Source organism: Lithobates pipiens, unplaced genomic scaffold (assembly GCF_037356315.1).
Source record: "Lithobates pipiens isolate NorthernLeopardFrog02 unplaced genomic scaffold, aLitPip1_a1.2 Scaffold_13, whole genome shotgun sequence".
Lineage (NCBI taxonomy): Eukaryota > Metazoa > Chordata > Amphibia > Anura > Ranidae > Lithobates > Lithobates pipiens.
The window spans coordinates 230,031,416-230,175,594 of record NW_027507718.1 but is presented as its reverse complement, the minus strand read 5'-3'; the positions used below and the strand labels follow the sequence as shown (position 1 = coordinate 230,175,594).

Genomic DNA, 144,179 nt, shown 5'->3' with positions numbered 1-144,179 from the left:
CTAGCATCACCTGTGACACTAATACAGCGATCAGAAAAATGATCGCTTATTAGGCTGGGTTCACACTGGAGCGATGCAGGAACGCCACGAATCCGCGGCGGGTTCCCGCATCGCATGCCTCCCGGCGGCAGTTCACACTGCCCTATGCGAACTGCTGGGAGTGTCAGTGAAATGTTAATGACACCCCCAGATCAGTTCGCATATCGCAGTGCGATCTGCAAACTCGGATCGCATGGTGTGAACACCCATGCGATCTGATTCTGCTGCGGACCAAAAAAAGGGTCCCGTGCGAATTTGCGGCGGGTGCGGCGGGTGCGACGCAAATTCAGCCATACTATCTGTATGGCTGAACTCGAATCGCACAGAGATCGGATGTGATTTGCACTGCAGTGCGGTGCGAATCACATTCGTTCTCATAAACCGCTGCAATGTGAACCCAGCCTTAGTGACACTGGCGACGGGGGGTGATCACGGGGTTAAACCTTTATTGGGGGGGTTAGGGGGGTACATTAGAACTAAAGGGGGCTAACCCTAACTGCCCTAACAGTTATTACAGTCACAAATGACACCAATGCAAAAAAAAAAAATTACATTGGTGTCACTGTGACTGGGGGGCAGGGGTAATTGGGGGGGTGATCGGGGGGGTGTGAGTGTGCCTGGCATGTTCTACTGTGTAGTGTCGTGTTTTTTGCAACTCACCGATCCTCTCTCCTCGGTGTCGGAACGAAAAATACCGACACGGAGGAGAGATTACATCACTTCCTCTCCTGTGTTTACATTACAGGAGAGGAAGTGATGTCACGGAGCATTTCTATTCGTCGGGAGCGATCGCGAGGGGGTGGCCATGAATGAATGGCCGCCCCCTCATCCCGGATCGCTCCCGAACGAATACCGACCACCCGCGGGAAGGCAGGGACGTATATATACACCCATATGCCTGCCCGTGCCATTCTGTCGACGTATATCGTCGTGCGGCGGTCGGCAAGTGGTTAATAGTGAAATTCCCTTTGCTTCATAGAGATTTTCTCTCACTTCCCTTTGTCTCTCTGGGACTGGAATTGAAGGGAAATTTCCCCAATGGGACAAAAAATAGGGGTGTTTAATCATCCTTTACACTATCCAGAACTAAAAGAAATATAGCTACACATACATTGCGCATACACTTTAAAATACATTATTTTTGCTTATATTAAAGTGGCTCTAAAGCCTAAACATTTTTTACCTTAATGCATTCTTTGCATTAAGGTAAAAAATGTTTAAGTATCAGTATCACCAATCACCGCCCCCCCCCCCCCCCTTTTGATTACCCAAGCCCTCATTAGATCCAGCAGTGTGCCCGTCTGCAGCTCTTCTCTCCCCTCACTTCCGGGTCTCACTGTCTTTGCTGGGGCAACATTGGCCTCCAGTGCTGTCAATCAAAGCCAGTTATAAGGGAGTGGGGGGCAGGGCTGAGTCCCGCTGTCTGTGTAAATTGACGCAGCAGTGGGGCTCAGGAGCGAGCACGCACCAGTGGCTTTCCATGGGGGCACTTGACAGAGAGGAGGGACTGGGAGCACCGGTTAGGGACCCAAAAAGAGGAGAGCAGGTACAGTAAGTATAGAAATGTTTGGTATAGGAAATATTTTAGAGACGCTTGACTGTTTTGTAAAATGTGTCTCCAGAAGGCAATCCATTGCACTTTGATACAAAGGAAAACTTACAGCATAAGTGAGAAGTTTTTACCAAAAGTAACAAAATACTGATTATTTATCTATATATACTCAACCAAAACAACCAAACATGAACAAGGTTTTTTTTTTTTTAACCTCCAGATTTTACCACAACAAACATTTTTAAAGTGAATCATTATATTGTTAGATATGAATGTATTATTTTCTATTTTAATGTATTAAGTTCTGGTTAGAGATGTTTGAATAAACATAATATTCATGAATTAAAGGTTGCTATGAAATACCAATTTGTTGTCTGATCTTGCTAAGTAAGTCAAAAATGAAGACACAGATAAACTATGAAAGTGAGATGATGCATTTGGTAAGAAAGTAAGCTACTCATATCAAGCATCAAAATTAATTAAAAATGTATTATCTATTTTTAAGTATTTTTTTTATCTCATATTGCCTGGTTAACAAACATAAATAGTCTATTTTCTTCTCTCTTTTAAATTTAACATAGCAATAACTGCAGTTAAAGTCATGACTGGAACATCTACAATATCCTCAACAGAACCATCACAGGAGACAACACAAGAAATAAATGCAACAACACCATTTTCACCAACAGTAGAATATACTACAATAGAAAAAACAAGTGCAATAACACAATTTTCAGCAACAATAGAAGATACTACATTAGAAGAAACAAGTGCAATAACACAATTTTCACCAACAATAGAAGATACTACATTAGAAGAAACAAGTGCAATAACACAATTTTCACCAACAATAGAAGATACTACAACAGTAGAAACAAGTGTATCAACATTACCATCATTGACAACATCACAAACTACAGCAGAGATAACAACCACAACATCAGTCCAACCAAAAACAAAAACACTAGAGACTACAACCACAGATGCACAACCACCGGCAACAGCTATGATAACAAAAGAATTAGTGACATCATTATTACCACCAACTAAATCCCAAGAGACAACACTAAAAGATACAACATCCTTGGCATCCACAGAAAAAATGGCTATGGTGGAAGCTAGTTCAACAGCAACAGTGCCTCCCACAACAAGAGAGCCCATTGCCACAACAGCAATATCATCATTAACAGCAGAAACCACTGGAAAAAAGACAAGCACAACATCACCATTGCCAGAATTAAAAACTACAGCAGAAATAACAACCACAACATCAATTCCATCAACAATAAAAACACAGGAAACTACAACACATGCCAAACCAACAACAGCTTCAATTAAAAAAGAAATAGTCACAACATTATTACCATCAACAACAAAAAACCCAGAGACTACACTGAAGGAAGAAACATCCTTGGCATCAACAGAAAAAATTACTACATTGGAGACTAGTACAGCAACAACAGTGGGTCCAACAACAACAGAGCCCATTGCCACAACAGGAATGTCATCATTAACAACAGAAACCACTGCAGAAGAGAATAAATTGGAGACTAGTACAGCAACAACAGTGGTTCCAACAACAAGAGAGCCCATTGTCACAACAGAATTGTCATCACTACCATCAGAAACCACTGCAGAAGACATAAGCAGTAGCACAACACCAGCATTGTCAACATTTAATCCTTTGGTAAACAATACAAAGACAACATCTTTTACAACACCACTAGCATTAACTGAATCATTGACTACTGTACAGAAAATTATATCAACATTGCTATCATCAACAGAATCAATTACTGCAGAGATAACAACCAGAACATCAATTCCACCCACAACAAAAACACTGGAAACTACAACAAGTGCCAAACCACCAACAACAGCTTCAATTAAATTAGAAATAGTCCCAACATTATTACCACCAATAATGAAATATCCAGAGACTACATTGAACGAAGCAACATCCTTGGCATCAACAGAACAAATGACTGCATTGGAGACTAGTACAGCAACAACAGTGGTTCCAACAACAACAGAGCCCATTGCCATAACAGGAATGTCATCATTAACATCCGAAACCAATGTAGAAGAGACAAGCACAACGTCAGCATTGTCAACATTTAAATCTTTAGTAACCGAAACAAAGGCATCATCTCTTACAACACCACCAGCATTAACTGAATCATGGACTACTGTCCAGAAAATGACATCAACATTGCTATCATCGACAGAATCAACAACTACTGCAGAGATAACAACCACAACATCAATTCCACCCACAACCAAAACACTGGAAACTACAACAAGTGCAAAACCACCATTAACAGCTTCAATTAACACAGAAATAATCACAACATTATTACCACCATCAACGAAATACCCAGAGACTACATTGTTTGAAGCAACATCCTTGACATCAACAGAAAAAAATAGTAAATTGGAGACTAGTACAGCAACAACAGTGGTTCCAACAACAACAGAGCCCATTGCCACAACAGGAATGTCATCATTAATATCAGAAACCACTGTAGAAGAGACAAGCAAAACATCAGCATTGTCAACATTTAAACCTTTAGTAACCGAAACAAAGACATCATCTTTTACAACACCACTAGCATTAACTGAATCATTGACTACTGTCCAGAAAATGACATCAACATTGCTATCATCGACAGAATCAACAACTACAGCAGAGATAACAACCACAACATCAATTCTACCCACAACCAAAACACTGGAAACTTCAACAAGTGCAAAACCACCACCAACAGCTTCAATTAACACAGAAATAATCACAACATTATTACCACCAACAATGAAATACACAGAGACTACATTGAATGAAGGAACATCCTTGGCATCAACAGAAAAAATGACTACACTGGAGACTAGTACAGCAACAACAGTGGTTCCAACGACAACAAAGCCCATTGCCACAACAGGAATGTCATCATTAACAACAGAGACTACTGCAGAAGAGACTACATTGCAGACTAGTACAACAACAACAGTGGTTCCAACAACAACAGAGCCCACTGCCACAACAGGAATGTCATCATTAACAACAGAAACCACTGCAGAAGAGACTAAATTGGAGACTAGTACAGCAACAACAGTGGTTCCAACAACAAGAGAGCCCATTGTCACAACAGAAATGTCATCAATACCATCAGAAACCACTGCAGAAGACATAAGCAGTAGCACAACATCAGCATTGTCAACATTTAATCCTTTGGTAAACAAAACAAAGACAACATCTTTTACAACACCACTAGCATTAACTGAATCATTGACTACTGTACAGAAAATGATATCAACATTGCTATCATCAACAGAATCAATTACTGCAGAGATAACAACCACAACATCAATTCCACCCACAACAAAAACACTGGAAACTACAACAAGTGCGAAACCACCAACAACAGCTTCAATTAAATTAGAAATAGTCCCAACATTATTACCACCAATAACGAAATATCCAGAGACTACATTGAACGAAGCAACATCCTTGGCATCAACAGAACAAATGACTGCATTGGAGACTAGTACAACAACAACAGTGGTTCAAACAACAACAGAGCCCATTGCCACAACAGGAATGCCATCATTAACATCAGAAACCACTGCAGAAGAGACAGGCACAACATTAGCATTGTCAACATTTAAACCCTTGATAACCGAAACAAGGACAACATCTTTTTCAACACCTTTAGCATTAAAGGAAACGTTGACTACAGTACAGAAAACTACATCACCATTACTATCATCAACAGAATCAAAAGCTACAGCAGAGATAACAACCACAACATCAATCTCACCAACAACAAAAACACTAGAAACTACAACAAACGCAAAATCCCCAACAACAAGTTCAGTTAAAACAGAAATAGTCCCAACATTATTAATTCCAACGACAAAATATCCAGAGACTACATTGAACGAAGCAACATCCTTGGCATCAACACAAAAAATTAGTACAATGGAGATAAGTACAGCAACAACAGTGGTTCAGACAACAAGAGAGCCAATTGCTACAACAGGAATGTCATCATTAACAACAGAAACCAATGTAGAAGAGACAAGCACAACATCAGCATTGTCAACATTTAAACCTTTAGTAACCGAAACAAAGACATCATCTTTTACAACACCACTAGCATTAACTGAATCATTGACTACTGTACAGAAAATGACTTCAACATTGCTATCATCGACAGAATCAACAACTACAGCAGAGATAAAAACCACAACATCAATTCCACCCACAACCAAAACACTGGAAACTACAACAAGTGCAAAACCACCAACAACAGCTTCAATTAACATAGAAATAATCTCAACATTATTAACACCAACAACGAAATACCCAGAGACTACACTGAATGAAGCAACATCCTTGGCACCAACAGAAAAAAATACGACATTGGAGAATAGTACAGCAACAACAGTGGTTCCAACAACAACAGAGCCCATTGCCACAACAGGAATGTCATTATTAACAACAGAAACCACTGCAGAAGAGAATAAATTGGAGACTAGTACAGCAACAACAGTGATTCCAACAACAAGAGAGCCCATTGTCACAACAGAAATGTCATCACTACCATCAGAAACCACGGCAGAAGACATAAGCAGTAGCACATCATCTGCATTGTCAACATTTAATCCTTTGGTTAACAAAACAAAGACAACATCTTTTACAACACCACTAGCATTAACTGAATCATTGACCACTGTACAGAAAATGATATCAGCATTGCTATCATCAACAGAATCAACAACTACAGCAGAGGTAACAACCACAACATCAATTTCACCCACAACAAAAACACTGGAAACTACAAGTGCCAAACCACCAACAACAGCTTCAATTAAATTAGAAATAGTCCCAACATTATTACCACCAATAATGAAATATCCGGAGACTACATTGAACGAAGCAACATCCTTGGCATCAACAGAACAAATGACTGCATTGGAGACTAGTACAGCAACAACAGTGGTTCCAACAACAACAGAGCCCATTGCCACAACAGGAATGTCATCATTAACATCAGAAACCAATGTAGAAGAGACAAGCACACCGTCAGCATTGTCAACATTTAAATCTTTAGTAACCGAAACAAAGGCATCATCTCTTACAACACCACCAGCATTAACTGAATCATTGACTACTGTCCAGAAAATGACATCAACATTGCTATCATCGACAGAATCAACAACTACTGCAGAGATAACAACCACAACATCAATTCCACCCACAACCAAAACATTGGAAACTTCAACAAGTGCAAAACCACCACCAACAGCTTCAATTAACACAGAAATAATCACAACATTATTACCACCAACAACGAAATACCCAGAGACTACATTGAACGAAGCAACATCCTTGGCATCAACAGAAAAAAATACTACGCTGGAGACTAGTACAGCAACAACAATGGTTCCAACGACAACAGAGCCCATTGCCACAACAGGAATGTCATCATTAACAACAGAGACCACTGCAGAAGAGACTAAATTGGAGACTAGCACAGCAACAACAGTGGTTCCAACAACAAGAGAGCCCATTGTCACAACAGAATTGTCATCACTACCATCAGAAACCACTGCAGAAGACATAAGCAGTAGCACAACACCAGCATTGTCAACATTTAATCCTTTGGTAAACAATACAAAGACAACATCTTTTACAACACCACTAGCATTAACTGAATCATTGACTACTGTACAGAAAATTATATCAACATTGCTATCATCAACAGAATCAATTACTGCAGAGATAACAACCAGAACATCAATTCCACCCACAACAAAAACACTGGAAACTACAACAAGTGCCAAACCACCAACAACAGCTTCAATTAAATTAGAAATAGTCCCAACATTATTACCACCAATAATGAAATATCCAGAGACTACATTGAACGAAGCAACATCCTTGGCATCAACAGAACAAATGACTGCATTGGAGACTAGTACAGCAACAACAGTGGTTCCAACAACAACAGAGCCCATTGCCATAACAGGAATGTCATCATTAACATCCGAAACCAATGTAGAAGAGACAAGCACAACGTCAGCATTGTCAACATTTAAATCTTTAGTAACCGAAACAAAGGCATCATCTCTTACAACACCACCAGCATTAACTGAATCATGGACTACTGTCCAGAAAATGACATCAACATTGCTATCATCGACAGAATCAACAACTACTGCAGAGATAACAACCACAACATCAATTCCACCCACAACCAAAACACTGGAAACTACAACAAGTGCAAAACCACCATTAACAGCTTCAATTAACACAGAAATAATCACAACATTATTACCACCATCAACGAAATACCCAGAGACTACATTGTTTGAAGCAACATCCTTGACATCAACAGAAAAAATTAGTAAATTGGAGACTAGTACAGCAACAACAGTGGTTCCAACAACAACAGAGCCCATTGCCACAACAGGAATGTCATCATTAATATCAGAAACCACTGTAGAAGAGACAAGCAAAACATCAGCATTGTCAACATTTAAACCTTTAGTAACCGAAACAAAGACATCATCTTTTACAACACCACTAGCATTAACTGAATCATTGACTACTGTCCAGAAAATGACATCAACATTGCTATCATCGACAGAATCAACAACTACAGCAGAGATAACAACCACAACATCAATTCTACCCACAACCAAAACACTGGAAACTTCAACAAGTGCAAAACCACCACCAACAGCTTCAATTAACACAGAAATAATCACAACATTATTACCACCAACAATGAAATACACAGAGACTACATTGAATGAAGGAACATCCTTGGCATCAACAGAAAAAATGACTACACTGGAGACTAGTACAGCAACAACAGTGGTTCCAACGACAACAAAGCCCATTGCCACAACAGGAATGTCATCATTAACAACAGAGACTACTGCAGAAGAGACTACATTGCAGACTAGTACAACAACAACAGTGGTTCCAACAACAACAGAGCCCACTGCCACAACAGGAATGTCATCATTAACAACAGAAACCACTGCAGAAGAGACTAAATTGGAGACTAGTACAGCAACAACAGTGGTTCCAACAACAAGAGAGCCCATTGTCACAACAGAAATGTCATCAATACCATCAGAAACCACTGCAGAAGACATAAGCAGTAGCACAACATCAGCATTGTCAACATTTAATCCTTTGGTAAACAAAGCAAAGAGAACATCTTTTACAACACCACTAGCATTAACTGAATCATTGACTACTGTACAGAAAATGACATCAACATTGCTATCATCGACAGAATCAACAACTACAGAAGGGATAACAACCACAACATCAATTCCACCCACAACCAAAACACTGGAAACTACAACAAGTGCAAAGCCACCAACAACAGCTTCAATTAACATAGAAATAATCACAGCATTATTAACACCAACAACGAAATACCCAGAGACTACACTGAATGAAGCAACATCCTTGGCATCAACAGAAAAAATTACTACATTGGAGACTAGTACAGCAACAACAGTGGTTCCAACAACAACAGAGCCTATTGCCACAACAGGAATGTCATCATTAACAACAGAAACCACTGCAGAAGAGACTACATTGGAGACTAGTACAGCAACAACTGTGGTTCCAACAACAAGAGAGCCCATTGCCACAACAGAAATGTCATCAGTACCATCAGACACCACTGCAGAAGACATAAGCAGTAGCACAACATCAGCATTGTCAACATTTAATCGTTTGGTAACCGAAACAAAGACAACATCTTTTACAACACCACTACCATTAACTGAATCATTGACTACTGTACAGAAAATGACATCAACATTGCTATCATCAAAAGAATCAACAACTAAAACAGAGATAACAACCACAACATCAATCCCCCCAACAGCAAAAACACTGGAAAATACAAGTGCAAAACTCCCAACAACAGCTCCAATTAAAACAGAAATAGTCCCAACATTATTACCACCAACATTGAAATACCCAGAGAATACAATGAACGAAGCAACATCCTTGGCATCAACAGAACAAATGACTGCATTGGAGACTAGTACAGCAACAACAGTGGTTCCAACAACAACAGAGCCCATTGCCACAACAGGAATGCCATCATTAACATCAGAAATCACTGCAGAAGAGACAGGCACAACATTAGCATTGTCAACATTTAAACCCTTGATAACTGAAACAAGGACAACATCTTTTTCAACACCTTTAGCATTAAAGGAAACGTTGACTACAGTACAGAAAACTACATCACCATTACTATCATCAACAGAATCAAAAGCTACAGCAGAGATAACAACCACAACATCAATCTCACCAACAACAAAAACACTAGAAACTACAACAAATGCAAAATCCCCAACAACAAGTTCAGTTAAAACAGAAATAGTCCCAACATTATTAATTCCAACAACAAAATATCCAGAGACTACATTGAACGAAGCAACATCCTTGGCATCAACACAAAAAATTAGTACAATGGAGATAAGTACAGCAACAACAGTGGTTCAGACAACAAGAGAGCCAATTGCTACAACAGGAATGTCATCATTAACAACAGAAACCAATGTAGAAGAGACAAGCACAACATCAGCATTGTCAACATTTAAACCTTTAGTAACCGAAACAAAGACATCATCTTTTACAACACCACTAGCATTAACTGAATCATTGACTACTGTACAGAAAATGACTTCAACATTGCTATCATCGACAGAATCAACAACTACAGCAGAGATAAAAACCACAACATCAATTCCACCCACAACCAAAACACTGGAAACTACAACAAGTGCAAAATCACCAACAACAGCTTCAATTAACATAGAAATAATCTCAACATTATTAACACCAACAACGAAATACCCAGAGACTACACTGAATGAAGCAACATCCTTGGCACCAACAGAAAAAAATACGACATTGGAGAATAGTACAGCAACAACAGTGGTTCCAACAACAACAGAGCCCATTGCCACAACAGGAATGTCATTATTAACAACAGAAACCACTGCAGAAAAGAATAAATTGGAGACTAGTACAGCAACAACAGTGATTCCAACAACAAAAGAGCCCATTGTCACAACAGAAATGTCATCACTACCATCAGAAACCACGGCAGAAGACATAAGCAGTAGCACATCATCTGCACTGTCAACATTTAATCCTTTGGTTAACAAAACAAAGACAACATCTTTTACAACACCACTAGCATTAACTGAATCATTGACCACTGTACAGAAAATGATATCAGCATTGCTATCATCAACAGAATCAAAAACTACAGCAGAGGTAACAACCACAACATCAATTCCACCCACAACAAAAACACTGGAAACTACAAGTGCCAAACCACCAACAACAGCTTCAATTAAATTAGAAATAGTCCCAACATTATTACCACCAATAATGAAATATCCGGAGACTACATTGAACGAAGCAACATCCTTGGCATCAACAGAACAAATGACTGCATTGGAGACTAGTACAGCAACAACAGTGGTTCCAACAACAACAGAGCCCATTGCCACAACAGGAATGTCATCATTAACATCAGAAACCAATGTAGAAGTGACAAGCACACCGTCAGCATTGTCAACATTTAAATCTTTAGTAACCGAAACAAAGGCATCATCTCTTACAACACCACCAGCATTAACTGAATCATTGACTACTGTCCAGAAAATGACATCAACATTGCTATCATCGACAGAATCAACAACTACTGCAGAGATAACAACCACAACATCAATTCCACCCACAACCAAAACACTGGAAACTACAACAAGTGCAAAACCACCATTAACAGCTTCAAATAACACAGAAATAATCACAACATTATTACCACCATCAACGAAATACCCAGAGACTACATTGTTTGAAGCAACATCCTTGACATCAACAGAAAAAAATAGTAAATTGGAGACTAGTACAGCAACAACAGTGGTTCCAACAACAACAGAGCCCATTGCCACAACAGGAATGTCATCATTAATATCAGAAACCACTGTAGAAGAGACAAGCAAAACATCAGCATTGTCAACATTTAAACCTTTAGTAACCGAAACAAAGACATCATCCTTTACAACACCACTAGCATTAACTGAATCATTGACTACTGTCCAGAAAATGACATCAACATTGCTATCATCGACAGAATCAACAACTACTGCAGAGATAACAACCACAACATCAATTCTACCCACAACCAAAACACTGGAAACTTCAACAAGTGCAAAACCACCACCAACAGCTTCAATTAACACAGAAATAATCACAACATTATTACCACCAACAATGAAATACACAGAGACTACATTGAATGAAGGAACATCCTTGGCATCAACAGAAAAAATGACTACACTGGAGACTAGTACAGCAACAACAGTGGTTCCAACGACAACAAAGCCCATTGCCACAACAGGAATGTCATCATTAACAACAGAGACTACTGCAGAAGAGACTACATTGCAGACTAGTACAACAACAACAGTGGTTCCAACAACAACAGAGCCCACTGCCACAACAGGAATGTCATCATTAACAACAGAAACCACTGCAGAAGAGACTAAATTGGAGACTAGTACAGCAACAACAGTGGTTCCAACAACAAGAGAGCCCATTGTCACAACAGAAATGTCATCAATACCATCAGAAACCACTGCAGAAGACATAAGCAGTAGCACAACATCAGCATTGTCAACATTTAATCCTTTGGTAAACAAAACAAAGACAACATCTTTTACAACACCACTAGCATTAACTGAATCATTGACTACTGTACAGAAAATGATATCAACATTGCTATCATCAACAGAATCAATTACTGCAGAGATAACAACCACAACATCAATTCCACCCACAACAAAAACACTGGAAACTACAACAAGTGCGAAACCACCAACAACAGCTTCAATTAAATTAGAAATAGTCCCAACATTATTACCACCAATAACGAAATATCCAGAGACTACATTGAACGAAGCAACATCCTTGGCATCAACAGAACAAATGACTGCATTGGAGACTAGTACAGCAACAACAGTGGTTCCAACAACAACAGAGCCCATTGCCACAACAGGAATGCCATCATTAACATCAGAAACCACTGCAGAAGAGACAGGCACAACATTAGCATTGCCAACATTTAAACCCTTGATAACTGAAACAAGGACAACATCTTTTTCAACACCTTTAGCATTAAAGGAAACATTGACTACAGTACAGAAAACTACATCAACATTACTATCATCAACAGAATCAACAGCTACAGCAGAGATAACAACCACAACATCAATCCCACCAGCAACAAAAACACTAGAAACTACAACACATGCAAAATCCCCAACAACAGGTTCAGTTAAAACAGAAATAGTCCCAACATTATTAACTCCAACAACAAAATATCCAGAGACTACATTGTTTGAAGCAACATCCTTGACATCAACAGAAAAAATTAGTAAATTGGAGACTAGTACAGCAACAACAGTGGTTCCAACAACAACAGAGCCCATTGCTACAACAGGAATGCCATCATTAACATCAGAAACCACTGCAGAAGAGACAAGCACAACATCAGTATTGTCAACATTTAAACCTTTGGTAACCGAAACAAAGGCAACATCTTTTACAACACCACTAGCATTTACTGAATCATTGACTACTGTACAGAAAATGACATCAACATTGCTATCATTGACAGAATCAATTACAGCAGAGATAACAACCACAACATCAATTCCACCCACAACAAAAACACTGGAAACTAAAACAAGTGCAAAACCACCAACAACAGCTTCAATTAACACAGAAATAATCTCAACATTATTACCACCATTAACAAAATACCCAGAGACTACATTGAATGAAGCAACATTCTTGGCATCAACAGAAAAAATTACTACACTGGAGATTGGTACAGCAACAACAGTGGTTCCAACAACAACAGAGCCCATTGCTACAACAGGAATGTCATCATTAACATCAGAAACCAATGTAGAAGAGACAAGCAAAACATCAGCATTGTCAACATTTAAACCTTTAGTAACCGAAACAAAGACATCATCTTTTACAACACCACTAGCATTAACTGAATCATTGACTACTGTCCAGAAAATGACATCAACATTGCTATCATCGACAGAATCAACAACTACAGCAGAGATAACAACCACAACATCAATTCTACCCACAACCAAAACACTGGAAACTTCAACAAGTGCAAAACCACCACCAACAGCTTCAATTAACACAGAAATAATGACAACATTATTACCACCATCAACGAAATACCTAGAGACTACATTGAACGAAGCAACATCCTTGGCATCAACAGAAAAAATTACTACATTGGAGACTAGTACAGCAACAACAGTGGTTCCAACAACAACAGAGCCCATTGCCACAACAGGAAGGCCATCACTACCATCAGAAACCACTGCAGAAGAGACTACATTGAAGAGTAGTACAGCAACAACAGTGGTTCCAACAACAAGAGAGCCCATTGCCACAACAGGAATGTCATCATTACAATCAGAAACCTATGCAGAAGACATAAGTAGTAGCACAACATCAGCATTGTCAACATCTAATCTTTTGGTAAACAAAACAATGACAACATATTTTACAACACCACTAGCATTAACTGAATCATTGACTACAGTACAGAAAATGACATCAACCTTGCTATCATCAACAGAATCAATTACAGCAGAGATAACAACCCCAACATCAATTCCACCCACAACAAAAACACTGGAAACTACAGCAAGTGCAAAACCACCACCAACAACTTCAATTAACACAGAAATAATCACAACATTATTACTACCATCAACAAGATACCCAGAGACTACATTGATTGAAGCAACATCCTTGACATCAACAGAAAAAATGAGTAAATTGGAGACTAGTACAGCAGCAACAGTGGTTCCAACAACAATAGAACCCATTGCTACAACAGGAATGCCATCATTAACATCAGAAACTACTGCAGAAGAGACAGGCACAACATCAGTATTGTCAACATTTAAACCTTTGGTAACCGAAACAAAGGCAACATCACTAGCATTTACTGAATCATTGACTACTGTACAGAAAATGACATCAACATTGCTATCATTGACAGAATCAATTACAGCAGAGAAAACAACCACAACATCAATTCCACCCACAACAAAAAGACTGGAAACTACAACAAGTGCAAAACCACCAACAACAGCTTCAATTAACACAGAAATAATCACAACATTATTACCACCATCAACAAAATACCTAGAGACTACATTGAATGAAGCAACATCCTTGGCATCAACACAAAAAATTACTACACAGGAGATTGTTACAGCAACAACAGAGGTTCCAACAACAACAGAGCCCACTGCCACAACAGGAATGTCATCATTAACATCAGAAACTATTGTAGAAGAGACAAGCACAACATCAGCATTGTCAACATTTAAACCTTTAGTAACCGAAACAAAGACATCATCTTTTACAACACCACTAGCATTAACTGAATCATTGACTACTGTCCAGAAAATGACATCAACATTGCTATCATCGACAGAATCAACAACTACAGCAGAGATAACAACCACAACATCAATTCCACCCACAACCAAAACACTGGAAACTACAACAAGTGCAAAACCACCACCAACAGCTTCAATTAACACAGAAATAATCACAACATTATTACCACCAACAACGAAATACCCAGAGACTACACTGAATGAAGGAACATCCTTGGCATCAACAGAAAAAATGACTACACTGGAGACTAGTACAGCAACAACAGTGGTTCCAACAACAACAAAGCCCATTGCCACAACAGGAATGTCATCATTAACAACAGAAAGCACTGCAGAAGAGACTAAATTGGAGACTAGTACAGAAACAACAGTGGTTCCAACAACAAAAGAGCCCATAGCCACAACAGTAATGCCATCATTACAATCAGAAACCACTGCAGAAGACATAAGCAGTAGCACAACATCAGCATTGTCAACATTTAATCGTTTGGTAACCGAAACAAAGACAACATCTTTTACAACACCACTAGCATTAACTGAATCATTGACTACTGTACAGAAAATGATATCAACATTGCTATCATTGACAGAATCAATTACAGCAGAGAAAACAACCACAACATCAATTCCACCCACAACAAAAACACTGGAAACGACAACAAGTGCAAAACCACCAACAACAGCTTCAATTAACACAGAAATAATCACAACATTATTACCACCATCAACAAAATACCCAGAGACTACATTGAATGAAGCAACATCCTTGGCATCAACACAAAAAATTAGTACACTGGAGATTGGTACAGCAACAACAGAGGTTCCAACAACAACAACAGAGCCCATTGCCACAACAGGAATGTCATCATTAACATCAGAAACTATTGTAGAAGAGACAAGCACAACATCAGCATTGTCAACATTTAAACCTTTAGTAACCGAAACAAAGACATCATCTTTTACAACACCACTAGCATTAACTGAATCATTGACTACTGTCCAGAAAATGACATCAACATTGCTATCATCGACAGAATCAACAACTACAGCAGAGATAACAACCACAACATCAATTCCACCCACAACCAAAACACTGGAAACTACAACAAGTTCAAAACCACCACCAACAGCTTCAATTAACACAGAAATAATTACAACATTATTACCACCAACAACGAAATACCCAGAGACTACACTGAATGAAGGAACATCCTTGACATCAACAGAAAAAATGACTACACTGGAGACTAGTACAGCAACAACAGTAGTTCCAACAACAACAAAGCCCATTGCCACAACAGGAATGTCATCACTAACAACAGAAACCACTGCAGAAGAGACTAAATTGGAGACTAGTACAGAAACAACAGTGGTTCCAACAACAAAAGAGCCCATAGCCACAACAGTAATGTCATCATTAAAATCAGAAACAACTGCAGAAGACATAAGCAGTAGCACAACATCAGCATTGTCAACATTTAATCGTTTGGTAACCGAAACAAAGACAACATCTTTTACAACACCACTAGCATTAACTGAATCATTGACTACTGTACAAAAAATGATATCAACATTGCTATCATCAACTAAATCAAAAACGAAAACAGAGATAACAACCACAACATCAATTTCACCAACAGCAAAAACACTGGAAACTACAAGTGCAAAACAACCAACAACAGATTCAATTAAAACAAAAATAGTCCAAACATTATTACCACCAACAACAAAATACCCAGAGACTACATTGAATGAAGTAACATCTTTGGCATCAACAGGAAAAATGAGTACAATGGAGACTAGTACAGCAACAACAGTGGGTCCAACAACAACAGAGCCCATTGCCACAACAGGAATGTCACCATTAAAAACAAAGACCACTGCAGAAGAGACTAAATTAGAGACTAGTGCAGCAACAACAGTGGTTCCAACAACAAGAGAGCCCATTGCCACAACAGGAATGTCATCACTACCATCAGAAACCACTGCAGAAGATATAAACAATAGCACACCATCAGCATTGTCAACATTGAATCGTTTGGTAACCGAAACAAAGACAATATCTTTTACAACACCACTAGCATTAACTGAATCATTGACTACTGTACACAAAATTACATCAACATTGCTATCATCCCCAGAATCAACAACTACAGCAGAGGTAACAACCACAACATCAATTCCACCCACAACAAAAACACTGGAAACGACAACAAGTGCAAAACCCGCAACAACAGGTTCAGTTAAAATAGAAATAGTCCCAACATTATTACCTCCAACAACAAAATACCCAGAGACTACATGGAACGAAGCAACATCCTTGACATCAACAGAAAAAATTAGTACATTGGAGATAAGTACAGCAACAACAGTGGTTCCAACAACAACAGAGCAGATTGCCACAACAGGAATGTCATCATTAACATCAGAAACCACTGTAGAAGAGACAAGCACAACATCAGTTCCACCCACAACAAAAACACTGGAAACTACAACAAATGCAAAACCACCAACAACAGCTTCAATTATAACAGAAATAGTCCCAACATTATTTACAGAGATAACAACCGCAACCTCAATCCCACCAACATCAAAAACACTAAAAACTACAACAAACGCAAAACCCCCAACAGGTTTAATTAAAACAGAAATAGTCCCAACATTATTACATCCAACAACAAAATACACAGAGACTACATTTAACGAAGCATCATCCTTGACATCAACAGGAAAAATTAATACATTGGAGACAAGTACAGCAACAACAGTGGTTCCAACAACAACATCAGCATTGTCAACATTTAAACCTTTAGTAACCGAAACAAAGACAACATCATTTACAACACCACTAACATTAACTGAATCATTGACTATTGTACAGAAAATGATATCAACATTGCTATCATTGACAGAATCAACAACTACAGCAGAGATAACAACCAGAACATTTATTCCACCAACAACAAACACACTAGAAACTACAAGTGCAAAACCACCATCAACAGCTTCAATGAAAACAGAAATAGTCCCAACATTATTACCATCAACAACAAAATACCCAGCGACTACATTGAACGAAGCAACATCCTTGGCATCAACAGAAAAAATGACTACATTGGAGACTAGTACAGCAACAACAGTGGTTCCAACAACAAGAGAGCCCATTGCCACAACAGGAATGTCATCATTAACAACAGATATCACTGCAGAAGAGACAAGCACAACATCAGCATTGTCAACATTTAAACCCTTGGTAACTGAAAGAAAGACAACATCTTTTACAACACCACTAGCATCAACCGAAACATTAACTACAGTACAGAAAACTACATCAACATTGCTATCATCGACAGAATCAACAACTGCAGCAGAGATAGCAACCAGAACATCAATTCCACCAACAGCAAAAACACTGGAAACCAGATCAAATTCAAAACCACCAACAACAGCTTTGATTAAAACAGAAATAGTCACAACAGTATTACCACCAACAACGGAATCCCCAAAGACTACACTGAAAGATGAAACATCCTTGGCATCAACAGAAAAAAATAGTTCATTGGATACTAGTACAACAACAAGAGCAATTCCAACAACAACAGGGCCCATTATTACACCAGCAATAACATTATTGCCAACATCAGCAGCATTAACTGAAACACTGGCTAAACTAAAGGCAACTGCGGAATCAACATTAATATCATCAACACAATCTCCAACTACAGCAGACATAACAACAATAACATCCATCCCACCAACATCAAAAACCCTGGAAACTACATCAGCATTACCAATATCAAATCCAATAGTAACTGTAACAAAGACAAAATCTTTGACAACACCACTTGCAATAACTGAAAGGCTGGCTACAGTACAGACAACCACAGCATCAACATTACTATCCTTTACAAAACCCCCCAATACAGCAGAGATAACAACAACAACCTCAATCCCACCAACAACAAAAACACGGGAAACTACAACAAATGCAAAACCACCAACAACAGCTTCAATTAATGCAGAAATAGTCACAACATTATTACCACCAACAATGACATTCTCAGAGACTACACTAAATGAAGCAACATACTTGGCATCAACAGAAAACATGACTACATTGGAGACTAGTACAGCAGGAAAAGAACAGTCAGCATCCTTGACAATTCCACTAGCAATAACAAAAACATTGACTACTGAACTGACAACTTCTCAAATATTACTATCATCGACAAAATTACCTATTACAGCAGAAATAACCACAACATCAACACTACCATCACCAACAAAATCCCTTGGGACCACACTGATAAAGACGACAACCTTGGTATCAACAAAACATTTGACTATGACTGAGACAAGTAGAGCAAACACAGTGGTTTCAACAACAACAGGGCCTGTGACAATGACCACAATAACATCTGCTTCAAAAGAATCACTAACTGCAGCAGAAACCACCACAGAATCAATTCCACCACCAACAAAAGCCATGGAGACTTCAACAACAGATACATCTTTTCCAGAAATAGCAAAGTCACTGTCCACTGCAACTACACTTTTACCAACAGGTAAGCTATTTTTTGATTAGTAATTGAATATATCATACAAACCATTGAATCACTGTTCATTGTTTTAATGAAAAACTACAGATATAAGAAATTACAATTTCAACATACTTTTAAAGTCCAATCTCACACAAACCTGTATTTTGCGCTATCTTACCCGTGAGTCTAAAAGACTGAATAATTTGTTGGATTTAGGCCAGCCCTTGCATTTGACCAGTGTAGTTCAGAGGTACCCAACCTGCCTCTTATTGCTATAACACTTGTACTCCCCATCATCCCCATTTCTTATGTCTTCTAAAATGATGAGACCACACCTTAATTTGGAGTATAAATGTCCATAGCAGCCTATTTATTATTAACACCATATAAATAACTCCAATATAAAAATATATACCAAAATAAAACATCTGTAACAACTTGTTTAACTCCAGTCTGTTTGTCTTTGACGGCACCCCTGAACTCCAACACATATTCCACCAATACACTGCGGGACCTTTTTCCACATGATAGGCCTCCAGCAGATAATCAGCTCGGAGACAACCCCCTTCCAGCAGTGCAACCATTACAGTATTCCAGCTAACCTTTCGCTCAGGGGTCAAGTCCTGGGGAAAAAAGTGTGGGAACTCCCACCCAAGATCCACTCCTCCACCAAAAAATAAAATAAAAAATTATACGCTCATATGCACGAACGTTTCAAAAGTGGTATTTTTCATCCAATTTTCGTATTGTGTGTATGAAGCTTAGCTGTTAGTACATAAAAAAAAACAATCCTCAATAAACATTAATACGGTAATTCTCAGAATAATCAGCGTTCATTCAATTGTGCTTCCATGCAAATGTGAACATCATGTTCTGATCTTTATTGGGGAATTTTATTTTGTATATAGAGTGTTTATGTGGTGAGCTTACACTTTTCATTAAAACAGAGTTGGATAACACAGGGTTAAACGGAAAGGTCATAAATGAACTGCACATTATCTGGACAGAATGCTTGGGGAGATAGTGATGTGTTCCTGCTTAGGAGATTATGTTAGCTTGGGGGGCTGCAAACTCTGCAGGGCTCCAACACACACTCGCTGCTATTCCAACCCTTCACATATTTCCGCATAAACTTCCCTCCTGGCATTAAACTTTACCAGGTATTGTGCTCAGCTTACCACCCCAAACTGATGTTCCTCCCTCAGCTCACCTCTCTCCCTGCATGTCCTGTGAGCAGAATAGCTGATCTACCCATCAGCTAGACCTAGATATGATCTACCCATCAGCTAGCTGTGATTGACAGGTAGATCGAAGTGGAAGCTGTCATGGGGCCCCCTACTGGCAATGCCTGAATGGTCACTTACTATTGTGAGCTGTGTCGGCAGCTGCTGGTGTAGCACCTGCCTCGCAGCTCGCATACTTCAAAGTCTTGCAGGACACGGCTGCTAACGGGAACTGAGTTCCTTTTGTGGAAAAAGTACAGGAACTCTGTTCCCATGCGTCCCCACAGGACTTGAGCCCTGCTTTCACTGGAATACATCAGAGGGGCACATACTACCGATGAGCCCCCCTTTCCGTCACATATGTTTACTGCCACCATCAAAGACCAACAAAATACTGCCACAGCCCGCAGGGATGACACCTTACCCTTAAGGGCTCCACCACACCCGCAAGGCCCACTGGATCCCATCTTTCAGCCCCAGCGCCCAAAGAACAATCCCCACTACCGAGAGGTGTATTCCATCGCCCTCAATTACAGGCCCACATTAGTTTCCACCTCTACTTGTCTGATCACCATGTCCCCATTCTGAGCCACAAACTTCCCCACCACCTGATAAACTCCGATGCAGGCCTTGTTATTTTTCGCCACGGACTGTGCCATGCGCTTCATCGTCCACTCACCCATGTCGGACCACAGCAGCATAGTGTTAGGAAAACCGTACCAAGTTGTAAAATATCTGACTTGACGTCCAAGGTCAGCTCCCTGATCGTCCGGACCCTAAAGCATTACCACCTGCATGCATACCCAATCAACCGGCTGTTTATCCCGCTGTGCCTAATGTTCCACTTCCGATATCACCTTGCTCCACCTCAACCTTCTTTACCCCTAGCCAATGAACACATGCCACCCTCCTCTAGAAACCCAACTGTCTGCCAACCGGTCTCACATCTGCTCTCCTGGCCCCCCAACAAACATACAAATGACCAAGAAATCCAGACAAGACGTATAAAACCTCCATCTGGACGAAAAAATTGCCAAACAAAGGCAGCACCAACTTTAATGTACACCAATGTACCACCCTCCACAAACAACACGGCTTGTATGTACAGCCTACCCCCTTCCTTTTTTTAAAATATTTATTCCACCACCAAGTGAAGACATATGTAAGTGTGGAATCTCCTCGCTTCCCACCTACCAGTCCTACTTACCACCGCCTCATCCAACCCACATCTGACAGCTTCTACAACCACCCTGATGCAGAAGGAGTGTGAAGCGTATTCTGCACCATCAGACCTTGTGTCCCAGTGGCATTTTCAGAACACCCACACGAACTGGAACCTCAACCAATACTTCCCAGCCTTATGCCACATGAACCTCCCCCATTCCATCTGTTCTAAACCCTAGAAACTCTCTTACCGTTTTCCCAGGGCATACCCTGCAATCTGGTGCCACAAACCGCAGAACCTCCACCCCTCTAACCCTGTGATCATCATTTTTTTTTAAACTGTCCAACCCAAACTCCTTTGTCGAATCCATGCTGCTCAGCAACTTGAACAAAAGCCAAAAATCCACCAGTTTCCGCTCAATGGTAGACACTGACCCCCCGTTTACCATGTTCCTGAAACCAAAGTACCAAACCAAAAACCTTACGTCCCATACTGCCATGTTTGACCTCAGACTCCTGCACCGAAAAACCACCCTTCCTTTCATACCTTCACGTAAGCCGCCCATGTGGACTCATTGACTGACTGCCCGGTTACCTCCCGTGGTGACTACAATGCCATATCCCCTATCCAGCCCGAGTAGGGAACTCCTCCCTTCTCTGTGGCCGGCTAACTCTCTGAACCTGTCCCACTGAAAATAGAGGCAAGGAGTAAGCCCCCATGTTTTTGATGCCCGTAAAATGAATAGCATAGAGAAAATGTTAAACTGCACTCAGCGCAGCCAAATGGCGTAAGCGCCATATGATTAGTTGTGACAACCCTGACATGTGGTTGCCCAGGTGAACCACACTCATGTAATCACCTTTCTGCTCCGTGTCAGGTTCCTGCATGACCCTTACCACAGCTCCATAGCCAGAACCACTGTAAAATTCCAATAGTAATCCAGTTTACGAATGAACACCCCACTTCCATCCAACAAAAATGGGGCCAAGGTTCTGCACCCATTGCCACTGAAAGAAAAAACCCCAAACCCATTGACCCCGCCATGTTCGTGACCCCTTCCCTATCGAACTTACTCACCGGGCTGGCATCCACACCGATCATCCATTATATGCGGCCAAAAACTCGTTTCAAACCTTCTAACCCTCCCTATATTCCCCATTCAACATTTAAATGGGTAAGGGCCTGAAACCCCCAGTGTAGCAGGCGGCAGCCATCGGCCAAAAAACCCCACTCATCGAATAAAAACCGGCAGGCGAAATTTAACTTAACCAGCAACGAATGCAAAGTCCTCAACTGTACCTAGCGCCGTCCCTGGGTCTCCCGAATCCCCTTCTATAGTGCCTCCAACCTGGTCGCTGGCAGACGACACTCCATATCCCCTGAAACAATCACAATGCCCAAAAACAAAATAAATATCCCTTGTCAGGTCCCCTGTTTTTTGGCTGCTAATGGCACTACGAACCTACCTGCAATGTGCTGCAATGTAAAAAGTATAATCGCACACACACCGGAGGAAGGCGACCTTACACACAAAACGTCCCATTCATCTATGATTGAATCAGTGACCGACATGTCTCTAACCCTCCATTCCAGTAAAGAACTAAACATCTAACCATGACCTGCTAAATTGAGCAACCCATGGGCAAGCACCAATCCAAGTAAAAAACTCCTCTTGCCAGCATCTATCCAGCAGCCAAAGCTCTCCGAATGAACTGTAAGCAAGCGGAACAGGGATTCTATGTCCGATTATGCCATAGGCACCACCTTTTCTGTCCCGCCTAACCCACCTTAAAGCTGTGTACATGAAGAATAGGACACAGTACACCGCATCAGGGTTATGACAGAACCTCCTTTTTGGAAAGATAAGTGGTGAATGAGGCGAAACTTGTTCGGTTCTTTCTCAGACACCACCCCCACTGGATACACCATTAACAAATCCGGAGGCAAGCAGCCTTGCTGTTTCCCTATCCTAGTATCTAAATAGGAAAAGGCTGCAACCTCTTCCCACCCCCCCTTTCCAAAGTCATCCCTTTTGTGACTAGGATTACCCGTACATTATCCTTTCTTGAAGCCATGAGACAATGGATGGGGTCCCCCCACCTCCTAAATACTCATGTTTAAAAAACATCAAGACCCCCCGAACTTACAGGAGCTCTTATAGTACTGTCAACACACCCCCTTTTCTTTCCGGCTGTCAATCCTGAGGAGAGTTTACCCCTCCCCCTGAATAAACTGATTTGGGGCCCCCGCCTGCTACATAACCGCATCCAAAGGCCGATATCTTTTTGGTCCCAGTGAAGAGATGGTCGTACCGCCCTGTGTTGTACTAAGTGCTCATCACACAGTAGCCAAGCAGATCCCCCTTTTTAACCTGTGTGCCTCACCCACGGTCTCCATATAACCGAACAACGCCAAACAATGTTCAGGGTTCTTTACTTAAAGAGGGATTCCACCAAAAAAAAAAAATATTAAAAGCCAGCAGCTATAAATACTACAGCTGCTGACTTTTAATAAATGGACACTCACCTGTCCTGGGTTCCAGCGATGCCGTCAGCCGAGGCCGATCGATCGCTCGGCCCTCGGCTGCTGCCGCCACCATTCTAGGTGAGGGAATCAGGAAGTGAAGCGAATCGGCTTCACTTCCCGATTCCCTACTGCGCATGCGCGAGTCGCGCAGCGCAATAGGAATTCTCCGCACTGTCTCTGAGACCCGTGTGTGTCCCAGCAGACAGCGCGGCAGGACAGGAAATGGCGTAGACTCCCACAGGAGTCTATGCCCGGAAGTGGGTGTAAATACCTGTCTTTGACAGGTATCTCCACCCCTCCCCCCCTGAAAGGTGCCAATTGTGACACCGGAGGGGGGGAGGGATCCGATCAGCGGAGGTTCCACTTTAGGGTGGAACCCCACTTTAACAAATTCCTGCAAAATCAATCTGTACCTTCTCTTCTAATTCCTTTCTTGGAATCTTCCTGTTTGACTCTATTCACTTTAAATTTAAAATCCTTTTTTTTTTTATAGGGCCATACCTAGAAGATCCCTGCATACTCACCCTTGCTACTCATATCCCCGACCCCCTGTTTCAAATGTACTCCCCAGTGGCCCTCCTTAACACACCCGACTAGTACTTCTTTTCCCACCTTTTCGCTGCCTGACCACCCCACCGCTGCACCCCAGACCCTGAACTGTTTGGAACACTGCCTGCCACTTGTGGGCCAGCATCCCCCACCGCTGTTCCCGGCGGAGCAACCAAATCCCACCATACAGCTTACAATAAAACATTATAAACATTGGTGGACTTTCCAGGCTGACAGGGAGCATCCCCCACAGTCGCTGCCCGTGCTTCTCTCGCTGGCTCGCGTCCCTGTGGCTCCTCTTCCTCTGACAGTAACCCTTTTTGGCCAAGTCCCATATTGCAGGTGCCGCTGCTGTAGGGCCCGGCTCCAATCTGAAGCACCACCATGCAGGCCAGTCTGTGTTGTGCCCTGGCCAGACCATCCCCAGCTCACCTCCACCATTTTTTTTGCTTGCTCCCTGCTGCCCGGATAGGCCCCGCCCAACTGCTGGCCTCGTCCATTACCGGCCTGACGGCCATGCCTGTGGGGGTTTCTTTTGTCCTCACTGCGCCTCCCCCCTAGTAGCAACTGAGGCAGAGGAGGGGCGAGTGTCCCTTAGTCCCACGATGCACAGACGGGGAAGAGGCGCCATGACGGCCCATGCCCCCCCCCTCGAGCTGGGGTGGCGGTGCATCCGCCCAGACCCCCACTGCGGCAATCTGATGAATCTGTTCTTGCTGGGGGAGCGGATTGTTCCCCCAGAGGGCTCCTAGGATGGCACAATCTCGGGGGAAGGCACCAGAGAAATACACGCCGATCATCCATCCCTGCTGCCACCCGGCCATGCCACCCTCTGGTCCCCTGCTAGCCGCCGCTGTTCCAACTGTGCAAAATAAGCTGAGACAGCCATAATGGAGGAGCAGTGAGGAAAAAACTGCCTCCTCCTTTCTTTCTCCACACTTTCTGTTCCCAAGCCCAGTCCCACCTCCTCCTTAAATAGTACCACTCCCCTTTGGACCTTTCTCACTGTCCCCTCCCCTCTTAGCTCTTCCTATTAACCCCTACATTGTCTCCCCTTAACACACTGTCATGCCCGGCCCTGCACAACTTTTCTTCTGTCTTTTCCATTCCAGGCCTCACTAAATAGGCTTTGTTAGATTTTGTTGATATAATAAATCAAATCCAAGATAAACCTAATTATAATGTAACAAGAACAAGAGAACAGTTCTATTACACCTGGACCAACTCCTATCCAATTTTCTAATATTTAGGAGAGAGGTGCTGGGTTCCTGCTTTTTTCCTGGCCTTTTTCCACTAATAATAGGAAAACTATTTTTTTCCAAACTGTGGTGATAATAATAGTTGTAGTTCACCGGGACCACACTATTCATTTGTTTTCAGTGCTTGCTCTAGACCATGCTTAACACTGACAGTGATTTGCTGTTTAGTTGTCACACATAGTTAAAAAAACATTGCAATAGATAAAACAAAAATTTTACTTTTTTAACAAGACCATAATACTCATTTATTACACAAATCTAAAGCCCAATACACTATCAGTTTTTCTGCTGACTTTTTCCTTCAGATTTACCAAAGCCATGTAGTGCAAGGGCCTGCCTGATTGCATACACATTGAAACTCCTAAGGTTTGACCTCATATTATATGGTTTTGGTAAATCTGAAGGAAAAACTGATAGTGTGTATGGGGTTTTATATTTTATTTTGATAATTGACAAATTGCTGATTTGTTTTTTCCAAAAGTTTAAGCAGATGAAATTGTTTGTATGTCTTTACACTTTCACAAAAAAATTCTGATTGTATTTACAGTATTATACACTGTATGTCAATATTTCAAATCAGTATATCTCTTGTGCACATTGCTACAAGCAAATCTCAATAATATGAAAGCAAAGTAAGAGTTTTGATTTCAAAGTGCTTTTTTGCATTGCTCTTGGCTAAGAGACAATGGCTAAGAGTTCATCACAGATTCACTTTCCCACTGGCGGATTTTACTTCTAGAAGAGATTTCTCCTCTTCCTCCTCTTCCACATCTAACTTCTTCTACTCATTGGCAAATTAGACTGTACAAAATCTACCAAGCAACTGTGAGGGGGTTCGCTCGGTAGCGGGTGTGTGTGACCCCCTGGATGGGTTCACAACACAAAGTCAGGCACAGCAGACAGCGGTGTAGGTGCAAAAAACAAAAGATCCGGTTTATTTAGGCTACATGCAGTGATACATATAACAGCCAAACAAAATAAAACAAGAAAATAAATCCTGGTCAGCTTGACCTCTAACTACACACGTAGACTCCCTGTCTAACAACTGGGTGCAGCCTTGTGCTGCCCCAGTCCCTGTCTCTATTGTAGGGGTTTGCCACACAGGCGTTAACTCACCGCACAGAACAGATCTCAGACTCCCCAGTCTATACACACAAAACTGGTTCCAGGATGGAGCATCTCCCTATGCATGCTGGGTTTTTTTGTAGAGGTCTTAATGAGCCCACTTACTACAGCTGGGCTCATTAACTCTTCCCCTCTAATTGTAAAAGTCTGCATAAAGCCTGAATCTAGGACACACATATTTCCCATCCTGAATACAACCAGGTGATTTTACCTGCGTGCTGCCACATACCCCCCCTCTTGTTTCAACCTTGGGGTTGTAACACAAGCAGCCAGACACGCATGTATCCGAGACAAAGCATCCACATTCCCCATTTTAACACCAGGGCGATGCTTAACTGTAAAGTTAAATTCCTGTAGGGCCAGGAACCACCTATTTACCCTTCTATTGGTCTCCTTGTTTTGAGCCATCCACTTTAAAGGAGCGTGATCAGTCACCAGGTCAAAGTGCCTACCTAGCAGATAGTACCGAAGGGAATCTAGAGCCCACTTCACTGCTAAACATTCCTTCTCAATCGTGGAGTAATTTACCTCATGGGACTTTAACTTCCTGCTGAGGTAAATGACGGGGTGCTCTTCCCCTTTCCAGACCTGGGATAACACTGCTCCTAACCCAACGTCTGATGCATCAGTTTGTACAACAAAGTCCTTAGAGAAGTCTGGTGAGTACAACACTGACTGGCTACATAAGGCTGTTTTTAAGGACTGAAATGCTTCCTCAGCCTCTGGGGACCATTTAACCATAACCGACTCTTTCCCTTTTGTCAGGTTGGTGAGGGGCACAGCCTGAGAAGCAAAATGGGGAATGAATCGTCGATAATAGCCAGCGATTCCCAGAAAGGCTCGTACCTGTTTCTTGCTGTTGGGACGTGGCCAACTCTGTATGGCCTCGACTTTATTGACTTGGGGTTTTATCACCCCCCTCCCAATAGTGTACCCAAGATATTTGGCCTCCTCCTGTCCAATGGTACACTTCTTTGGATTGGCCGTAAACCCAGCTTCCCGGATAGAGTCTAGGACTGCTTGTACTTTTGGCAAATGTGAGACCCAGTCTGTGCTATGGATAATCACATCATCCAGGTAAGCTGCAGCATATTTATGATGGGGCCTCAGAATCTTATCCATTTTCCGCTGGAATGTTGCCGGTGCATTCTGTAACCCAAACGGCATTCTCTTATATTGGAATGCCCCATCTGGGGTTACAAACGCAGTTTTCTCCTTGGCCGACTCGGCCAGGGGAATTTGCCAATACCCTTTGGTGAGATCAAGAGTTGTCATATATCGGGCTGTTCCCAGCCGGTCAACCAACTCATCTATACGTGGCATGGGGTAGGTGTCAAATTTTGTAACTTTATTTAATTGTCTAAAATCGTTACAAAACCGCCAGCTCCCATCAGGTTTGGGCACTAGTACAATAGGACTGGACCAGTCACTCTGGGACTCCTCTATCACACCCAATTCCAGCATCCTTTGAACCTCCCCACGTATTGCCTCCCATCGGGCCTCTGGTATTCTATAAGGTTTTAGTTTTACCCTTTCTCCTGGCGGGGTGATAATGTCATGCTCTACGCCAGATGTTTGTCCCGGAAGCTCAGAGAAAATCTCTTTGTTACGAAGTACAAACTCTTTAACCTCCTGTTGTTGGGGTTTCGATAAGGTGTCTGCTATTCCAACCTCAGGAACTAAGCAATCAGGCTGTACTTGTGACAAAGTCTCTGCGACTAAGGATTCCCTATCCCTCCAGGCTTTCAGCAGATTGACGTGATAGATCTGCTCCGGCTTTCGCCTTCCTGGCTGTCTAACCCTGTAGTTCACCTCACTAATTTTTTCAATTACTTCATATGGACCTTGCCATTTGGCCAGAAATTTGCTTTCAACCGTAGGGACTAGCACCAAGACCCTATCCCCCAGGGAAAAAGTACGTGTCTTGGCCCCACGGTTGTACACTCTCTGCTGTGCTAACTGCGCTTGGGTTAAATGTTCCTTTACAATTGGCATTAACTGTGCAATTCTATCTTGCATCAGGGCGACATGCTCAATCACACTCCTGTGAGGAGAACTCTCATTTTCCCAAGTTTCCTTGGCGATATCCAGCAGCCCTCTTGGGTGTCTCCCATAGAGCAACTCGAAGGGTGAGAAACCCGTAGAGGATTGGGGTACCTCCCTAATGGCAAACATCAGATAGGGTATTAGACAATCCCAATTCTTTCCATCTCTATCCACCACCTTCTTTAACATTTGTTTTAGGGTTTTGTTGAATCTTTCAACCAACCCATCTGTTTGGGGGTGATACACAGATGTACGCAATTGCTTCACTTTAGACAACTTGCATAATTCTTTCATAACCCGGGACATAAAGGGTGTGCCTTGGTCCGTAAGCAGTTCCTTACAAATACCCACGCGGCTAAAAACAAGGGATAGCTCTTTGGCTATGGTTTTGGCCGAGGTATTTCGGAGAGGAATTTCTTCCGGATAACGGGTGGCATAGTCCAATATAACCAAAATGTACTGATGCCCCCTAGCAGACTTCATTATCGGACCTACCAAATCCATTGCGATCCTCTCAAAGGGGACCTCAATGATAGGAAGAGGTACCAGTGGGTTACGGAAATGTGGCATAGGTGCCGACTTCTGACACACAGGGCAGGAGGAACAATACTTTTCTATTTCCTTCATGACCCCAGGCCAATAGAATCTCTGCAATACCCTCTCTCTGGTTTTCTCTGTCCCCAGATGACCTCCCAGAATGTGTCCATGAGCCAATTCTAACACCAACTTCCTGTACGGTTTGGGCACTACAAGTTGCTCAATGGTTTCTTCTGCCCTTTGAGCCACTTGATATAGCAGGTCCCTTTCCATAGTGAAGTACGGATAAGGGCAAGTCTTATCTGGGTTCACTAACTCGCCATCTATTTTCACCACATTTTCCCGTGCCTTTATTAGGGTGGGGTCTTTTAACGGTTCTGTGGCAAAATTTTCCCTGTGAACCTCAAGATCCGAAAACTCCACAGACGGCATGTTTTCATCTGAGGATGTTGGCTCCTCCCCAGTTTCTCGAGTTTCCCCCGCCAATACCGACAAGGGAAATTCAGGAGAGTCCTCACCACTCCCAGAGGAATTCTGGTCATCTTCCTGGTTTATAGGAGCACCAATGGGGGCCTCAGGACAATCCCAGAGTTCCCAGAATTTTGGAAAATCCCTTCCCACAATAGCATCATGTGGTAACTGAGACACTAACCCCACCTGATGAGAGAGGTTACCTTTGGGGGTCTCAAAAAACACTGAAGTTACAGGATACTCTCGGGTGTCCCCATGCACACAAATAACAGCCACCCTGTTCTTCCCAGAGACCTCTGTAGTAACTAATTCAGCTTTTATCAATGTTACCAGGCTACCTGAATCTAGCAACACATCAACATGTCTACCATTAATACACATTTTACATAAATGTTTCTCAGGTCCCCGAATGGCAGTGCATGCAACTGTCGCAAACAGCGACTGACGTCTCTCCCTTATAAAGTCACATTGCATAGGCTCATCCACAACTGGGCAATTGGCTGCAATATGTCCCTCTTGCCGGCAGCGGTAGCAAATTATTTTTTTCGCTGCCTCTTGCAGCATGGGCTTCCTGGGCTGCTCTCGCCAGACCTTAGGTAGAACTCCCACCCTCTCACTCTCTCCACCCTCACCCCTTGGAGTCATCTTACCCGCCACTGGGGATGATCTGGTCTTAGGGGGGAAAGTCCGTGAGTCCCTGGAAGAGGTGGTCAAGTTCTCTGTAGCCAAGTACCTCTCAACCAGATCCACAAGTTTATCTGCATTTTCTGGGTCTCCATGGCTTACCCATTTTTGGATGGCAGTAGGAAGAGCTCTCAGGAAACGATCCATAACCACACGTTCCACAATGTTTGGTGCGGTCAAAATCTCTGGCTGCAGCCACTTCCTGCTCAGGTGAATGAGATCATACATTTGAGACCTGGGAGGTTTTCCAACCTGAAAAGTCCAATTATGCACACGCTGAGCCCGGACTGCCAGGGTGACACCCAGCCGTGCCAATATTTCTGCTTTTAGCACCACATAGTCTTTTGCTTGGTCAGGCTCTAGGTCATAATAAGCTTTCTGCGATTCCCCAGTTAACAGAGGGGCCACCAGTCCAGCCCATTGCTCCTTAGGCCACTTTTCCCTTTCAGCAGTCCTTTCAAATGTGGTCAAAAACACCTCCGGATCATCCTCTCCAGTCATTTTTGTCAGTAAACGGCTCACACCAAAGGTTGCGGTATTATTGTACCCACTTGCTTCATTGGTCTGCGGACGTTGCTGTATCAATGTCTCTATTTGCTGTTGAAAATTCTGCTCTTGCTTCTGCAACAGGTCTATGAAGCGGGCTTCAGATCGCTGCTGGGCTTGTTGCTGAGCTTCCAAACTCTGCTGCAAAGTTGCATTTGTCTGCTGCTGATTTGCATTTGCCTGCTGCTGGGCTTCCAAACTCTGCTGCAAAGTTGCATTTGTCTGCTGCTGATTTGCATTTGCCTGCTGCTGGGCTTGTTGTTGAGCTGCAAGGCTCTTTTGTAAAGCTGCATTTGTTTGCTGCTGGTTTGCATTTGCTAGAGTCAGCTGTCTCAGTATCTCCTCCATGCTGGCCTTAACAAAAAAAAAAAAAAAAAAACTGCCCGCATTCTCCACCAACTGTGAGGGGGTTCGCTCGGTAGCGGGTGTGTGTGACCCCCTGGATGGGTTCACAACACAAAGTCAGGCACAGCAGACAGCGGTGTAGGTGCAAAAAACAAAAGATCCGGTTTATTTAGGCTACATGCAGTGATACATATAACAGCCAAACAAAATAAAACAAGAAAATAAATCCTGGTCAGCTTGACCTCTAACTACACACGTAGACTCCCTGTCTAACAACTGGGTGCAGCCTTGTGCTGCCCCAGTCCCTGTCTCTATTGTAGGGGTTTGCCACACAGGCGTTAACTCACCGCACAGAACAGATCTCAGACTCCCCAGTCTATACACACAAAACTGGTTCCAGGATGGAGCATCTCCCTATGCATGCTGGGGTTTATTGTAGAGGTCTTAATGAGCCCACTTACTACAGCTGGGCTCATTAACTCTTCCCCTCTAATTGTAAAAGTCTGCATAAAGCCTGAATCTAGGACACACATATTTCCCATCCTGAATACAACCAGGTGATTTTACCTGCGTGCTGCCACACAACCCACTGAACAGTCATCCATTTAGAAACAGTACGGTCCAAAGTGCCTGTGCCCTGTCTCCACTCCTGCCTAGACTGTTCCAATCTTGACCAATGTACTCCCACCTAGACCTCTTCAGCCCTGGCCGATCCAACTCCCACCCAGACGGCTCCACTTCTGGTCAATGTATATCCACAGAGACTGCTTGGCTCCCTCAGCAGCCTATACACAGCTGTACTGTGCAGGAAAAGTTGGCAGCTCTCATCACTTCCATGTTCCACTTTCTGTACTCTGTGTCTATCAGCATCACAGTGCAGGCCATATGGATGACCTGATCTTTTAGGAACTCTGGCCTATGTGCAATGAGTGGCTGGAGCCAGTTGTACTACGACTCAGTTGGGGACAGGTGGTAGCAGTGGTATTTAAAATAACTGTAGCTTTGTGGTGATGATGAGCGGCTGATTGGGTCAGGGAGAAAGGCAACACATTCTCCCGCTCTACAAGACTCTGGTCCGGCCGCACCTGGAGTATGCTGTCCAGCTCTGGGCACCAGTCCTCAGGAAGGATGTACTGGAAATGGAGCAAATACAAAGAAGGGCTACAAAGCTAATAAAAGGTCTGGAGTATATTAGTTATGAGGAAAGGTTGCGAGCACTGAACTTATTCTCTCTGGAGAAGAAACGCTTGAGAGGGGATACAATTTCAATATACAAATACCATACTGGTGACCCCAAAATAGGGATAAAATGTTTTCGCAGAAGGGAGTTTAACAAGACTCGTGGCCACTCATTAAAATGAGAAGAAAAGAGGTTTAACCTTAAACTATGTAGAGGGATCTTTACTGTAAGAGTAAGGATGTGGAATTCCCTTCCACAGGTGGTGGTCTCAGCGGGGGGCATTGATAGTTTCAAGAAACTGTTAGATAAGCACCTGAACGACCGCAACATACAGGGATATACAATGCTATCTGGCTTTGTGCCTGGATTATGAAGCCCCTTGTCCTGTTTGCTAAATTAAAGCATTCTCTGCAGCCCCCCCTTTCCTTACCACCCACCACACCCATGCCCCTTTCTTCACTGCCTCTGCACCTGTGCCCGCCTATCTTTACCACCCATTGCACCTGTACCCCCTTTCCCTCACCCCCTCATACCTAGGCTCCTAACCCCTCACCTGCACTTACTTATATTCCTCCCTACTTCCACTCAATCTTGCAGGAAATACCAACGTGATTTAAACAAAGTATTGCAATTGAACAAGAAAGTACTCATTTATTGATGCTTATGCATCCATCTCTCATCCCCAAGCCAGCATTTGATGGAACTCGTTTTGGCTTCAGTTGTAGATGTTAGTCTTTTGAGATAACATTTTGTCCAGCTTTGTACATTCTGTTCAGTAATTCTACCTATTCTTCTTGGAAAATTTCATATATCAAACCAGTGCCACACAATACTTTAAATAAATACTCTGAAATATGTAATTACATATGTGACAAATGTACAGTAATCAATAAAAATTAAGAATTAAACCAACAGTCCAATGTGTCAATTATTCTTGTTGAACATGATCCCAAAATCTAAATATTTGTAATAATATTATTTCCAAACGTATTTTCCAAATGTCCACATATAAATAAATATCTGTATCTCTGTAGCCTGGGGAGCAGATAGGAGGAATTGTGCTAGAGCTAAGTTCCAAAAATATATTGACCAGAGGATGGAGGTGGATTGAAGAACATCTGGATGCAGAAGAAAGAAACTAGGGAAATTAGATTTGTGGCATAGGAGACTCCACTTAAAGGGGAAATAGCATGAGATCTAATATATGTTAGGTCAGAATATAAGGTGAGAGCACTGAAGTGTTAGTGAAGTGGTATGCACAAGTGGTAAAAAAAACATCTCAGAGATTTATTTATATGGTGGAATTTTTTTTTTTAATATATGGCATGTTTGGAAATAATATTATTGCAAACATTTTGGTTTTAGGATCACGTTCAATAGAACAATAGACACATTGGACTGTTGGTTTAATTAAAAAAATGTATTGATGAAATATTTTTTTTGTCACATAATGTAATTTCATTTTTCACTATATTTATTTAACTGGTTTGATATATATGATTTTTGCTAGACATGTGCAATTCCTTTCGTTCTGAATTCATTCATTCAAATATGTTAATTCGGAAATATCCGAATTAACGAAAACCCGTTTAACAAATTTTTCCGAATATTCATAAATTCGAATGTTTTGAAAATATGCATACATTTGCACATTCGTAAATTTGTACATTCGTAAATTCATACATTCAGAAATTTGTACATTCGTAAATTAGTAAATTAGTAAATTAGTAAATTTGGAAATCTGAAATAATAATTAACTAATAATAACTTAACTATTACAAACTATTAAATTAGAGGTATTAGAATTTCCTTTCAAATTTGGCTGTTAGTGAACGTAAGAAATACAAATTTATCCAAAGTTACAAATTAACCAAAATAATTAATGCCGTATAAAAACGAATGGAACGTAATGAATTAATAATAATAAATAACAATAATAATAATAAAAACTTTAGAACTTGTTTTGTTCAATTTGTTTGGATGCGACATTTGTTATTTCGGATAATTCGTAACTTCGGATAAATTCGTATTCATTACGTTCACTAACAGCCAAATTTGAAAGGAAATTACAATACCTATAATTTAATAGTTAGTTACTATTTCAGATTTTATCATTTTCGGGTTTTCGAATTTCAGAATATATTAATATACTAATATATAGAATATACTATACTATACTAGTATATACTATACTAATTTTCGAATGTACGAATATACAAATTTTTACGAATTTACTAATTGTGATCATAACGAATGACCCAAAAAATGAAACAAAAAACGAATGAAATGAAAATGAAAACTAATGAATTTTTTGGTAGTGCACGTGTCTAATTTTTGCTGATACCTGTAAGACCAGGAAGTGTAGGCAGCAGCACTAACACTTACCATTGTAAGTTTAGGTTTTAAAAATAGTGGTGATTATTTTTGCATGATTGTTTGATGTATAATTTAATAGTCTAGTTGTACTATTGCTTTCCCGTATATTTTAGTGATTGCGTTTAGGTTTTTTGGATTAATTTGCTTATCTAATTCAATTTGGATGAGGGTCATTGATGAATGGCACTTTTTTACTTTTAGCATATTTTTTGCTAAAGGATCTGAGTTGTGATTAGGCCATTCAGTTATCCCCAGGCCCTTTGCTTTAAGCCATTTAAGTGTACTTTTTCACTATGTGTTCAGGGTTCATACCATGCTAGAGGATAGATTTCCATTCCAATCTCAGGTATTCTACAAAATGAAATCAGTTAAAGTAAAACTTTTCTTATTTTTGGGTCTATCCATCTTGGCTTCATTCCTGACCTTTTTGCAGCCTGAGCTGATGGAAAGCATTCACTAAACATAGTTCTGGAACAAATACAGTTTGCTTGGAATTTCTTCTGAGTTATCATTGCCCAAATATTGGTACTCCAACTAATGCCCTTCCTAAACCATCATACGTTTTTGGAAGATTACCTTCTTTATGCAGAGTTGCAACTGGGCCATGTTGCTTCAATTTTACAGAAAGGATTTAAAGGTGCATAAAAAAATGCACAATGTTTGGGAATTTTAATTACGATAATAAAAATAGGATATTTTACAAAAGAATTATCATCAGAAAAACTACCAACCTCACCAGAGATAGAAACAACAAACAACATTTCTGCCACCATCATCAACATCCCTACAGACTACAACAATACCGACATCAGCTTCATTGTCAACTGAAACTTTGAATATAGTAGCAAAATCTACAACATTATTGCTACTACTGCCACCAAAATCTACTGAGACTCCAATAGAGATAACACCTTTAACAGCTGCCTCCAAATAAAATGAATTACCAACTACAGGAGAAACAACATTAATACCACCAACAACATCACCAAAGTTAGAAACCTTGGGAACTACTACAGAGAAAACCCTTCTGAACACACCACTAGTATCAGCCAAAATACTGACTACAGTACAGAAAACTATGGCATCAAGATCACTAGCACCAACAAAATCCTTTGAAACAAAAAAAGAGATAATCCCCATTTCAACTACAGAATCAAGAGAACTAGTGAACACAACAGAGACAATGACAACGGCGTCTCCAGCAACAACTTTTTTTATCAAAAGAACCAACAATAGTGGAGGCAACTACCACAAAAACATTACTTCCACAAACAGAATCATCAATTACAGCAGAGACAACCACATCAACTTCAATCCCGCCAACAACAAGCGCACTACAGACTACACTGACAAATACAAAATTTTGCATGACAACTTCAGTATCAACAGAATTACCATCAACATTACTGCCACCAACAAGATCCCTGGAGTCTATACTGACAGAGGCAATAGACTTAACATCAACCAAAACACTGAATACAGCACAGACAGCTACGGCATCTAGAGCATTATCACCAACAACTGATTCTCTTGAGACAAAAGCAGAGCTAATCCCTCTTTCAACTGCAGCTTCACCAGTCATGTCAATAGGGACAATGACTCCATCAACATTATCAACGCTATCAAATTTAAATGAGTCAATGAATATAAAATCTTTTACAAAAACATTATCAACAGAATTCCCAAAATCAGTGGATGCAACAGCCACTAAAAAAACACTACCACCACCACCACCACCAACAATTTTCTCAGAGATTGCAATAAATGTGACAACAGATTCAGCGTCAAATAAATCTTTGACTACAATGCAGAAAACAACAGTTTCGGCGCTACTTCTGCCAACAAAAGAACCAATTAGAACAACAATAGAGATATCATCTGTCACAACAACATCCACATCAATGAAAATGCTAACTACAGCAGAGACTACAACATCTATTTCACCAACAACAACAGTACTAGAGACTGCAACAACAAATTCAAAATCTCTATCACTGTCAACAACAAAATCTTGTGAGACTACATGGACAGGGGCAACAGTTTTATCAACAACAGAAGAGCTAACTGCAGATGAGTTTGGCACAGCAACCAAAGTGGTTCCAATTACAACAACACAACAGTCCATGGCATTAACAACAATAACATCACGTACAACACTTTTATCATTAACAGAAACAACTGCACAACTGCAGAAAAGCCTGTAAGGCAAAGGCATAATGAGCTAGTATGCATAGCATACTAGCTCATTATGAATAACTTACCTGAGAACGAAGCCCCCGAAGTGGTCCTCCGTCTTCCTCTTCGCCGCTGCCATGTATCCCGGAGCGACTTCCGGGTCTCGCTGCTCCGGCGGTGTGATTTGCACGGGAGCCAACACTCGCGGCATATCGCCGCGATCTGTGGCCTGCCCAGTGCGCCTGCGCCGTAGACAGCGGTGGCTGTCTTCGGGTAAATATCTCCTAAACCGTATAGGTTTAGGAGATATTTCTTGGACCTACAGGTAAGCCTTAAGCCGCGTACACACAGGCGGACTGTCTGGCCAACTTAGTCCGTCGAAACACATTTCAGCGGACAGTCCGCTCGTGTGTGGGCTTCAGCGGACTTTTTCAGCGTGCAGTCTGGCGTACTAAGTATTTCGGAATTTCCGTTATACTGTCCTTACTTTGGTTTCAGCGGACAATCCGCTCGTCAGTAGGCTAGTTCGACGGACTAAGTATGGCGCATGCTCAGAAAGGATTTACACGGCGAAAGGTTACATTGCTGTGTATTGGACTTCCTATTTCTAGTCCCGTCGTACGTGCTGTACACGTCATCGCGCAAGCTTTCGACTGACTGTTTGTGCATCCGTGTGTGGTCAAGTCCGTTCATTCGAAAGTAGGACGGACTGTCCGTCAGATTGTCTGACGGACTAAGTTGGCCATACAGTCCGCCCGTGTGTACGCGGCTTTAATCTAGGCTTACCTGTAGGTCAAAGTGGTTTGTAAGGGTTTACAACCACTTTAAAACTACTGACACCAACAAATTTTATTGAGCCAATGAGTGTAAAATTAGTTTAAAATCTTCTACAACAACATTATTATCAGCAAAAACACCTACTACAGCAACAACAGAAACATTACTTCCACAAAAAACAACATTCTCAGAGACCTTAGAGAAACCACCAGAGACAATGACTTCATCAAATCAACAAATATCAACTAATATCAACTAATTCCAATGGAACAACACATATAAATTTGCTTTTAGCACCTTTTTCATCAAATAAACCAACAACACTGGATGCAACTACTTCAGAAATAACATTGCTTTGACCAACAACATCCTTGAAAACCACAACAATGTTGACAATAGCCTCATCATCACTTGAACTTTTGACTACTATGCAGAAAATGACAGTTTTAGCACCAAGTTTGCCAACAAAAGAAACATTTGGTGCAATAACAGAGAGGGCATCTGTCAAAACAGCCACCACAATAACAAAATCACCAACTAAAGCAGAGACAACCACAACTAAATCAATCCCACCAACAACAAGAATACTAGTGACCACAACATCAAATTCAAAATCTCTGACAGCAACTTCAGTATCAACAGAATCACCAATAACATTATAACTGCCAACAACAAAAATTCAGGGGACTACACTGACAGAGACAACAACCTTAACATCAACTAAAGAACTGACCATGGTTAAGACAGGTACAGCAACCACAGCGATTCCAACATCCACAACAAAGACCATTGCATCAAAGGCAATACCATCATTTACAACACCTATATCATTAACAGAAACAGCTGAAGAACAGACAAGTAAAGCATCAAAAACTGTGGGAACTACAACAGAGGCAAAACCTGTGACAGTTCCACTAGCGTCAACCGAAACACTGACTACAGCACAAACAATTACAGCATCAACATCATTAACACTAACAACAAAATCCCTTGAGACAACAACAGAGGTTATTCCTCCGACAACCACCGACTCACCAGTGATCAAAAGAGAGACATTGAGACCATTAACAATACCGATGTCAACAATGGTAAATGAGCCAATGAATATAAAATCTCTTACAACAACATTATCAACAAAATCACCAACAACAGCAGAGTCAGCAACAACACCACCACCACAGTCCATTGCATCAACAGAAAAAACATCACTTACAACAACTTTATCATTAACAGAGACAACTGAAGAAGAGAAAAGCACAGCATCAAAAACTATGGAAACTACAACTGAGACAAAACCTGTGACAGTGCCACTAGCATCAATTGAAACAATGACTACAGCACAGACAACTATGGCAGCACCATCACTGTCACTAACAACTAAATAACTACAATAACAGAGATCATTCCTCTTACAACTACAATAGCATCATCAGTGAGCAATACAGTGACAATGGTGCCATCATCACTACTGATGCCAACAAATTCTATCAAGCCAACCAATATAAAATCTATCACAACATGATCATCAACAAAATCACCAACTACAGCAGAGACAGCTACAAAAGAAAACATATTACTTCCACAAACAACATCCTCAGAGAATTCAGTGACAACAACAAAGTCAACAACTTCATCAACTCAACAAATATCAACACATTCTATTAGAACAATAGATAAAAACGAATTCAGCACCTTTTTCATCAAAAGAACTAACTGTGGAGGCAGCTACCAAAGAAACAACATCGCTTCCACAAACTACATCCTCAAAGACCACACTATTAGATCAGAAAACAATAGCTTCAGCAATGCATATGCAAACAAAGGAACTGATTGGAACAGCAAAAGAGATATCATCTGTCACAGCAGCATCCAACTCATTGGAATCACCAATTACAGCAGAGGCAGCCACTACAACATCTATCTCACCAACAAGAGTACTAGAGACTGAAACAACAAATACTAAAACTCTGGCAGCAGCTTCAGTATCAACAGAAATACCAACATTAGTACCGTCCATAACAAAATCTTGGGAGACAACATTGACAGGGGCAACAGCATTATCATCAACAGAACAGCTAATTGCAGTTGAGTTTGGAACAGCAACAAAAGGGGTTCCAACAACAACAGCACAGCATTTCATTGCATCAACAGGAATAACATCACTTACAACAACTTTAGTATTGACAGAGGCAACTGAAGAACATACAAGTAAAGCTTCAACAACTAAGCTAGAACAGAGACAAATCCTGTGACAGTGCCACCAGCATCAACCAAAACTTTGGCGACGGCACAGAGAACTATGGCATCAACATCACTATCACCAACAACAAAATCCTTTGAGACACCAACAGAGACAATACCTCTTACAACTACCACAGCGTCACCAGTGATCAAAACAGAAACAACATTACTTCCACAAACAACAATCTCTGTGACAGCACCAGAGACAATGACTTCATCAACTCAACCAATATCAATAAATTCCATTGATTCAACAGATTTAAATTTGCTTTCATCTCCTTCTTCATCAAATAAACCAACAACACTGGAGGGAACAACCTCAGAAATAACATTGCTTTCACCAACAACAACCTTGAAAACTACAACAATGGTGACAATAGCCTCATCATCACCTGACCCTTTGACTGCTATGCAGAAAATGACAGTTTTAGCACTAAGTTTGCCAACAAAAGAATCATTTGTGGCAATAAAAGAGATAGCATCTGCTACAAAAGCTGCCACAATAACAAAATCACCAACTACAGCAGAAACAACCACAAAAAAATCTGTTCCACCAACAACAAGAATACTAGCGACCACAACATCAAATTCAAAATCTCTGACAGCAGCTTCAGTATCAACAGAATTACCTACAACAAAATTCCAGAAGACTACACTGACAAAGACAACAACCTTAACATCAATCAAGGAACTAACCAAGGTTAAGACAGGTACAGCAACCACAGTGGTTGCAATAGCCACACAGCAGTCCATTGCATCAGTGGCAATAACATCACTTACAACACCTTTATCATTAACCACTTCAATACAGGGCACTTAAACACCTTCCTGCCCAGACCAATTTTGAGCTTTCAGCGCTGTCGCACTTTGAATGACAATTGCGCGGTCATGCTACACTGTACCCAAATGAAATTTTTATCATTTTTTTCCCACAAATAGAGCTTTCTTTTGGTGGTATTTGATCACCTCTACGGTTTTTATTTTTTGCGCTACAAATAAAAAAGTACCGAAAATTTTGAAAAAAAAAATGTTTTTTTTTGTTTCAGTTTCAAAACTTTGTAAATAAGTATGTTTTCTCCTTCACTGATGGGCACTGATGGGCTACACTGATGGGCACTGATAAGGTGGCACTGATGGGGACCAATGTGGCACCAATGAAGTGGCACTGATAGGCGGCACTGATGAGCGACACGGATGGGCGACACGGACGGACACTGATAGGTGGCACAAATTGGCACTGATAGCTGGCACGGATGGGCGGCACGGATGGGCATGGATAGGCGGCACAGGTGGGCATGGATAGGCGGCACAGGTGGGCATAGATAGGCGGCACAGGTGGGCATAGATAGGCGGCACAGGTGGGCACTCATAGGCGGCACAGGTGGGCACTCATAGGCGGCACAGGTGGGCACTCATAGGCGGCACAGGTGGGCACTCATAGGCGGCACAGGTGGGCACTCATAGGCGGCACAGGTGGGCACTCATAGGCGGCATCGGTGTTATAGTAATGGATGCCAATCAGTGCCAAACAATAATGCATGCCAATCAGTGATGCCCATTGTGGCCACTGATTGGCATCCATTATGGGCACTGATTGGCACCCATTGTGCTGACTGGCACCCTGGTGGTCTAGGGAGGATTATGGATTGTTATTACCTTTTCCCTGGTGGTCTAGTGGTGTCCCTGGTGGTCCAGTGTGGGCATCCTCGGGGGGGGCTGTGCTGATAATCGATCAGCACAGACCCCCCCTGTCAGAGGAGCAGCCGATCGGCTCTCCTCTACTCGCGTCTGACAGACGCGAGTGAGGGAAAGCCGATCACCGGCTCTTCCCATTTACACTGTGATCAGCCGTGATTGGACACGGCTGATCACATGGTAAAGAGTCTCCGTCGGAGACTCTTTACCGAGATCGTAGTTGCCGGGTGTCAGACTGACACCCAGCAACAACGATCGCCGCGATGCGCGCCCCCGGGGGCGCGCAGCGGCTTATTATCCTAATCACGTCATATGACGTCCGGTTAGGATAATGAAACCACTTTGCCGCCGTCAATTTGTAATAGGGCGGGCGGCAAGTGGTTAACAACACCAACTGCAGATCAGCCAAACACAGCATCAAAAATTGTGGAAACTATAACAGAGACAAAACCTGTTACAGGGTCTCTAGCAGCAACAGAACAATGACTACAGCACAAGCAATTCCAGAATCAACATCATTATCTCTAATAACTAAATCTCTTGAGACAACAGAAGTTATGCTGCCAACAAGCACAGAATCACCAATGATCAAAGAAGAGACATTGAGACCATTCACATTACTAAAGCCAACAAATGGAAATGAGCCAATGAATATAATATCAGCAACAACAACGTTATCATTGACAGAGACAACTGAAGAAGAAAAAAGCACAGCATCAAAAACTAAGGAAACTACAACAGAGACAAAACCTGTGACAGTGCCACTAACATTAATTGTAACACTCACTACAGCACAGACAACTACAGCACCAATATCACTATCACTAACAACTAAATCATTTGATCATTCCTCTTACAACTACTGTAGTATCGCCAGTGAGCAAAAAAGTGACAATGATGCCATCGACACTACAGGCGCCAACAAATTCTATCAAGCCAACCAATATAAAATCTATTACAATATTATCATCAACAAAATCACCAGCTACAGCCGAGACAGCAACCAAAGAAACAACATTACTGCCACAAACAACATTCTCAGAGATCTCAGAGACAACAACAAAGCCAACAACTTAATCAACTCAAGAAATATCAACCCATTCTATTGGATCAATAGATATAAAAACTCTTCCAGCAGCCTTTTCATCAAAAGAACCAACAACTGTGGAGGTAAATACCAAAGAAACAACTTTTCTTCCACAAACAACATCCTTGAAGACCACGCCATTAGTAACAACAGCTTCAGTGTCAGCGGAACCTTTGACTGCAATGCAGAAAACAATAGGTTCAGAAATGCATATGCCAACAAAGGAACTGATTGGAACCACAATAGATATATCATCTGTAGCTTCAGTGTCACCTGAACCTTTGACTACTATGCAGAAAATGATAGTTTTAGCACTAAGTCTGCCAACAAAAGGATAATTTGGGGCAATAACAGAGATAGCATCTGCCACAACAGCATCCAAAATAACAAAATCACCAATTACAGCAGAGACAACCATAACAAAATCAATCCCACCAACAACAAGAATACTAGATTCTATAACCACAAATTCAAGATCTCTGACAGCAGCTTTTCAACAGTCAACAGTATTGCCAACAACAATACTACTGTCAACAACCAAATCCCAGGGGACTACACTGACAGAGGCAACAGCCCCAACATCAACTGAAAAAGTGTCTATGGCTGGGACACGTACAGCAACCACCGTGCTGCCAACAGCTACACCACAGTCCATTCCTTTATCATTAACAGAAAGAACTGCAGAACAGGCAAGCACAGCATCAAAAGTTGTGGAAACTTTAACAGAAGCAACACTTGTGAAAGTGCCACCAACATCAACCAAAACACTGACTGCAGCACAAACAATTAAAGCATCAACATTATTATCACTAATTACTAAATCCTTTGAGACAAACAACAAAGAGAATCCCTCTTACAACAGCCACAGCCTCACCAGTGATTAAAAGAGAGACAAATACACCATCAACAATACTGGTGCCAACATATCCTATTGGGCCAATGAGTGTAAAATCTTTTACAACAAAATTATTATCAACAAATCCACCAACTACAGCAGGGATAACAACCACAGAAACAATGTTACTTCCACAAACAACATCCTCAGAGACCTCACTGACCACAACAGAAAAAACGCCTTAATCAATTCAACAACTACACATCAGGAGGGGCAACTGCCCGGGGAATAGTGCCAGGGAGGGCACCTCTTCACCACACACAATCCCCAGATCAGTGGCTAGTAACCAGGAGGGCACAAATTTATGTCTACTCTGACGGCTACCGATGCCACACATGCTCCAACCCTATCTGCTCACGGCTGACACAGAAAACACACTGGACATATGCAACTACCTTCTACTTACTAGAAAGCAAGCAATGAACATGTAAGGCTGGATTCACACCTATGCATTTTTTGTGCTTTTTGCATTTTGCAGATTTGCTCTACAGAACGTGTTCCATAGGAAACCATAGTAAATGGACTGCAATGCAAATCTGCAAAATGCAAAAAAGCACTAAAACTGCATAGGTGTGAATCCAGCCTAATGAATGACTCAATGTCTGTGTATGACGGCAGGTGTAGGGTACATGTGCTTGGAAAAGTGATTATGTTATAAGGCACTGCTTTAGGCTTTTGTTACTGGATGTGAGTTGAGGATGTGATTATATAATGTCATGAAAGAGAGACAGGAATGTAAAGTATGTTACAAAACAACAATTTTATATCTTTGAGACTTGATTATCTAGTCAGTGTTTTTTTTTTTCTCCATTTAATATACATCTACATTATGTAGTAAAGGTCAGCTTCAAGTCTAGAGCTCACTTAGAGGCAGTCCAGACATGTGCAATTAAGGACTACTTGCCTGCTTTTATTTCTCTGCAGAGGAAATTAACACTTAGTTCACCCTCACAGGGGATGTCAGAACTCAAACTGCAACATTAGCCTCCTGGCTGTTTGCTGATCTAACTAATCAACACCCACTCTCACACTCTCAACCTGTTTCCAGCACAGACTGAACATTTTATTTATTTTATTTCATTTTTCCTCCAAGCTCCTTCCTACTACATTCTTATTTAACAATTGTGATAGGGTGTCCCATTATTAACCCCCTGTCTATCTAATAAAGTTTAGGACTCTGGGGACTCTGGGACATAAAACTCATTACAGCCATGCTCTAGATCAGCCAGGGGTTCTAACATCTGCCCAGAAACAGTGCACACTTGAGAGAGCATCTGCGTATAATGGTGACAGTTTTTCTACTGTATTTCAGAGATTGATTCCTGTCTCTAGGCAGAGCTGACAACTCTTGAACCCTTAAATGGGTTTGTTTACTATCGTGGGCTATCATGGACTAGTTAAACCTCATTAATACATGGACTAATTGGGGAGACTGTGTGGTTCAATGGATTCTTTGGATTGCGTCATACATCTGTGTGTTTGATTTTGGTGACAGCCAGCCTGGGGCTCCACTTTCAAAGAAAAATCCTGGAAGGCCAGGAACCAGTGGGTAACTTTCAAATTAAGTTAAGGGAGCATGGTCTGTTACGAATTGAAAGTGGCATCCCAGCAAATAGTACTCTAGAGCAATGGTTCTCAAGTACCCCCAACAGGCCATGTTTTGGGAATTTCTCTAAGATAAAAAACCTGTCCAAAATACAAAGCCATTGACTCTGATTTAAAGCACCTGTGCAAGATAAATGAAAACCTGCAACCACAGCCTGTTGGGGGTACTTGAGGACTGAGGTTGAGAACCACTGCTCTAGAGCATCCGAGGCCCATTTACTGAACAGATTCTTGCTCCACTGTACTATATTTTCTCTCGTGTTAATTTCTCACTGGTGTTAACAACATCAAGTGTTCCTTCTTTATACCACTTTACACAGCACAGCATGCCAGTCCTACACCTGATGCATCAGTCTGGGCGATAATGTTTTGTTGATATCTGGGGCTACTATTACCTGCTGTCTACATAGAGCATGCTTTAAACTTTGAAAAGTTTTTTCAGCCATTGCATTACACTTGATCCCCCAGAGTTCTTGCATTTGGTCAGGATATTTAATGTATTCAAGCCAGTAAAAGATTATTTTTAGTGAAATTTAAAGCCGAAAAGACAAGCAAACCACGTTAGACAAGATCTGGGGCCCTTGGCTATGATATGTGCAACCCACAGATTGATATGGCATTGGGGGTTGATGCAGAAGGAGCAGCCTATTGATACATACATGTATCTTCTCCTTTTATTCTTTATTTTCTTTCCTTTCCCTCCTTTATATTTACTGTTTGTTGTGGTTTGAACCATGGGACACTATTTCTTTTGGTTGTATCTGTTTGCTTATGCACACCAAAGTTGATCATGAGTGGATTACTCCACTCCAATTTTGGGAGACACATGCCTTATCCCAAAACAGTATGCATGAATTGAGATATTGGGCTTCTGGTGTTTTATGTTAGGTAGACCTTCCTATTTGTGTAATTCTTTTATTTTGTTAAACCAATAAATACATTGTAAAAGAGATCTTTCACCTACAATTCACATCCTCTGCCATAATATTCCAGTGAGGTGGGGGTTAATAAAGCTGAGGGCTCTGTAATAGACACTCCTCAAGAGTGTCCAACTATGCCCACCTTTTCCACCCACCTCCTGCATTCATAGAAGCTGTACTATATTTTCTAGGAAGCAAAAGCTATCAATGAATGGAGGATGGGCAGATAAATTAAAGGTCCTCTTTTATTCATAGATTTTGTTTCATTCATACAAACTATATAGTACATTGTCTATGAATACAGGAGGTGTGGAAGAAAGGGTGGGAACCGTCAGGCCATCTTGATGAGTGCCTGTCACTGCTCCCTCAGCTCTGTTAACCTCCACGACAATGGAAGTTTATGGCTGGGTATAGGGGATCAAAGGAGGACGAATTCTGCTAAACCAGTAGCTAACAGCACAAATAACACATCACACTTATAGTAACATACTTAGTGATTTTTGTTTTTTAACTAAAGGATTTAATGAATGACTAAAATGTGGTATAAGACTGCAGGCATAGACTACACTTGCTAGAACAGCTTATTACATTACTGAGCATTGCTTTAAGGTTAAGGTTTTGCTACTGAACTTCTGAGGGTGTGATTATATAATATCCTAAAAGAGAGCCTGGAATGTAAAATATGCTACAAAATAACAATTTGATACTGGTAAGACTTAGATAGTCAATACATTTTTTCCATAAATAAAATATATGTATTGTGTACTGTGTTTTCAGATGAAATCGGACTGGAGCTCTAGTACAAAATTATGTCTATCTACAGTTTTTTTGTTGCTTTTTTAGTTTAAAAATCCTTTCTCAAGTGCCTGTACCTAAAGATACCTTTTCTTGAAAGAAATATTATGTCTAGTAGAGGAAATAGGCTATTATTTCCTTTTTTAATTTGTAAGGTGACTCTTCTATTTCAGTTTTTGTCTTCACTGCCTTCACTACTAGTGTGACTGTGCGAAGCGTAGGTGTATGTGTGTGTTTTTTAAAATGCATTTTACATTTTTTGTTTTAATGCAATTGGACTTTTTTTCTATCTTAAATATGTTACTATCACAAGAGGGATGAAACGCCCTCTATGTAGTACTACTATGTAAATGGCAGGTTCACTTTAAGAAGACACCAGGAGTCTGGCAGATACTTTCTATGCTCCCAGCTCATTAAAGCGGGATTCTGCTCTTTTTTTTTTTTTCTTACCTGTGTTACAGGTGGGCGACTGCTACCTTCGCTTAGCATCCACGTCCGGCGTTTTTTGACCCCCGGCGCGACGATTCTTTTCCTCGGGATGACTTTTAAAAAAGTGCTCTGGCGTTTTCCATTTTAAGTGGGGGCGTCTGAAGCCCACAGGCATTTACTTCCTGTATATCGATGACGCTCGGCTCCCAGCATGCTCCGCTCCATCTCGCACATGCTCAGTGTGCAATGGTGGTAATGGCAGATACAGCTGCCTGCCCACTTTAAAAATGGCAAATTCGGACAGGCCCTTGTCACGTGACCGGCGTCCTAACGAAATCTCACGAGATTTCGCAATTTCATTGTCCCCCCATGGACTCTTGGGAAATAGCTTAGAAATTTCCCAGGGACCATTGCGAGGACGATAACCACGCCTACTCCCACGGGAGGACAACCAGGAAGTCAGCAGAAACATCTGAAATAAAAGGTAAGTAAAGAATATTTTTTTTTTTCATGGTTCATTCAGGTAAGTATTCTATCTTGTGATTTTAATAATATGAAGTTTAATTTTTAGGTACCAAACCGCTTTAAGACCGCAGACACAGAATCTCCAAGCTTGCATGTTTATCAGCCAGGGCTAACTGACCAATGCACTCTATGACTGGGAGGATGATTGCCACTTGACTTAACTGGTAATATATTGAAAAGAGATATTTTATTTCAACTCAGTGTCCATTATTTTTATCCACAGAAGTCATAGTTCCAGTGACCAAAGCACCGATATACCAACCTAATGGAGATAACACAATCACAGCGCAGACTACTATAAACCAAGCATCTAGTACTCCATCTGGTAATTCCATCTCAGCTATATATTTGGTGATGTGTTGCTAGCACTAATAAAGGAATGTCATAATCAAAAGATTTTGGCTTTAACTAAAGTTTAACAATTAGCATTTACAGTTCAGAGCAGGCAATGGAGACTCAAGCAGCTTTTGCAGCCAGTGTTATCAGTAGTTCTTTCTTTCTAAAGCAGCTACAGCCTGTGTCTTGACAGCAGCTGCTGAGTGGGACCCTTGCCTTCTATGAAAGCAGTGATCTGTTTACAGAGGTCTGACCCACCCACTGATGAGTCAAACGTATAGCTCTACAATCAGCAAATCTCATGATCCCTTCTCCCCTGATTCAGGGCAGATCCAGAGTCTTCTCTCGGAAGGGGCATACAAAATGTATGGCTGAAATCGCATCGCATGTGCACCAAAATGATGCAGGACCCTTTTTCTGGTCCGCACTGGAATCAGATTTCATGGTTGTTTACACCTATGTGATCCGATTCCTGTACCTTTTGACAGTTTGCACAGTGCTCTGCAAACTCATCTGGGGGTGTCATTAACTTTGCATTGACACCATCAGCAGTGCCGGTGTTAACCGCCGGCAGGTGCTATATGCGATGCGGGAACCCGCACTGGAATTTCGCTGGTTCCCGCATCGCATCAGAATTTGTCACTGGTATCTTTCTTGTTGCAGGGTACATATATGGGCCAGCAGTGTTGGGTCCCTAATCACTTGTCCATCTGCAATCTGTGTCTGCCTGATTAAGTCAGCAGTAGAACATCTCTGGAACTTCCCAGAAGCGCCTAAACCAGGAACACCACTTACATCATAGCATGCTATCATGCATCTGTTCTATAGGAAGAGTATCAGAACTCAGGACTCAGACAAACCATCATATACTTACAAGAACAGTAAAGGCATTCAAGACACTAGAGGAGCAATATAGATGAATGGGGATTGCAGCATTACTCATATAGCCAGATGCTTCATTCTCTTTTGTGAGGGGAGCTCCATTCAGTTTTCTGAAAATTAAAAGTCAGCAGCTACAAAAACTGTGGCTGCTTATTTTTAATAAACATACACCTGTACCAGGATCCACCGCTGTGCTCACCCGAGGGATTGCTGGGTCGTAACTCTGGGAACCTGGCTGTGACAGCTTCACAGTCAAGTGTCCACTGCGCTTGCACAAGCTGTGCTGCGCATTATCAATTGGACCTGTAACGTGTCCCAGAGGACTGCTGGGAGGGAGGGGGAAGGAGAACTTTCACTCAGATCTCCTAGGTGATCCAAGCTGAAGTGGGAGTGGATACCTGTCAAAACCAGGTACCCGCCCCCACCCCCCTCCAAGAAAAAAATAGGGAAAAGGTCAAAGAGGAATGGGGGAGCAGGCCTCAAAGTGGAACTTCCCCTTTTGGGTATAGTTTGACTTTAATACCATTGGGATACAGTAAGTTGAACATGGAACAATTAAACCACACAACTGTTAAACTAGATGTAAAGTAAAAAAAAAATCAAGTAATGATTACACATATAAGGGTGTAAATTAACAGAAGGCAAGAAATAACTGATATACAATCCTTGCACATGCATTTTACTTTAACATTAATAATAATAATTCCTTTAGGTGTAATGTCAACAGGTTTTCCAGCAGTGGTGGATTTTACATTCAACTTGACTTTGGTGAATGTGACTTACAATTCCCAGTTTCAGAATCAGTCCTCTAATATCTACCGTGTCATGTCTGCCATCTTGCTTTTACAGGTAAGAGATGCTTGATAGCAAAATAATATTGTCTACTATAAATTCCCATAAGTTATAAAGTTTAGGAAGCTCTTATTTGTAGTAAAACTGTTTATTTAACCACTTGAGAACCGGCATGTTACAGCTCCTGTGGCTAGCGCATTTTTCAGTGCTGAGCACTGTAATAGTATGACTGTCAATTACTCTGTCATGCAACACCGTACCCAAATGAATAGAGCATTATTTTACAGGTATTTATTACCATTTTAAATTTTTACTATACAAAGGAAAAAACCCCAAAACATTTGCAAAAAACATATTAAATAAAAATGCAAATTGTCAGGACAAGAAAACCTCCATAATGACCTCTTTTTGGAAAGTAGACACCCCAAGGTAACCTTATTTTGTGCTACAGTTTTTTGGAAATAAATAAATATGCTGCTATTGAGGAGTTAAAACACAAAGCTTAAAAAGAGGGGGACAAAGATAGGATTTTATATAAGGGTGTATATCCACTGATAGAAATAGAACAAATATATTAAATATATCCATAGGTGACAGAAATGCATAAAAAGAAATGCTTTTTTAAATAGTACATTCCAGCCAAAGATGGCACAGATTAAGAACATTGGTCGGATAGTTGCACACAGCAGTAACACAATGATTCATTCATGAGGTTGTAAACTGGTAAAAACTGTACAGACCAAAACACTAAAATAGGAATAGCTAATGAACATGTTTAAATTGATGACCAATAGTAATAGGTAATTTATTAATTTAATAAAAATGATCGAGATTGCATCCATATGCTCTACCTGTTTCGTGAAACCATTTACTTTCTTCAGAAGCAGGTGCAATCTGTGTATCTATAAAAAATATATGTATAAGCAACAATATACCTGAGTGGTCACCAATTTACAATATAAAAAAATGATATATTACTTAGAAAAACAAACAAAAAACTATATCTTCATGAAATTGACTTACTGATCAACTAGGACTGTACACATGGGGTGTGGATGGCCAGGGATTGACTAGGAGCGTCTTGCCCGGGAACTGTGGGAGCTATACCCATGTAGGTCAGATGGTATTCGGCAAACTGCAATGGGAGTGCAAGTCCTCAAGGGGGGGGGGGGGCTAGTGATTATTCAAAAAAGTGTAAATAGTATGTATATATATATTAATGTGTTTCAGGTAGGGAGTTAAATATCTAGAGTAACCTATGTGTATACAGACTACAAGTCAGTCCCAGAACCAAGAGAAAGACACTGAATAGTGACTGACTTTGATAGTGGTATAATAGAAGGACAGCTAAGGCAAGTGCAGTGAGTACTGATATTAAGTAAGAGTGTCTGTTCCCCAAGGCGAGGTGAAGGGAGCAGGTGTAAAAAGAAATTGAATAAAAGGTAAAGCTAGGGAAAATAACAAGATAGATTCAAATATAAACATATCAATTATGAAGGTAAACCAATAAGGTGAATTTAAAAAAGATTAGGTGCAGAGGATCTAGTTGCTTATAGGTATACCTATGTGAACACCCACCAGGAGAATCGCAAAAACCCATGCTGGTTATGGGAGGTATATATACACATACTCATCCCATCAGCCTGACCAATGGGCAGCCCCCAACATCACGCAGGTGTTCCACATAGGGAGGTGCGTCATCTGATTGGAGAATCCAGTCAGATGTATGGCGCAAGCTCCTTCCCAGATTGGACACCGATGACAACTCACGCACTGGTGCGCCAGCGCCACCATGTGACGTCACACGCACAGCACGGAGGGTGTAGCGCCGATGCACTGCAGCCCATCCCGCCCCTGCACCCAAGAAGGAGGGCGGGGGAGGGTGACTAGAGCGCATTGCAGTTCCCAGAACCAGACAGGACAGCCATCCCAGGCAACCACATCAATGGAAACAGACCACACATTGTAAAGTATCTGAGTTCATACTGACCAGAGAGAGTAGTAACAATAGGATTATGGCTACATGTAATTGTACTGTGGACCTCAAACATGGAGAAGCCAACCCCCAGAATGGCTGGGAAATGAAGCCATTCCAGAGAAAATATGTGTATGCGGAATAACATCTCCATCCCTAAATGTATGGACAATGGGGGGAAGAGTTGGGACCATATGGTAATATGCATTCATCCCTAAAACAATGGCGCTTGTTAATGGTGCACTAGATACATTAACCACTTAAGGACCGCCGTATTGCCATTGTACATCATCACAATGGCACAGGCAGGCACAAGCACGTACATGTACGTGCCTGCATTCCAGCGGATGGGGGGTCCGATCGGACCCCCTCCTGCTGGATACGGTGGTCCAGTTCGCTCCAGGAGTGATCCGTGATGAGGGGATGGCCGTTGGTTTCTGGCCACCCCCTATGGATCACTCCTGGCCAATGACAAGCTTCCTCCCACTGTGTATTGTTTACACAGGAAGGAGGAAGTGATGTCATTCTCCTCGGGGCGGTCTTTTTGACCGGACTACGAGGAGAAGACACAAAGTAAGTGCACCAAAACACTACACTGACACATAGGTACACATAGGTACACAAACCCCCCCCAACCACCCCCCGATCGCCCCCCGATCCCCCCTGCCCCCCCTCCCCCCCAGTCACAGTGTCACTGATTGCATTGATCATTTCTTTCTGATCTGATCAGATCTATACTAGCGTCCCCAGCAGTTCAGGGTTCCAAAAAAACGCATTGTTAGCGGGATCAGCCCAGATACCTGCTAGCACCTGCGTTTTGCCCCTCTGCCCAGCCCACCCAAGTGCAGTATCGATCGATCACTGTCACTTACAAAACACTAAACACATAACTGCAGCAATCGCAGAGTCAGGCCTGATCCCTGCGATCGCTAACAGTTTTTTTGGTAGCATTTTATATTTAAATCCGGAAGGCAGTGCTTGGTTTTCGGGGTCCCGTACGTGGCTAGGCTCCCAAAAAGTCCCCCACATGTGGTATCCCCGTACTCGGGAGAAGCAGCAGAATTTATTTTGGGGTGTAATTTGACTTATGCCCTTAGCATGTGTGAGCAATATATAATTTAGTGACAACTTTGTGCAACAAAAAAAAAAGTTTGTAATATTCCCGCAACTTGTGGCAAAATATATAATATTCCATGGACTCAACATGCCTCTCAGTAAATAGCTTGGGGTGTCTAGTTTCCAAAATGGGGTCATTTTGGGGGGTTTTGTGCTATTTTGGCATTTTATGGCCTTCGAAACTGTGATAGGTAGTGAGGAGTGAAATCAAAAATTTGCACCCTTAGAAATCCTGAAGGTGGTGATTGGTTTTCGGGGTGCCGTGCGCAACTAGACTCCCAAAAAGTCCCACACATGTGGTATCCCCATACTCGGGAGAAGTAGCGGAATATATTTTGGGGTGTAATTCCCCATATAACCATGGCATGTGTGAGCAATATATCATTTAGTGACAACTTTTTGTAAAAAAATAATTTTTTTATTTTTTGTCATTATTCAATCCCTTGGGACAAAAAAAATAAATATTCAATGGTCTCAACATGGCCCTCAGCAAATAGCTTGGGGTGTCTACTTTCCAAAATGGGGTCATTTGGGGGGGTTTTGTGCCATCTTGGCATTTTATGGCCTTCAAAACTGTGATAGGTAGTGAGGAGTAAAATAAAAAATGTATGCCCTTAGAAATCCTGAAGGCGGTGCTTGGATTTCGGGGTCCCGTACGCGGCTAGGCTCCCAAAAAGTCCCACACATGTGGTATCCCTGTACTCAGGAGAAGCAGCAGAATGTATTTTGAGGTGTCATTTCACATATGCCCATAGCATGTGTGAGCAATATATCATTTAGTGACAACTTTGTGCAAAAAAAAAAAGTTTGTAATATTCCCGCAACAAAATATAAAATATTCCATGGACTCAACATGCCTCTCAGTAAATAGCTTGGGGTGTCTACTTTCCAAAATGGGGTCATTTTGGGGGGTTTTGTGCTATTTTGGCATTTTATGGCCTTCGAAACTGTGATAGGTAGTGAGGAGTGAAATCAAAAATTTGCACCCTTAGAAATCCTGAAGGTGGTGATTGGTTTTCGGGGTGCCGTGCGCGACTAGACTCCCAAAAAGTCCCACACATGTGGTATCCCCATACTCGGGAGAAGTAGCGGAATATATTTTGGGGTGCAATTCCACATATAACCATGGCATGTGTGAGCAATATATCATTTAGTGACAACTTTTTGTAAAATTTTTATTTTTTTTTGTCATTATTCAATCCCTTAGGACAAAAAAAATAAATATTCAATGGGCTCAACATACCCATCAGCAATTTCCTTGGGGTGTCTACTTTCCAAAATGGGGTCATTTGGGGGGGGGTTTGTACTGCCCTGCCACTTTAGCACCTCAAGAAATGAGATAGGCAGTCATAAATTAAAAGCTGTGTAAATTCCAGAAAATGTACTCTAGTTTGTAGACGCTATAACTTTTGCGCAAACCAAAAAATATACGCTTATTGACATTTTTTTTACTAAAGACATGTGGCTGAATAAATTTTGCCCTCAATGTATGACTAAAATTTAGTTTATTCGATTTTTCTTATAACAAAAAGAAGAAAATATCTATTTTTTTCAAAATTTTCGCTGTTTTCCATTTATATCGCAAAAAATAAAAATCGCAGAGGCAATCAAATACCATCAAAAGAAAGCTCTATTTGTGGGAAGAAAAGGACGCAAATTTCGTTTGGGTGCAATATTGCATGACCGCGCAATTACCAGTTAAAGCAGCGCAGTGCGAAATTGGAAAAAAAGGTGTTTATTGGTCTGGGGCTGTAGTGGTTAAAGTGGTTGTAAACTTCAGACATGAAATCCAAACATAGCATGCCTTTCAATAGTGTTTACATGCCTGTCTCCAAAGCACTAAGTGTAATTTCTCTCCGCTGTCTTGTTCCTCTGCTATCTGCATGAGTATTTTCTGACAAGTTTTTCTTACATGTATAAGTCATACACAGAGGTATCAGGAGGTTGTAATAGAGTTAATGTATAGAGCACATACAGTGGGAGGATGGAAATGAAAGGGTTAATGTGCAGATGTACTGTATAAGGAAGGTGAGGGGTTAATATACAGGTCAGATCAGAGACAGGATGGAGCTGACATATACTGTAAAGGAGTGAATTACTGTAGAGAGGTGGATGACACTATTTCTAGTACTGGATGATACTGGGACTAAATTAGTTTCCTGATTGTATCCCGTATCAGTATAAATTATACTGATACGGGATACAATCAGGAAACTTTTTTCCTCTCACGCACACAAAATGAAAGTCAGCTGATAACCACAGCCATTGTTTACATTTCGGTGATGCTGTGATTGGTCACAACAATCACCTGGTACAATTGCATTTGCTCTGCACCTTCTGTTTGTGAACTTCACTGTCCAATGAATAGTGTGCTCACAGTACAGTGCTGATGTGTACAAGATTGTGTACAAGAGCATTTTACAAAAATTACTTTTTGATATGTTGTCCTGCCCTCAGGAGTGAGCTGCCCATCTGTTTATGTATTAAGGGTCGGCGGTAAGTAGTAAAGACACAAAGAAAATCTGGCTCGTGTATAGCTCCTTTAAGGGGCTACAAGATAAATCTTTTTCACAGTGGTCTGAAGTGGAAATCCAGCTCTATCCACCAGCCAAATACAACAGAGTGATTTAAAAAAAAAAATAACAAACATGTCATACCTACTCTGTGCAGTGGTAGCCCCTGATCCTCCTCTTCACAGGTCCCCCCGCTGGCTCTCCTGGCCCCACACTCCTGCAAATGCCCCCACAGCAAACAGCCTGCTGTGTGGGAACCCAAGCAGGCTCACTCCTGTGCCGCTGCTCTGGGTGTCCATTCAAACACAGAGCCACAGCTCAGTCCTGCCTCCTTTCTATTTTCATTGGCTCACTAACTGCGATTGACAGCCATGGGAGCCACTGGCTCCCGCTGCTATCTCAGCCAATGAGGTGGGAGAGTCACTGGAGAGCTGAGGCTCTAGTGCACATCTCTGGATCGCGATGGGGCTCAGGAAAGTATTATGGGGGCTGCTGCACACAGAAGGTTTTTTACCTTCATGCCTTGAATACATGAAGGTAAAACACCTTGAGCCTTTAGAACCACTTTAACTATACAATAGATGCAAGCATGTCCTCAGCAGTTATTTTCAATACGATGCACTGGATTTGTATACTGATTTTAATTTAGTTTAGCACATGTTTCTTGTCTTGTGAATGATTCTTTTTTTTTTAGATCGATCAGGTGTTCCGAAACACAAGCATCAGGGCTGCATATACAGGATGCAAAGATTTAATGTTCAGGTACTGTCTTCAAATGCACTTATTGCTTAGTATTTGATTCTAGACTTTTTGCAATTTCTAGTTTGTTAACACTCAAAACATATGAAATGATCAGTAAACAGTTGTAAACAGAGCACCCCACTCCCAGCACTTATGAACCAAAATTCCAAAAGGATAATACTAGCAGCTATTATAAATAAAACAAAATCATGAATAAATGAATAAATCCAACATTAGCAGCGCTCTAATTTAAATGTGATTGAAATTTGTAAATCCATCCATTTCAATATAAATGTGTAAAGTCCATCCTTATATTTACATATATCAGATTAATAAAATCAGAATAAAAAGTCCATCCATATTATTCATGTGCGGTATAAATCCTAAATAATTAGCTGTCACCAGACCTTGTGAGATCTCTCCCCTATGGTAATGAACTCACCGGATAAAAGATAGGAATGCGCTTGTGTTAACATCCACTAATCCACAAACAACATCCACAAATATGCAGCATTCATTGTGCAGGAGCATATCCTTCACTTCAACTCACACAATAGGTGACCACAGCTGCCTTCACAGGATTTCCTCCACTTTGTAACGATCTACCAAAACTGGTCAGCCTGCTCTTCCTTTATCCTCAGACACTATCTACATTCCCTGCTACCTTCAAGTAGATCCTTTGAAGGCAGGTCAACTTTTTAGATGCTCTGTTCTGGACCCTTCTTTAGGGAAAAATATTATCAACTTTTAGGTAATAATAAAAAATGTCATGCTTTGTGAATGGGAACATATTACAAACACATATTGGGGTTTTCTCATATTGACTGCAAAAGTAGGCATACACTTTAAGCTTAAGTTGAATTGATACTGCTACATTTTTCAATGTATTTCCATATAAAATCAAGCAGGGTAAGTCAATGAGAATGCATAAGCAGCTTAAAGGAGAAGTACAGCCAAATATGGTCGGGATCCTCCCACAGCCCTGGACTGACACCTGACTCAGCCTCACAGCAACCCACTGAGAGACTGAGCTTACTGCTCCCATCCCCTCCACAGCCCAGCACTCCAGTGAGCGCAGAGGGGGGGGGGCAGGGGCAGATCAGAGAGCAGATGACTAAAAGTCACCAGCTCTCTGCTCACACAGCTCAGTTTTCAGTCTTAGAGGAGTGGGGGAGACAGATGCAACATTGGGCTGATTCTACATCCACCTAGGTGCATAGAATTTTGAAAAAGAAACACCCTGAACTTCTCTTTTATTGCAACTGATCTCAAATGCATGTAAGATGCACATAAAAGCTCCAGACTATGCATCACTGGAAGAAATTGATTTAGGTTGTATAAGTCACAGTATTATTAGAGTGGGAGTATTGTGGTCATCATGGTCTTATCTAATATCGTTTTTGTCCCAATGTCTTACTAAATGCAATGTATGTATTTTTTTTAAGGCCAAGGCACTGCTATAAAGTGTACATATGCCTGGACTTTGGATATTGGTCCACTCACATCAGTGTGTTGCATTTTGTGCATTGGTGCATTATGGTGACATTGACTTACCTGGCTTGGTTTTAAATGGCACCCCAGCACACCTTGTGTGTTAAACTGTGCTGCCGTAAATGTTGCATGCTCGATTTAACCTGCGTTAACCCTGTGGGTTTAACACACCTCAACATAAATATGTAGGTAAAAAAACAGCACTGGCAATCCTAAACTCTTAATAATCAGACAATATTGACAAAAATGTGATGCAAATAAGCTAATTTACTAACACTGAGAACCTTCACACAATACATTTTGTTAATATTCTTTTCAATCATCGAAAAAGGAAATTCATGTTTTTCTTCTTCAATCTGCACATGACAATTATTCGAAGTAAACCACAATTTGCTTTTCACATGATTAGAATGAAATTATTATTCACACAGTATACTGTGTGACGATTTTCAACTCCTTAAGACCCCATTCACACCTGAGCGTTTTGTAGCTTGAAGCCTGAAGCTACAAAACGCTAGAGGGGAAAAATTCTATTATTCTCAATGGAGATGGTTCACATCTCAACTACATGTCGCCTGAAGCAGAACGCCTGAAGCTCAAACAAGTTCCGGACCCTTTTTTGTAGCTCGAATTGAGCAGATTTGGGCGTTTTTCTTCTTTTAACATTGGTGACCTTTTGCCCTGCACAAAATCGCGGCAAAAAACGCTTGAAAACGCTACGCTCAGGTGTGAATGCAGCCTTAATAAATTAGCCCTAATGAATTATAGCTATTTGACAACAGTGACACAATTATTGCTACAGTGCTTTGTTTGATTATAAAGAGGTTAAAATTATAAGTGCTATTTTTCACCTTACATTATTACATATCTTTTTTTTTAAATAAGCAGCAGCAAGTTTTGTTAGAGATTATAAAAAGACATAGAATTAGTTGAAGACCTTAGTTTTCCTTACGCATATTTTAGTTGCCATTTATATATTTTTTAGTAAGCAGTAAAACGACTTTAAAACCATCATGAATGTCTAGCTACTTGTTTTGTGAAGTGATTAATTCTCAGATATACTGTGTGGGCTTTTAACTTTGGTATTCTGCCTTAGAATGGCCAATATAGGGGTCTTTGTTACATGCTAGCCTCTCACTAATATAAAAGGAGGGGAAAGGGAGTAGCCCTAGTGTCAATGTACTGAAAGCTTTAGAGGGAAAGGATAGGGTAAGCTATCAAACTGTATAGGGAGAGATTCAGGGTCAGTTAAAAAGGAAACTGTACTTTAATTTTGATTGCTAGCTCTTTGAGCAACCAACCTCTTTGTTGCTCTTTTTGGAGGGTGATTTTTTAAATGTATTTTCTACTTTGGTTGATTTGGGGTCAAAGACCACTTTCTGTCCCATCCATAGCATCCTTTTTTGCTGTAACTCTTTCCATTAAAAGAAAAGTGCATTTTGTTTCAGGGGCACAGTATTTTGGCGATTACATCTTTTAGGGGGCTAAATACATTTTTATTTTGTTCTGGCCTTTATTTTAGGTTAAACTGATTTTATAACAGTAAGGCTTTCCTTTGAAAAAGAGGGCGTTTGTTTCAGGAGGTAATTCAGAACTTTTTTTTGGGGGGGGGGGGGGGATATATTAGTTTCTTTTGTGTTGATAGGCAAAGTTGTTTTTTTTGCTGCAAGGCTTCTCTTTATAAAAAAAAGAAAGATACTATTGTTTTATGGGTGATATATTACGGTTTTTGCCTCCATTAGAAGTTTCTTGATCTTCATTTCATGTTGATAGGTTATCATCATTTGAAAGAAAAAATACACTAAATTGAACAAAAGCATGCACCTAAAACACCTCATATTGGGCCTAAAATTTTAATTTAACTACTTCTCCTCTCACTCCTGTTTACCCCTTATGAACCAGACCATATTTCATATTTCTGCTATGTGTCTGTTCATGAGTCTATAACTTTGTAATTACATATGATAAAGAATTGATACATATATTGTTTTTTGGGTGACAAACAAGGCTTTTTTGTGTCCCTAAAGTCCGCTCAGAATTTTTAAAATTTATTTACATTTTAAGGGGAAAAAGAGTAAAAATCTGTTCCATCAGTAAAAATTTTTGAAAACAGGTACCAATAATGTGAGTAAAACATATACATTTTATTCTGCTGCTTATTCTATTTACTGCAACATTAAAATTACATTTTTGTAACAAAGCATGTTAAAGTTATTTACAAAAGAAATAAAAGGTTTTTTTTGTTTTGTTTTTTTGCATACATTAAATTTTTCTCATAATGCATCAATAATTTATAGTTCTTACTGATTTAAAATAAAACAGATATACCCTAAACTACATATTTTTAACAGTAAATCCTTAACGATAACAATAAACATACGTGCTTTATTAAAAAAAAGTTTACAGCAAATAATTTAAACTAGAAACATGGAACAGGAGATTAAAATGTTAAATAGTGCTCATACAGGTTGAAATGAAAGGGTTAAGTAGTAAAAAAAGAGAATGTCCTGATTAATTAAGAGTTAACTTCCTGTGCACACAATAAAATCTTTCCTCTGTCAGCTGCAGCTCTCTCACTCACAAGTCTGTCTGACAGGGAATTTAGGTGATAAGATAGCTACTATGTTACTTGTTTGTTTTGTTTTGGCTTAAAATGTTACATTGAATTCTCACTGAGATTGTCTGTCAGTGATTATTCAGTGAGAAGGACTTCTTACTAACTTTCAGTCATAGGATCTCACAGACTGTGCACAGAAGCTCAGTACAAAGAGATAAGAAAGATAAGATAGTGCAAGGCGTACAAGACACATCCTGTGTATAGAGGAAGGGGTTTTATAGACATTTGTAAGATGCGCAAGGTAGGCAACGGGTTAATTTATATTTAAAATTGTCTTGCTGCTGGCCTATTTTATATTGCAGCCATAGTCTCTATGTTTTTGTATTAAAGCCCCTACCTGTGCTCTTTGCCTCTAGTAACCTTAGGCCTAGAATTGAAATTTTAAATTGTCCTGTTGCTGGTCTATTTTCCACTGTGCCAAAGATTGAAGAGGAGGAAAGTGAGGGAGAGGCAGAATGAAGAAAGATTTCTTCCAGGGGTAAGGGCAGAGCATTGAAGGAAGCAGCCATACCATTGTACCAGATGGCACTGCCCCATATATACAGGTTATGGCAGAACCATTCACAAAGCTCTAAAGTCTGGGCCACATGTTACCCTTCCTCAGGCACACAGACATTGCTGTGTAGAATTCATGTATGTGCAGCTTTCAAAATCATTATTGTAATTCTTTGGTGTATGCATACTATTTGCCATCATGAACCTTCTAACTTTAAGCCTGTTTAGTAAACGTTATAACTACCACAAACAACAAACAAAAGAGGGCGCACCAGCCTAGTGCATTATCCCACAGTAGTTATTTAAAATCAACATAGACTATACTAAACATGTAAATTAAAATTGCTTATCGAGTACTCGTCTGTAACCCTATGGTCCTTCACTTGGCACACTCCAGAGTACAGGGGGACTGTACCCGTCTCCTTAATGGCTGACATGTTTCGATCAGGAAACCCCTTCATCAGAGCGAAACAATACAAGGTCCTTCAACCAAATGCATGCTCTCTTACACAACATGTGGACCCAAAGCACTGCCCCTTGGCAGGGACAGATAGGAAGGGGAAAGGAAATGGGCCATCCAACTGAGTCAAAAGGGTACATATCGGCAAACCAAAAATGTTGGCTGACAACATGGCCATCAGTAACACAAAAGCCTTTGTTCACATACCTATTGTCCATACTGCACATACCACAGATATGTAGCGCCTATAATGATTTAAACTTGAATATTTTGAGGCAAACATACTAAAAGAAGCAAGGATTATACAAGATATTACATCTGGTCCAGCACAATGTCACTTCTGGTACGGCGGTGTCCTCCATTTTGTAATGGTTTGACACTAGAGGCTAAAGTAAAGACTAAGATATCATTCAGTCTGTCCATTCACCTGATAACCTATTATGTTAAGAATATATTTCAGTTTAATAGTCCTTAGATATGGTGGCTTCATTTGTTTTTTTAAGTCTAAGTACTGTACTGCATGTGAATCCAGTTAGAAATCACTTGCCCTTGTATCTTCACGTACATTGAAGTTACAAAACTACTCATCTTGTCATGAAGATAAGGAGATTTGTAGCCCAAATCAGGAGAGTAGTCTTCATGGACAGTTCTGTTGAGTTTGCTGATACTAGAATCTCTGAGAAATACAAAGATGTTTGTGGGTGATCATCCTAGCTTGTATCTACATATCCTTTAAAATAAAGAAAAAAGCTGATCCCATACTGCTTGTCCATACAAGCATTTGTAGTCACAAGTAAGACAAACATAATATGCTGAGTTTTTTACTTCATATACACATTCTAACATGTTCGGACCTTTTTTTTGTTTGTCTATGTATTTTAAAGCACATAGCTTATTTCATTTTTCTGTACTGTGTTTGCAGCCCTGGAATGGTGCCTGAATCTTTCAGGATTGACTGTGTGTGCTCATACGTTAACAGCACAGTAGGCCAGAAATTTACCAAGCAATCGGTTTATAAGGAAGTCTACACCCTCACAAATGGAATAAATAACTTGGCCAAATACCCCTTGGACAATTCCAGCCTATATATTGATGGTAATGTGTGTTATAATTATAAATGATAAAAATGCTCAGACATATAATGTATGCAAGTAGCGTAAATGGATCATTGTTCATTTTTTTTTTAATTAAAATAACAAATATATTATACCTACCTGCTCTGTGCAGTGGCTTTGCACAGAGCAGCCAAACTGCCTCTTCTGGCCCCCCTCCACCCACGGGAACTCCAGGCTCTTTCTCTTCTCTGTGTGCCCCCATAACAAGCTGCTTGCTATGGGGGCACAGGTGCAGGCTTTCTTCTGAGTCACGCTGCCTGTGTCCATTGATGCACAGAGCGCAGGTCAGTCCAGCCCCCAACTTCTGGTGTTGCCCGAATCCCTGTGAGAAGAAGAAGAGAGGGGAAAGAAGACTGCAGCAGTGCAAAGTGCTGGGTCACTGACAGGCTTAGGTAAGGGTTTGGTGGGGTGGAGTCATTAGTTAGTGGGGGGTTTTTACTTTAATCCAGGGAATTAAGGTAAAAAAACAGCCATCCTTTAGAACCATTTTAGGGTTCATAGAAAGGGAGGGTGTAGAGGAGCTCTTAAAAGCTGTTGAATCCCACCTGCATCAGGCTGTATTTGTCAGCTTTATGGAGTGCTATCCATGATCCTACTAAGATGCTTTGCTTTAAAACTCATACATACGACCAGATCTACAGCCACACAGAAAGTCTGCTGTTGTAGGGTTTAATGAACCCTATTAGAAAAATAGGGGCCAGTAATGAGCACACATTGATGAAACACTTTGAAAGGCTTATCTATACCTCTAATACATTAAATATGTTGAATAAGGCTATTAAATATTGCAAATACCAAGGATTTCAAATTAAAATTGTGTTTTAAAAACTTCTATTTCTGACCTGTCTAACTAATTGTTTTGTCAAGTAATTAATTCTCAAATACACTGTGAAGGGCATTGAACTTTTGTAAGATCTCTTAGAATGACTATTATAGGGGTCTCTTCAAGTAATGTTAACTGATCTTTATAAAATTAAAAGCCCTATTCTTTCTTTCAGGTTATAATAAATACACAGTCCCAACCAGTAAGTAGACATTTTTGGTAGGAATCAAAGGTAAAATACTCAACTGTACCTAGGATGTACTTATTGCTCATCTGTTTTCTTCTTGATAAATTTTAGACATTATGCCAACGACACGCTTGCCAACAACAGCATACCCACCAGACTCCACTGTTACAGTGAACTTCACTTTGACTAATTTGAAATATGTCCAAGAATTTACAAACCCGGCATCTTCCAAATACATTAACACCCAGGCAATCATGACTGCATTGGTAAGTAAATATTCAAAACTCCAGTACATTGCTACATTAACAGTGTAAAAGATCTTTTGCAATATGTGTTATTGCATCAGTGGGCCTTAAAATCCAACTCAAACTGAACTTTCTTTTAATTCTGAACAGAGTGGCAAAATGTTTGAATTTCTGATTTTTTCTGTCTGTGGCTTCCTTGTAGTGATTTTTTTATCCCTGTGACACCAAGAGAAGAACCGAGGTCACCAGGACACAAAGCCACTCAATTCTCACTACAAATTAAGCTGTTTTTATTGTTGTCTCTTTCCCCATTATATAGAATTTACTTCACTTCCTGTGCCTCTGTCCCCCTGTCATCAGGATAGGAATTAAGTTTAAATCTCTACAGTGGAAACAAAGACAGCAATACAAAAGCTAGAAGAGGTTCTAACCATCTCCAACTCTCCCCATTCCAAAACAAAAAAAGAGGAACTGAAGATGACATTTTTTAATTCATTTGTAAAAATCCTCCAAATTTGTCTTTTAGTTGGCCACCTTAATGAAGAACACCAGTCTCAAAATGTCTTTCTCTTCCTGCCAACTAATAAGGTAAGGATTAACCACTTGCAGACCGGACCATTTTGCTGGTCAAAGACCAGACCACTTTTTGCGATTCGGCACTGCGTCGCTTTAACTGACAATTGCGCGGTCGTGCGACGTGGCTCCCAAACAAAATTGACGTCCTTTTTTTCCTACAAATAGAGCTTTCGTTTGGTGGTATTTGATCACCCCTGCGGTTTTTAATTTTTGCGCTATAAACAAAAATAGAGCGACAATTTTGAAAAAATCGCATTATTTTTTACTTTTTGTTATAATAAATATCCCCCAAAAATATATAAAAAAATTTTTTTCCCTCAGTTTAGGCCGATACGTATTCTTCTACATATTTTTGGTAAAAAAAATCGCAATAAGCGATTATTGATTGGTTTGCGCAAAAGTTATAGCGTTTACAAAATAGGGATAGTTTTATAGCATTTTTATTAATAATTTTTTATTATTATTTTTTTTACTAGTAATGGCGGCGATCAGCGATTTTTATTGTGACTGCGACATTGTGGGGGACCCATCGGACATTTTTGACAAATTTTTGGGACCATTGTCATTTATACAGTAATCACTGCTATATAAATGTAGTGATTCCTGTGTAAATGACACTGGCAGTGAAGGGGTTAACCAGTGGGTGGCAGTGTAGGGGTTAAGTGTTCCTAGGGGTGTGTTACTAACTGTGGGGGGTTGGGCTTTCATTTAGTGAACACTGATCTCTGCTCCAATCACATGGAGCAGAGATCAGCGTCACTAGTTGCTAGGCAGAATGGAAAAATGCTGTTTACACAGCATTTCCTCCATTCGGCCGCTCCGTGAGACGATCGCGGGGATGCCCGCGGCGATCGAGTCCGCGGGTCCCGCGACCGGACTCACGAGGGTCCCGACCAGCACAGGGCGGCATTGAATATTGGACGTACCTGTACGCCAATATGCCTGCCCGTGCCATTCTGTCGACGTGCATCGTCGTGCGCTGGTCGGGAAGTGGTTAAAATGGCCATAAACAATTGCATAATAAGTTCATTTTTTGGTTAGAAAGATGTTTAAGTTGAATGTCCCTTATAACTGTGAACTTAACTAATCTTCACTTTTTCAATGATTTAAATTGATATACAGTTTGGAAAACAGCGAAGGTGACACCAAAATCAATGCCAACTGTTACTACCGCAGCAAGTTATTAACCACTCCATTTAATACAGTGGCTTTTTACAAGGAACTGAAAGATCGGACTTATAATGTGACAAAGTTAGCAATCTACAGCCTGAATCCTAACAGCCTTTATATCAATGGTAAAATTTATTTATTTTTCTTCTTATTATTATTTCTTATCTATGAATTACAAGTGCCAAATTTGTGTGTCTCTGTGTAATTTTTCATTAAGCAACAAATTCAGTTTACAAATTGTTTTTTAACCAACAACCAAGAGTAAAAGATTACTGCTTATATGGGTTTTGCTTGCCTCTAGGCAATATAGTAATTATCTATACTTTAATATAGTATGAAAGAACAATTTTAAGCTGCATGCCTCGGATCCATAATGCTCTTACAACTTTAGGAGCGAGTGAACAGGAACACAACACAGGATATTTTTCTCTGGAATATTTTGCCTGCTAGTGGAGCCTAATTGTGGAAGAATTAGGCCTCCTTTTTTTTCCTACTGGCTTATTGAATCTAAGGAGGTGTATAATAAACTTTGCATACAAGAAAAAGAACCGCTGCCCCAGGTGTATAAAGATAAGGCTGATTGGAGTATCTTGCAGAGTGCTAGCCCTGGCCCCCCTCAGTGGGAAACTTGTAAAGAAGAAAGAAATGGCTGCATATCCAGATTTTCAGATTGCCTTTTATTTTGCTTTACAAAGATAACTCCAGAGACACTAAACTGTGGTTACGTAGAACACACAAGACCACAGTTTGATGTCTCTGGTGTTATCTTTGTGAAGCAAAATAAAAGGCAGTTGGAAATTCTGCACCTATGGCTGGTTTTGTGGAGAAGCTTAATGGCACCAGCAGGAGGTTTCTGAATATTTTAACATACTGTAATTGCATGTTGCTGGAGTTATGCTGTGGTTATCTCAAAAAGGCTAACATTTTTATTGTCTCTTTTCTTTCTTAGGTTATAATGAGCAAGCGTCAATGTCTCTGGTTCCAAGTAAGCTATTAAAAACAATAGATTTATAGTCAACATATACAGTACAATATAATTAGTTAAACATACAGATACAGCAATATAATCTAAAGCCAGATGCTCACTTACTTAAAATTGTCTGGTTCAGCAGAAACTGGCCGACTTTTGGACCGTGTACTCTTCTCTGTTGAACAGAAGCTGGTCATGGAATTGGCTTCTGTTGAATAGTCCTGCTGAAAAACCAGAAGGCTTTCAGTACTTGCAACCAATGGCTGCAAGTGCTAATTAGTGTATGCTGGTGTTGAATCCCACTTAGCTTCATCAGGCTGTATTTTTCAGTATTATTGAGTGCTATGCATGATCCTATTAAGATGCTTTGCAATACAATTCATAAAAACAACCAGGCACACAGCCACACAGAGAGACTGCTATTTGTTGGGTTTAATGAACCCTATAAGTACCCAGGACTGCAGCCAGCAGTTCTGCCAGCTGACCATAGAGCTGATTGGGGACTGGAATGGTATTTTGTCACTTCCGGTTTTGCTGGTTGTAAACAAACGATTAGTGGTTTGTAAAAAGCGTTGGCTCATACCAAGATTGGATCATACCAAGATGGCAGAGGAGACATCTGAGGTCAAGAATGGCCCTGATCATCTCTATGGTGTAAGAAACCGGAATTAATGTGTATTTTGTCACATCTGGTTTCACTGGTTGTAAACAAACCATTAGTGGATTGTAAAAAGCGTTGGATCATACCAAGATCAGATCATACAAAGAGAGCAAAGGAGACATCTGGGGTCTAATAGACCCCAGATGTCTTAGTAGAGAATACCTTCACTGCCTATTGTTAGCACAATGGATGTTTACAGTCCTTGTGATTACAATAAAAGTGATAAAAAATATTTAAAAGTACAGAGTAAAAATAAAATAAAATAAAAAGATGAAAATAGATAAAATAACAATTATGAAGCACCCTCATCCCCCATTGCTCAGACATGTTGGACCAACTTTGTACAAAACAGCGATTGCATCACACATGTGAGGTATCACCGTGAACAGCAGATCAAGAGCAATAATTCTAGCACCCAACCCCCTGTGTATATCTAAAGTGGTAATAGGTAAAGGCTTTTAAAACATTGCTTACAAATAGTATAATATGTCATTTGTCGCCGTTCCATTGGCGTGTGCAGTTTTAAAGCATGATATGTTTGGTATCTATTTACTCAGTGCAACATCATCTTTTAAAGTATACTGAAAAATTGGGTATTATATTGTGTTTTTGTGCATTTTTCCCACAAAAAATTGCATTTGAAAAACCACTGTGCAAATACTGTGACATGAAAAGAACACCACCATTTTATTCTCTAGGGCCTCTGCTTGGAGGTTCTAACTAATTTTCTGGCAAAAAAATACGGATCTTTACATGTATGTGAGAAGTGTCAGAAAAGGCCATGGTCTTCAAGTGGTTAAAGATATTCTGCAACATTAACAGCCAGTTCTATAAAATCTGCGCTTCTTATTATGTTGTGCTTTTTTGATAAAAAAAATATTTATACTCTACTTTGGAGCATTGTGTGATGTTGATTTATTTGTTTTTTTCAGCTAAAAATCCAACCACACCATTGACAGCAGTTAATTATTTTACTGTAAATATTTCTATAACTAATCTCCCATACACCTCTAATATGGGGACACCGAACACCTCCATATTCAACAGCACTCGGCTTATAATGAATACTGTGGTAAGTATGGATTATGAATTCACAGCTTTTACGAAAGTCTGCAAACATGAAGCAAGATCATAGTTTTGTTTTTATAGTTAAAACATATTTTTTTCCCTATCTATAGGGGCAAGGTTCAGGAGTTCCTGGTTTTTGTATCTAGCGAAATTATGTCATTGTGGCCATAATGCATTGCCTGGCCTTGAACCTAGGTCAGCTGACATAGGAGGGTAAATGCCCTCACTCTAAAAGGATGGGTTCCCAGCAGCCATATTGACAACATGCTTTAGCTGTGACAGACAAAACTTAGGCCATGACCATACACAGAGCAACCTGCAACCCTGGGTTTGTATACAATCCCTTACCTATTAGCCTAGAACATCCTTACTGTTTTTTTCACATTCAGCTCCCATTGATTTCAATAGAGGTTGGATTTGGCACCTGAATTTCAGTAACTCAACCCGCGTACGCTTGGCTTATCACTATGTAAGACACACTGATAAGAATTCTTATATTAGATGATCACGGGTTAAAAAATGGCTTCTCTTTAAAATGTTTAAAAATATTAACTGTGCCTTGTTGGTTGTTTTAATCATCTTTAAGAATATGTTGTTTGTCTTTTCCAGATAAATTATGTTGTGAACCAAACCACTCTGAAATTTTTTTCTCCAGTATGTCAGACCATAAAATTTAGGTAAGTAATTAATAATGTGTGTGCAGTATGCTTACTGTAGTCAAGCTTTTAGTTTTGCTATGGGCTTCTGTATGTTGCACTTAGTTATTGAATTTGATTTCTGTTAAATTAGCTTTTATATTTTGCACACATTCAAGAGGAACTTCAGTAAGTTCTTTAAAGCTGAACCCTAGGCAGAAATATTAGCAATGTCATACCTTAGTGCAATATGCTGATTGTTTCTCTCCCCACTGTGTAATCTCTGAGAAATCCAGGTTGCATTGTTTGAATTATAGCTTGTATTCCACTGACATCCATTTTGTAAGACCAATGGCCACTATGCATCCCTTGGCGAATTATACATACATATTTACGTCTCTGCTTGCTGTAGTGGGTGGACTCGGGAGTCTAAGACTCCTGATAGTTACATAGTTACATAGTTAGTAAGGTTGAATAAAGACACCATCCAGTTCAACCTGATCTGACACTTCCATTGTGGATACCAGACACAACCCTTAGTGCCAACTCCGTCCTACATTTCTCCTTCAGTTCACTGCACACATTGGCCTTCATTTCATGCATTTCCCATGGGAAATTAAATTATGGGAAATGTTACTCCTCTTTCCCAGTTCGGATATGATGTGCAGCAAGAAAGACAGTTCTCTTTTGCAAAGGATGTTATGACATCACTGAGATGGAAAATCTTGGATTACAAAAAAGTAAAACAGAGCTTAGGGAGAGAGATCTGTAATTGCAAAGATAGCTACATTCTGGAGTTCAGCCTTAACAAATAAAACAATTAAAAGTCAACAGTTACAAACACTGTAGCTGCTGACTTTTAAAAAACAGCTGCTCTCCAGTCCATGGATTCCAGTGATGTCTTTTCACAGCTGATTCTTCCCATCACACCACCATCTTGTTTTTGGGAGCCCTTTGTGACGTCATGATAAATCACAGTCAGCTCGCCAATGCACATTTGTCCCAGTTACATAAAATGTCAAACTGCACCCCCCCCGTTTGAATAGATTACAATGGGAAAGTGGCTTTTCTGCATATTTAGAGTTATCATACTGCATCTTAATAAATCTAAATAAATACATGGGAATAATATATTTTCCATTTTGCTTTTACAGCTCAGCTAATGGAGCAAGTGCCACCAAAGTGGATGCCATCTGCACTTATGTCAACAGTTCTGGAGCACCTAGATTTGATCAAGTCGCTTTTTTCAAAGAGCTAGCGAACAAAACAAATGGTGTCACCAGCCTAGGGATATATTCCCTGGATCCCAACAGTCTTTATGTCAATGGTAATTTTCAATCCATTCTTTAAAATGTGTGTTGCCTTATCTTTAAACTACCCCAGCCAAAACCATGGTTGGTGCGTTTTTAAAGGAAATATAACTATAGAACTGGTAAAACATTTATACCCATATATAATTACATAGTTTATTAACAATCTTTAGATGACATGACCCCCCCCCCCCAAAAAAAAAATCTGAAAACCTTCCATAGTTAATTTGGCAAGTGTAAATTCTCTGACATATATTTTGCTACTGAATGCGATTTCATAAATCCACCCTATATGACATTTACAGACAATGTCCACTTACAAAGTCTGACTTAATGGCCCATGTCACTTAGAATTATGGCTTATAGGTAGTTAGGAAGTTCTCATTGGAATGCCCCCCCCCCCCCCCCCCCCACTGTGTACTTACAAATGTTCTGATTACATTTTCTGGTTGGCTATCTGTGAGTAAAATTTTAACATTTGTTTTGTCATAATTAAAAGGTCAAACTAATTTTTTTTGCTCTCTCCTACAGGATACAATGAAGCAACATGTAAGTAGTGGTCCAGTTTATTTTAAAATGTATACTGTTTGCTTTGGCTTTGCCAATGACCCCTCCCAGTTAGCCGAATATATATGTATTTAAGATGTCATAACAGGGCTGCATACCCTAGAAATGTTGTTAGCCATTTTGTTCTTAACCTGAAATAGTCGTTAGTAATTTTTTTCTGTAAAAGGTTTCTGTAGTTCTAAAATGACTTTACATTACTGGATATAACATCAAAGAAGATGTGCAGAACCTTGCCCTACTACATTTTAACAGATTTATTTTAACCTGAACTCACAATTTTACTTCATTATATTATTAGCTGTGGAGACCCCCATTGAGGCAGCCACCAAAGTCCCAGTAGATGCAGCCAGTTCTGAAGAAATCACACTCAATGTTACTATACTTAACCTGGCTTATACTTCTGACCTTGCTTCCAAAAATTCCTTAAAGTACAACTCTACATCTACCAATGTGCTGTACTTGGTAAGTACTGACACTTTTTTTTTATATTTCCAATTCTCTTTAACATACCATGTACACATAGAAGAATTTATATACTTTGGTGCAGTCTATAAATACTGTTATAGCAAATAAAGCGAGCGAATCCTACCTGCATACTGTATTTTTAAACTATATTTTATTTTACATAAAATACACATATGTTTTAATTTCTAAATAGCATTGGGCAGGTGCAGATGTCGGCTCCTTTCTTAAAGAATGCTGGCTTATGGAAACAATTCATATGATGTAGCTATTCTTTTGTGTGTCATTTGAATTGTGTGGTTTGACAATATATACTTTAGCTGGGAATGTTCTGAATTATCTAGTGACTTTTCCTATGTTATGCTGCTAGGTGAACAATTTAATGAAAAACAGCACCCTTGGTTCCAAGTTGATAAATTGCCTTCTTGATAGCTTTGCGTAAGTAACAGTTTATAAAACGTTAACAATATGTACTCTTGACATCTTCGGAAATTTGTCTCTTATTTTCATGTAGTGTATAAAGTTTAAATGTTTTATTTATGGTTTTATATAACAACATTAGTCCATTTATGCACAGATTTAAAACTAATATCTTGTTTATTCACAATTAGCTATCACAAATCATATACATATATTATACTGTACATCACCCATTGGATTCAAGCCATTTCAGTAACAGTGAAATGGGAAGTGTTAAAATTAGAATTCTTTTCCCAGGAATCTGGCTTTTATAAATGGAAATCAAATGCTTACTGTGGGTTACTGCAATTTGCAGTATAGCTTTATTTTTAGTGATTCCTTATTGAATAAATGGTCCATTGCCACATAATTTTATTTGTCCTGCAAATGTTTATAGATGCAGAAAAATGTTCTGTAGCATATCCCGAGCAGTTGATAGACAAAAAAAAATGAGTCCATGCTTTGATAGAGCTTTACTGATGAGCTTACCATTATTACTTTCTCTTAATTTATTATTTTACAGATTTTTGAGGGAATTGTAATAACATTGTTTATGGTTATTTAACCACTTCAGGACCGCCGTATTGCCAATGTACGTCAACACAATGGCACAGGCAGGCACAATCACGTAGATGTACGTGATTGCCTTCCAGCGGGTGGGGGGTCCGATCGGACCCCCTCCCGCTGGTTACGGCGGTCCGGTTTGCTCCAGGAGTGCTCCGTGATGAGGGGATGGCCGTTGGTTTTCGGCCACCCCCTCTGGATCGCTCCTGGCCAATGAGAAGCTTCCTCCCACTGTGTATTGTTTACACAGGAAGGAGGAAGTGATGTCATTCTCCTCGGGGCGGTCTTTTTGACCGGACTACGAGGAGAAGACTAATAGTAAGTGTGCACCAACACTACACTGACATGTAGGTACACACAGGCACACAAACCCCCCCCCCCCGATCCCCCCCCCATTAACCCTTTCACCCCCTTTCACCAGCGATCACAGTATAAGTGTCACTGGTGTTGCTGGTTAGCCAGTTAGTTATTTAGGTTCCCCGTCAGGTTTTTATATAGCGCCAGGGACCCCCATATACTACCTAATAAAAATTTGAACCCCCTGATTGCCCCTAGTTAACCCTTTCACCACTGATCACCGTATAAGTGTTACGGGTGACTCTGGTTAGTTTGTTTTTTATAGCATCAGGGCACCCACCATTTATTACCCAATAAAGGTTTAACCCCCTGATCACCCGGCGGGTGATATCAATTAGGTTTTAGGGTCAGGGTCTGCGTCGCCCCAGGCAGCGCTAGGTTAGTGCCAGTACCGCTAACACCCACACGCAAAGCATACACCTCCCGTAGTGGTATAGAATCTGAACAGATCAATATCTGATCTGATCAGATCTATACTAGCGTCCCCAGCAGTTTAGGGTTCCAAAAAAACGCATTGTTAGCGGGATCAGCCCAAATACCTGCTAACACCTGCGTTTTGCCCCTCTGCCCAGCCCACCCAAGTGCAGTATCGATTGATCACTGTCACTTACAAAATAAAAAATAAAAAAATAAAAATTCAGTTTTGAATGGACAGGTCTTTGTACCATCAACAGCTTTTTGGGAAATATTTCCTTCCAAATCAGTAGATTAAAAAGTTCTCATTCAGTAAATAAGTTCTTACATTGGTCATTTGTTTCATTTTTATTTTAGTGTGCGAACCTCTATCAGGATCTTTTTTATTGATGTCTGTGTCCCCATTGCAGAGATTTCCTCTCATGAGGACATGGCAATAAAAATAGGTTTTATCTGATGTTATCAAATAGTTTTCCAACATAAAATTGGTTCTTCAGGCTACTTTCGCCTGTGCATATAGGATCAGTACATTTTCTCACATCTAAAAAAGGAGTAGTAAAATCAATTACAATAATAACTCTGTACTTTTATTGTATACTTGAAATGGCATTGCCACTTGTACTTGTACTTATACTTGAAATGGCGTTACCACTTGTGATACTAATGACTGAAAAAACATGACTTTTCTGTTCACCAGATTCAATACAGTTGGCACCAAAGTAAACTTAGTTTGTAATATTAAGAAGGATGCTACAGGGCTGAAATTTGATGCGGAAGCATTTTACAATGAGGTGTCTTCCATGACCTTAAATGTTACCAAGTTGAGTATCTACAAGCTAGATGCAAACTCTCTTTATGTGAATGGTAAGAGTAATTCAATCTATTTGTAAATAGTAGATGTAGAGATTTCAAACACCAAAGTAAAATCTATCTTTGTGTTCTAGGATACAATAAGGCCATGGCTACAACAAGTAAGTTACTATACATTATTTGAATAGCTGTAAAGAATGCATTTCATATAAAAATAGCTGGATATAAAAATTGCTACTACTTTCCATTATTTATCAACTATATGCTGATATAATTTATGTTAGAAGTAGATATTATTATATAAAATTTGTTATATGTGAATATACAGTATTATTGCTAAATACACAGTATGTTATATGATAAACCAAGATGAGCTTTTAAATAACATGTTTTGTTTATAATGTGAACTTGTCTGGAAATTATACCCTTTTTTATGATGATAAGGTTTACAATCATAAACAGCTAATTTCATCCTGCCATGGCCATAGTTTAATGGTTTGCTGTGTGTATATGATGCATTTAAATGGCGTGACCAAATTTGGATAATCCCATCTGGGCAAATCTGCATGGAGGTTATCCAGTAAACCTCACACCAAACTGATCTGTCCATTGGAACTGTACTTCCAATGCTTGCCAATACAATTTGCACTTTTAAAGAAATTAGAAATTTTTTTTAGGCTTCCAACTTTAAATCATTACGTCCTAGGTCGGATTGCCCAAAAACCTTCTGGCAAGCATGCTTAAAATTACATGGTATTAAAATATATGGGAGATCTACAATGACTACATAATGGCGAATTAATTCATATATAGTTACTGTATGTTGAGTTACATAGTGGCATACTTTGCTTGTGTATAGGGATGAGCTCGCTGTTCGAGTCAAACACATGTTTGCATGTTCGACTCGAACACAGGCTGTTCGCCTGTTAAGCGAATCCAGAACTTTGTGGACCGTTTGCGCCATATTCATGTGGCGCTTACGGCCCACAATGCACTGCGCCTTTGCAGCGCATTGCTGGCTCATGATTGGCCAAGCATGCACTGTAACCCCGCATGCTTGGTCAATCACAGCGCCGGCAGAGAGGAGAGTCATAATTGGCCACAGGCAGGATGCTGAAGCTACCCCTTATTGCTGGTGTTGTTCTGTTTCTGTAACAGAGGCATCTGCAGCAGTTAGAGTGGGTGTTGTGTGCCTTCTGCACAGTATACACTTGAAGATACCCCTTATTGCTGGTGTTGTTCTCTTTCTGTAATACAGGCATCTGCAGCAGTTACAGTGGGCGCTGTGTGCCTCCTGCACAGTATACACCTGAATATACCCCTTATTGCTGGTGGTGTTCTGTTTCTCTAACACAGGCACCTGCAGCAGTTACAGTGGGTGTAGTGTGCCTCCTGCACAGTATACACCTGAAGATACCCATATTGCTGGTGTTGTTCTGTTTCTGTAACACAGGCATCTGCAGCAGTTAGAGTGGGTGTTGTGTCCCTCCTGCACAATATACACCTGAAGATACCCCTTATTGCTGGTGTTGATCTGTTTCTGTAACACAGGCATCTGCAGCAGTTATAGTGGGTGGTGTGTGCCTCCTGCACAGTATATGTATACCTGAAGATACCCCTTATTTCTTGTTTTTGTTCTGTTTCTCTAACACAGGCATCTGCAGCAGTTACAATGGGTGTAGTGTGCCTCCTGCGCAGTATACACCTGAAGCTACCCCTTATTGCTGGTGTTGTTCTGTTTCTGTAACACAGGCATCTGCAGCAGTTTTACGGTTGGTGTAGTGTGCCTCCTGCATAGTATACATGTGAAGCTACCCCATTTGCTGGTGTTCTTCAGATCCTATACTCCAGGCAGGCAGCTGCAGTAATTACAGTCAGTGTACTGTGTTATCTGCTCAGTGTGCACGTAAAGCTACCCCAATTGCTGGTTTTTCCATCTCACTGCAGGCCATAAGTATGTCTGGAAGGCCAACAAGGAGAGGCAGACAGTCACAAGACAATAAAAGAGGGCAAGCAGGCTCTGTGTCTAGAGACAACAGTGCGGGTCGTGGACGCGGTGCATCGTCATCAGCACGTGGCCATGGGACACGCTTGTCCTTATTTTCGGCAGCTGGACGTGTTGAGCTGCATCATGCCGAAGACTTGGTAGAGTGGATTACCATGGCCTCCTCATCTTCCTCATCCTCTCTCACCTAGGCTCTGGGTACTGGCAAAGCAGCTGCCAACACGTCCTCTTGTCTCGTCCCAATGTCATCAGTCACTCCTTCCCTAGACCCACCATGTCCTCCTGAGGAGTCCCCCGAACTGTTTGAGCACAGTGTTGGGTACATGCTCCAGGAGGATGCCCAGCATTTTGAAGGCTCTGATGATGATACCCAGCTAGAGGAAGGCAGAAAGAGGGGACAGCAATCTGGCAGTCATGTTCCACCAGCTGCAGCATACTGCCAGGTTTGCTTCAGTGATGAAGAGGGAGGGGATGATGAGGTCACTGACTCCACGTGGGTGCCTGATAGGAGAGAGGAGGAGGCACATCTCCAATGAGGCAGGATGCCCTCTGGGGGCCAGCTTAGGGGCAGCACACCGACTGAATCACACCACAGAGCTCCGCCTGTGCAGGGTGCTGCCTCTGCACTTTATTCTAAAAGTTCTTTGGTGTGGGCCTTTTGTGAGACGAGTGCATCAGATCGCACCGCTGCTATTTGCAACATATGTCTCAAGTGTATCTGCTATTTGCAACATATGTCTCAAGTGTATCTCGCGTGGCCAAAACATCAGCCGCTTGGGAACCACATGCTTGACCAGACATATATGGACCTGCCATGCAGCTCGTTGGCAAGCGTACTTTAAAGACCCACACCAAAGAACAAAGCGGACCTCTCCTTGCTCCTCATCAGCTGGGATCTCCAACCCCACTAGACCTTCAGTCCTCTCTGAAACCTGCACTTAGAGGAATGAAGGTGTAGGATTAGGTGTGTCACAGCCAAGTACTTGCTGCACTCTGCTAGCAGTATACCAACGTCCGATTGATTTTGTACCTTGTACATAGCAATAGCTATCATTCCAATATATCTTATTTTTATTGTTTAATAAAATATGCTTTTTCTACAAACTATGTTAGTGCCTTAAAAGTCCATTTAGGGGATACCCTTTCTTTGTATGTACTATAAATGGATGTCTTCTTGTAGACTGCAGATGTAAAGTAACACATTATAACTTTTCTTTTAATAACACATTACATACTACATAGGTGTAGTCCTGGACTCTGAACTCTCCTTCAAGCAACACATCCAATCACTGTCCAAATCCTGCCACCTCAACCTCCGCAACATCTCAAAAATACGCCCCTTTCTAACCAATGACACAACAAAGCTCTTAATTCACTTGCTGGTCATCTCCCACCTCGACTACTGCAACTCCCTTCTCATTGGCTTACCATAGTCTATCACCTCTTCAATCCATCATGAATGCCGCTGCCAGACTCATCCACCTTACCAATCGCTCTGTGTCTGCCACTCCTCTCTGTCAATCCCTCCACTGGCTTCCGCTCAGCCAAAGAATTAAATTCAAAATACTAACAACTATGTACAAAGCCATCCACAACTCTGCCCCCAGCTACATCACTAGCTTAGTCTCTAAATACCAACTTACTCGTTCTCTTCATTCCTCTCAAGACCTCCTGCTCTCTAGCTCCCTCAATACCTCCTCCCATACTCGCCTCCAGGACTTTTCCAAAGCCTCTCCAATCCTATGGAATTCCCTACCCCAATCTGTCCGCTTATCTCCTACTTTATTAGCTTTTAAACGATCCCTGAAAACACTCCTCTTCAGAGAAGCCTACCCCACCCACTCCTAACTGTATTTTCATTTTCTCCATCAGCTCCTCCCCCACAGTTATTACCTTTTGTTTCAACTTGACCCTCCCTTCTAGATTGTAAGCTCTAACGAGCAGGGCCCTCTTATCGATCCTGTATTGATTTGTATTGTAAGTGTACTGTTTGCCCTCATATTGTAAAGCGCTGCATAAACTGTTTATTGCTATATAAATCCTGAATAATAATAATAATAATAATAATAATAACAAATTATTGAAAAATTTGTGTAAACATATCTTTGGTAAATAATTCCTGTTTTTGAAATTTTAGCAACTAAAGCTCCATCTTTGACTACATTCGGAGTTTTTGGACCCAGGCAATTCTTTCTTAATTTTACAATAACGAACCTTAACTTTAATGCAAGTCTAGGAAACAAAACCTCTGGCCCATTCATAATTTTAAAAAGCAAACTTGACAACTTGGTAAGTGACATCTTTATTAAACATGAATTATTTGGAATATTAAAATAGAAGTAGTGTATTGAAATGAATATGCCATTTCTTTGTACACCAATTTTTGGAGTATGCATGGGAGCTTCTTTCTGCCATATTTATTCTGTATCAAATAACTTGCTGGCTAACTAGGAAATAGTGAACTGGCCTATGGGCCACCAGTAGCTCAACAAAGATTTCACTGAAAGCTGACCACATTGTGATGGGCCCCGGCCATGGGATGCAGGTAAGTATACTTCTGGGGTGGTGTAAGGGGTGGTTGGTTTTGGTCAGGAGGGGAATCAGAAAAGGTAAGTGCACTTTTCCTTTCTTAAATTCTCTTATATATGCTATGTCTATAGGTTATTAACATATGCTATAGTGGATCTTTATATTATATATATATATATATATATATATATATATATATATATATATATATATATATATATATATATTAATTACATGTTACTATGCCAAAAGAGGCAAAAAAAAAGCAATCCACTTTTATTACCCCAATAGTAGTTGCTCACAATTATAACTCTCAAAACAGTACTGTAAAATTGTTCTTTCTTCTTGAAATCAAGGAACATAGCTATACAATGTAATGCAAGCTTACCCTATTTTTTTATCACACTTTCTAATCACCTCAAACTATTTACTACACCTTTTTGTGCTTAATTAGTTTTGAGTCATTTTCTAATGACCTAATCATTGTATGATATTTCCAGGCCAAATCACTACATGCCTTTTTATTTGTTCTACTGAAGACCATTGTACCAGAAGCTGTCTCTGCACTTGTGGTATAACAGTCTAAGGTGGTCATATTGTTGAAGGGGCATTCAGACATGCAGGTGTGATCCAACCTATCTCAGTCACCCGTCTGTGCTGGATCTGCACATGAAGAGTTGGTTTAGCCCAGCATTTCTGTGTATGCAATGAAGAGTGACAGATGAGGCAGACGAAGATAGCTCTGTCACTGGCCTACTTCAGAGAACAATAATAATCAGACAAGTGTTTCTAGACTATACTATCATTATATCCTATGAGTAGTAATGAACTGAGCTTCCCTGGGTTTGGTTCGAGCAAGGTTCTGCAAAATTCAATGAGGTTATTCCCCACAACCAAGGATAGATATGGGAGACTGTGGGTGGGGGGTTTATTGGAATTTCTAAGCACCGTTAATAATAAGGGGGTCCCCAGATATTGGCCATCCCTCCTACATGAACTAGTACAGGGCATTCCTATACTCATTCACAAAAGAAAGTCACCAAGAAAAAAGATACATAAATTTGACAAGCCCTTTATTAAAAAATGTAAAATCCCCCAAAAATTCCCTCATTGTTAATTCATTTTCAATCATGATGCCTGCCACCTACCGACGAAAAAAAGTGATTGACTGAGGTGGAGCCAATCAGGAGAAACTTTGTATTCATTCAGAAAATACACAGCTGCCTATGAATGGCCGAGCACCACTCAGCCCAACCGTCTTTTGTTTCTGGTGTGTGACAAGAAGTTCTTATCTCGCTGCTCAAACACAAGGATGTATACTACATACAATTTTTACAGCACGCCCTGTGGGCACACCTTTTAGTGTAGAAAATAATTCATTTGGGCCAGCTGGCCTAAACAAACTACCGTATATACTCGAGTATAAGCCGAGATTTTCAGCCTCTTTTTTGAGGCTGAAAGTGCCCCCCTCGGCTTATACTCGAGTCATCGCTGTCTGCCCGCTCGATCAGCGTGTCGAGCAGACAGACAGCGGCCATTCTATTCAAAAGCCGCGCCTCCGGCTCCGCCTTCGCCTGTGATAGGCGGAACACTGAATTTCCCAGCAGCCTGTGTTCCGCCTATCACGGACATCGTATCATCCTCGTACTACGGACGAGGATGATACGACGTCTGTGATAGGCGGAACACAGGCTGCTGGGAAATTCAGTGTTCCGCCTATCACAGGCGAAGGCGGCGGCGCAGCTTTTGAACTTTACAATGGCCGCCGACGAAGAGGGCACGGGACGGAGGCAAGGGAAGGCACGGCACGGGACGGGACGGGACGGCGGCGGCAAGGCACGGCACGACACGGGACGGATGCAAGGAGGCAAGTCACGGCACGGGACGGAGGCAAGGAGGCAAGGCACGGGACGGAGGCTCGGGACAAAGGTAGGCTGGACACACACACACACACACACACACACACACACACACACACACACGGATGGAGACACACACAGGGATGGATGGATGGAGACACACACACACACAGGGATGGATGGATGGAGACACACACACACAGGGATGGATGGATGGATGGACACACACACACACAGGGATGGATGGACGGACACACAGGGATGGACGGACACACAGGGATGGACGGACACACAGGGATGGACGGACACACACACAGGGATGGACAGGCATGTCTCACCCTCGGCTTATACACGAGTCAATAAGTTTGCCAGTTTTTTTGGGGGTAAATTGGGGGCCTCGGCTTATATTCGGGTCGGCCTATACTCGAGTATATACGGTAGTTAAAAAAACAGTATTCAACTTTAAAACAAGACCACATTCATCAAATCAAGTTTAAAAAAGCTCCCATACAAATAAATGTATTGTCATTTAACCTCCAAATTGATAACCCACGGGCTCAATTTTTTTTGCCTACTTGTGCTTTATTCACATCTCTAGAGACAGGTGCAGTAGTTCTCATGGAATTCCTGCATATGTGCAGAAAGTTTTCAGATTCCTGGGAAATCCCTAGATGTAATAGATGTCCTTCCTCCTTTAATGTGTGTTCTGATTCCACCCCTATTGGATACTTTTACTGGTTGTTCTTTTTATAAGAACAACTCTACTCCTCCTTTATGGGAAAGTGCATCAATGTCTTTTACAGCTGATCAGGTGAGTAGACAGTGGAGGAGACTGAAGGCAGTAAAATCAGCAGGCCCTGATAGCGTTAGCCTTAGGGAGCTTAGGGCAGACCAGCTCGGGAGCATTGATCAATGGATGTTTACCTTGAGCATGAGTCTACAAAAGGTTCCTGTTTTGTGGAAGATGTCCTGTCTTGTTCCTGTGCCAAAGATACCACGCCCTTGTAGCTCCAAAGATTATAGACCAGTGGCTTTGACCTCCCACATTATGAAGATCTTGGAGAGACTTGATTTATATCAGTTATGACCCATGGTTAGTAAATGTTTAGACCCTTTGCAGTTTGCATACCAGCCAAGACTGAGGGTTGAGGATGCTATCATTTTCATGGTAAATCGCATCTATGCACACCTGGATAAGTCAGCAAGCACTGTGAGAGTCATTTTTTTTACTTCTCCAGTGCGTTTGATACTATCAGGCTGGATCTTTTGGGCAAGAACCTACCAGCAATACAGGTTGATGTTTCCCTTGTGTCATGGATTGTAGACTACCTGACAGGAAGACTGCAGTATGTACATTTGCAAGACTGTGTGTCAGATAGGGTGATCAGTAATATTGGGGTTCCACAGGGGACAGTTCTCTCTCCCGATCTTTTTATTGTCTACACCACTGATTTCGGGTACCAGAGTCTTGCCATCTTCAAAAGTTTTCTGATGACTCTGCGGTAGTGGGATGTATCAGGGATAGGGAAGAGACTGAGTATAGGACTGTGGTGGAAAACTTTGTCACATGGTGTGAGGTTAATCATCTGTATCTAAATGTGGCAAAGACAAAGGAGCTGGTTGTGTATTTCAGAAAAAGAAAGCCACCAGTGACCTCAATTTCCATCCGAGGAGTGGATGTAGAGGTAGTAGAGAGTTCCAAGTATCTGGGGGTGCACATAGATAATAAGCTGGATTGGAACAAGAACAATGAGGTGCTGGTGACCAGCACTCTCCTGTATGCAGTGGCATGCAGGGGAAGCAGGCTTAGGGTGTCTGATACCAATAGACTCAACAAACTGATTCGCAAGGCCAGTGATGTTGTTGGATTGGAATCTTTTACAACAGTGTTGGAGAGGACAATGTTGTTCAAGTTACATTCAATCTTGGACAATTCCTCCCACCTACTCCACAATGCGCTGGTCAATCTGTGGAGTACCATCAGTGACAGTTACATCCACAATTAACCACAGAGCGACATAGAAAATAATTTTTGCCTGTGGTGATAAGATATATACAGTATCTCACAAAAGTGAGTACAACCCTCACATTTTTTTAATATTTTATTATATATTTTCATGTGACAACAATGAAAAAAAGACAATTTGCTACAATGTAAAGTAGTGAGTGTACAGCTTGTATAACAGTGTAAATTTGCTGTTCCCTCAAAATAACTCAACACACAGCCATTCCTGTCTAAATCTCTGGCAACAAAAGTGAGTACACCCCTAAGTGAAAATGTCCAAATTGGGCCCAAAGTGTCAATATTTTGTGTGGACACCATTATTTTCCAGCACTGCCTTAATCCTATTGGGCATGGAGTTCACCAGAGCTTCACAGGTTGCCACTGGAGTACTCTTCCACTCCTCCATGATGACACCACGGAGCTGGTGGATGTTAGAGACCTTGCGCTCCTCCACCTTCCATTTTAGGATGCCCCACAGATGCTCAATAGGGTTTAAGTCTGGAGACAAGCTTGGCGCGTCCATCACCTTTACTCTCAGCTTCTTTAGCAAGGCAATGGTCATCTTGGAGGTGTGTTTGCGGTCATTATCATGTTGGAATACTGCCCTGCGGCCCAGTGTCTGAAGGGAGAGGATCATGCCCTGCTTCAGTATGTCACAGTTAAGGATGAGCCGGACACCCCCCTGGTTCGGTTCGCAGCAAAACCTGCGAACAGACCTAAACTTTGTGTGAACTTTAGAATCCTATTAAAGTCTATGGGACTCGAACGTTCAAAATCTAAAGTGCTAATTTTAAAGGCTAATATGCAAGTTATTGTCATAAGAAGTGTTTGGGGACCTGGGTCCTGCCCCAGGGGACATGTTTCAATGCAAAAAAAGTTTTAAAAAATGGCAGTTTTTCCGGGAGCAGTGATTTTAATAATGCTTAAAGTGAAACAATAAAAGTGTAATATTCCTTTAAATTTCATACCTGGGGGGTGTCTATAGTATGCCTGTAAACGGGGCGCATGTTTCCCGTGCTTAGAACTGTCCCTGCACAAAGTGTCATTTCTGCAGGAAAAAAAGTAATTTAAAATCACTTGTGGCTATAATGAATTGTCGTCTCCCCATAATACAGAGAACAGTCATTGAAAGTCATTGATAAAAAAAAAAGCGTGGGGTTCCCCCAAATTCAATTACCAGACCCTTCACGTCTGGTATGGATATTAAGGGGAACCCCGTGTCAAATGTAAAAAAAAATTACGTGGGGTTCCCCCTAAATATCCATACCAGACCCTTCACACATCTGTTCACCAGTCACACCTGAGACCTTATAACACTAACGAGTCACATGACACTGGAGAGGGAAAATGGCTCATTGGGCCCAATTTGGACATGTACACACTTTTGTTGCCAGCAGTTTAGACATTAATGGCTGTGTGTTAAGTTATTTTGAGGGGACAGCAAATTTACACTCACTACTTTAAATTGTAGAAAAGTGTAATTTCTTCAGTGTTGTCACATGAAAAGATATAATAAAATATTTAAAAAATGTGAGGGATATACTCACTTTTGTGAGATAATGGAATTCTTTTCTGTGAGGGCTGGAGGTGAAGATTTAATTCTGGTTTATGATCAGGATTTGTGTTTTTTCTATAGTATGTTGGTATTGTGTTGGTTATTATTTGGGGTGGTGTTAGAGAAAGTGGTGTATTATTTGTATTTGGCAGTTTGCTTGCTATTTTAATCTGTGTTATTTATTCTATGTTGTATTTTAACTATAAGTATGTTTTATTTGTAGTGTAGTTTTAATTTTGTTATTGGTGTTAATGGCTGTTATTGGTAACGTTATTGTGTTTTTGTATCTTGTTCAGTTTGTTGTTGTGATCTTGTGTTGTGTCTGTGTCATAACAATTTCCCAATTTCCTTTTGGGATTAATAAAATATTCTGTATTCTGTAACTACAAGGTCACATGTTAATTAGTTCAAAAGTACTTCGGTCTTGAACTACACCATAATGGCTTTGTTAACTTCTGCATTCAGCTTAGATACAAATGTTGTAAGCAATGGGGTAAGCATAAACAAGTTAAAAAACAAGTGATTAATTACAACATTTACTAGTCATTTTTCAAGAACAGCCATAACATGTGAAAATGACATTGAAAATGCACAGGTAAAATGGAATAATGGAAAGAAAATATTTACAGAAAATACTTAATATAATGTTCCTTTTATAAAATGTCATTTACTTACATTTATATATTGCTCACCTTAGCCTTGTATTTGTATTTTTTTATATACAGTGATATCTCGGTTCACAAACTTAATTAGTTCCATGACTCTCATCGCGAACTGAATTGGTCGTGAACCGAGGCAAATTTTCCCATAGTGTTCAATGTAAATCAGGTTAATCCATTATGAACTTTTTTTTTGTTTTTGAACCACAAAAATATGAAACAAAGAACAGTACAAAACAGTATGAAGAGAGAGAGAGTGCATTCTACACATTCAAACAGTCTTGTCACCTTCATTACTGCTCTGCCATTTCTTCTTACCACCATGCTTGCTCTGAATTTTCTTTGGAGCCACACTGGATGTCTGGTACAGTACAGTATGTAATAAAAAGAACACAAAAAAGCTTTACAGCAAGTGTGAACAGGGATGTAAAGTGCAGTCCTGTTCAGTATGTGCTAAAAAGCACACCAAAAAGCATCTCAATACTGTAAGTGTCTTCACAGTACACTTTCAGTGTCTCTCTGTGACCACGATCTCACCTTCAGGAAGTCAGGACCACGTGTCAGAGCAGGGAAGATGGCCGCGGATAGTGTTCGTGAATCGAAAAACGGAGTTCGCGCACCGAAGCAAATTTTTGTTAACTCTTCTGTTCGTGAATTGAGTTGTTCGTAAACAGAAGCGTTCAGGAACCGAGGTTTCACTGTATAGTACATCAATGTTCTCAAAATGCGTTCAAGGTTTAAAAAAGTAAACATGTTTTTGATAATTTAATAAATTATTAAATACAAAAATTGGACTTTCTTTTCAGCACTGAAAGCACTGCCAAACAGTATATAAAATCATCATACGGATTTTTTGGTAACAAAAATCGGTTAAAATGTATCTAGATATAAATCCATATTGTAGAAAATAAATATTTTGGTGCATTCAATATACAGTATGTACAGTATTCATTAACCACTTTACCATGCTAATAAAATTGTTTTATTATATATAATGTTAGCGCAAAATCAAAGTCAATATGTTTCACAGTACAGTGCTTCTTCAGGATGAGACTAGGAAGTATTTCCTAAATAGGGATGAGCTTATGAATTTTGCTGGTTTAGAGGTGCGGCAAATCAAACAGGTGTTCAGCAAAGCTGCACCTCTTGCGGAAACAGGCAGTGAAACATTTAGCAGCAGTATTACTACCATTACTAAATGTGACAGCTTCACTCTCAAGATGGTTGTTAGGGAGCCAACATTCGCCAGTGTCCCAACCATTAGTGGCATATTCCCACCCAACCAAGGATTCTTTCTTGACATCCATACCAGACTCTCATCAAGGATAAGAATCTGATGTGTATTTTTTTTTTTTTTTTTGCATGGAGTCCCCCATTACAATCTATGCCATCTAGGTATAAGATAAGATATAGATGAATGGAATCCCAGGCCTCTTTGTTTACAAATAGATAGTTAAACAAAGAAGTTGAAAAACTGTAATTTTACTGTTAATTTGCGTTTTTAACTTTAATTTGCTGTCATATATATTATACATTGATTGTACCAAAATATTCCATTTGTTGAATACAGATTTCTGTTTTATGAGCATTTGTTATCATACTTCTGTATAATAAACTCATATAATGATTGGTGTTTTGAGACCTAAAAAGAAAGTTCAGTTTTTGTATCTCTGGGAGGAATGTCAGCCCCTAAACCATAACCAAGTATTCTAGTTCATCTAGCATCCACTCTTGTTTATATCTGTTTTTGCAAGTGTCATTATTGTTTTATACAAGCTTTTTAAAGTAGAAAATGTCGAGAAGCTTCTCACAACCAGGTTCCATTTACCTGCTTTATCAACAAAATGCTTACTTTCTGTTCTTGTTTTCAGCTGAATGAAGGCTTTAAATATAATTCCCGAGTAAAGGACAACTTTGAAATTTGTGAAGTAATTAGGTTAAGGTGAGCATTGCATCAAATTATTAACTAGGGTTAATATTGTTATTTGTGGCTATATAGATATATACACTTCTACATTATTACTTGTAGATCAACTCCCCAGAGTGTGGACACCACTGTGGAAGCTATCTGCACTTTTAATATAAACCTTTTGGAAAGAACCTTAACAGAACATGAAATTCAAAGCTCACTCCTAGAAATAACCCAAAATGGCACCACTTTGGGCAACTTTACTTTGTCTAGATCAAGTATCCATGTGAACAGTAAGTAAAATGCAGTAAACGTGTTGTTTATAAGTTTTATAGTATGCTTTGAATGTGGTAGACAGCAAAAGGTGAAGTACATGTGGAAGGATGTCCTATCCACATCCATCCATCTCATCCAAAGCATGATTTTTTTACCACTTTTAGGTATTGGTGTCACAGGCAGCTATATCTGTCAATGTGGTAGTATCAATTCTTATTATATTTTGCACTCACCAAAGATACAGAGTAGTCTACATAAGATTTGGGGAACCAGTTCCTGTTCAGCTAGAGTAGATGGATCTATCCATCTATGGGCATTCCCACTTGACATAAGTCGATCTAACAATCAAATCAGCTGCAGCTGTTGATCAGTGTACTCTGAAACTGGAAGGTGTCCTGATGAAGAAATAATGATGGAGTAGCCCACATCTGGCAATGAAAGATTTTGATTCAATTGTCCAATTACTTTTGGTCTCTTAAAAAAGGGGGATGGCTAGATGCAATTCCTAAACTTTTCCTCCAATTTGGATATACACACCCTCAAATTAAACCCGAGACTGTGCACTTTCAGCCCATATCATATATTATATAACTATAGCTTTAATATGTTTTGGTAAATACTTGAAATAAAACTAAAATTGTCCCTGCGTCCAAATATATATGGACCTAACTTTAGATTCGCTTTAAATAACAAGATTGCTTTTTCAAGTCAGGAATGCCTGTAACAAAAATGTTTTGCCCTTGAGAAAAACGGTGACAAGTAGCTGTTTGACAGTTCAGCTGCGATTTAGGTTGCGGTTCTGATGCAAATTTTAGGAGCGGGCAGCCACTGGCATCCTAAACAAGTCAGCCTTTAACAACTGATTAATCCTTCCTCCCAAAGCACCTTGTTCACGGGTTGATGGGGACAAGGGCCTCTTCCCCACAACCCCCCATGTGAATAAGTATGGGGTCCATTGTACCCCTTTTCACTCACCAAAAAAGTGTCAAAAATAAATAAAAACACAGAGACAGTTTATGACAAGTCCTTTATTAAAAAAACAAAAAACAATGTTACAAAATAAATCCAGTATCAATCACAATGAGTGCCATTGCTGGCTCAAAAAAGAGAGCTCTGTACCTGATGCTGGCTTCCACAATCTAACAGCTCCTCTGTCTCCCACCATTAAATAAATTATACACCCCGGTTGATCACGTCACTGGGTGCTCCCGCCACTTACTTTGTTTAAAAGTGGGAGGTGGTGGAGCTGTCAGACGGCGGGAGCCAGCATTGGGTTCAGACCTGTTCGGCGGTGGTGGTGTTAATCATGATTGACATTGGATTTACTTTGGGGAACATTGTTTTTGTTTTGTTTTGTTTTTAATAAAGGATTTGTCAAAAATTGTCTCTGTGTTTTTATTTATGTTTGACACATTTTTGGTGAATGAGTAGGCACACAATGCACCCCATACTCATTCACATAAGGGGGTTGGGATCTGGGGGCTCCCATGTTAAAAGGTGCTTCCAGATTCTGATAAGCCTCCTGCCTGCAGACCCCAACAACCACCACCCAGGGTTGTGGGGAAGGATTCTATGATCCGGCAACATGGGGATAAGGTGCTTTGGTCCCTACCCCAAACCACCCACTCATGTTGAGGGCACGTGGCCTGTTATGGTTCAGGAGGGGCGGTGCTTGTTTACCCCCCCCCCCCTGCTGGGAAGGCTGCATGCTCGGATAAGGTGTATGATAAGTTTTTTAGAGGGGGACCACCCACACCATTTTTTACTACTATAAATATATTATATTTTTATTTTGGCGTGGGATTTCCATTAAAATCCATACCAGACCCAAAGGGCATGGTAAGGATTGCTGGGGGGATGCTGTTTTTTTTTCTCAATTCCTGTTGACAGAACTGATGACATGTGCAATTCAGATGCGTTCCCATAGAACGCAATGAGCCTGGAATTTCCATCTGAACTGCACTGCAGTGCTCAGAAGACTCACAGGACTCTTTTTAAATTCGCACTGTGGATGCATCACAGATATTTGAACAGTTTCAATAGAAAACAATGTTGTTTTACTTGACCTGCAAATAAGGTGTGCTTCAAAACGCATCCAGTTTGCATATACTGTATGTGAACCAAGCCAACTCTTAATGCAATAAATAATAAAGAAAAGCACTTGAATCCACTCAAAGATCTAATTAAATTTAAAGGATAATTCCGTCAATATGACGGGCTTCCTTCCCAGGAGCAAAAACGTATTATAGAAGAAAACAATGAGGGAGGATGTGAGACCATAGGGGATTCACGAATGCTCACATCGAGACAAGAAAGCTCAAGAATATAATAAATGAAAAAAATTGTAAACTTTATTAGAAAACGTTATTAGAAAATTCACGTATACATTAAAAAGAGACTCCACAGGTGAATTGCCCATCAAAACCTGTGGGATCTTTTCTATGACAATACCAGATATACACAGGTGAAATAAATAGCTGTAGAAAAATGTGTAAAAAAAGATCAAAACAGAAAAACAAAAAAACAAGACATGTGGTATAAAAACAATGCTAAACACTGCTATTAAAGATGTGAGGCCCCTTCTATGTTCCCTCCCACCTTCCCTATGGACTCAGCTGAAGCTGATAGTAGATGCATATGGGCCAGGCAAAAAATGCACAGAGTTCTATCCCAAAATTTCCTTTTTGTAAGCCATATCAGGCTCAATGAACATGTGGTCAGGAATAAGTTCCACAGATCATGGCATATAATATATAAATTCAGGGATCCAAATGATCAGGTATATGTCCATAGCTGTAACAAATGTACCTGAAAATGCAAGTATCACCTGTCATCTGGTGGTGCAATCATATAGGATAACAGAGACCCAGTGTGTGCCTCTAGTGTCACACTCTTCATGATCGAATATACAGCGCTCACTGGTATCCAAAAATGTCCTTTTTGTAAGCCATATCAGACTCAATGGACGTGCACAGGAAAAAAGTTCCACACATTATGGCATATAATATATAAAGTCAGGGATCCAAATGATCAGGTATATGTCCGTAGCTGTAACAAATTTACCTGAAAGTGCAAGTAGCATCCATCATCTGATGGTGCAGTCATATAGGATAACAGAGACCCAGTGTGTGCCGCTGGTGTCACGCTCTTCTTGGTCAAATATGCAGCACTCACTGGTATAGCTTCAATGGAGGTTCTGGAGGAACAATACCGCTATCAGCCCAGACACCATCCAGAGACAAACGAGCAGATTTCGAGTGGAGCAGAGCAATTGCCGGTCACATAAAAGTATGCAGCATGGGTCTCATAGATCACACATCCTGAGTCTATCCAGGTCACAGGTGAACTCAGAGGAAGTGAGTCTCCGTTAGTATCCAGCAGAGGGAGCTCTGAGTAGGAAATGCACCAGTCTAATGAGGACTGAACAAAAAGTCTCTATGCAAATGCCCAAAATGGCAGTAAAGATGGGGGATCATGCGGGGGCGTACAGGAGGGGATGACAGCAGCGTTAGACCACGATAAGTCAGCGTGTTTTGTGCCCTCAAATGGCACTTCAACTGAACAAAGTACAGTGGGGTAATCTTCACTTAATATAGGGTCAAATAACCAATCACAAAAGTGCACCTGTAACAGTGAATTTTTGATTCTGCGCCATCTTGTGGATGGATAAAAATACTGCAGCCAAAATTTGTAATTAAGCTAATAGTGGATGCAAACTGATGAATCTATACTCATATATAATAATACATTATATATTAGGCCATCAGAGGTCAAAATTAGGGTCTCTAGGAGGTGAAGTATGTTGCCAGATATTATAAGATATTATAAATCTTATGTCATACCAACACAAGTGTTCATAACTGTGGGACTATGAAAAATGCAAAGAGTACAGATTCTCATACTTATGCTTCCAGAAAGATCTTCAGGCTCAGCTCTGCATTAAGGCCTAGTGGCTGCAGAGTTTGGAGCCTGAAGATCCATCTCTTTTCATGTCTCAATAAAATGGTATTGAAGCCCCCCTACATTGGGATATGTTAAAGGGAAAAAAGCCCTTTACAGTTAGTCCCTGGGGGTCACCATGATGAACATCGATGAAGTGTTGTGCTATAGGAGTTTCCTCTTTCAGACGGATACTTTTTAAGTGCTCCGCAAATCGTATCCTCAGTTGGCGTTTGGTTTTTCCAACATAAAGTTTACGACAGGGGCACTCCAAAATGTAGAGCACCCTTGTAGTGCTGCAGTTAATGAAAGTTTTTATTTCATATTCATTAGTAGATCCTGAATCATGGAAAGAGGCAGTTCTGTCGACAAATTAACATGCGCCGCAATGTCCACAGGGGAACATGCCCTTTATCCTTGGCATTTCCGTGAGCCAGTTTCTACTGATGGGACGTTTATACTCAGACTCAACTAGATCATCTTTAAGGTTTCTAGCTGTTTGGCTGTCAAATGAGGTCTCTCACCCACTATAGTTTTCAGGGTGTCGGATCTAGTAAAGATGTGCCAATGATTGGTCAAGATGGCACGTACCTTAGGCCATTGGATCCCAAAGGGGGTAATGAATCGTACTGGTTCATTAGACTTGCTTTTCCTAATCTTAGTTGTCCCTAAGAGGTCAGCTCTAGATCTCTTACTGGCAATCATTTTAGCTCTTTTTAAAGTGCGATGGGAGTATCCCCATTCACAGAATCGCTGGTATAGTGATTCCTATTCACGGCGATAGTCTTCCTGGGAAGAGCAGTTCCTTCGGATTCGGAGGAACTGGCCTATTGGAATCCCTTTAATCAAGGAACACGGGTGATGGCTATTGGCAAGGAGCATAGTATTAGCCGCAGTCTGTTTGCGGAAAGTTTGAGTGACCAATTTACCTTCTTCAATTCTAATGGATAGATCAAGGAAGGAAACTACCACAGGGTCAACCACATAGGTCAAATTAATGTTACATGTATTAGTCCCAAGTTGCTCCATAAATGTCAGAAGTTATATTCTTGAGCTTTCTTGACACTGATGGGTTTTATACTCTACAACGCAGAGATGACAACAGGGTTTAATAAAGCTCTGTATCTTATGTTGGAGATGAGTGTAAACATTTTCTCTGAATTATACGTAAAGTATTCTAAAGTGAGAAAAAGTATTTTTGTTTTTATTAAAATACTTTTTTAAATACTATTCAAATAATTAAGATTTTTGCTTAAAAGGCTAGTCTGTAAATAAATGTGTACATAAGCCTGTATTGGATCACCAGCATCCATATAAAATGAAAGTTTCAGTTATGAGAGGACTGGCCGTTTTTGTTGGATTGACAAACAATGTAGGTTTACTTGCATTACTTCTTAATAACCTGGCTGTCTCTACAGTTTTCAGGGTAGATGTAACCACAACGGCTAGCAGCAGCATAACCACAACAGCTAGTTATATCATTGGATCCTTGCCTTCCTCTGCATTTCTTGGCTTTAATATTAATTTCACCATACTCAACAATTCTGTGCCAGATGATCCCACAAAGCGGAAGATGCTGGAGGAAGATATAACGAACAAGGTAACAATTTTTCCCAGTGGTAGATGTCACTTTTAATGGAAATACTATACTTAATTTTACAATATCCCATACTAACACTGTTTACAATAAACTTCATTAAAATGTATCTAGACTAAAAAAAACTAAAATATAAAATATTGCAGCCTACTAGTCCTTGGTGTGGAGGATGCATTTGTTTTTCCTTTTCAAGCTTCTTTTGCTTTATTTTCATCTGGTGATCTTGAAAATAACATACTTCCTTTCCATGGGTTGCTACATCACTGCTTCACTGTATCTATGGAGGGAGTCATAGTTATCATGCTAGGCCTGATATGGACTATAAAAATTTCTGTATCTCTTAATTCTCCATTACAGGAGGTGAAAGGTAATTGGTAGATTATAGAAGATAAGCTTACAGGACACTGTATTTCTGGCAAAATCAATATGTATTTTCTGTATTTTGTGAAAGTGTTTTTGACCATTGTTCTTGGGTTAATCATCCTATAAACAAATCTAGGATCATACAGATGTGTCTTATATCCTTACTGTACTCATTATAGTTGATAGCTGCCATGCCTGTAATAGACTCACACCCTAAAAATAGCTTTACTTTATCCCCTTCCCGCCGAGCGTACGCAGATGTGCGTACTCAGCTTCCGGGGGGTATACCGGGATGATGCCCGCACCTGCAGGCATCATCCCGGTACCGTTTTTTTCAGCAGGCGATTGGCTATCCAGGCATAACAACTGATGCGGCTAAAAGCTGCTCGGTTGTTATGCCGGAGGAGCAGGAGGGGACGTCCCCCCTCCCGCCGCTGTTACCGGTGCTCCCGCTCGATCGGGAGCACCGATTCAAATTCTGCTGCCTTCAGCTGCTGGGCAGGGACTGGAATGAAGCCGTAATCGGCTTCGTTCCAGTCTCCTCATCGTAAACACGGAAGCGACGTCATGACGTCACCTCCCGTTTACTCGGCTGCCAATGGCGCCGGTTTAAAAAAAATATCCGGTATTCAGAATCGCCGTTTTCAGCCATCTGAATACATTGAAGTGTAAAGGAGGGGTGGGGGGTCTTTTAGACCCCCGATCCCTCCATAAAGAGTACCTGTCACCACCTATTACTGTCACAAGGGATGTTTACATTCTTTGTGACAGCAATAAAAGTGATCAATTTAAAAAAAAAAAAAAAAAAAACAATTTAGTCATTTTAAAATAAATAAAATAAATAAAAAAGTAAAAAATTATTTTTTAAAGCGCCCGCCGTCCCCGTGAGCTCACGAAGCAAAGAAAACGCATACGGAAGTCGCGCCCGCGTATGTAAACGGTGTTTAAATCACACATGCGAGGTATCGCCGCGATCGTCAGAGCGAGAGAAATAATTCTAGCACTAGACCTCCTCTGTAACGCTAACCTGGTAACCGTAAAAAATTGTTAAAGCGTCGCCTATTGAGATTTTTAGGTACCGTACTTTGTCGTCAATCCACAAGTGCGCGCAATTATAAAGTGTGACATGTTTGGTATCTATTTACTCGCCGTAACATTATCTTTCACATTACACAAAAAAATTGGGCTAATTTTACTGTTTTGTTTTTTTTTATTCCTGAAAGTGTCCCTTTTCCCAAAAAGTTGCGTTTAAAACACCGCTGCGCAAATACCGTGTGACATAAAATATTGCAACAATCGCTGTTTTATTCTTTAGAGTCTCTGCTAAAAAAATATATATAATGTTTGGGGGTTCCAAGTAATTTTCTAGCAAAAAATATGGATTTTAACTTGTAAACACCAAATTCCAAAAATAGGCTTAGTCATGAAAGGGTTATAGATGTCTATTGGTATATGGCTAAAAGAACAATTATTATTTAACCACTTACCGCCCGCCCTATAGGCAAATGACAGCTGCAAAGTGGTTTCAAAATCCTGATCAGACGTCATAGGACTTATGAGCCACTGCGCGCCCCCGGGGGCGCACATCGCGGCGATCGTTGTTGCGGGGTGTCATTCTGACACCTCGCAACTAAGATCTTGGTAAAGAGTCTCCGACGGAGACGCTTTACCACGTGATCAGCCGTGTCCAATCATGGCTGATCACAGTGTAAATAGGAAGAGCCGGTGATCGGCTTTTCCTCACTCGCGTCTGTCAGACGCGAGTAGAGGAGAGCCGATCGGATGCTCCTCTGACAAGGGGGGTCTGTGCTGATTGATTATCAGCACAGCCCCCCCGAGGATGCCCACACTGGACCACCAGGGATGCCACCAGACCACCAGGGATGCCCAGCACCAGGTATGCCACCCTAGACCACCAGGGATGCCAGTCAGTGCCCACAATGGATGCCAATCACTGCCCACAATGGATGTTAATCAGTGCCCACAATGGGCACCACTGATTGGCATGCATTATTGTTTGGCACTGATTGGCATCCATCAGTACAAAACAATACAATACAATGTCGCCTATCAGTGCCCATCCGTGCCACCTATCAGTGCCCATCCATGCCAACTATCAGTGCCCATCCATGCCCATGTGCCGCCTATCCATGCCCATCTGTGCCGCCAATCCATGCCCATTCATGCCACCTATCCATGCCAATCCATGCCAGCTATCAGTGCCAATTTGTGCCACCTATCAATGTCCATCCGTGTCGCCCATTAGTGCCACCTATCAGTGCCACCTATCAGTGCCACATATCAGTGCCCATCAATTTCACCTCATCAGTGCCACTTCATTGGTGCCACCTCATCAGTGCCCATCAGTGCCACCTTATCAGTGTCCGTCAGTACAGCCCCATCAGTGCCCATCAGTGAAGGAGAAAATTTACTTATTTACAAAGTTTTGAAACTGAAACAAAAAAAAACATATTTTTTTTCAAAATTTTCAGTCTTTTTTTATTTGTTTAGCAAAAAATAAAAACCGTAAAGGTGATCAAATACCACCAAAAGAAAGCTCTATTTGTGGGAAAAAAATGATAAAAATTTCATTTGGGTGCAGTACTGAAAGCTCAAAATTGGTCTGGGCAGGAAGTGCCTGGTATTGAGGTGGTTAAACTGTATACAGTATCTATATGTTGTAAAGCTGCTGCAAATATGGCTCTTACCAGTAATGATGCTTGATATATGGTTAAGTGCTTTTTGTTTTATTGGAAAAACAACAGAAACAGGAAATTACATCATAACTATGTAGTTCTTCTAAGAAAAAAAAAATACATTGTGTAAGCCATAAACACTACCATCTAGTGGCAGAACTACTAATCACAGTATATGAGAATAGTTGTTACACCTCCATCTGTATAAACAGCATGCAAACATCACCAATCAACAACTACTTTTCATACAATAGTTTGTTTGTTTTCTAAATTCTGCAGTTTGCCTTGATGGACTTACGGTGGTGTTCACTATGCCTCTGAAATAAAATCAGCAGTGGATCACTTTTCTGAGGACAGCTGAGGGGCAATATGTTGCCTTTTCACTACCTGTTTTAACCCATAAAAGATCACAGGACTGAACTGCAATTGTATGCATTACACATGTTTGTCTGGAATTTGTGGTCTGGCTTCATTCAATGGATCATGTAGAAGTGTGGCACTGCCCACTAACATGGGGTATAATTTTTGCTGTGGCCTTGAAGCAAAGCATCACAGCCCCGGCATGTGCACCACCCAGTCCAGCCACTATGTTAGGCTAAGGTGGGCAGTTGGGGCAGTAGCAACATAGGGTTGACAGAAGACACCATGGTATGTGGCAGGGGAACAGGTATTCAACACAATGGGGAGTGTTTGATACCAGTACTTAAGAAAAGCTTTTGTTCAGCTACATCCTAGACTTTAGAGAGGAAGTAAACTCTTGAAAAAAAAACAACCAAAAAAGACTACGTGCAAGACAAAAGCATAATGATCTAGTATGCAATATGTATTATATACCTCAGATTGAAGCCCCCCCCGAAGCTGTCCTCTTCTTCCCCTCCGGCCACCGTCATGTCGACCTGGAGCTACTTCCGGGTATCATGGCTCCAGCGCTGTGATTGGCCTGAGCCGCGATGACATCACACCTGCGCATTCGCACGGGAGACGCCGATTACGGCATGCAGACTGATGCAGCGGCACATATTGCATCAGTTTGCATCAGTTTGCTCTAGTGTGCATGTGCCGATGTCTTCGGCACATGCAGGGGACAGGGGATATCTCCTAAACCGTGCTGGTTTAGGAGATATCCTGGTTAGCTACAGGTAAGCATTAATATAGGCTTTCCCTGTAGCATAAAGTTTAAAAAAAGGGTTTACAACCACTTTAAAGCACATGTGGCACATGGTTTAGTGAAAGTGCCTGCATATGGGAAAAAAATTTGCCTAACTGAGACCATGAGGTTCATTTGCTAAAGGCAAATAGGCTGTTCATTTTTCAAGAGAATGTTCCTTTAGCTTGGTGAATGAGTTTAAGCTCTTATGATTTCCATCATCCAGTTATGTGCAATTGCATGGGATTGAGTATTCTTTGCAAAGTAAAATTTCACCATGTTCACTAAGCTAAAGCAAAATTCCCCAGAAAAGTAAAAACGTATTTGCCTTTAGGAAATCAACCCCCGTGACACTTTCAATGTGTAGGCTGAAAAAGTAACATAAGGGATTGTGCCTTAGAAAAGTAGGAAGGAGGCATTGATGCTTTGCACTAAAAATTGATATTTTGACTATTTATGTTGCATATCTCTTTTCTATTCTTCAGCAATAGCATATGTTATAGCATATATTAATCAGTATACCACTGTCTGATCTAGAGATGAACAGATTGTGAATCAGGAACACAACTTTAATTATTGAAACCAGAAAGCTACAATACAGTTTTGATGGCAAGAATCTAATCTTATATACATTTATTGCAGCTCACTGTTTTTGTTTTGTTTTTGTTTTTCAGATGAATGGACTATACCAAAATAGTACACTGAGCAAAAAATTCAAATACTGCTTGCTTTCATCAATAAGGTACAGAACTGTATATGAAAGAGATTTAGATTAGTGAATACACCAATTCCTCCAGCTCCAATAGAGCCAAGCTCCAGTTTAATAATCATTGTGCAGAAAGCTACAGCAGAGATTCTGTGTTTTAGTTGAAGCTTATTTTTGCTAATCTAAGAAAATATAAAAATTCCTCCAAAACTTTATGTTGTCACTGCAGCTTAAACTGGAACCTGACTTGAACACAATAGTCCGAGAACGTCCAATCACGGGGAGGGAGGAGCCTGTCATGGCGCCGACAGGCTGCATGCCGTGAAGGTCTGAGACCTGACCTCTCATCTCCTGTTAGGAATGTTAGACGGGAAGCACTGCCTCTGAGCACTCGCCTCCCCCATAACTGGTGGAATCTCAGATAGTGAGCCCTTTCACTAGCGGTGGTGTCATCGCTGGTCCGGCAGCCCCCCCGGAGATCGGGAGTTTCTTTGGCAGGGTAAGCTGCGAGAGCACCCAGGGGCACGTATCAGGGGTATATAAAAGTGTAAGCGAGTAAAGACTATAAAAAATACAACATAATACAGTCTGTTAAAAGAAAGACATATGTGAAACGGCAGCTGGTAGACTCTGAAAGTTGGTCGATCGGTCTGTGGGGGTTGAGTAAAACTGAATTTTTTTCTGCTCTCTAAAAACCACCCCACGTACAACTGCAGGGGGAACATGATACTGGGATTGGACTGGCAAAAAACTGCATTGGATAAGTATATTTAGAGGAGCCTTGATTTTTTTTTTCTTCTTCTTATCTCTTTCTACATAACATTAGTACCGCAGTAGGAAATAGGCAGACCAACAGATACTGCACCTGCATACTTGATCCCGATAGGCTGAGTGTTATTTTTTTGTTTCTTTTATATATATATATATATATATATATATATATATATATATATATAATGAGAAGAAAGACAACAAGAGGTGGAGGAACGATTAAGTCACCGTGGACCAGCTTAGGCCTTAGCCTAAGCCCGGGTCCCATGATCAGATATCTACTGCAGGGAGAAGGAGAGGGAGAAAAACATCAAAGTGCAAAAGGGCGGCAACATGAAACCAAAGAAAAGAAGGAAAAGAAGGAAAAAAGGGACAAAGTAAGACAATAGCGGATAGTAGTTTACCTCCCAAAGTAAGAATGGAACATGACTTGGAAGAGTCTCGAGAAGGAGCTTGCGGAGGGGCCGACGCTTAGATCCTCCGACCCAACATGGAAAATATGTTTGCAGCCCTGGAAAATTCTTTAAAAGCAGAAATGACAAACATTCATAAAAATTTGGGGTACATGCTCTCAAGAATAGAAGAAGTAGAGACAACGATGGTCGCCCATACAGAAACAATAAAGGAACGGAGAGGTGAAATAATGTTAATAAAAAAATGAACAACAGGAACAAATGTATAAAATGGAAGACCGTGAAAACAGAGAACGGAAAAAAAAAACGGAGAATCCGTGCCTTGTCAGAATCAGTACAGGAAGACAAACTTGCAGAAACAATAATGAATTTATTAAATCCAATGTTGGGTAAAGATGGAACTAACATAATAGAATTAAAAAAGATACACAGACTAAGAAAACCGCCTGGACTTCCTAAGGAAAAACCAAGGGATGTAATTGTAAGTTTCAAAAAATGGGAAGATAAGAAAATCTGGAAAAATTTGAGGAGGAAACCACCAATTGAATATGAAGAAAAAATCAAGTTTTTCAGGATTTAACACCAGAGACTTTAAGAAGAAGAAAGATGCTTAAACCCCTGTTAAAAACCCATCAAGATCAAGACATACAGTATAACTGGGGGTTCCCTGCCTGTTTGAACGTGATGAGAAATGGAATCAGTACTAGATTAAGATTCATTGAAGAGATCCCAGATTTTTGTAGAAAATTGGAAATTCCAGTGCTGGGGGGGGGGGGGGGGGGATAGATGACTGCAGGGTGGAGAGAATACACAGGAGATGGGGGGAGAGGGTATGAATGAATGAATGACTTGTATAGCGCTACCTATGTGAACTGAATCACCTCAGGGCGCTTTCTTGCCACTGGTGTCCATCTGCAGCTTTTATGCGGTCCTTTAACTTGTAGGGTCCTGATGCACTTACAACATTGACATACACATACACATATATTATGGCCAATTTTTTTTTTTTTGGGCAGGGTCTAATTAACCTACCAGCATGTCTTTAGAGTGTGGGAGGAAACTGGAGTACCCGGAGGAAACCCACGCAGGCACAGGGAGAACATGCAAACTCCAGGCAGATAGTGTGGTGGTCGGGATTTGAACCAGCAACCCTATTGCTGCTAGGTGAAAGTGCTAACCACTACACTACTGTGCTGCCCTAGGGTAGGACGTCTGGTGAGCAGGCGAGGCCACTCTCCTTGTAAAATAGGAGACGAGGGCCCAGTGTGTCGAATAGATTTCCACCTCAAATAAAGGTGAGCAGTGAACTACCCTCTGCTCTCGAGACCATAGGGTTAAATTATAAACAGCAAAGGGGAGGTTTTAGTGTTCGTACTGGGAAGAAAAGTAGATTTCTCTGCCATGATTTGGAAGTACAATAGCCCCGCGGGCGGACCCGACCTCCTAATGGGGGTTGGGGGGCCCCCCTGGGGGACGCGCAGGGATTTGAATAGAAATGGAGGATAAGGACAGTATTAAAGTCGTGTCTTATAATGTATGTGGCCTGAATTCACCAAGGAAGAGACATATAATTCTACAAGAATTAGAAAGCTACAAGGCCGGAATAGTATTTTTACAAGAGAAGCATATCACACAGGATTCAAATATTAAAATATGCTCAAGAGCCTTACCAACATGTTTCTATGGAGTTAGAAGGGCAAAAGGGGTGGCAATTGGGCTGGGAAAAGAAACCCGGTTCGAAATTGAAAACAGGAAGGTGGACCCGGAAGGAAGGATTCTCTTTCTTGTAGGAAAACTAAATAACAATAAGTACACGCTTGCCAATATTTATTGCCCAAACAAAATCCCGAAAAAATACTTGGTGAAAATTCTGAAAGATCTAACTGAATTTAAACAAGGTAAACTAATACTGGCAGGAGACTTCAGCTTTCCCATGGATCATAAAATGGGTAGTACAGCGGCCACAATAGGGAAACTAGACAAGTGAAAAAAATAAAAAATAATTTTTTTGAACATCGATTGGTAGACCTCTGGCGATTACAACACAAAAACACAAAGGACTATACATTTTACTCAGCAGTATACGGAGTATACTCTCATCTGGACTACAGTGGTGTGAAAAAGTGTTTGCCCCCTTCCTCATTTCCTGTTCCTTTGCATGTTTGTCACACTTAAGTGTTTCGGAACATCAAACCAATTTAAACAATAGTCAAGGACAACACAAGTAAACACAAAATGCAATTTGTAAATGAAGGTGTTTATTATTAAAGGTGAAAAAAAATCCAAACCATCATGGCCCTGTGTGAAAAAGTGATTGCCCCCCTTGTTAAAACATACTATAACTGTGGTTGTCCACACCTGAGTTCAATTTCTCTAGCCACACCCAGGCCTGATTATTGCCACACCTGTTCACAATCAAGGCATCACTTAAATAGGAGCTGCTTGACACAGTAAGGTCCACCAGAAGATCCTTAAAAGCTACACATCATGCCGAGACCCAAAGAAATTCAGGAACAATTGAGAAAGAAAGTAATTGAGATCTATCAGTCTGGAAAGGGTTATAAAGCCATTTCCAAAGCTTTGGGAATCCAGCGAACCACAGTGAGAGCCATTATCCACAAATGGCGAAGACATGGAACAGTGGTGAACCTTCCCAGGAGTGGCTGGCCGTCCAAAATTACCCCAAGAGCGCAGCGACGACTCATCCAAGAGGTCACAAAAGACCCCACAACAACGTCCAAGGAACTGCAGGCCTCACTTGCCTCAGTTAAGGTCAGCGTTCATGCCTCCACCATCAGGAAAAGACTGGGCAAAAATGGCCTGCATGGCAGAGTTCCAAGGAGAAAACCACTGCTAAGCAAAAAGAACATCAAAGCTCGTCTCAATTTCTCCACAACACATCTTGATGATCCCCAAGACTTTTGGGACAACATTCTGTGGACCGATGAGACAAAAGTGGAACTCTTTGGAAGGTGTGTGTCCAAGTATATCTGGCGTAGAAGGAACACTGCATTTCATAAAAAGAACATTATACCAACAGTAAAATATGGTGGTGGTAGTGTGATGGTCTGGGGCTGTTTTGCTGCTTCAGGACCTGGAAGACTTGCCGTGATAAAAGGAACTATGAATTCTGCTGTCTACCAAGAGATCCTGAAGGAGAATGTCCGACCATCTGTTCGTGTACTCAAGCTGAAACGAACTTGGGTTCTGCAGCAGGACAATGATCCTAAACACACCAGCAAGTCCACCACCGAATGGCTGAAGAAAAACAAAATGAAGACTTTGGAGTGGCCTAGCCAAAGTCCTGACCTGAATCTTATTGAGATGTTGTGGTATGACCTTAAAAAGGCCATTCATGCTCGAAAACCCTCTAATGTAAGTGAATTAGGACAATTCTGCAAAGATGAGTGGGCCAAAATTCCTCCAGGACGCTGTAAAAGCCTCATTGCACGTTATCGCAAACGCTTGGTTGCAGTTGTTGCTGCTAACGGTGGCCCAACCAGTTATTAGGTTCAGGGGGCAATCACTTTTTCACACAGGGCCATGATGGTTTGGATTTTTTTTCACCTTTAATAATAAACACCTTCATTTACAAATTGCATTTTGTGTTTACTTGTGTTGTCCTTGACTATTGTTTAAATTGGTTTGATGTTCCAAAACACTTAAGTGTGACAAACATGCAAAGGAACAGGAAATGAGGAAGGGGGCAAACACTTTTTCACACCACTGTATATTATAGTGGAACATAGAACCCTAGAGGATATTTTCGAAACAAGTATTGGGATAATAACAGTCTCAGATCATGCACCAGTAATGTTAAAGATGAAACTGCAAGGAGAACTCATAGGCGGAGGAACATGGAGAATGAATGAAGATTTGTTGGAAGATAAGTAAATTCAAAAAGTTATTAAAGAGGAGATCGAAAGATATTTCCGGGAAAATGATACCCCGGGCCTGGCGAAAGCAACCATTTGGGAGGCCCACAAGTCCGTAATCAGAGGTAAACTGATTACCATTGGAGCAGGAAAAAAACAGGACCGAAAAAAGATTAAGATGAGAATCACTAATCAAATCTACGAATTGGAACAAAGACATAAAAAGCAGTCGAAAAAAGAAACATTCCGGGAACTGACTAAAAAACTACTGAAGATAGTACTGGAGGAAGAAGAGAGATGTAATTATTACAGAGTAGCTCAGAAGAGATATATGTGGGGTAATAAACCAGGCTAATATTTAGCAAATTTAGTAAGAAAAAAGAAGTCAATAAACTACATAGAAAAGATTAAAAATGAAAAGGGAGAAATAGTAAATAAAACATCAGAGATTGCAGCAGCATTTCAATGTTACTATAGTGCACTATACTCAATAAAAAAGAAAGAGTCGGTTCAAGAAAAAGAAACCAGAAGAAGGAAGATACAAGCTTATCTGAAGGAAGCAAAATTACCAAGAATTCTAACAGAACTAGAAAAAAGAATAACGGAGGAAGAGATCAAACAGGCAATGAGGGTACCCCATTTGGAAAGAGTCCAGGACCAGATGGTTTCACGATTAAATATTACAAAAAATTTCAAGAGCTTCTGATCCTGAGACTATGTGAATATCTAAATAATTTGGGAGGGAAAGAAAAAATCAGAAAAGAATCATTACTGGCATATATTTCAATAATACCTAAAGAAGGGAAAAATAAAACCAACTGTTCCAGTTACAGACCCATCGCCCTCCTAAATGCCGACATAAAAATGTACGCAAAGATTCTGGCCACCAGATTTAAAAAAATAATACCATATTGGATAAATCCCGATCAGACTGGGTTTGTCCCAGGTAGAGAGGGAAGAGATAACAGCTTAAAAACAATTCTGATGTTAGGGAAAGAAAGGATGAATGAGTCCCCAGCTCTACTCTTGTCAATAGATGTCGCTCTCACCTCTCAATGGAACCCTTTTTGGCGACCCTAAGAAACAACCGGGATATAGGAGGGGTGATAGTGGGAGAAAAGGTGCTTAAAATAGCGGCATACGCAGATGATGTGTTGATGTATGTGACAAACCCAAAGGTGACTTTACCAAACATATTGAAAGAAGTAATAAAATATGGGGAACTTTCATTATTAAACAGAAATATTAAATATAGGAGTAGAGGACAAGGAGGTCCAGACTCTCCAAAAAGAACTCCCGTGTACTTGGGTTAAAAAAGAATTAAAATATCTGGAAATCAAATTAACTCCAACTGTTGAAAAATTATATTTAGCGAACTATATCCTCTTAATAAACGAGGTCAAGGCGGAACTGACGAAAATATGCTCACGCACACTGTTGTGGATAGCCAGAATAAACATGTTTAAAACGGTCATCCAACCAAAAGTAATGTACATATTTCAAATGCTACCAATAGGGATACCGCAGAGCTTTTTCAAGATAATAAAAAAAATGCTGATAAAATTCATATGGCAGAACAGAAAGCCTAGAATAAATTTTGCACTTATCACTAGTAAAAGGGAACACGGAGGATTGGCAACCCCAGACATAGATATTACAAAGCAGTACTACTGACATGGTTGATAGAGTGGACAAATGAGAATAGTGTAAAAATATGGGTAGAGATAGAAAACACAATAAGTAGAAGCACACTACACAAAAATATCTGGGTACCACAAAAATATAGTACACTGGATCAAGATACACATGCTCTGACTAAAAATGTTTTTAAAATTTGGGACACAGTGAATCGGAAAGAGAAATGGGAATATAATTCCCCGCTAATGGCACTCACGGGAACCAATTCTTTTGCACCAGGGAATGAGATATTTACTTCACGGAAAATAAAAAACCCTCAATTGAAAGACGTAATTGCGATTAAAACATGACAAGAAATAGAAAAAAGTACAGGATGGAAAATAAACGAATGGAATCAACTCCAACTAGTACATTTAGTAAAAACACTTCCAAAGCCAATAAGAGATGAAGGAGAAAAGAGGCCCTTGGCTCTGCTATACACAACAGTCATTAAGGAAAGGAATATCTAAAGTATATGGAATACTTTCAGAGTTAGAAGGACAAGGAAGACCGGCCTACATAGACCAATGGGAAAAGGAAATGGACTTAAAACTCGATGAAGGTCAAGTCGAGAGGATGATTAGAGCAGTCCATGACAGTGCCTGGGATATGAACACCATTGAAATGAACTACAAATTGTTGGCCAGATGGTACTTGACACTGGCAAGAATAAATCATTATCAAATGGAGAGTTCTCCATTATGCTGGAGGAAATGCAACTAAATAGCAACATTGGTGCATATCTGGTGGGCGTGCCCAAAGATAAAGGAGTATTGGCAAGAGATAGTGAGTACTATAAAAGAAATAACGAATGAGAACAATACAATTTACAGACGTGTCTGTTTCAGTACTTTAACCACTTGCCGACCGCCGCACAACGATATACGTCGACAGAATGGCACGGGCAGGCATATGGGCGTATATATACGTCTCTGCCTTCCCGCGGGTGGGGGGCCCGATCGGGCCCCCCCGGTGCCTGCGGCGGGCGGTATTCGTTCGGGAGCGATCCGGGATGAGGGGGCGGCCATTCATTCATGGCCACCCCCTCGCGATCGCTCCCGACGAATAGAAATGCTCCGTGACATCACTTCCTCTCCTGTAATGTAAACACAGGAGAGGAAGTGATGTAATCTCTCCTCCGTGTCGGTAGTTTTCGTTCCGGCACCGAGGAGAGAGGATTGGTGAGTTGCACCAACACGACACTACACAGTAGAACATGCCAGGCACACTCACACCCCCCCTTCACCCCCCGATCACCCCCCCAATTACCCCTGCCCCCCCAGTCACAGTGACACCAATTGCATTTTTTATTTTTTTTGCATTGGTGTCATTTGTGACTGTAATAACTGTTAGGGCAGTTAGGGTTAGCCCCCTTTAGTTCTAATGTACCCCCCTAACCCCCCCAATAAAGGTTTAACCCCGTGATCACCCCCCGTCGCCAGTGTCACTAAGGCTGGGTTCACATTGCAGCGGTTTATGAGAACGAATGTGATTCGCACCGCACTGCAGTGCAAATCACATCCGATCTCTGTGCGATTCGAGTTCAGCCATACAGATAGTATGGCTGAATTCGTGTCGCACCCGCCGCACCCGCCGCAAATTCGCACGGGACCCTTTTTTTGGTCCGCAGCAGAATCGGATCGCATGGGTGTTCACACCATGCGATCCGAGTTTGCAGATCGCACTGCGATATGCGAACTGATATGGGGGTGTCATTAACATTTCACTGACACTCCCAGCAGTTCGCATAGGGCAGTGTGAACTGCCGCCGGGAGGCATCCGATGCGGGAACCCGCCGCGGATTCGTGGCGTTCCCGCATCGCTCCAGTGTGAACCCAGCTTAATAAGCGATCATTTTTCTGATCGCTTTATTAGTGTCACAGGTGACGCTAGTTAGGCAGGTAGGTATTTAGGTTCGCCGCAACTTTTTATAGCGCCAGGGACCCCCATATACTACCGCATAAAGCCCCCTGATTGCCCCCTAGTTAACCCTTTCACCAGTGATCACCATATAACTGTTACAGGTGACGCTGGTTGGTTAGTTATTTTTTTATAGTTTCAGGGCACCCGCCATTTATTACCTAATAAAGGTTTAACCCCCTGATCACCCGGCGGGTGTCATTTGTGACTGTAATAACTGTTAGGGCAGTTAGGGTTAGCCCCCTTTAGTTCTAAGGTACCCCCCTAACCCCCCCAATAAAGGTTTAACCCCGTGATCACCCCCCGTCGCCAGTGTCACTAAGGCTGGGTTCACATTGCAGCGGTTTATGAGAACGGATGTGATTCGCACCGCACTGCAGTGCAAATCACATCCGATCTCTGTGCGATTCGAGTTCAGCCATACAGATAGTATGGCTGAATTCGTGTCACACCCGCCGCACCCGCCGCAAACTCGCACGGGACCCTTTTTTTGGTCCGCAGCAGAATCGGATCGCATGGTGTGAACACCATGCGATCCGAGTTTGCAGATCGCACTGCGATATGCGAACTGATCTGGGGGTGTCATTAACATTTCACTGACACTCCCAGCAGTTCGCATAGGGCAGTGTGAACTGCCGCCGGGAGGCATGCGATGCGGGAACCCGCCGCGGATTTGTGGCGTTCCTGCATCGCTCCAGTGTGAACCCAGCCTAATAAGCGATCGTTTTTCTGATCGCTGTATTAGTGTCACAGGTGACGCTAGTTAGGCAGGTAGGTATTTAGGTTCGCCGCAGCTTTTTATAGCGCCAGGGACCCCCATATACTACCGCATAAAGCCCCCTGATTGCCCCATAGTTAACCCTTTCACCAGTGATCACCATATAACTGTTACAGGTGACGCTGGTTGGTTAGTTATTTTTTTATAGTTTCAGGGCACCCGCCATTTATTACCTAGTCTCACTAGTGTACCCCTAAATTTAGGGGTGTCTACTTTCCAAAATGGGGTCATTTGGGGGGGTTTGTGCCATCTTGGCATTTTATGGCCTTCAAAACTGTAACGCCCTTAGAAAGCCTGAAGGCGGTGCTTGGTTTTCGGGGCCCCGTACACGGCTAGGCTCCCAAAAAGTCCCACATATGTGGTATCCCCGTACTCAGGAGAAGCAGCAGAATTTATTTTGGGGTGTCATTTCACATATGCCCATGGCATGCGTGAGCAATATATCATTTAGTGACAACTTTGTGAAAAAAAAAAAAAAAAAAAAAAAGTTTGTAATTTTCCCGCAACTTGTGGCAAAATATAAAATAGTTCATGGACTCAACATGCCTCTCAGCAAATAGCTTGGGGTGTCTACTTTCTAAAATGGGGTCATTTGTGGGGGTTTTCTGCTATCTTGGCATTTTATGGCCTTCAAAACTGTAATAGGTAGTGAGGAGTGAAGTCAAATATTTACGCCCTTAGAAAACCTGAAAGCGGTTCTTGGCTTTCGGGGCCCCGTACGCGGCTAGGCTCCCAAAAAATCCCACACATGTGCTATCCCCGTACTCAGGAGAAGCAGCAGAATTTATTTTGGGGTGTCATTTCACATATGCCCATGGCATGTGTGAGCAATATATCATTAAGTGACAACTTTGTGAAGAAAAAAATAAGAAAAAATTAAAGTTTGTAATTTTCCCGCAACTTGTGGCAAAATATAAAATATTCCATGGACTCAACATGCCTCTCAAAAAATAGCTTGGGGTGTCTACTTTCTAAAATGGGGTCATTTGTGGGGGTTTTGTGCCATCTTGGCATTTTATGGCCTTCAAAACTGTAATAGGTAGTGAGAAGTGAAATCAAAAATTTACGCCCTTAGAAAGCCTGAAGGCGGTGCTTGGTTTTCGGGGCTCCGTACGCGGCTAGGCTCCCAAAAAGTCCCACATATGTGGTATCCCCGTACTCAGGAGAAGCAGCAGAATTTATTTTGGGGTGTCATTTCACATATGCCCATAGCATGTGTGAGCAATATATCATTTAGTGACAACTTTGTGTAAAAAAAAAAAAAAATTTTTTTTTGTCATTATTCAATCGCTTGAGGCAAAAAAATAAAATATTCAATGGGCTCAACATGCCACTTATCAATTTCCTTAGGGGGTCTACTTTCCAAAATGGGGTCATTTGGGGGGGTTTTGTACTGCCCTGCCATTTTAGCACCTCAAGAAATGAGATAGGAAGTCGTAAACTAAAAGCTGCGTAAATTCCAGAAAACGTACCTTAGTTTGTAGATGTGACAACTTTTGCGCAAACCAATAAATATACAGTTATTGGCTTTTTTTTTACCAAAGACATGTGGCTGAATACATTTTGGCCTAAATGTATGACTAAAATTGAGTTTATTGGATTTTTCTAATAACAAAAAGTAGAAAATATCATTTTTTTTCAAAATTTGCGGTCTTTTTACGTTTATATCGCAAAAAATAAAAATCGCAGAGGCAATAAAATACCATCAAAAGAAAGCTCTATTTGTGGGAAGAAAAGGATGCAAATTTTGTTTGGGTACAACATTGCATGACCGCACAATTACCAGTTAAAGCAGCGCAGTGCCAAATTGTAAAAAGACCTCTGGTCATTGACCAGCAAAATGGTCCGGTCTGAAAGTGGTTAAACAGTGAAAAACCCGACATGAGAGACTGGTTTGATAAAATAGAGTATCATAATAAAATGGCACATTTGGAGAAGGTAACTTAGGAGAGAACATAACGAACAGGGGCAGGGGGGGGGGGGGTGTGTGGAAGGGTGGGTTAGGGGGTTAAATTGGGGGTTAAAGATCCTTTTTTTGTAAGTAAGTTAAAAATAAATAAATAAATGAAATGGAACCTGACTCTGTTTAGTTGGACCAGGGTTATTGATGCTTACCAATATAGGTATTAGCATGGTAGAGAGCACATGATCTCTGCCCCTCCAGTGATGAGGTTAGGCAGTCTGCATGTCTGGTGTAGTGTTTCCTGTTGCATGCTATCCTTTTCATTCTTAAAGAAAAAAGATGCCCCACAGTCCTTCCGTAACATGTCAGGGCTACGTATGGACCTTGCCATACTATCATTTCACCAGTTTAGGGTTGATGGAAAAGCTAAAGTGATTTTTATACCTACCTTCTGCTTTTTACTAAGTGAAAAGGGTTTATCAATCAAATATTAAAACTGACCTTTAGCATTGTAAATTAATGTTAAGAGATAGCAGAGTGCCCAAGAGCCCAAGAAACCACAGAAAACTTGGCCTTTGGTATGCTCTTTCCAACATCCTTTTCTCCATATGGGCTCATTAACCATTTTAGCATTAGTCCATGCAGTGCTTTGAAAAAGTATTCATACCCCTTTAAATTTTCTACATTTTGTCATGTTAAAACAAAAATGTAAATGTATTTTATTGGGATTTTATGTGATAGATATGGATATAGATATGTAATTGTGAAGTGGAAGGAAAATGATAAATGTTTTTTTTTTAAATAGTTTTACAAATTCATATGTGGAAAATGGGGGGTGCAATTGTATTCAGCCCCCTTTACTCTGATACCCCTAACTAAAATCTAGTGGAACCAATTGCCCTCAGAAGTCACTTAATTAGTAAATAGAACCTTTGTGCAATTTAATCTCAGTATAAATATAGCTGTTTTGTGACGCCCTCAGGAGTTTTTTAGAGAACCTTAGTAAACAAACAGCATCATGAAGGACAAGAAACACACCAGACAGGTCAGGGATAAAGTTATGAAGAAGTTTAAAGCAGGATTAGGTTATAAAAAAAAATATCCCAAGCTATGAACATCTCACAGAGCACAGTTCAATCCATCATCTGAAAATGGAAAGAGTATGGCACAACTGCAAACCTACCAAGACATGGCCTTCCACCTAAACTGGCAGGCCGGGCAAGGAGAGCATTAATCAGAGAAGCAGCCAAGAGGCCCATGGTAACTCTGGAGGATCTGGAGAGATCCACAACTCAGGTGGGAGAATCTGTCCATAGTACAACTATTAGTCGTGCACTCCACAAATCTGGCCTTTGTGGAAGAGTGGCAAAAATAAAGCCATTGTTGACAGCATCATGGTGTGGGAATGCTTTTTTTTTCAGCAGGGACAGGGAAGCTGGCCAGGGTTGATGGGAAGATGGGTGGAGCCAAATACAGGGCAATCTTAGAAGATAACCTGTTATGCCGCATACACACGGTCGGAGAATCCGTCGGAATGCGTCTTATTGGACCGTGTCTTCAGATAATCCGACTGTGTGTGGTATGCATCGGACTGATTCCGTCCGAATCTCCGTCGGAACCAATTTTCCAACATGTTGGAAATATTTCCCGACCAACTGGGCCGGTCGGACGTAATCCGATCATGTGTAGAGAATTTTGATCGGACCAAGTGCCACGCATGCTCAGATCAAATTCCTACATCAAAGCTATTGGCTACTAGCCTGAATCTAGTCCCATCGTAACGAAATTACGTCATCACGTTCTGAAAGATTGGATTTTTCGACAACTTAGTCCGACCGTGTGTATGCAACAGTTTCAGACACAATCCGTCAGACTAAATCTGACGGACAAAATCCGACGGATTTGGTTGTGGAAATCTCCGACCGTGTGTACAGGGGCTTAGAGTCTGAAAAAGACTTGAGACTTGAGCGGAGGTTCACTTTCCAGCAAGACAATGACCCTAAACATACAGCCAGAGCTACTATGAAATGGTTTAGATTAAAGCATATTCATGTGTTAGAATGGCCCAGTCAAAGCTCAGACCTAAATCCAATTGAGAATCTGTGGCAAGACTTGGAAATTGCTGTTCACAGATGCTCTCCATCCAATCTGACAGAGCTTGGGCTATTTTGCAAAGAAAAATGGGCAAAAATTTCACTTTCTATATGTGCAAAGCCAGTAGAGACATCCCCAACAAGACTTGCTAGTTATAATTGCAGTGAAAGGTGATTGTACAAAGTATTGACTCAGGGGGGCTTAATAAAACCACACCACACTTTTCAGATATTTATTTGTAAAAAAAATTTGACAACCATTTACCATTTTCCTTCCACTTCACAATTATGTGCCACTTTGTGTTGGGCTATCATAAAATCCCAATAAAATACATTTACATTTTTGCTTGTAACAAGACAACATGTGGAAAATTTTAAGGGGTATGAATACTTTTTCAAGGCACTGTAATAGCCAATTTTTCATTTTGCAGTGCTGTGATAGTTTGACTATTAATCTGCTATGCAACACTGAATTAAAATGTATTTTATATATAGAATTTTTTTAGACAGATATAACTTATGACATTTAATAACAAATTATTATTATTTTTTTACTATATAAAGAAAAAAAGGATTACAACTTGTAAAAAGAGCTGTTTCCCTTACTTTCTATATAAAAAATATCAAGATGCTAGGAAAGTATAAAAACCCATTTTAGAAAATAGATACTCAAAGGGGTGCATGAGTGTCATATGGCAGATATGCTAAACCACTCTGGCCCTGTAATAGTATTAGAAGGGTATGAAGAATCTGCATTGTCAAGCTAGTATGCTAAAGAAGAACAAGGTTTTTGCCATTGGTAACACAGTAATGTCTAAGACACTAAACAAGTTGAGGCGTGGTATCTGGGGAAGGTGAGACATGCTCTATTGTGAGGAGGTTGCTAATTGGGCTCTCTTCCTAGCGGTCTGTCTCCCGTAGCAGGAGCAGACCAGTGTCACGGAGTCCCTCAGCCTAACTGAACGGAAGAGGTAGAGTTAACTTAGGACACACATGGGACCCGCTCCACGTGTCTTATGGAGTTTCATTCCATTACTGGGAGTGAGGTAACAGAAGTACACTGCCTGGTGGAGTGGCGCGGTTCTGCTCACCACCCCAAAAACAACATATATAACACGCTGAAAGCAGAGCAATTGGTTAACTCCTTGAAGAGGTATTCGGCTTTATACTACTTGCAGTATCAGACTGCCTAATGTTAGAAAATGTCATGTTCACATGACCGCAGTTCATGCCTGGTCCCAGGCACTGATGAGTGCACCCCTGGGCAAAGGTACCCCTAGTGAATGGCCTGGCATAGCCCAAGGCCATTCACTGGCATAGCCCAAGAACCTGGGCTTACAATAGTGAGGAACACTCACCACCGCACCGCCCATAAGTAATTCATGCAATGGTTATCCTTGCTGAGCAATATGCACAGGAGTTAGCAGAGAGCAGACAACGGCGCTCAATTTCCAGATTACCTCACTATTTGCATGACAGGAAATCCAATTTTTCAAGGGTCATGTCACCTGGAGCTGCTTCCTATTATATTAGATGTCAGTTTACAATGTATAGTCTCACTACAAGTTTATTTTAAATTGCAAGGTATTACTGATTCCTGAATTTTTTAGCTCTTTCAAAAATGAGATATTACTACCTGTGGCCTTGAATGCAATATTAATTTTTGCAGCTTGATGTATCAGCCATATCATATGGTTTACATCATGATCACATTGTGGATCTGTTGTGGATCTGTTGTCAAATAATAACATACAACTTTCTTTTTCTTTCCCTTTTCAGATATTGTATACAGCAACTGCTATCTCTACTATTTAGAGCTTGCTAAATACACAATAGTTTAGTTGTAAATTCTCCATTAGATTTACAGTCTATGCGTTATGAAGGTTTATCTAACTGAAAATACAGTGAATTTATTGTTCAGGTAGATTCTCATACTACATAGTTGTTGGTAACGCTAAAGGAGATCTTTTTAGAGATTTTACAACCAGTGCCACAGCTGTCCATAACCCTGCAATATATAAATGTTTCTGAGCTTACATAACACAACATTTGTTTTTTTAATGAATCCCAGTCTCAGTGATGGCTAAAATATGCAATCTGATGATAAAACATATTCTTAAAAAGAACCAGTCTGGAATGGGATCAAAATGTGGGCCAGTTCAAAAGAGAAAGGAAAGGATCCACTTATGGTAGTTCCTGTTCAAGATCAGTTGAGGACCGACTGCTCTAAAACGGGCTTGCTGGAAATGTTAGTTTCAATCAGAGCTTCCGTCAATCAGTGTATTCTGATGGTGGGGTAGTCCTCACAGTCAGAATATAATAGTGCAGTGGGGAGGATTCCTTAATCCACTTGGGATGTGTGGATGAAGTAATAGGGTTGATATATCCATGGCCAACTTTACCTGTCATGGAAGGTGTACGTACTGTATTTAGCTGTTTTCCAGTTCATTGTCAGATTATAAAGTCCTCAAGGAGACTGAGTTAGCTCCTGCCTGAGCCGACATTTGAGCAACTGTCAACAAAGTCTTTGGTTTTCTTTAAACCCAAGTTTTCAGGTAACCATGAAAGCATATTTGGTATGTTTTATGCTGTCAAGCAGCAGACCACACATCCCTTCAGCTTTGATTTTCAGCCTGACACACTCTGGCAAAGAGAGAGTCATGGGCGTCCGCAGAACTTTTTTCAGGTGGGGGCATCATTTTAGGGTCACCTATGCACGGTCCCTTTTCGACAATGTCATTATCACATTATCATTGTCAGAGACTACAGATATAGTACAGTCTCTAAGATAAGTAATGGATAATGGCCAACAGACCCTCTTACCAGACCCAGCGAAACTACAGCAGTGATCTCTCTGACTGGACGATCTCTCACTCTGGGTTCCCTGGGGGTGACTCTGGTTAGTAGTGTAGCATTTCTGTACCCCGGTAGTGGCTCCGTCTTTCTCTCTCTGGTGGCGCTGGGCAGCATTGCTCTCTCTCTGGTGGCGCTGGACAGTGTGGCTCTCTCTATGGCTTCTTCCCAGCACACTCCTCATTCTTTGTCCTGTAGTGCTCTCTCCCTCAGCTTTTTTCCACACTGCAGTCTCTCAATCACTCTCTTGATTGAGCTGTAGCCTTCTCCCTTCGGAAAATGGGGCTGCCAATCTTTGGAACTACATGTCTCATGATGCTCTCCTCAACTAGTCTCTTTTGATTGGCCCTCAGTTATGGCCAATAGGGAAGGTATGGAGCGGGCAAGAAGCTGGGCAGGGAACCTGGTGAGAGCCGCTGCCTCTTCTCCCTGACAGGAGAAGGGAGGGAGCCGGGAAACCTTTGATAGCCCGCAGCTTGCCTTTCTCCTGTCACAGCATCACCAAGTTCTCTGCTGGACTGAGCAGGGAAAAGATCCCGAAGTCACACTACGCTGATGGGGGGCCTGACAGCACCTCGATGGTGTAACCCCACCTATAGCAACACAACTGTGCTGAATTTAAGATCCAATACCTGATTCCGGGGGGGAGGGGGGCACTTGACCCCCCTTGCCCCTACCTGCGGAAGCCCATGGAAAGAGTAAAAGTAAATAATAAAAATCAAGTAATTCCTAAGGTAGACTATGAAAATTCTAAAGTGGAAATTTCAGATTACTCCTTGGAAGCAGACGTATTTATCATCTGCAGTTTTGAAATCCTTTATGACCCAAATCTTAATGTTCTGTATTTACAGGAATGGATCTATCATAGTATCATGTAACTGCTACTTTCAAGATGACCCAATTGTAAACAGGCAGTCTGTTCAGGATGAATTCATCCAAGGGTCAGACATAGGACGTATGCTGGGATTAATATATCCCCTAAGGGATATTACTGTTACAGGTAAGGATCCCTTAAAATATTTTAATTATGTGATAAATACAGTCATAGAAGATTTGCAAGTCCTTATGATTTCTAGGTCTGATTTGCAGTCATCTTTTAAAATCTAAAACATCATGTCATTAATTTAATTATCCACTCCCCCACTGTTGGAGCATTTACCATCTTTTTAATCTCTACAAATACATGCATTTTTTATGTCTATGTCCCCCATTATGGGCTATGTATTATGTATGTAATTGATTACACTGTATTCTCTAAAGCAGCAGAATGTCAAAGTTTGCAAATTTTTTCCCCCTTGAGTCTGATCTATTCACAACATATCCAGCTAGTCTTCCAATATGCATTTACTTTATTATTCTATATTCATGGCTTTTAAATGTGGAGTAAAACTGTATGAGTTTCTCTCTCCTTAGTATACCTCTTAATTTCTGGCACTATTCCCACCTGTCTTAGGCCCCTTTCACACTAACGTCCCGTTCAGGCCCGCCTGTCAGTTTTTCAGGCGGACCTGAACGGGTGCTCCATAGAGCTCTATGGAGCGTCGGATGTCAGCGGTGACATGTCCGCTGACATCCGACCCGCTCCGATCCGAAAAAGTGTGACGGAGGAAAAAGCTATTTTTCCATCCGTCTGCGGATCGGATCGGATGACGACGGGCACTACGGTCCGTCGTCATCCGATCTCCCATAGGGGAGAGCGGCGCTGTGACAGGTCCGTCCCTGCACAGTGTGCGGAGGCAGACCTGTCATCTCCCTGCTCAGCGGGGATCGGCGGAGTGATCCCCGCTGAGCAAACGGACATCCACGGGGCGGATCAGAACTGATCCGCCCCGTGTGAAAGGACCCTTAAAGTGTCACTGTTTCTGGAGTGAGATTAAATGTTGGTGAAAATAGAGTTAATTGCATGTTCCAAAATTTGAAAATGAAACAGTAAATTCAACATGCAGAGTGGAAACCCCTTGTAATAGTTTCAGCTGGTGTGTAGACCAGGAAAAATATCAGTCTTGGATGGACTGTCCCTAGCAAAAGTAAATATTTGCTTCTTATCTTTCTATGAACTAAATAATATTTTTATTTTAAAATTGAACAATATAAAAAAAATCCTTATGTGAAAATTAAAAAAAATTATAAAGGGTTAGTTCACCTTAAGAAAATAATCTATGCAGTCCATGAACACCATTCCATAACTCTAAACCAATCTCAAGCCTCATACACATGATAGGACTTTGTACAAACTTTCCCTTGGATTTTTGTACAAAGGGCGTCGGCCCTGAACTTGTATTGCATACACATGGCAGGACTTTTTCAGCCAACTTTCACCAAATCACGTGGTTTTTCTGCTCTTTACCGCCACCTTTGGTCAACTTCTGTATTGTTGTCTGATCTTTTGCATTGGTTCTGAGCATGCCTGTTTGTACTTTGTACAAAAGTCCTATGGTTTTCCGTACACACGATCAGACTTTGCTCCATCTGACTTTTGTTGCCAGAAAGTTTGTCCGTTCGCACAGCCAACAAAAGTCTGATGAAAACCAAAAAAGTTTGTCCGATGGAGCATACACACGGTCAGATGTTGCTCAAAAACAGCTAATTTGCATGTTTATTGTCAAAAAGTCTGATCGTGTGTATGGGCCTTTACCCTGTAGGTCAATTGTGCGCAGAATGAAGCCTGCACCAAATGCTTCTAATGGTTTTCGCAGCTCCGTCCTGTTCTCTTATCTAGGACGGACCAGCCATTAGGATGAGAGCCCTTCCCAGTGGTACACAAGCAAGAACTGTCCTTCTAAAACCTCATACACACGATAGGACTTTGTACAAACTTTCCCTTGGATTTTTGTACAAAGGGCGTCGGCCCTGAACTTGTATTGCATACACACAGCAGGACTTTTTCAGCCAACTTTCACCAAATCATGTGGTTTTTCTGCTCATTACCGCCACCTTTGGTCAACTTCTGTATTGTTGTCTGATCTTTTGCATTGGTTCTGAGCATGCCTGTTTGTACTTTGTACAAAAGTCCTATTGTTTTCTGTAGACACGATCAGACTTTGCTCCATCTGACTTTTGTTGCCAGAAAGTTTGTCCGTTCGCACAGCCAACAAAAGTCCGATGAAAACCAAAAAAGTTTGTCCGATGGAGCGCACAAACGGTCGGATGTTGCTCCAAAACAGCTAATTTGCATGCTTGTTGTCAAAAAGTCTGATCGTGTGTACGGGCCTCAAGCCCCCCAAATGTTTGGGGTTTGCAAAAAGAATGCTACTCACTCCTATACTGCTGCTATATTGGGTGGTCTGTCTGTACCAGAGAAGAGGACAGAATGGAGCTGTGAAAACTGTCAGAAGTCTTTGGACATGCTTCACTCCATTCACAACTGGCCTACAATTATGGGAAGAGCATTAATGCATATTTTTTAAATTGGATTTGTTGAGAATTATGAAATGGTGTTTGTGAACTGCATAGAGTATATTTTTTTTAATGATGATGAACTAACTCTCTAAAATCCTTCAATCCAAAACCTTTTTTTTTTTAGTTTTGAATAGAGGGAGGAGGATTAGAACTCTTGTTGGCTTTTACTGCTAATTTGAGCCTAGCTTTAAGGCCCATACACACGATCAGACTTTTTGACAACAAACATGCAAATTAGCTGTTTTGGAGCAACATCCGACCGTGTATACGCTCCATCGGACAAACTTTTTTGGTTTTCATCAGACTTTTGTTGGCTGTGCGAACGGACCAACTTTCTGGCAACAAAAGTCCGATGGAGCAAAGTCTGATCATGTGTACAGAAAACCATAGGACTTTTGTACAAAGTACAAACAGGCATGCTCAGAACCAATGCAAAAGATCAGACAACAATACAGAAGTTGACCAAAGGTGGCGGTAAAGAGCAGAAAAACCACATGATTTGGTGAAAGTTGGCTGAAAAAGTCCTGCTGTGTGTATGCAATACAAGTTCAGGGCCGACGCCCTTTGTACAAAAATCCAAGGGAAAGTTTGTACAAAGTCCTATCGTGTGTATGAGGCTTTACTCTCACTTTCTGGTTGCTGATAATGGTTTAACCTGACAAGAAGAAGGGGAAAATCTGAAAAAGGGATAGTCAGAAATAAAAAAATTGACAGCTTACCCTACTCTACTAAAAAAATTATATTTATTTCAGTTTATTTTTCTGTTGGAGCATTCTCCTTACTTCCTGTCTAGTAATATGTTGTCAGAAAGACAGCAAGTTAGGATAAATCCACCTAACAGAGCCACACACCTAATCCAAACCCAAGAAAAAAAAAATGTGGCGAAACATACAATTTAAATATATGTTTTACAGGAAACGTGTGTGTACCTGAATCTGATCTAAAGTCAATCTCTTTTAATATTTAAGTCTATGCTGTTTGCTAGGTCTGTGTGAATTAAGAGGTTGACTGTGCTGAATAACAAACCTGTTAGCAGATAAATCTTCTATATAAACATAATCTAATTAGCATGTCCACTACTTTTTTTGTATGTAATAGATTCAAAATAACAACTATAAAAATTAATGAGCTTATGTGTATTTCTACTGCAGAAATCCCAAGGAATGACGACTTGCCATTCTGGGCCATTATTCTTATTTGCCTGGCTGTTTTATTAGTACTTGTCTTACTCTTTTTGATCATCTTTTTGGTAAGTAAAATTAATATTTTTTATATCAAAAAGATACAAATTATAGCCAAAGCTTGAATTATTATAAACATGACTATTGACATGCCTTATGTTTGCTTCAAGTTAACGTGATACTAAAGTCTTGTTTTTTTTGTTTAAAAATACCAAACATGTTATACTTACCTGTGCTATTACAGTGGTTTGCACAGAGCAGCCCAGATCCTCTTCTTCTCGGGTCCCTCTTCGTGGGTTCTGGCTCCTCCCTCCTGTTGAGTGCCCCCATGGCCAGCAGCTTTCTATGGGGCACCGGAGCCGCAGCTTCCTGTGACCATTCAGGTATGGAGCCGCAGCCCAGCCATGCCCCGCCCACTCTGTTATCATTGGCTCACTAACTTTGATTGACAGCAGCAGGAGCCAATGAGGAGGGAGATTCCCGGACAGCCGAATCTCTCCTGCAACATCGCTGGATGGGCTCAAGTAAGTATTAGTGTATTCCCAGCCTGCCCCGGGCGGTGACATCATAAGGGGTGGGGTTCCGGGGCATGCTGGGACTGCGCTGTCATAAGGGGTGGCCCCATGCCTATATAAGTCATTGCGCACCATGTACACAGCATTACAGTGGGAGAGAGCGTCGTGTCAACATCGGAAGAACAGAAAAGGGAATAAGAAGACAATGAAGGAGAAGACCGGGCCAATGCTAGTAAAAAAAGCTGGAAGAAGATAGCGGAGGAGCCTGGCAAAAGAGGCCAGAGAGCGCGGAGAACAACCGGAGACCAGGAGATGAGGCCGGAGAGTGGGAGAAGAACCGGAAATCGCGGAGAAGTCGGAAGAGACCCCCGAAGTCGAAAGAAGACCCCCGGAGCTGCCTAATAAATTACTTTAAAAACCTGGCTAGTGTGCCCTTGCCCTTGTCCTCATCAACATAGGGACAAGGTGCTTTTGGTTGGGGGGCCCGCAGGGCACTCCCCTTCCCCAAAGCACCCATCCCCCATGTTGAGGGCATGCGGCCTGGTATAGTTCAGGGGGGTGCTCACTCGTCCCCATCCTCTTTCCTGACCGGCCGGGCTGCGTGCTCAGATAAGGGTCTGGTATGGACTTTGGGGGGACCCCCACGCCATTTTTTCAGCGTAGGGGGTTCCCCTTAAAATCCATACCAGGCGCCGGCTCATGCAACGTGGCTCGCAAGGTGTCAATCTCGCTGATAAAAGAGGCGATATTGACTTCCTTTTCTAGTCCCATCATACCTGGAGTCACGTTCAAAATGAATGGATTTTAGACCGTGTGGGGACAAGTCCGTTCATTCAGAAGTCCGTCGTAACTCTATCAAAAGTCAGTCGGGAAGACCGTCAGACCTAGTCTGCCGGAAAGTCCGTTCATGTGTGCGCACGTCCACTCGTTCGGAAAGTCTGTCGGACCTAGTCTGCTGGAAAATCTGGACGATCCCTTCCTGCTGATCTGGACAGTGTCATCACCTTGTGTAACCAGATCGATATTTGCTTTCAGGAGAGGGCCCTGGAAAAAAGACGCCAGCACTCCCCGTTCTTTAGGCAGCCTGAGCCCCCAGTCCCTTCTCTTCGATCTGAGGAACAGCCCCTGCCTATGGAGGAACCTATGCAGTTGGGCTGGACTAAATTATCTCCCGAAGAACGTGCTAGACGCAGAACTCTGGGCCTATGCCTCAATTGTGGGGCCAAAGGTCATTTTCTTGACACTTGTTCTCTTCGTCCGGAAAAACGCTCAGGGCTAATACATCTGGAAGGTGGAGTATTAGACCCTGAAATATCACCTTCACCTTCTCGTCTTCTCCTTTCTGTGTTGCTTCATGTCGGTGCTTCCTCTCGTTCGGTCTCAGCACATCTGGATTCCGGAGCCGCTGCCAATTTCATGGATTGGGAAACTGCATCCTCCATGAGACTTACCCTTTTGCCCCTTACAACGCCATTGGTGGTCTTGGCGATTGATGGCACGGTTCTCCCAGGGGGCCCTATCCACTTTCAGACTCTTCCTGTTAAGATGTCAGTAGGGAAACTCCACCAGGAGTGGATATCCTTCCTTGTCTTACCTAAGGCTTTATCTCCTATCATATTAGGTCTTCCTTGGTTACGGCTCCATTCTCCACACGTTGACTGGTCTGCTGGACAGATCCTGGCTTGGGGTTCCTCCTGTTCCTCTTCCTGCCTACTCAAGGGTACCCCAAAGGAGAAACTTCCTGTTACCACCATCCCAGTATCTTCTGCTCTTCCCGCTGTATATAGCGATCTCTGGGATGCGTCCTGCAATAGTCGGACTGATGCACTCTCTAGGTCATGTGGTACTCTGGATGAGGGGCCCACCTATGAACCTGAGTCGATCATTCACTCCAGTTCGCATAACCATTTACCTTTGTCTGTCCCTAATCTCCCTTGGACGCACAGCCAGGCTAACTTGTCTGCAAGTTCCACAGTTGCTATGCCCTGTGATGTGATTGAGATGGTCGCTACACCTGACAATACTATTCAGTCGACCTCTGCACCAGTTATGCCAGTCCAGCCCATGCCCAATGAGCTTCCTGCTTCTTGTTCAGCACCTTCGGTGACCTGGCCTCACCCTACTGCTACTATGTCCGTTCAAACCCGTTTAAGAAGCTCAATCCGTCCTTTGGATAGAATACCTCATTCGGCCAGGAGGGCTTTTCAATCTTTTTCTCAGGGTTCTCTGCATTCTGTTTGTGTTGCAGATATCCAGCTTGACTCTTGTGACATGTCACTTTCTAACCAACCTGACCTCAGGGGTCCACTGACCTCTGCCCAGTCTGGTGGTCCTGTTATGGATGCCCAGCTCATTTTTAAGGGTGTGTGGGACCCTGCCCAGACTCCTGATCTTCTCATGCCCTTACCCCTTCCTAAAAAGCCTTTAGTCCTCAAGTCCTTTCGTCCTCTCCCTACCTCTGTTTCGGTCTCTGAGGATAATCTAAAATACAAGGTTAGTCAAGGTTTGGATTCCCGGCTCGGTAAAGGCATTCTTCAGTACCTCGCACTTTGGAAAGGGTTGGGCCCTGAGGAGAGGTCTTGGATCACTGCATCTGAGGTCTTTGCTCCCTGTCTGTTAAGGAGGTTCCATCTGGAGTTTCCCTTTAAGCCTGGACCCAGGCAGGGGAGGGGGGCCTCGTAAGAGGGAGGGTACTGTCATGGTTATGCAGTGATCTCCCTGTGTTTGCTTACCTCCCCTCATGTGTTCAGACTAAGAGGCCAGCCACTTTCAGCTGGTGGTTTTTATAACCTCTCCTCTAAGCATGGCTCCACCCCAGGCCCTATCAGGGAGCCCTATATTAACCTGTGCAATGCAGGCCATCAGTGCTGATCAACCATTGTGTATTCCTTTGTGTGTTTGGCTTCCTGTTACCTGCCGTGTGCTCTTCTGTTGTTCCGTTACCGACTTTGCCGTGTCTTTGACTATCCCTGTTTGCCTGTGATCCTGACCTTTTGGCGTGTCCCTGACTATTTCTGTCTGCTTGTGGCCCCGACCTTGGCTTGTCCCTCACCATCCCTATCCTCCTGTTGCCTACTGTGGGTGTGAGCTGGGGGACCCTGGGGGTCGCAACCTGGAGCCAGTTGCAGCCAAGTCCATCCTCACCACTCAAGGCTCTGGTGAACACCTGCTGGCTCTTAAGCCGCGTACACACGGGCGGACTGTCTGTCCAACTTAGTCCGCCGAAACACATTTCAGCGGACAGTCCGCACGTGTGTGGGCTTCAGCGGACTTTTTCAGCGTGCAGTCTGGCGGACTAAGTATTTCGGAATTTCCGTAATATTGTCCGTCCAACTTTGGTTTCAGCGGACAGTCCGCTCGTGAGTAGGCTAGTTGGACGGACGAAGTATGGCGCATGCTCAGAAAGGATTTACACGGTGGAATTGGACGTCCTATTTCTAGTCCCGTCGTACGTGCTGTACACGTCATCGCGCAAGCTTTCAACGGACTGTTTGTTCATCGTGTGTGGTCAAGTCCGTTCATTCGAAAGTAGGACAGACTGTCCATCGGATTGTCTGATGGACTTAGTTGGCCAGACAGTCCGCCCGTGTGTACGCGGCTTTAGACTCCGCGCCCCAGGGAATCTCATGCTCTAACCCCGATGGGACCTGTCTCCCGTCCACAGCAGTCAGCCGTAGGGTCCACAACCTTGTGGTGCACTCCTGATTCCTACGGTGTGCATCTGTCACCTCGCCTCTAGGTGACCTGACAAAAAGCTTTTAAAGTGTCGCCTATGGATAATTTAATGTACCGCAGGTTATCGCCATTGCACAGACGTTCACAATTTTAAAGTATGACATGTTTGATATCTATTTATTAGGGGTAACACCATCTTTTATATTTTACCAAAATAGGTATTATATTGTGTTTGTGTTCACTATAATTCAATAATAGTGCATTTAATAAACCGCTGCACAAATATTGTGTGACATAAAAAATTGTAATACAAATTCTGGATGAACCCTCTGCACACTGCTATACATCCTTTCCAGCAAACTTTGCAATGAAAAATAGTGATTTTTAGTTCACACATATTGCAATACATTATTTAGCTGGCCAACTGTGTCAAAGTAATCCCTCTTATGGCCAGTCTTACACTGATTTGTCACTGCAAATGCTATGGTGGACATCATGCCAACACGGGGCATAAAAAAATTGCAACACCCACCATTTTATTCTTCGGGACCCTGCTTTCAGAAAATATATACTGTTTGGGGGTTCTAAGTAATTTTCTAGAAAAAAAAAATTCAGATTTTTACATGTATGTAAGAAATATCAGACTTGGCCGGGTTTGTAAGTGGTTAAAATTTACCTTTTCTTTTCAAACTACAATGCAGTAATTTTCTGTAATATGGCACAGTTGGCGTACAAAATGCCCCGAGCAATGTCAGTTCCTACTCAGGTAAGGAGTTCTGCTCTAATGTACCAGTCAGGTTTTATGCATCCTCTGCAACAGAATTTTTTGGTGAGATACCCCCTAAGGGTTAAAAACATCTGCAGTGATGCAGGCACTGCAGCTTTTCTCATCAGAACACTGAACATGATTCAGCTGATTAGTCACATTTAGTATCCAAAAGAAAAGCAGTTTTTTTCTTCGGAGAAGAAAGAGGTAGGAATTAGACATGTGCACTGCTGAAAAATGTGTTTGTTTTCGTTTTCGTTTCATTTGTTTGTTTGTTTTTTAATTTTTTGGGTCATTCGTTATGATCAAAATTCGTACATTTGAAAATTCTAAAATTTAGAAATTTGGAAATTAGAAATTTGGAAAATTCGTAAATTTGTCAATTCAGAAATTCTAAAATCTGAAAATTTGCAAATCCGAAAATAAGAAAGAAAATCTGAAAATTCGAAAGAATGAAAATTCTAGATAATAACAAACTAGCTAATAACTAACTATTAAATTATAGATATTGGAATTTCCTTTCAAAATGGGCTGTAAGTCAATCTAACGTAGTAACGAAGTAATGTAACGAATTATCCGAGATAACAAATGCCAACACATGGAACGGAATGAATTAATAATAACAAATGTTCCATTTGTTTAGATACGGCATACGTTATTTCGGATAATTCGTAACTTTGGATACATTTTTATTTCTTACATTCTCTAACAGCCAAACTTGAAAGGAAATTCCAATACTTATAATTTAATAGTTAGTAATAGTTAAGTTATTATTAGTTAGTTATCATTTCAGATTTTCAAATTTTCGGGTTTTCGGATTTTGATTCTTTTGAATTTTCATTCTTATTTTCGGATTTTCGAATTTTCGAATTTCCAAATTTGCAAAATTTGGGATTTTCGGATTTTCAAAATTTAGAATTTTCTCATTTTTGAGTATGCGAATTTACAAATTTTCAAATATTAAAATTTACAAACATTTGGAAAAATTTGTTAAACAGATTTTCGTTAATTCAGAACTAAATGATTTTCACATGGCTAGCAGGAATACGTAATAACATTTGTTAAAATCCTTCCAATATACATTAATCACCCAGAGGGCACTTATTTTCTTCAAGAATAGTGGAGTTATTCTTTAAATAAAATAACTTTCAATTTCTTGAGTGGCTACAGGTCAGCTTTGTTAATAACAGAATATTACCACAAAGATTCTAAAAACAGTGCCCTAACTCTCTTTTAAAGATAAGTGCTTATGTGGAGGTGAAAACTGCATAGATTTCACTGGGGGTGCTCATATAATTATGCATTTTAGATAATATCCCAGATAGCAAGGATAACTTGCCACACATTTGTGGCAGTGTTGAATTGAACGTTTTCACTGCATTTTATACACTTGCAGAGCACTTGAAGCACAAGTTCGAGTTGACACTTTTCCAATTTGAAGTAAATTTGCGTGGAAAGTCTCTAGCAAGAGCAAAGTTGCAGTGGTGAGTCTACAGCAAGAGCTCTGCAAGTCTACAGCATGAAAATTCAGCCACAGTGACCCCTGTGGTGGGATGACTATTACACAACATAACTGAACCAGAACTTGCCGCAGACTTGTAGAATGATTGCAAAGAAAGTTGATCTGGAGTTATGCAATGTGGACTTGCTGCAATTGTGCAACAAACTTGTGAAGCCTGGCAAGGCTAGCAATAGTTTAACAAGTCATTTTCAAACTTGCAGCTCAATTGCTTGCTATCTGCAATAGGACATTCGAAAACAGTAACATTTCGGACTAGAGCTACCAAAGTGATAAATCTCCCTACCACTGAGAGATTTAACTGCTTGTTGACAGCTATCTCAATGTTACAGAAGTGCATAGTACATGTATGTGATTTTTATTCTCTAACAATTCCCAAGGCCCTGCTTATTCTGCTTCCTAAGGAAGACATCTAATGCCCCATATGAACAGTCGGATTTTCCAACGGAAAATGTCCGATGGGAGCTTGTTGTCGGAAATTCTGACCGTGTGTAGGCTCTATCGGACATTTTCCATCAGAATTTCCGACACACAAAATTTGAGATCTGTATCTTAAATTTTCCGACAACAAAATTTGTTGTTGGAAATTCCTATCATGTGTACACAATTCCGATGCACAAAGTTCCACGCATGCTCGGAATCAAGCAGAAAAGCCGCACTGGCTATTGAACTTCAAATTTCTTGGCTCGTCGTACGTCAACCGTGTTCTTGATGTTCGGAATTTCTGACAACATTGTGTGACCGTGTGTATGCAAGACAAGTTTCAGCCAACATCTGTCTGAAAAAATCCCATGGATTTTGTTGTCAGAATGTCCAATCATGTGTACGCGGCATAAGGGTTTTTAAGGTTCTCTCATGAAGAGGATAAATCTTGCATTAAAAAATACATTTTATTCCCTTTAAAGCTGTAGCTGTAAAGCTGTGTCCATGTCCGGCAATGTCTTCATAAAGCCATATATGAGCTGTACCCAATATCACAAATATTTTTCTTTTTTCCCCACAGATAATATATTGTTTAAAAGGCAGAAGAGACTCCTATGACATACAACAGAACGTTTACGAAACGTATTTCCCCCATCTGGACATGAGAAAGTTATACTGAGGATGACCAAAAACTGCTTCAAAATGGCTTTGTATTACCATATACATCAATGCTAGTATACCATCCTATATATTGTAATTGTCATCACTAAGCCATCATGTTATTTATAAACTGGAAAACACCTTTTGATGGGAGAAGCTGGGCCAATGGATAACTGGAAACAAGGAATAAATTCTAACATGGACTAAGAATTCTACTGAAACCACAGTTTCACTTGTGGAAATGGTTTATATAGTGTTTTTTTGCGTCCTTTTGCACTGCACCAATATCTTAAGCTATATACTACTTTGTAGGCTGCCAATTTGTATCTTACCTCATACGTGGGGTATAATAAATAAATGATATGTAAATAACAGCAAATGAATACCTTAAATATTGATAATGCTATGTGTTGAGAGGTAACCACAACTCTATTGACCATACAACTCTAGTAATACATTGCACTGGCTTAGCATCCAATAAGACTTTTTTTTTAAACTGTATAGTGCAAAGATATTTTATTAATTGTAATGTAGCTAGCAGTCAAATAGAAATCAGCCTTCTGCAACCTGATAAATGTATTTCTAAATGGCTGATATTATGCACTAAATTAAAGGACCAAAGAAACTTTCATTATATACAGTATATATTATATATATATATATATATATATATATATATATATATATATATATATATATAAAAGCTTATATATTTTGCAATAAAGGATTTATTTATACATTATGTATACCTGTGTCAATAAATTAGAAAACTTTAAAAGATAGTGGTTTGTTGTTAATGCCAATTTTTTGTCATTAAACAGAAAACATTTAAAACATGTTGATTGAAAGCTGAAGTCCAAACATTAAAAAGGCACACATTAATACAGCCCATAATCATTATTACATCCCTAAGTGTTTTTTTTTTTTTTTTTTAATGCAGTGTTTGTACCTGAATTTGACTTGAATGAGTATCTCACAGTGCTTGTACTGCAGCGTTCTGGCAGGGAGAAGGAGAAGTAGCAAAAAGAGCCAATCAGGTGTGTTTCAGTGAATTGGAAGTGAACCTTTTAGATTTAACCTTTAAAATTTCCAATGGGTCCATCGCTACTCTGGTCTTTTGTAAAAATACAGACTGCAATGGTTTTGTCCCCATGAACAGCTGCCATTATAAACCATGGATTAAAGGGGATGTAAACCCACTCTCGTCATTTTGAAATGACTTCCATAGTGCTTATCTATATGGATATACATGCCTCCTGCATGTATCCTTACTTGTCAAATATCTCCCCTTTAGCTGTTTGAAACCGTGCAGTACTCTGTATTCTGTGGGTGAGTCTGTTGTCCAGGGCTCAGTGGGCAAGGTTGTGATGCCAGTAGACTTCCAGCCCATCTCTACACTCCCCTTGGCCAGGCATCGATATTTCTTACACTGAACTTCTGCTGGTTTCGTGGATTATGCCCCATGATCACTAACATCCAGTCAAAACCCATGAAAGTCACCACGTGACTTCAGCATGCCCAATCATGCTGAGGTATGGAGCAACCAATCCTGGGAGAGCTGGAGAAGAAAGGAGGGGGATGTGAAGTACACAGGATGCCTCTCTCACACTCATGCATGAGATAAGGAAATCACCTGTCACTCACAGCAAGGGGGAAGAATGGACACCTATTTCTCTGTGTGTACGTTTTTATCGTACTGAAAAAAGATAAGAGTATTGCTCAGAGCTGGACTAACTCTTTGTAGCAAGCCTGGACACATGAAATGACATCCTCTGCTGTAACAGATATGAGTCTTAATTAAAAAAAATTGGGGGGTTACATTTACTTTAAGGAAATTAAAGTACACTGAAGGGAATTGTACTCAGAAAGAGACATAACTTGATCAGGCTGAGGGCCTGGAAGCCAAGTTTTTAAAAAGAGATACAATAGTGAGATGATGAATTAGGCCTATATGTTTTTCTTCAATGCTGATAGGGAGAAACTGCTAGCCAATAAAACTTCAGAAGAAGAGAAGGAACCAATTACTGCCTGTGTCCTTCCATATGGAGATGTTAATGAAAGGGTGACTAGGATCATCACCAGATATTGGCCATTCCTGAAAAAGAAACCCTATCTTCAAATCTATGTTACTCAATAAACCAAAATGTTATTCCCCACAGCCCCTACATTGAGATATGTGTTGGTGAATGACCATGTAGAAGATAAGAAGAAACGCCCTTCTAGGATGCTTTTCTCAGTGGAGAAAAATTTTAGGAGATTCTTTCTTTCTTTGAAATACTAAAGAAAAATAAAAAAACATTACCGAGTTTAAGTTTACCGTATATACTCGAGTATAGGCCGACCCGAATATAAGCCGAGGCCCCCAATTTACCCCCAAAAAAACTGGCAAACTTATTGACTCGTGTATAAGCCGAGGGTGAGACATGCCTGTCCATCCCTGTGTGTGTGTCCGTCCATCCCTGTGTGTCCGTCCGTCCCTGTGTGTCCGTCCATCCCTGTGTGTCCGTCCATCCATCCCTGTGTGTGTCCATCCATCCATCCATCCCTGTGTGTGTGTGTCTCCATCCATCCATCCATCCATCCCTGTGTGTGTGTGTCTCCATCCATCCATCCATCCATCCCTGTGTGTGTGTGTCTCCATCCATCCATCCATCCATCCATCCATCCCTGTGTGTGTGTGTCTCCATCCATCCATCCATCCATCCCTGTGTGTGTGTGTCTCCATTCATCCATCCATCCCTGTGTGTGTGTGTATCCATCCATGTGTGTGTGTGTGTGTGTGTGTGTGTGTGTGTGTGTGTCCAGCCTACCTGTGTCCCGAGCCTTTGTCCCGAGCCTCCGTCCCGTGTCGTGCCTTGCCTTCGTCCTGTCCCATCCCGTCCCGTCCCGTGCCGTGCCTTGCCTTGCCTCCATCCCGTGCCCTCTTCGTCGGCGGCCATTGTAAAATTCAAAAGCCGCGCCTCCTCCTTCGCCTGTGATAGGCGGAACACTGAATTTCCCAGCAGCCTGTGTTCCGCCTATCACAGACGTCGTATCATCCTCGTCCGTAGTACGAGGATGATACGACGTCCGTGATAGGCGGAACACAGGCTGCTGGGAAATTCAGTGTTCCGCCTATCACAGGCGAAGGCGGAGCCGGAGGCGCGGCTTTTGAATCAGAATGGCCGCTGTCTGTCTGCTCGACACGCTGATCGAGCGGGCAGACAGCGATGACTCGAGTATAAGCCGAGGGGGGCACTTTCAGCCTCAAAAAAGAGGCTGAAAATCTCGGCTTATACTCGAGTATATACGGTAAGTAGTTTAACCACTTGCCGACCGCCGCACGCCGATGTACGTCGGCAGAATGGCACGGGCAGGCATAAGGGCTTACATGTACGTCCCTTGCCTCCCGCGGGTCGGGGGCCCGATCGGGCCCCCGCCCGGTGCCTGCGGCGGTCGGTATTCGTTCGGGAGCGATCCCGGACGAGGGGACGGCCATTCATTCATGGCCACCCCCTCGCGATCGCTCCCGGCGAATGAAATTGTCCGGTGACATCACTTCCTCTCCTGTAATGTAAACACAGGAGAGGGAGTGATGTATTCTCTCCTCCGTGTCGGTAGTTTTCGTTCCGGCACCGAGGAGAGAGCATCGGTGAGTTGCACAAGCACTACACTACACAGTAGAACATGCCAGGCACACTCACACCCCCCCTTTACCCCCCGATCACCCCCCAATTACCCCTGCCCCCCCAGTCACAGTGACACCAATTGCTTTTTTTTTTTTTTTTTTTGCATTGGTGTCATTTGTGACTGTAATAACTGTTAGGGCAGTTAGGGTTAGCCCCCTTTAGTTCTAATGTGCCCCCCTAACCCCCCCAATAAAGGTTTAACCCCGTGATCACCCCCCGTCGCCAGTGTCACTAAGGCAGGGTTCACATTGCAGCGGTTTATGAGAACGAATGTGATTCGCACCGCACTGCAGTGCAAATCACATCCGATCTCTGTGCGATTCGAGTTCAGCCATTCGCCGCACCCGCCACACCCGCCGCACCCGCCGCAAATTCGCACGGGACCCTTTTTTTGGCCCGCAGCAGAATCGGATCGCATGGGTGTTCACACCATGCGATCCGAGTTTGCAGATCGCACTGCGATATGCGAACTGATCTGGGGGTGTCAGTAACATTTCACTGACACTCCCAGCAGTTCGCATAGGGCAGTGTGAACTGCCGCCGGGAGGCATGCGATGCGGGAACCCGCCGCGGATTCGTGGCGTTTCCGCATCGCTCCAGTGTGAACCCAGCCTAATAAGCGATCATTTTTCTGATCGCCGTATTAGTGTCACAATTAGTGTCACAGGTGACGCTAGTTAGGCAGGTAGGTATTTAGGTTCGCCGCAGCTTTTTATAGCGCCAGGGACCCCCATATACTACCGCATAAAGCCCCCTGATTGCCCCCTAGTTAACCCTTTCACCAGTGATCACCATATAACTGTTACAGGTGATGCTGGTTGGTTAGTTATTTTTTTATAGTTTCAGGGCACCCGCCATTTATTACCTAATAAAGGTTTAACCCCCTGATCACCCGGCGGGTGTCATTTGTGACTGTAATAACTGTTAGGGCAGTTAGGGTTAGCCCCCTTTAGTTCTAAGGTACCCCCCTAACCCCCCCAATAAAGGTTTAACCCCGTGATCACCCCCCGTCGCCAGTGTCACTAAGGCTGGGTTCACATTGCAGCGGTTTATGAGAACGGATGTGATTCGCACCGCACTGCAGTGCAAATCACATCCGATCTCTGTGCGATTCGAGTTCAGCCATACAGATAGTATGGCTGAATTCGTGTCGCACCCGCCGCACCCGCCGCAAACTCGCACGGGACCCTTTTTTTGGTCCGCAGCAGAATCGGATCGCATGGGTGTTCACACCATGCGATCCGAGTTTGCAGATCGCACTGCGATATGCGAACTGATCTGGGGGTGTCATTAACATTTCACTGACACTCCCAGCAGTTCGCATAGGGCAGTGTGAACTGCTGCCGGGAGGCATGCGATGCGGGAACCCGCCGCGCATTCGTGGCGTTCCCGCATCGCTCCAGTGTGAACCCAGCCTAATAAGCAATCGTTTTTCTGATCGCTGTATTAGTGTCACAGGTGACGCTAGTTAGGCAGGTAGGTATTTAGGTTCGCCGCAGCTTTTTATAGCGCCAGGGACCCCCATATACTACCGCATAAAGCCCCCTGATTGCCCCCTAGTTAACCCTTTCACCAGTGATCACCATATAACTGTTACAGGTGACGCTGATTGGTTAGTTATTTTTTTTATAGTTTCAGGGCACCCGCCATTTATTACCTAGTCTCACTAGTGTACCCCTAAATTTAGGGGTGTCTACTTTCCAAAATGGGGTCATTTGGGGGGGGTTTGTGCCATCTTGGCATTTTATGGCCTTCAAAACTGTAACGCCCTTAGAAAGCCTGAATGCGGTGCTTGGTTTTCGGGGCCCCGTACACGGCTAGGCTCCCAAAAAGTCCCACATATGTGGTATCCCCGTACTCAGGAGAAGCAGCAGAATTTATTTTGGGGTGTCATTTCACATATGCCCATGGCATGCGTGAGCAATATATCATTTAGTGACAACTTTGTGAAAAAAAAAAAAAAAAAAAAAGTTTGTAATTTTCCCGCAACTTGTGGCAAAATATAAAATATTCCATGGACTCAACATGCCTCTCAGCAAATAGCTTGGGGTGTCTAATTTCTAAAATGGGGTCATTTGTGGGGGTTTTGTGCCATCTTGGCATTTTATGGCCTTCAAAACTGTAATAGGTAGTGAGGAGTGAAGTCAAATATTTACGCCCTTAGAAAACCTGAAGGCGGTTCTTGGCTTTCGGGGCCCCGTACGCGGCTAGGCTCCCAAAAAGTCCCACATATGTGGTATCCCCGTACTCAGGAGAAGCAGCAGAATTTATTTTGGGGTGTCATTTCACATATGCCCATAGCATGTGTGAGCAATATATCATTTAGTGACAACTTTGTGAAAAAAAAATAAAAAAAAATTAAAGTTTGTAATTTTCCCGCAACTTGTGGCAAAATATAAAATATTCCATGGACTCAAAATGCCTCTCAGCAAATAGCTTGGGGTGTCTACTTTCTAAAATGGGGTCATTTGTGGGGGTTTTGTGCCATCTTGGCATTTTATGGCCTTCAAAACTGTAATAGGTAGTGAGGCGTGAAATCAAAAATGTACGCCCTTAGAAAGCCTGAAGGCGGTGCTTGGTTTTCGGGGCCCCGTACGCGGCTAGGCTCCCAAAAAGTCCCACATATGTGGTATCCCCATACTCAGGAGAAGCAGCAGAATTTATTTTGGGGTGTCATTTCACATATGCCCATAGCATGTGTGAGCAATATATCATTTAGTGACAACTTTGTGTAAAAAAAAAAAAAAAAATTTTTTTTGTCATTATTCAATCGCTTGAGGCAAAAAAATAAAATATTCAATGGGCTCAACATGCCACTTATCAATTTCCTCAGGGTGTCTACTTTCCAAAATGGGGTCATTTGGGGGGGTTTTGTACTGCCCTGCCATTTTAGCACCTCAAGAAATGAGATAGGCAGTCGTAAACTAAAAGCTGCGTAAATTCCAGAAAACGTACCTTAGTTTGTAGATGTGACAACTTTTGCGCAAACCAATAAATATACAATTATTGACTTTTTTTTTACCAAAGACATGTGGCTGAATACATTTTGGCCTAAATGTATGACTAAAATTGAGTTTATTGGATTTTTCTAATAACAAAAAGTAGAAAATATCTTTTTTTTTCAAAATTTGCGGTCTTTTTACGTTTATATCGCAAAAAATAAAAATCGCAGAGGCAATCAAATACCATCAAAAGAAAGCTCTATTTGTGGGAAGAAAAGGATGCAAATTTTGTTTGGGTACAACATTGCATGACCGCGCAATTACCAGTTAAAGCAGCGCAGTGCCAAATTGTAAAAAGACCTCTGGTCATTTACCAGCAAAATGGTCCGGTCTGAAGGTGGTTAAGGCACGGTAATTTTTCACTTGTGATTTTACCAATGTGGTCTATTTGGTTGAGTGCCCTTGTGGGCTTCAGTACAGTGACTGTACAAAACAGACAGTGGGTAAACATATTGAACAGCAAATACATAATGTTTAGACATGTGCAATTTGCTTTGGTCCGAATACATTCAGACGAATTTTCCGTTATTCTGAGATTCATATATATTTCCGAATCTCTGAAAGAAATAGTAACAAATTTTGTTGAAATTCGTTTAAAATAGTTCAAATCTGTATCTAATGAACTGACGGGGCATGCTGGGTCCATGATGTCACAAGGGGGAGGGTCACCACTCCGTCCATTGGCTATTTAATAAACATCAGATGGAAGAGCAAGCATTTGGCAGGGAGCATTTGACGAGGCTGAATTTTTTTTTGTGAGGTTTTTTCGGGTCCAGAGGTACGGGGGGAGTATGAGATGGATCTACATCGGGGGGACATTTTTTTTAATTTTTAAATAAAGGAATTGTCAAAAACTCGTCTACTGTCTTTATTCACTTTTTACACTTTTTTGGTCAATGGGTAGGGGTACCCCATACTCATTCAAATATGGGGGGTGGGATCTGGGAGCCCTCTTATTAAAGGGGGCTTCCAGATTCTGATAAGACTCTCACAACCAAAGCCCAGGGTTGTGGGGAAGAGGCCCTTGTCCCCATCAACATGGGGACAAGATACTTTGGGGCAGGGGGGCAGATCCCCCTGCCCCAAAGCACCCTGCCACATTGAGGGCATGTGGCCTGCTATGGTTCAGGAGATGGGGCGCTGGCTCACCCCCCCCTTTCCTGGCCTGCCAGGCTGCATGCTTGGATAAGGGTCTGAAATGGATTTTGTGAGGGACCCCGCACCTTTTTTTTATTTTGGCATGGGCCTGTTATGGATTCGTAGGGACCCCTCCCTGTTTTTTTTCGGAATTTTCTATTGCCGGCATTGTTTTGTTTACATTTCAGCTGTCAGTGAGGAAGTCCACCAACAGCTGATGAGTCATTGGTTGCCTAGGACGCAGCAGCCGGCTTCCCAATATTCTGTTTGCTTTTCTTGCAGTAGCTTGGCATTGCATGCCATTGCTGAGCCTGTCATCTACTAGGACCCCCAGGTCCTTTTCTAGATCCTAGATTCCCCCAGAAGTTCTCCCCAGTGAGTAGATGGCATTCATATTTTTGCCACCCAAATGCATTATTTTAAATTTTTCCACATTAAACCTCATTTGTCATGCAGTTGCCCACCCCATTAATTTGTTCAAATCTTCTTGCAAGCTTTCCACATCCTGCAGAGAAGTTATTGCCCTGCTTAGCTTAGTATCAATTGCAAATACAGAGATTGAACTGCTTATCCCATCCTCCAGGTCGTCTATGAATAAATTAAATAGGATTGGTCCCAGCACAGAGCCCTGGGGGACCCCACTACCCACCCCTGACCATTCAGAGTACTCCCCATTTATCACTACCCTCTGAACTCGCCCTTGTAGCCAGTGTTCAATCCATGTACTCACCCTATGGTCCATGCCAACAGACCTTACTTTGTACAGTAAACGTTTATGGGGAACTGTGTCAAATGCTTTTGCAAAATCCAGATACACCATGTCTACAGGCCTTCCTTTATCTAGATGGCAGCTCACCTCCTCATAGAATGTTAATAGATTGGTTTGACAAGAACGATTCTTCATGAATCCATGCTGATTACTGTTAATGATACTGTTGTCATTGCTAAAATCTTGTATATAGTCCCTTATCATCCCTTCCAAGAGCTTACATACTATTAATGTTAGGCTAACTGGTCTGTAATTCCCAGGGATGTATCTTGGCCCTTTTTTAAATATTGGTGCTACATTGGCTTTTCTTCAATCAGCTGGTACCATTCCAGTCAGTAGACTGTTCGTAAAAATTAGGAACAATGATCTGGCAATTACTCGACTGAGTTCCTTCTAGTGCCAATGCCGCCTGTCAGTTCCAGTCAGTGCCAATCAGTGTTTCCAATCAGTGCCAAGCACTGCCAGTTCTGCCTGTCAGTGCCAGTCAGTGCCAATCAGTGCTTCCAATCAGTGCCGCTTGTCAGTGCCAATCAGTGACGTATATCAGTGCCAACCGATGCCACCTATCAGTCCCCATCAGTGCTGTATATCAGTACCAATCAGTTTTTCCATTCAGTGCCACCTATCAGTGCCAATCAGTGCTGCCTATCAGTGCCAATGAGTGCTTCCAATCAGTGCCACCTGTCAGTGCCATTCAGTGCTGCCTATCAGTGCCATCTATCAGTGCTCATCAGTGTTGACTATACGTGTTGCCTATTATTGCCCATCAGTGCTGCCAATCAGTGCCACTAAATGCTGCCAATCAATTCTGCCTATCAGTGCCATAAGTGCTGCCAATCAGTGCCACCTATCAGTACCAATCAGGACCCATCAGTGCCGTCAATCAGTGCCAATCAGTGCTGACAATCAATGCCAAATAGTGCTTTCTATTAGTGCCACTCAGTGCCGCCTATCAGTGCCAATCATTGTTGCCTATTAGTGCCACCAAGCAGTGCTTATCAGTGCTCATCAGTGCCACCTATCCATGGCCATCAGTCCTGCCATTCAGTGCCAATCAGTACTGTCAATCACTTTCGTTGCCAGCAGTTTAGACATTAATGGCTGTGTGTTGAGTTATTTTGAGAGGACCGCAAATTGACACTGTTATACGAGCTGTACACTCACTACTTTACATTGTAGCAAAGTGTCATTTCTTCAGTGTTGTCACATGAAATGACATAATAAAATATTTACAAAAATGTGAGGGGTGTACTCACGTTTGTGATATACTGTATATTTGAGGTCATAGTCAATAACTCTTCACAAAAAGCATTGTACAAGCTTTCAGCTAGTTAAGATAATACACATACATTCAATACAACGTCATCTCAAGACACGTAAACAAAGGTATTCTTTTGAAGACATTGTATTATATACAGTATAACCACAGTGCATGACCCCCAGGTGTAAGCACAAGGAGACAAACTAAGTTCATAGCCAAAACATTCTCACCACAATGTTTTTTAGCACGCCATGCTTTAAAGTGATTTTTAAAAAATGTAAAAAATAAATACGTTTTAATATATAATAATAAATATGTCCAATTGCTGTCAAAAGTTTGTAGAATTCACTTCCGTAACATCTCTAAAATTCGCCCTTTTTTAACAAATGAAACCACCAAGCTCCTTATTCACTCCCTTGTTATCTCTCGCCTTGACTATTGCAACTCCCTTCTCATAGGCCTGCCTCTCCATAGGCTATCCCCTCTTCAGTCTGTCATGAATGCTGCTGGCAACTAATCTTTTACCATTCATCAGCTTATTCCTCACAGTTACAACCTTTTGTACCACCTACCCCATCCTATTAGATTGTAAGCTCTTCTAAGCAGAGCCCTCTTAATCCTCTTGTATTTTATTGTGGTATAACTGTTTTGTCTCACTTTTATATTGTAAAGCTCTGCGTAAACTGTTGGCGCTATATAAATCTTGTATACCGGTAATAATAATTATGTTATACTTATCAGCTCTATGCAATGGTGCAATAGCAACCTCTCACTAATTGCAGGCAGCTTAGTGGCTTTTTCTATAGGAAGTATTTCAACAGTTCAGAATTCTCATGTTCCAAGTGGATGGACAGTAACAGAAAAAAAGTTCCTCCTTGCGTACCATTAAAAACAGCATAGTTATATAATTAACCAATGAAAAAAAATACATATGACAATTGAGTTCAACCAGGAGAATGTAAGGAAGCCCTTCCTTATGTGGAGGTTAAAGCGGAGTTCCACCCAGCGGAGTTCCACCAATTTTGAGAGGTGGTCTTAAGCGAAAAAGACCACCTCTCCACTCCTAGTTTTTGGATATTTAAACTTTTTTTTTACTTTCTCTTGTACCTTTTTAGAAGTACTAAGAGTACTTCTGAGCCAGCGTCACATCCTCTTCTGCGACGAGCCCCCCGTTTCTTCTGGGACATGTGTGTGTCCCAGAAGACAAGCTGGTCATTCCCAAAGCGCTGTGCAACTCGTGCATGCACAGTCGGAAACCGACAGTGGAACCTTGCAGATTTCCGTTAGTTGGAATGGCAGGAACTGCACCCGATCCAATGGATGAATCAGCTTGGGGGGGGGGGGGGGGCGACAGTCAGCAGCTACAGTGTTTGCAGCTGGACCACTTTTCCTCCAGACTCAAAAGAGTTGAGTTACTAAAGGCAAATATCAGCTGCTACAGAGCTCAGTAAATTAGGAAAAGCTCTTCTGACTTCCGTCAAGCCAATCATGTGCGAGAAAAATTCTATTTTTTTATTTCCTTTGCATTTGATTTGGTATTCTTTGCAAAGTCAAGCTTTACCTCATTTAATAAGCTCTGGAGCAACTGCACTTGCAAAGTCAAATTTAAATTGCAATGTCTATTTTAGACTTAAGCCGCGTACACACGGGCGGACTGTATGGCCAACTTAGTCCGTCAGACAATCCGACGGACAGTCCGTCCTACTTTCGAATGAACGGACTTGACCACACACGGATGCAAAACAGTCCGTCGAAGGTTTGCGCGATGACGTGTACAGCACGTACGACGGGACTAGAAATAGGAAGTCCAATACACAGCAATGCAACCTTTCGCCGTGTAAATCCTTTCTGAGCATGCGCCATACTTAGTCCGTCGAACTAGCCTACTCACGAGGGGATTGTCCGCTGAAACCAAAGTATGACGGACAATATTACGGAAATTCCGAAATACTTAGTCCGCCAGACTGCACGCTGAAAAAGTCCGCTGAAGCCCACACACGAGCGGACTGTCCGCTGAAATGTGTTTCGACTGACTAAGTTGGCCAGACAGTCCGCCCGTGTGTACGCGGCTTTACAGTGAACAACTTTCCAACAGATTTACTGTATGGACTACCACTATAGGATTATAGGAATTATCAAAGATAAAGAGCTGCGCTAAAAAATGTATAATTGTGATCAAAAGGGATGATAATAATCTAATCAAAATATGAAGTGCAAATAATTCTAAATAAAAAATTTAAATGACAAGAAACACCTACACCCAAAATGAAATAAAAAAACACAAAATCAAAACCAAATTCTGAATACCACGATAGGGTAAATTTCATATATGTGCTCAAAAATGAATAAATTAATTAGTGAATAAATTAATTCATTGATAAACTTACGGTGAATGAAATAAATAAATATACATTAAATAAATTGCTAATTTGATAGTAGCACTTGATATAAGTACATTAAAGAATTATCAGTCCATATATAATATCCCATCAAAAACCAAAGAAATGCATGCAGAGGGATCAGCAGGAACTCAGTGTGGAATCAAACAAACACCCTTTGGAAAAGTGCTGTGAAGTGTAGAGGATGCCACCACCAATGAACACTCTGGCCGCTTACCAGAGCCATAGGTCCCTATTACATGGGACCTAGAAACGCATGGCTTGATTGTCAGGATTGACACTCAGAATGGCAGACAGGCAATCTCTCGCCCCCCAGCAGCGGGATGTCAAACAGCGATAATTTTTCTGTTTGAAAATTCTTTTTATTGGTTTTAAAAAATTAAGTGGTACAAAACAGAGCCTCTGGGCATTTCCGGCTCAAGGTAAACAGAAAAACAAACATCTCAAATTATCTTCACTCAGCACAGTTAGAAAGAGAACCCAGATTGCAAGCAATTGAGCTGCAAGTTTGAAAATTACCTGCTAAGCTATTGCTAGACTTGCCAGGCCTCACAAGTTTGTTGCACAATTGCAGCAAGTCCACATTGCATGACTCTAGATTAGGGATAAGCCTGTGGCTCGAGTCGAACTTACGTTCGACTCGAACATCAGCTGTTCGTTTGTTCTAAATTAAAACTAAACATTTGGGGCGTTCGTGGGAAATTCAAGCACTGCGAGATCGTATGATTGGCCAAAGCATGCACCTCACCGGTATGCTTTGGCCAATCACAGCGAGCTCTGCTGCGAGAGCCATAATTGGCCAAAGTCCTTTAATAATAATAATAATAATAATAATTTAATAATGGCTCAAGGGGACTAAGTCCATGCCCCACACTATATAAGGCTGTTTACATAGTGGCCGTGTATAGTATGTGGAACGGAGATAGATAGAGCTAGATTAGACAGGCAGGTTAGTTAGTGGCATGCAGGCAGTGTATGTAAGGTAATATGTGTGTGTGTGTGTGTATATATATATATATATATATATATATATATACACACATATATTATATATACAGTGGGAACGGAAAGTATTTCACTCTCTGTTATATTGCAGCCATTTGATAAAATCATTTAAATTAATTTTTTTCCTCATTAATGTACACACAGCACCCCATATTGACAGAAAAACACAGAATTGTTGACATTTTTGCAGATTTATTCAAAAAGAAAAACTAAAATATCACATGGTCCTAAGTATTCAGACCCTTTGCTTAGTATTTAGTAGAAGCACCCTTTTGATATAATACAGTCTTTTTGGGAAAGATGCCTGGTTTTCTTCACACATACCGCTTAGAATTAAGGCCAAAAAGTTCTATCTTGGTTTTATCAGACCAGAGAATCTTATTTCTCACCATCTTGGAGTCCTTCAGGTGTTTTTTAGCAAACTCCATGCAGGCTTTCATGTGTCTTGCCATAAAGCCCCGACTGGTGGAGGGCTGCAGTGATGGTTGACTTTCTACAACTTTCTCCCAGTTCCTTTGACCTCATGATTCTCATTTGCTCTGACATGCACTGTGATCTGTAAGGTCTTATATAGACAGGTGTGTCAAGTCCAATCAGTATAATCAAACACAGTTGGACCCAAATGAAGGTGTAGAACCATCTCAAGGATAATCAGAAGAAATGGACAACACCTGAGTTAAATATATGAGTGTCACAGCAAAGGGTCTGAATACTTAGGACCATGTGATATTTCAATTTTTCTTTTTTAATAAATCTGCAAAAATGTCAACAATTCTGCATTTTTCTGTCAATATGCAGTGCTGTGTGTACATTAAGGAGGAAAAAAATTAACTTGGAAAATTTAAGGGGGTCTGAATACTTTCCGTCCCCACTATATATATATATATATATATATATATATATATATATATATATATATATATATATATATTGCCCAGTGGTTGTGGGGGTCTGTGGGAAGGTGGCTTATCAGAAATATGGAAGTCCACTTTTAACAAGGGAACCCCCAGATCCCGGCCCCCCCATATGTGAGGGGATATAGGGTACATTGTACCCTTATCCATTCAAAATAGTTTGAAAAAGTAAAAACCACAAAAGACAGTTTTTGACAATTTCTTTATTAAAAAAAAAAAGTGTCCCGTGATATCCATCCTGCTTCAATTATGGCGCCAACAGGCCCGAAAAATAGAAAAAAATCTCTGCCTTGATGGGAGGCGTCCCGTCGACTGCTGTCTTTTTGCAGTGACAGCTGTTATATAGACAAGGGCGGGGCCACCTGGTGATGTAACTGAGCGACCCCGTCAGAGGGGGGCAGGGTCATCTGGTTACATCAGCGGTTGGCCCTGCCCTTGCTTTTATAACAGCTGTCACCGTGAAAAGACAGCAGTTGGCAAGACGCCTCCATGGAGGTGGAGTATTTTGGGTTTTTTTTCTCAATTTTTTGGGGTCCATCGGCACCGTTATTGAAGATGGATGGATATCGTGGGACACTTTTTTTTTTATAAAAGAATTGCCTTTTGTGTTTTTTACTGTTTGACACTTTTTTTGGTGAATGGGTAGGGGTACAATATACCGATAACCATTCATATAGGGAGGGCCAAGATCTGTGGGCCCCCAACCGCAGAGCCCCACAACCAATGGGCAAGGATTTTTGGCCCTTGTCCCCATCAACATGTGGGATGTGCCCTGGTATGTTTCAGGAGGGGGGGGGGGGGCGCTCGCTCACTGTCCTCCAGGCTACATGCTCGGATAAGGGTCTGCTATGGATTTTGGGGAGGTCCCCACGCCAATTTTTTTTTAATTTTGGCGGAGTTTCCCTTAAAATCCAGACCCAAAGATGTGCTACTTTACAAGCAGACTAAGAGAACACCCCAGGCATGATAGTTAAAGGAATATTTCATTTTTATTATTACACTTTAGGCTTTCTTAAAATCACTGCTCCTGAAAAAATTGCAGTTTTGCAGGAGCAGTACCTAGGTCCCTAAAACTTTTTATGGCAATAAATTGCATATTAGCCTTTAAAATTAGCGCTTTTGATTTTTCATGTTCGTGTCCCATAGACTTTAACGGTGTTCGCATTTTCCCACAAATTTGTTGCCTGTTCGCATGTTCTGGTGTGAACCGAATCGGGGGGTGTTCAGCTCATCCCTCATTAACTTTCTTTACAAACATTCTGCAAGTCTACTGCAAGTTCTGGTTCAGTTATGTTGTGTAATATTCATCTCATCACAGGGGTCACTGGATCTTGCTGTAGACTAATAACTATAATATCAGTGGCCGTGGATGTGGCAGTGGATGGAGGATCTAGCCATAAGTCCCACACCTTGTTGAACTTTCAACACCCACGAGATTCATACATTGTTTTATAAAGGGGTATTACCTTATTTACCTGGATTTTCCAAAATTGTAAGCTAGGGGCCTCTATAAACATCCACTTCAAAGTAATGTCCTTACAGACATAAAAAAAGGAGACTGACAAGAGTCCTAGTAGTCGATGAGAGATTAATGCTCCCACCAGCCCAAGCAAACATACATCAATACTGGTGAGCTGCGTGATGAAACCAGCAATCTCAGACCAAAAAAAGTTTTAATATTTGATCTAGTCCAGAAGATAACTCCTTTAAAAATAAATAAAATAAACAAAAACAAGCACATGGACTGTTTGTTGCCTTGGAGTGACTAACTATTGAATGCCAGGATGGGAAGGGTGACAGGTGGGCCACAACACTCCTACGGGGGCACTGCTACATATGTGTGAAGGGTTCACTGTAGGGTTAACCTACCCCAGTGATGACCACTTATAGTCTGCTGCCACATAAATGGTTATCACGCATGCTGGAAAGTCTCAGGTTAAGATTGGGAGTCCCATCATCAAAGAGGTATTGCAAAGTTTCCTATTCAGGCAGTTGGTCCACGTATCTTATGGGTTCGTTGGCAAGTTTAGAATAACCAGGTACAAATACATTTGTTTTGCCACTGTGGGTCAGAAAGAAATGGTTATTGTCTTTTTGAAGAATTTTTTAGGAAACCTATTACTGAATGTATTAAAAAGAATAAACTGAATACAGACTTTAACTATCCCTTGAACCTATAGTAAAACTATTCAGATGTTTATGCTAAAAAAAAAGAAAGTTTATGCATACTTTGACCAAGGATGAGTAAAGAGAAAACAAAGACAATGATATATAAGAGATAAGAGGCATTGGAGTTTGTCCCATCTGTTAACCTTTACAGTATAAAAGGGAAGTCAAATAATTATGGTTATACAATAACAAACAATGTGTGCATTGTGTACAGCATACACGGTGTTGTCAAGGTGACAGAATGTTTCTTAGGCACTTAAAACTGGCTCTCCCACTTACATTTATCTCATCTTTATCGCACATGATAACCCATCTGCTTCTATTTTAGCTACACCTTTTACGTCACAATGCTATGTCTTTTCAGATTGTTTACTAGTATAGTGAGCATTCCGTATTACAAGAAAAGGGTTATGGGTTATGTATAATGAAATTCCTTAACCTATTTTCACATTAGAGCACAGACTCCTGTTTTTTTTTGTTTTGATCAGCTAAAATCTCAATTAAAATTATCTTGCTATTTCTGCAACTCCTGAAAATTATTCATGTACATATAAAAAACATTTTACAGTGTTCTCCTTAACTTTCATCAAGATTTGTTTTTCAGAAGTTTTAATGACAGGAAAAGGGAGAGGGTAGTTTCTTGCCCCCCCCCTTTTTCTCATGGGAGAGCGGCTGGATCAGCTGTTTCAAGTTCCCCTGCAGAGCCTGCGGCCAGCGGTGAAACAGCTGTTAGTCACATGTTTTTGAGGAGGGGTACAGGTGACCCCTCTTCATGACATGTAAAAAAGCCTGGGAAGAACTGGTTTAAACCAGTTTTCTTGGGGCTATATAAAGGAGGTTCTGCTGAAGGGGCTCATTCGCCTCAGAAGAAGAGCTGTGGTGTTCTCTCTGGGTTCTGCCCTGAACAAACAGTCTCTTCTGAGGCCGGAAGATGAGAGAGGAGGGAAGCCTGGATTCGCCAATGCCTAGACCTACCCGCCCGTCGTGTCAAGAGGCTCCGGTGGGAGCTACACTGCCTGTCAGCCATCCTGGTCCAGAGGAAAGAAGAGGAGAGTGGTCAGCGGTGGAAGCCCGGGAGCCGTCGCTGCGTCAGGAAGAAGCGGATCCTGAAGATGTGGAGGAGGAGCCAGCGCGTCAGCAAGGAAGCGCCGCCCCCGGTTCGGTCGGATGGGGCGGTGAAAAAGAAGCGCAACCCCCGCCGGAGCTATTCGCCTACCCGCCGCGCCCTGCTATTCAGAAGAGCTGGTCCTTCTCAGGACCGTACCAGAGGGCAGGTGGGCGGGGGAAGGCTTGGAGCGGGCAGGCAGAGCGGCCAGCTGAGCGGAAGAGCATCCACGTCTGAAGCGGTGGGTGGGGCCAGAGGTGGTACGGAAGGCGGAGCAACCTCTCTGAGGGAGTGGTCTCCCCCTCCACAGCGTCAGGCATCACCTAGGCAACCGACTATGCTGCCTTTCACTGAAGCAGGGCTTGATACTGGGCCTGCTTTACATCAAGGGAGTGC

General features: G+C 41.3%; 2 protein-coding genes across 2 annotated transcripts; both read left to right on the top strand.

The window, feature by feature from the left end:
* Nucleotides 1-68,977: 68,977 nt before the first annotated feature.
* LOC143975876 (mucin-16-like) lies at nucleotides 68,978-74,768 on the top strand. Its single transcript, XM_077478430.1, has 7 exons — nucleotides 68,978-69,114; nucleotides 69,720-69,787; nucleotides 70,900-71,072; nucleotides 71,587-71,604; nucleotides 71,921-72,084; nucleotides 72,455-72,522; nucleotides 74,576-74,768. Exons 1-7 carry the CDS (start codon nucleotides 69,058-69,060, stop codon nucleotides 74,766-74,768), a joined length of 741 nt encoding a protein of 246 aa, XP_077334556.1. The 5' UTR covers nucleotides 68,978-69,057.
* A 43-nt stretch (nucleotides 74,769-74,811) lies between these two features.
* On the top strand, nucleotides 74,812-127,016 carry LOC143974690 (mucin-16-like). The gene is made up of 9 exons (XM_077476318.1): nucleotides 74,812-74,849; nucleotides 78,831-78,982; nucleotides 87,172-87,242; nucleotides 87,330-87,502; nucleotides 92,843-93,024; nucleotides 97,902-97,969; nucleotides 115,068-115,216; nucleotides 118,767-118,864; nucleotides 126,275-127,016. Exons 1-9 carry the CDS (start codon nucleotides 74,837-74,839, stop codon nucleotides 126,371-126,373), a joined length of 1,005 nt encoding a protein of 334 aa, XP_077332444.1. The 5' UTR covers nucleotides 74,812-74,836; the 3' UTR covers nucleotides 126,374-127,016.
* Nucleotides 127,017-144,179: the final 17,163 nt, after the last annotated feature.

Bases quoted from the DNA above. Each gene is read 5' to 3' on its own strand.
- LOC143975876 (XM_077478430.1), top strand. From the start codon at position 69,058: ATGGGGACACCGAACACCTCCATATTCAACAGCACTCGGCTTATAATG. The intron at 69,115-69,719 runs GTAAGTATGGAT...TGTCTTTTCCAG, and splicing joins GGCTTATAATGAATACTGTG to ATAAATTATGTTGTGAACCA. The intron at 72,523-74,575 runs GTAAGTAACAGT...TCTGTTCACCAG, and splicing joins TGCCTTCTTGATAGCTTTGC to ATTCAATACAGTTGGCACCA.
- LOC143974690 (XM_077476318.1), top strand. The intron at 93,025-97,901 runs GTAACAATTTTT...TTTGTTTTTCAG, and splicing joins AGGAAGATATAACGAACAAG to ATGAATGGACTATACCAAAA. The intron at 97,970-115,067 runs GTACAGAACTGT...CTGTATTTACAG, and splicing joins TGCTTGCTTTCATCAATAAG to GAATGGATCTATCATAGTAT.